Source organism: Pinus tabuliformis, chromosome 4_2, assembly GCF_031772625.1.
Source record: "Pinus tabuliformis cultivar Carrire ecotype Pingquan chromosome 4_2, CPIR1, whole genome shotgun sequence".
NCBI lineage: Eukaryota > Viridiplantae > Streptophyta > Pinopsida > Pinales > Pinaceae > Pinus > Pinus tabuliformis.
Window position 1 is genome coordinate 147,362,585 of NC_142304.1, and position 144,179 is coordinate 147,506,763.

The window sequence follows — 144,179 nt, forward strand, 5'->3', positions numbered from 1 at the left end:
GAATCTAGTGAAGCTAAGAAAAAGGGGCATATTTATGTATAACTATCATGTGGGACAACCATTTATTTACAATTTAGTATATAGTCTAGAAAGACTCTCTTCAAGGGTTTTATGATTTTATATTGGAATAAAAGGAATAATGAAATAAATTATGTGAATATAGTAAACGAAGTATCATTGGCGAACATGGTTCAAATAACAAAGGAAGAAATATTACTTGTAGTATGGAAATATATAAGTAGTTTGAAATTATGTTAAATGAAAATGACATAGCTATAGGATAAGAATTATATGATAGGGTGCCTATACTGATGAATGTATGAAAGATAAATATTTTTTAAACATAATTCTAAACTAACCATTCCATGATGCATATACCATTTGAGGAAGAAAACCATATATAATTACAAAATAGTGCTCAGATAATCTATGAAGTATTTGAAAATGAACAAATACAATGTCGTTGATGTTAAAATAGTAACAACAAATCCTAATTTAATTTATCCTTGAATTAAATTAGGAATTAAATCGAAATTCTATTCTCACAGCAACTTGTAATAGTTAACTAGGTTAATTTGATTTAGTTGGCTCGGTAAATTCGAGTTGAAAGTATATCTAGAGTCATGTAAAGTGATTACTAAATTTTAGGGGTCCAAGTTGAGTTCTTTTGAGTTATAATTAATTAACCCAGTCTAACTAAGTTATAGTCAGTTAAAACAGTTCAAACAATTGGAGGAACTAGTAGTGGGTCTAGTAGTGGGGATCAGCTTCAATGGAGTTTCATTGCTCCACCAGTTAACTAAAGATTCATTCATAAATAACTCATGCATGTCAGTTCAAAGGAAGACCCAGTTGAGATTAAAGTTCATGGATAGTGTACTATGAGTTGTATAATTTTTCGAGTTGTAGATATGGTGCATGGAATTAGTAGAAGGCCTATGATGGATTGTGTAGTTGTGGTGAGGGATTTTCCCAATTAAATATGGGATAATTCTCTTTGGAATTGCACAAGGAAGTAGGGCCTTGGCAGGCAACGGATTTGGCTAAGTGTTCGTTTGAGCTGGTTTGTGAAGCAGTGAGATAGATTGTACTTGTGCAGGAATTATTCAGGGTTGAACAAGCATTGTAATTTCTTCTCAGATATTCTCGTTAATGAAATATAGACAGTTGGGGTCTTATGCAGTTTCTTTTCTCGGAAAAATATTGTGTTATGTGCAATTGAAATTCTTCCTTTTCTTCTTAGTGTTTTCATCAATCACTTTTGGTTTCCGTTGATGAGCAGAGTAGATTCATGTCTTTTGTTTTAGCATATCACATAAGCAATTTAATATACAAGTAAAAATCTACATGGTATCAAAGTTGAAGACATTATAGAAGAGGAAAATACAATTGTGTTGTGTAGGTTAAATCAAATTTGTAGTTTCATACTTCAGAGTCAGCAAGATGTCATTCTATGATTTGAGACTTGAGTATGCCCTCGAGGGTAGCTTGAATTACATAGCTTGGAATGATAGGATGGAGGCAGTGCTGGAAGACAGTATGTTGAAGGAATTCATAGATCATGATATCCCAAAGCATCCAACATCTGATGCTAAAGATCTGGTTGAATGGAGAAAGTGTGTCGAAAAGTCAAGAAGGGTTATCCTAGAAGGAGTTTGAGATCATATTGTCTCAAATCTCCACGACAAGGAAAATTCATTTGCAATATGGAAGGCATTGGAGGAATTGTTTCAAAATAGCAGTGACCATAGGAAGTTGGTACTGAAGGACAAGCTCAGAAAGATCAAGATGGATAAGGGTGACTGAATTTCTAAGTACTTGACCAAGCTCACCCAATGTCAGGATGAGCTTGGAAGTGTAAGGATTACTGCTACAGAAGATGATTTGGTGAGCCTAGCACTTCTAGGACTTCCCAAGAGCTGGCCCAGTTACTGGGACTCATTTAATTGAAGAGAAAACCTATTAGAGTGGGATAGATTATGGTCCAACTTGGTATAGGGAGAGATTTGACGGAACATGATGCAGGAAACCCCTTTATGGCGGAATTCGATCACAAAGGTAGTTCCCCCTTCATATATTCAACTATCGAGTATGGACTTAGTGGTTATACGCACATAAAGTTATCGGAAGCATTTTCTTTCTTTAAACCTTTAAAAACTCAGGCTAAACAACTTTATTGAATTACAAGGAAATACGGGAAAACCTGCTCCGATCTCCATACCTCGGACTTCAAAATACATCGACCCATATTCATAAGTCTCATCGGGTCCGCCCTTCATATGCTTTTCCCTTTAAAAACCCTGGGACAACAAATTGTTGAAATACACAAAATACACGAGAAATATAGCGTCGAAACTCTTTAGCCGGATTTCAAGTGGAATTCCAATCTGCTGTATAAATCCCATTGGGTCCAAATTGGAAATTAACTTCCGCGCTTATTCACACCCGAAATTCGTTCGATCATCCATTTGACGAATGGTCCGATCACGCCCAGATTTCAAATCAATTAAATTATAGTTCATAACCCCATCGGGTCCAGTTTCTAGAAACCACTTCTAGCTTTTGACGCCACCCTATAATCCGCTTACTGTTTACGGAAACCACCTTTTTCCGATTGATTAAACTCCGCGATATGAAAGTTGTGAATAATTCTAGACCGTCGATCTGGCTTCCGATCCGACGGTTGAGGTTAAATCGCAAGATCGCAATCACTATGTATCCACAGTCGGTTCCGATAACTCCGAAGGTTTTCCGCCGAAGCGATATATCGGTGTAATCGGAATCGGAACTCCTTAAGGCCTAAGGTATATCCCGCTTATAACAATATTTGTCGATGCGATAAATTTATTTTCTTTCCAGTGATTCAATCTTGTCCGTTGGTCTTACAGATCCAACGACCCCTAAGCATTGTTGCGTCACTTTCCCTTTTGGACTTAATCTCACCTATTTTTAACAAATTCTTCATTATAAACACGGTTCTCCTCCACACTCTGTTTCACACTCAATTCCTTATATAAACTCTTTGTGGTATCTATGGATAAATGGCTTGGGTTAAAGTGGCTCAGCCATTATATAACAATAAAAACCCAACTATGCTTTAACGCTGCGCTTTATGGCTTAAGACATGAAAACAAAACGAAATGCCTCATTTGTTCCGCAAGCTAAAATATACAGAGACAAGTAAAGGTTTTCAACAAAAACAACACCTCCTCAACACTAGTATTTTATTCAATAATGAGTTACAGAGTCTCACCCTCTGGCTCAATTACAACAATAATAGACCCTGTTTCTCTCGCTAGCCTCTATCTACACTCCAGCTAATCTATTCAGCCTCTCTCTTTCTTCTCGCTAACTCCTGCAATATGAAAATAAATCATATTTTATACAAGAATGGATTCATGAACCAATTTTGGTTCATATCCAGAAATCTCTCACTCTCTCCTAAAGAATCTCTTCAACTCCACTCTTTTCTAAAACAAACGCTAATTCAAGCTTTCAAACTCCTCATATTCTATTTAAACCAAATATATCTAACTGTTTGGCTTGATCTCCACACAGGGAGGATCAATCAGCCGCATCACCCTTTTTCCCATATTTTACAATAAATAAACACTCTCACACATTTAAATAACTAAAATTAACTAATCTCATGTCTTCCAACCTCCTGTTAGTCACAACATGTGATCATGTTATCACATTGCTGACTAGGCCTGAATCCTCCTGCATCAGACTCCCAAAGTTGAAAGTTTCCATGACCTCCTGGTCATGTGCTCCTTCTGTTGTCCATCCAGTATCCCAAACTTTACTTTCTAACTAGTCATCACTTTCATCATGTTGTTGACTCAATTCTTCTACCACTGTCACTTTTGTTCTTCTAGATTTCCAAATCTTATTTTGTTGATGTCCTCTTTCCTTTCTGATACAAATTCCTCTGGTTAATTTATCTTCCTTGTTTTCCCTATTTTCATCTGATTTCATCTTCCATAATTTCTCAACTTCCTCTTTACAATTTGTTCTTAACTGAACTCCACTGACATCTGCCTGCTTTAAATTTCTCTCCACCCTAGAAATTATGAAATTTTTGTCCAAATCTTCTTTGACTCTGTCATTTACAATATTTTGTTTGTACTCTACAGCTTCCCTTCCATTATCATTAAATATAATCATTTCCTCTATGTTAACAGGTTCATCTAATAACCTTTCTAGAAAAATACAAATTCCTTCATATTCAATAAGCATGTCATTTGCATATGACTCCTCCTTCCTGTATAAAACAGAATTTCCATCACAATTGTCAAATTCAAAATAACTATGGGTGTCAATCTTCATAGGTAATTTTTCCATCAACTCTTTATATTGTCCTTCTGCATAAGTTATGAAATTGTCATCAATTCTCATTCCAATACTTTCCTTTGCACTATACAATATTCCCTGCTCAGACACAAAACTATCATTCAACAATTCAATAGCTAGAATTTCTTGGACCATATCATTGTGAAGTATCTTTTCATCCTCTATACTTAGACCATTGCAACAAAATGATGTTGTTTTATCTTTACCTACAACAGAAACAAAATTTTGGGTTTCCAATGTTTCTTCATGGTTTACAAATTCATAGAAATAATCCACTTTAGAATCACAGAATTCCTGAACTTCTGCATCTGTCAACATCATCATATATTCCTTCACAATTTCCATAGTACTTCCATTTTGATTCTCTACTGAAGATATTTTATTCTGGTCATCATCGCAAACATTCATTTGCTTGACTTCAACTTCTTTAATCATGACAATTTCCCTATCAATACCACCATTCTCAAAATTATTAAATACATGCTCAAAATATCTTTCTGTTTCGGCCATATCTTCCAGTAATCTCACTTCTTCATCAACATGCATAAGCACTTTGTCCAATTGTTGTTCATCACCTGCCAAACCTGAAAACATACACAACATGTCAGTTTCAAAAATACAAGGCTCTTCATTTGAAGCCTTAGTGATCAACTCCTCATGCTTCTCTGAACTATTTTGATAGTTCACTAAGATATTGAGAAATTCTTCCTCAACATCTCTGATTTCTTCCTCATCAAAGAAAACTTTTGGGACTGCAACTTCTTGACTATGCTTGGCAACTTCATCATAAGTTTGTAGAATATCTTCCTGTTCTACACAATTTCTTCCAACACTCAGTTTATCTAAATAATATAACAATGTTTCCTCCTCTTCTCTGATAAGACTTTGATCTTTCAAAGATTTCCTTGACTTAACTTCTTCAGCTGAGTTCTGTGTGTCAGCTTTTCTTCTCTTCACTTCCCAAATATGCAATGCATCTGTTTCCTTCCTTTTTCCATTTCCCATTGGTCTTCTATCCATGTTAAAATTCCTTCAAAAATGATCCAATAAGTTTTCACTAAAAGAAGACACAACCATTTAGCCACACCTTTTAATTTCCTCCACCAATTGAAGTCTTGAAAGTCTTTATGCATCTTCTTTTGTGTTTGTCTTGCCTTTGCCCCTTTCACCAACACATTTCTCTCATTCTTATCTGCATAGATCAGTTCTTCATCACTATCATCACTGTCTCCTTCCCCAAGGAGAGATCCTTTCTCTGGTTCACAGATGTATCCTACTCCTTCATCCCCAACTGTTTGGAGTATTAATTTCTCAGCAAACAATTCTCTGACAGGCCATTTAACTCTTCTTCCCACATAAAATCCTTGTTTCCATTTTTCTCTAATTCCTTTCAATACCAGCTTCTCCAAATGACTGAATTATGCCTTCATCTCAACCAACTCTATGTCCCTTTCTTCTTTACTCATTCCTTTGAGTCCAACTGCTTTAGCACTCTTTTTCCTTTGTCTGTGACTTTCCTCTGTACCCTTGTCATAACTATCAATAGTCAATTTTGTTTCTTCCTCTAGTGAACTTTCCTGGTTCACTAGTGAGCTGCAACTAGCCTTTTCCATTTCACCTGTAACAAGTCTCCTTCATGCCTCACCGAACTTTCTTGAGTTTATCCTTTTGGCACCTATTGGTTCTTTCCTCGAACCTTTCACTGACTAACAATTCTACCCAACACTCCTCTTGCTGGAATTGTTATCTCCTATCCACAATCACAATTGTGGAGCTCAACAACTTCTACCCAACCACAGTTGGAAGTTCTTCTCATCTCCTTTTGAATACTCCTTGCTTTAGGCTCTCCATCTTCAATTGCTCACTTCCTTCTTTCCTTAAGTAAATTCATTTATTGTTGGGTATTGTCACCTTTACTCATCTGAGAGTTCTTCTTGCTTTATCTTCTTTACATAACTCATATGCTATGATGTTGGTACAACTCATTCCACCCTTCAGCAATTCCACTGCTTCCGCTGACCTGCACAATCTTATCTCAAGATACATCAAAGTACCTTTCAAACCTGCAATATTTCCTTCAAAGATTTCTTAAAACTAATTCCCATTTCATCAATTATATATTTGCCAAAGGATTCATCTGTTCACTGTTTCATTTAGAATTTCCATTCAAAAGAGTCCACACAGCCAACAATTATTTCCCAGTTTACTTCTCATACTGGACTCTTCAGTTTTCAAGATCAATTAATATTAGATCTGAATTTCAATTATATTTACCAATTCATGACAGACACTACCAATTCCTTTTGATAACATGTTTGTAAGCAAATCCTGTTTTTCCTCTACAAATTCCAAAATTCATTCTTTGTAGTGGTTCTTCTTTCATTCCTAAACCTAATCTTTGTTCTTTCAATCATCAATGTCATTGCCTTCAATAATACTTTAAACAATCCTCAATCATTCTCAGTTTTCATAAAATTCTTCAAATCATTTAAATGTCTTCAATGCCACAGCAACCACTCTTCTATTCAGCTTTAACTTCTAAACCTTTCATTTCAATCATGCAATCAACTTACATGGAAATTTCATTTTCCCGAAAGGAAAACACCATCTCCTTTGAAATTTCAATCCCTTGTTGTTCTTCATATATTCAAAACATAGTTCTGCAAAATCATCAAATTTAAACATTCTTACCAGGCCTTCCTCAGAGATTCACTTCTTCCCCATTCTGATCTAAGTGATCTTTGTAGTTTGATCCCCATCTGTATCGATCCACTTCAGTGCAATTACACATATGCTGAGTTTACAATTCAATTTCCAAACCAATCCTTACAGAGCGTTGATCTAGCTCTGATACCAAAATGATGCAGGAAACCCCTTTATGGTGGAATTCAATCACAAAGGTAGTTCCCCCTTCTTATATTCAATTATCGAGTCTGGACTTAGTGGTTATACCCACATAAAGTTATCGGAAGCATTTTCTTTCTTTAAACCTTTAAAAACTCAGGCTAAACAACTTTATTGAGTTACAAGGAAATACGGGAAAACCCGCTCCGATCTCCGTACATCGGACTTCAAAATACATTGACCCATATTCATAAGTCTCATCGAGTCCACCCTCATATGCTTTTTCCCTTTAAAAACCCCAGGACAACAAATTGTTGAAATACACAGAATACATGGGAAATATCACGCGAAACTCTTTAGCCGGATTTCAAGTGGAAGTCCAATCCGTTGTATAAATCCCATCGGGTCCGAATTGGAAATTAACTTTCATGCTTATTTGCGCATGAAATTCGTCTGATCGTCCACTTGACAGACAGTCCGATCACACCCGGATTTCAAATCAATTTACGGTTCATAACCCCATCGGTTCCGGTTTCTGGAAACCACTTACAGCTTTTCACACTGCTCGATAATTCGCTTTCTGGACTGTCGATCTGGCTTCCGATCCGACAGTTGATGTTAAATCGCAAGATCGCAATCGCTATGTCTCCACAGTAAGTTTCGATAACTCCGAAGGTCTCCTGCTAATGTGATATATTGGCGTAATCGCAATCTGAACTCCTTAAGGCCTATGGTCCATCCCACTTATAACAAACTTTGCCGATGAGATAAAGTGCTTTGCTTTCCAGCGATTCAATCTTGTATGTTGGTCTTACAGATCCAACGCCCCTGAGCATTGTTGTGTCACTTTCCCTTTTGGACTTAATCTCGCATGTTTTTAACGGATTCTTCGTTATAAACACGGTTCTCCTCCACACTTTGTTTCACGCTCAATTCCTTATATAAACTCTTTGTGGTATCTATGGATAAATGGCTGGGGTTAAAGCGGCTCAGCCATTATATAACAATAAAGACCCAAATATGCTTTAACGCTGCGCTTTATGGCTTAAGACATGAAAACAGAACAGAATGCCTCATTTGTTCTACAGGCTAAAATATATAGAGACAAGCAAAGATTTTCAACAAAAACAACACCTCCTCAACACTAGTATTTTATTCAATAATGAGTTACAGATTCTCGCCCTTTAGCTCGATTACAACAATAATATACCTTGTTTCTCTCGCTAGCCTCTATCTACACTCCAGCTAATCTATTCAACCTCTCTCTTTCATCTCGCTAACTCCTGAAATATGCAAATAAATCATATTTTATACAAGAATGGATTCATGAACAAATTTTGGTTTAGATCCAGAAATCTCTCACTCACTCCTAAAGAATCTCTTCAACTCCACTCTTTTCTAAAACAAATGCTAATTCAAGCTTTCAAACTCCTCATATTCTCTTTAAACCAAATAAATCTAATTGCTTGGCCTGATCTCCACACAGGGAGGATCAATCAGCCACATTACCCTTTTTCCCATATTTTACAATAAATAAACACTCTCACACATTTAAATAAATAAAATTAACTAATCTCATGTCTTCCAACCTCCTGTTAGTCACAACATGTGATCATGCTATCACATTGCTGACTAGGCATGAATGCTCCTGCATCAGAACGCCAGAGACGGATCCTCATCAAAGCATGATAATGAGGAGAATTGTGCCTTAGTTGGTAAGGCAAAGAAAGTGAATGGGAATTCATCCCATTCCAAATCATATTCTTGTCAGGGAAGAAAGAAGAAGAACATGTCGAAAATGAAGTGTTTTCACTATCAGAAGTTGGGACACTTTGCCAAAAAGTGTCTAGACAAGAAGGCCGGTAAGAAGCCCTCAAGAGGAGCAACAGGTGGAGCTATTGCTTCACAGTATGAACTGGAATTTATCCTCATTGCTTGTATGGTGTCATCAATGATGGGTAGTGTCTGGTACCTGGACAATGGAGCTTCATTCCATATGACCGGTAACAAATATCTCTTCAATAACTTGGAAGAGAAGGATCTCTAGATGCATATAGAGATGGGTTATGATGGGCGGTATATCTAAATGGACATTGGTATAGTTACCTTTCAAAGGGATTCTATTTCTCCCCTCACTTTTTGTGAGATGTTATGTATGTTCTAGGTTTGAAGAAGAACTTGGTTTTTGTTGCCATGTTGGAGGATAGAGGCTATGATGTGATATTTAGTAACGGAAAGGCATTTCTTTGTCACATAGCCACGGGACAGGTGAAGCGGATAGAGGTTTGAGAGAAGAACCTCTATAAATTAGACATAGAAGACTGCACTTCTTTGATAATTAAAGCAAAGGTGCAGATATGAGACATTTGTGAGTTGTGGCACATGAGGTTTCAGGGAAGAAACTAGATGTGGCACACTTTAGGATCTTTGGTTCATCAATCTACTACCATGTTACCAAAGATGCACGGAAAAAGCTAGATCCAACAATAGAGTTGGGAATATTTTTGGGGTACACTGATACACCTCACAACTATCAGGTGTAGCTTCCAACCAATAGGATGACAGTGGTTTGCAGAGATGTGAAGTTCAATGAAGAGAAGGCCATGACATGTTCCCTTAAGAGGGAGCTTCAACTACATGTGATAGAGGATCTTTTACCTCCAAAGGAGGAACCTCAGGATGATGTGGAGCAACCACCTGCAAAGGAGAAGGGAGTGGAAAAACCCACTCTTGCATAGTCTTCCAGACATGGGATAAAGTGAACCAGAGAGGTTGATAGGTTATTACATGATGCTAGATAGAATGTGGGATCACCCACATCACAATGCAGAAAGAGGAGGTCACTAGAGAGGTACACTGGATACATGGCTCTGATGAGTGGGAGTGTAGAGATTGATCCATCCTCTTTTGAGGAAGCAGTGCAACAACCAGTTTGGGTTGATGCCATGGTTGAGGAGTATGAATCCATTATCAGGAACAATGTTTGGGAAGTGGTCCCAAGACTAGCAAACAAGTCAGTGGTGAGTTCCAGATGGCTTTACAAGGTAAAGAAAGAAGTTGATGGTAGTGTGGAGAAACACAAGGCCAGGTTTGTGGCCAGAGGGTTCTCTCAGGTGGAGGGGATTGATTACGATGAGACTTTTTCTCCTGTAGCAAGGTACTCATCAATCAGATCCATTCTAGCATTGTCAGCGCAGATGGGATGGAAGATACATCAGATGGATGTAAAGACAACATTCCTCAATGACATGATTGAGGAAGAGGTGTATATTGAGCAGCCTGAAGGATTTGAGACCTTCAACAGAGAGTCGCATGTGTGTAGACTCAAGCGAGTGTTGTATGGACTGAAACAAGCACCCCATGCTTGGTACACTAGGATCAATAGCTATTTCACTGGTTTGGGCTTTACCAAAAGTGAAGCAGATGTGAAACTTTACCATATTATAATTGAAGGTAAATTGTTGATTATTATGTTATATGTCGACGATTTGATTCTAATGGGTGATGATAAGCTGATCAAGTCTTGCAAAGAGGATCTTGCAAGAGAGTTCGAAATGAAGGACTTGGGGCTCATGCACTACTTTCTAGGTGTGGAAGTATGACAAGGATATGAGGAACTATTTTTCTCTCAGGGAAAGTATGCCAACGAGATATTGAAGAAGTTCCACATGGAGAGCAGTAAACCCATGGAGACTCCTCTAGCTGGTAACTAGAGGAAGGAGGATGCTACTTCAGGTGAAGTAGTGGAGGCTACTATTTATATACAACTTGTGGGTTCGCTCATGTATTTGGTGAACACACGACCGAACATGTGTTATGTAGTTAACCAACTCAGTCAAGTTAACGCTAAGCGGACCAAACTATATTCGAAGGTAGCCAAACATGTGTTGAGATACCTTAGAGGAACCACTTAGTTTGGTATTTGGTACAGACAAAATGAGGGAGTGAAGCTTCAAGGCTTCATTAATGTAGATTTGGCAGGAAGTCCATCCAAAAAGAAGAGCACATCAGGTGCAATCTTCAGTATTGGGTCAGCAATTGTTTCTTGGTACAACATGAAACAAAGATTAGTTGCACTCAGTTTAGGAGAAGCAAAGTACATGGATTCTAGTGAAGTAGCTTGTGAGGTTATTTGGATGAGGAAGAATTTAGTTGGTTTGTTTGGTTAGCAGATGGAACCAATAGTGATTTACTGTAACAATTAGAGTTGTATCAAACTCTCTAAGAATCCATCTTTTCATGATCGGTCCAAGTATATTGATATCTGATATCATCATCTTCGAGATTGTGTGCAAAGGAGAATCATGTTGCTGGAGTACATCCCCACAAGGGATCAAGATGTAGATATTTTGACAAAGGAATTGTCAAGATGCAAATTCGAGTTTCATAGAGGCACGATTGGGGTAGCATATAATCTCTTTCTTATTGAGAGGGATTGTTAAAAATAGAAACAAGAAATCCTAATTTAATTTGTCCTTGAATTAAATTAGGAATTAAATCGAAATTATATTCTCATAGCAACTTGTAATAGTTAACTAAGTTAATTTGACTTGGTTGGCTCAGTAAATTCCAGTTGGAAGTCTATCGAGAGTCATGTAGAGTGATTCCTAAATTTTAGGGGTCCACGTTGAGTTCTTTTGAGTTGTAATTAATTAACTCAGTCTAACTAAGTTATAGTCAATTAAACTAGTTCAAACAGTTGGAGCAACTAATAGGAGGTATAGTAGTGGGGATCAACTTCAGTGCAGCTTCACTGATCCACCAGTTGACTGAATATTCACTCATAAATAACTCATGCATGTTAGTTCAGAGGAAGACCTAGTTGAGATTAGAGTTCAGGGACTGTGTACTATCAGTTGTTTAATTTTCCTAGTTATATAGATGCCACATGAAATCAATAGAAGGCCTATGATGGATTGCGCAGTTGTGGTGATGGATTTTCCCCATTGCTTTGTCCAATGACCATCCTAGTGAACAAAAGAATGTCCACCAATGCTCTCAATCATCATCCCAATTGCTTGTCCGTTGAAAAAATGTTGATGATGCCCACTGGAGAATTTGTTGAATTTCAAGTTCCAATTCGTTTTCCCACTGGAAAATTTGACAATGCCTATCAACTGCTTTGATGATGCCCACTGGCTAATTTGATGATGGCTAGCTGATTTGATGAAGCCCACTCACTGATTTTTTTGATGTTGACAAAACTGCCTACTGGCTACTTTTGACGATGCCCACTGACTGGTTTGTTGATGTTGTCGAAACCGCCCACTAGTTTCTTTTGGTGACATTGTCAAAACTTTTAGTCTGGCAACCACCTTCAATTCCATTTTCATTTCCCCCCTTTTTCAGCTGAAAGGAGAGACAATCATTAGCATTGAACTCCCCCCCTTAAGGTGTAGGAGAGTTTCTCTCTTTTATCTTTACCTCTGCTTTAAGTAGATTGTAGGAATTTTGTAGCTTCTTTAACTCCAATTTCCATTTCCAAGGGTTTATCCAGCTATAATTAACTGTCACTTTAATTTGCATTTGAAAATTCTCATATAGATTATTTTTCTTACCACAATGGTGACAAGGATGGAGGTCGAAACATTTACCCTCCATATGACCATTTCTCTTACAATGGTTGCACTTAACAAGATTCTATGCATTTTCGAGAAAACCTACACTTATAAATTGAACTGGTTTTGAGAAATATGGAACATAAAAAGTGTTTTCTTTGTTGCAACCCAAGCCATGTCGATCTTTGTTGAAATAAATTTCTTCCCAAAGTCTGGTCCCCTTCTTGAAAAGATCATCTTGTTGTTGTTCTTCACACCTGCTATTACTACTGATATTCTAGGTTGGATTCATTAAATCATCTGTATGATAGTGATCATCAATCATTTCTATTAACAATTCATATGTATCACATCCTGCATCAAAATTGTCAATTAGATCTTTAGTACTACTAGTTGCGTCATTTCGTAGCACAACTTCTGGATAAGGTCATTTGTGTCACACATTTCATCAATCTGATGGATTAGATCATTTGTGTCAACACTTGCATCAACTTGGTGAATGAGGTCATCTGTGTCACAACTTTCATTTTTTGTTTGGATGAGGTCTTCTGTGTCACAACTTGCATATATCTTCTATGTACATTGTGCATCTAGTAAATCTTGCTTTTCACTTAATTTAATCTGGAGTGCATTAATGAGTTGTTCTTTCATATCGAGCTCAATTTGAAAATCTTTTGTTGCTTCTAATGTGTTGGTGATTTGATTGATTAAGTTTTATTTTGGTTTAATTTCCACTCAAGCATTTCAATTGTGTTGTGTAATTCATGATTGCATTCTTTCAATTCTTTAATTTATAACTTTGCACTTTGAAGGCGTTTTCCTCCTTTACCCATGTTGATCTTTAACACGCTCACTTGTATTTGCTCGCTTGATTTTCGTGCTTGCTTTGATCTTGAAATTGCTTAATTTTTTGAACTGGCTCACTTGATGCTTGCTTGATCATCATTTGAATTTCACACTCGCTTGAAATTGTGTTAACAATTGAATGCTTGAACTCACACTCACTTGATAATGCTTCAATCAATTTCACGCTCACTTGGTGTCTTGAACTTGTTCACTTGCACTTCGCACTTGTTTTTTTTCTTCACACTCGCTTGAACTCCCTCACTTGATTTAGCTTCTTTGCAAGATAAGGGTGTCGAATAGTATCGAAAATGCACTCAATCTTTTACAATGAGATGAATCTTTTGGAAAATAAAGTGCAATTTCAACCGCTCAACTTTTTCACTTGCTTGATAAAAAAGTATTGGGTGTCAGGTTCAACTGAGAATGCACCCTTACAATTTAACTCAATTTGAATTGAATTTGATTACAAGTTAACTTATAAAAAATAATATTATTTGCAAGTTACAAAAAGACCAATTGTTGTTGATGTCGTTGAATGTTGGTGTGGGTGACCTCTTTATTAGCTTGATTATGTGTTGTAGTTGCTCAATTGTGTGTACTTTGCTTGTTTGTGCTTGATTATCCTTCCTTGAATGTCCTTTGGAGCTACTTAGTTACAGGTGCTTTAATTAATGTGTTTGATTTTAACTTCATGTGTGTGTTAGATAAGAGAATTGTAGTGTCAAGACTAAACACAAAACATGCACAATTATTCACTACACAAAGTGTACCTAAGATCCCCTTATTCAAATTTCAAGTGGATCTATGATACTTCAACACCATAAAAAAAGATATGTTTAAATATTGGAGTACATCAACCTTCACATTCACAACATTGTCATTGAAACTTCTCAAACAATGATAATATCAAGCTCGCAACCTCTTGAAACAACTTGTCTTCAAAACTGAATATACATCGACTCAACCTCCTAAAAGTAAAAATGTTACTTCAAAATACAACAATAAACTTCCCTTAAACAATTATTCACTTATCACTCCATATTACATAATATACCTTATTTCTCGAAAAGAAAAATTTTAATACACTTTATCCCTCCAAAAACATTAAAAACACCAACCTTATTACAATATTTATCCCAATCTTCACCCTTATGACTCCCAAATAAAAATATTTTATCCACTCCAAAAATTGCTCATAATTAAAAAAAAATCCTCCAAAAACATCAAAAACACCAACCTTATTAAAATATTTATCCCAATCTTCAATCTTCACCCTTTATGACTCCCAAATAAAAATATTTGATCCACTTCAAAAATCACTCGTAATTAAAAAAAAAAAAAAAAAAAATTACACTTTACCTTCATGGACTTTTTAATTCCCTTTTTGAACTTTCTTTAAAAGGCCTTTATAACGCCACATAAAAAAAAGTAATGATTTATGAATTTTTGAAAAGGTGTATAAATATTTGATTTCAAAACATGTGCAATAAAACAAAAAATTCGTTGACGCAACTGTTGGTTCACCTTTATGTTTTTTCATGCACGCAGCGATTCGTTCGAAGTTGTTGGCTCCACGTTGTTTTCTAAACGTTGTTGGCTACTTCACCGATTTTTCACCCTATTGGCTTTTGTTCAGCGCAGAACTCTATTCTGGATTTCTTTCACGCTATCTTTTTAGCCACAACCCGATTTGATCTCTTTGCACTATGCTCCTGGCAGCTCCACGCAGAGCATTGACTACTTCACGCAGATTACAGGCTCCACCGCGTTCAATAGGGGCGCGTCTCAATTCTCACCAAGGCTTCAAAAAACATACTTACACTGCTGTTGTGCTCTTCAGTTCTTCCACTCAAGTTGCTTCCTCGCCGCTGGTCTTCAACGCAACTCCTCTAACAGTTTTCTCGGCAATAAACTTGGTAATTCTCTGTTATTAGTTGTGTTCGACTGGCTAACTTTAACGAGCTCCCTCCATTAACTGGTACGACATTGGAACGCAGCCACGTATAACACACGTTCCACCAACACCTCCTATGGTCTCTGAGCAAATTCGGATGGAAGGGCAACTCGCAAAAGGCAACCAGCAGTGTGCGCAGATCGAACTCCACCGATTACAAACAGATTGAAGTCATATTGCACTACCTCCTCCACACCATTTTTTTCCGAAGCCTGATAAAAGCCGAGATGGAGCAGATCAGGCAGCTTCTTCCGAAATTAAAGGAAGCCCACGAAGAAAGCAAAACAATCCACAAAGCTCAAGCCATGAAATCTCTGAGAGAACGCATGGTCAGAGATGTGGTGCAGATTCTGAAGAAGGCAAAGTTCATTAAAGCAAAATTGGAGGAGTTGCTTCTGCATGCGTTTATGCTTATCTTGCTTCTGGTCTGACCACAGGACGCAGTCACCGCCACCGGTGGAAAAACATTCGATCAATGTTGCAGTGAGGATTTGACTTGAAAAGAGTATCAAACTCCACTATTATGTTCTCACCGGCTCTCCCAGTATGCGGTGCGGTGTCGTGAGAGTGGGCGCGTTGCAGAGACTAATAACATACATATATATATGTTCAAACTGAAGTTAATTAATTTTTGGACCGCAAAGGTGGAGGTATTTAGGTCCAGGTCCAGGTCCAGGTCCAGGTGGGAGAGTAATAGCATGAATGTGGCCACTAAATCAATAAGATGTGAAAAGCGAAACCTGGGGTCTGTAAGTTGGACACTTAGCAGTTCACGGAAATGACAGAAATAAATATTTTCGAATCCTACAAAAAGGATTAAAATTCACAGTAGCTGAGGAGGTGTGGAGGCGACAGGCAGCAGAGACATGATTTGAATGTCATGATCCTATATCTCTCGCTAGTTTTCTTGCAAGAAAGTTGTGTGCGACTCTATGGATTGGGTTCGCTGTAAACAATAGAATGGTTCAGGAATTTAAATTACCTCTATTCAATGGGACTCGGCCACCGTTGATGGGATTTGAATTGCTTTGACCCTTTGTCGACCCTTTGTCTTTCCTGTGCACTTAGTTTCTTACGTAGAAACTAGGAATTTAAATTACCTCTATTCAATGGGACTCAGCGACCGTTGATGGGATTTGAATTGCTTTGACCCTTTGTCTTTCCTGTGCACTTAGTTTCTTACGTAGAAACTTTGGAAACAGTGATGAGTTGAATTGTTGCTTTGGCTTGGGGATTATTTTTTGCCATGAAAGTTGTGGAAATTCTGGTCATATTTTGAAAAAATCTGGCAAAGATTATTGTAAATCCAAGTAAAAGCTGTCAAATTTCATAATTTTAGGTACCCCAAAAGTTTTTGATGGTGCTGAATCGATTTTCACCATCAAAAACATGATTCAAACATGGCCTCTACAAGATTTTTTGAAATTTTTTTACCTGGATTCCAGCCATTTATGGTGGTCTGGGTAATTCTTCCTTCTCCTTAGATGACTTCACTGCTTTGACCCTTTGTCCTCCTTGTGCACTTTCCGATGTTCATAGCTTCTTGATGATGATGATGATGATGATGATGGTTAAAGTCCACCAAATTGGTCTATGGACCTATAATTTTCTTTCTTACTTTTTAATTGTCTGGCTCCTGTCTTTCTTGGCAAGATTGGTGCTGTAGCTTTCTTTTTGTTTTGTACGGTCTTCCAATTTTCTTTATCTTGCATCTCCTTCATCTCTTTTGATTCTTGGGACATTGGTGTCTTAGCTTCAAGATCTAATGTGTTCGTCCTTTTGAAGATAGTTGGAGAAGAAGTTTGGTCTATTAGATCTTCGCTGTTAAATGAAGATTTATTTTGCGCAATATTCGAACCCTCTCATAACTGCTTGAGGGGTTGTCGAGTTTACTCTTTTGTTGTTGGGCTTGCCTTGAGAGTTGTTTATTTCTTGCTCGATTTCTTGTGATTCAGAGTTTTCTCGAGAGTATTCTTCTTTGATGACATTGTAGTGTTCCCTTTGTGCTCCTTCCCACCATGTAGATCTGTGGTGATTTTTTCTAGCAGAATTTTTCTGGGAGGCTTTTGGGCAATTTTTCGCTAGGTGGCCTGTCTCAAAGCAGGATCGACATCTTAATTTCACCTAGAAACAATGGAAACTGTGATGAGTTTTTCCAAGTCAACAATTCGATGTCCTTTATACATGGATGTGTGTGTTGGCACAAATTGTCTAGCAATTCAAGGAACCTATTGTAGTGTTATCAATCCTTGATTTGTTGGGTACATATTACTTTATGCTTCAGTTTGCATAGGTTTTTGTTATCCATCTACACTGTAATGTTCAACATGTTTCAATACTCAGGGCTCCACAGAAAACAATACATATCGTTTGAATGAACAGTTGATTCTTCAACTCTGATACCACATGAAGATATTAAAATAAACACAAATAAAATATCAGAGACAGAAAACTGGTGGAAAATGCTTCTTAGCCTCAATGTATTGTATTCCTTTCATGTTCTCTAGACAAAATAATGAGAATGATACAAATATAAATACATCAGGAGATTGTCTCAAGATAGTGCGTCTACATTCTTGCATTTGATCACCCTAAGACTTATGACTCCATTACCCAATGAATTTTCCTTTCAGTTTCAACCAAATATTTGAAAAACCAAACTCATAACTCATAACTAGTCTAATATCTTAAATCAACAAATCTAAATCGTATAGAGAGATCCCTCTCTAAAGCTGGAAGGGCTAGATCCAAGCTTCCAAAGTGGTTTTGTGGTTACCTCTGGGTTTCTCTCACACCCTTGGGAAATTACAGAGTGATAACACACCCTATGTCCATTGACTGGTCCTCACCCAAATTTATCCTCAATGATCAAGTCGTAGAACACTTGCATTTAACACTTATGGGATATCAATTTACCACAACCAAGTCCATGGCAGTCGCGTCTAACCTACCTTGGTAAACATCACACACACCTAAGTAGCCTCACTCATTGGTCAAAAGGGTGGCAATCCCGACAAGCTTAACCATCTCAATATGGCCCTTGGTCAATAATGACACAAAGGTGACTTGCAGGGAGGGTGCATACCAGGGTATGTACTCATCCAAGTCCATGGCTCTAAGGAGTACCCTCACACCCAGGATCCTCACTGCTCATCCCTCCCCACCAAGTCCATGGCTCTAAGGAGTACCCTCACACCCAGGATCCTCACTGCTCATCCCTCCCCACCAAGTCCATGGCTAGTCGAAATACTTGGGGAAGAACATATGCTCAATTTTCTCAATCAGTAGTGTTCCCTTCCAATGAGGGATACATTCTCCTGCACTCCAAGCTACTCTCTGAAGAATAAGAACTTTGATTTCGGGAAAGCCTTAGTGAGAATGTCTGCAACCTACTTATTTGTCAAGATGTTTTGGAGCCTCAATACTCCTCCTTATACCATATCTCTGATAAAGTGGTTATTGATCTCAATGTGCTTCGACCTATCATGGAATACTGGATTCTCTAAAAGTCTGATCCCACTTTGATTTTCATAGTATATCACAGTTGTATTTGGAACATGATCAAACATCTCTGCAAATATCTTCCATGACCACACTTCCTCACAACTAGTCATAAAAGCTACAATATACTATACCTCATCTATACTGAGAGCGACAGATCTTTGCTTCCTACTCATCTAGGAAATCATCGCAGATCCTCAGCTAAAGTGGTACCCTAATGTGCTCTTCCTTTTGGTAACAATCGTAGTGCAATCTGCATTTGTATATCCATGTAGTCTCAAATCATCATGAGAGGCATATCTCAGTCCATAATTGTTCATCCCATGTATATATAGCAATACATGTTTTGCAGCCACCTAGTGACCATGCAAAGGTTCCACCATGAATTGGTTCAAGGTGTTAATAGAAAAACATATATTCGGTCTAGTGTTGACAAGAAACATCAAAGACCCAATCAATTGCTAGTACATACAAGGATTTTCTAGATTTGGTTCCGCAACCTCACCAGATAACTTCTTGAAGTTTGCCTCCATTGGTGTGGCTATGGATTTGCAATCCATCATCCCAAACATCTCCAAGAGTGTGACAACATATTTTCCTTCGCTGAGTAAAATCTCTCCAAGTATCTACCACACCTCTAAGCCCAAAAAATAGTGCATCAACCTAAGATATTTCATCTCAAATTCGGAAGAAAGCTCCCTCTTACACTGGATGATCAAAAAGATTTTTCTCTTGTCATGAACAAATCATCAACATATAAAGCCAAAATCAAAGGCATACTTTGGACATCCTTGAAGTAAATTTTAGGGTCAGCACTACTTTTGTTGAATCCATTAGTTGTATGTTTGAATTTGTATATCCACTTGGAAAGTCACTACAGACTTCCCCTTAGGTCTCAAAACAACCTCCCATACATCAATTTTCATATTGGATTGATATTCCTTTGTCATGGCATCTCACAAAACTTGTTCCTTCACTACTTCTTCATAACGTCCAGGTTCATATTGTATGATGTTTCTCATCAATACAACATATCCCCGATATCTGCAAGGTTTCTTTCTTTCTCTAAAGGTTCCTTTAAGGGATGAATGTTTCTCTACATCCTGTAATGTATAACAAATCCACAAAGGTCTCTTACTAGAAGAGGGAATATCACAAGGAGGAGGATCTAAAGGATCCAAAGGTTCCATAGACTCATCTAGAAGGTCAGATTCTAGCATGGATGGTTCTCCATCTACATCCATAGTATCATCTCTTCTCTCAGTGCTCGAAGGGAAAGGAGAGTCCCTTTCTTTTCCAAGGGTGGCATGTTCATCAAAGGTCGCATCTCAATTGAACTCAATGTTCCTTTGTCCTGGCAGATACATTAGGGGAATTTTGAGGTCTAAAATGGGTGTCCTAAGAAAAATGTACAACCAAAATAAACTTTATAAGAACTAATATGATTCAAGATGATGATGTCAACCATGGAAGAAAATTCACCATTTTTGGAGTAAAAAAGTAAAAGGATTAAAAAATAATAAAACTACTTTTTCAACTCATATTTTTAAGGTATCTCCCTAAAGTTTTACTCAAATTTCGAGCAGGAGTACTCGTTGAATGCAAAATTTAATTCCCCATCTAAGGAGTGCCCATGTTGCATACTTTCGATGGACCCTACTCCACGAAAAATGAGAAATACATGAAAATACGTGATTACAATCACGTTTTTCATGTAGGAGGGTCCATCGAAAGTATGCAACATGGGTACTCCTTGGATGAGGAATCAATTTTACATCCAACTAGTGTTTCCGCTCGAAATTTGAGTAAACCCATAGGGAGATAAGTTGAAAAAATAGCTTTTTTCTTTTCTCCCTCTAAAATTTGATGATGTAATATTGTAATCTTAATTTATTATTTCCACTATTATTTTATAATTTCCTTAGGAGGCCCATTTTGTACCTCAAAAATCCCCTAATATATCTTGTAAGCTTTATAATTTTCACAATAACCAATAAACGTACATTTCTTTCATGAAGCCTCTAGCTTCGATATCTTCTCTTTTGGTACACGAGTGTAGACAAGGCAGCCAAATATTCTCAAGTGTCCAACTTCTAGTTTCACACCTGTAAAAACTTCTTCAGGAGTCTTTTCCCCCAAGAATCGATGAGGGATTCTATTTTGAACATATTGCAGTATTTGTTGCTTCTCCCCATAGAAACATAAGAAGTTTTTAATCATGAATCATGGTTTTGGCTACTTCCAAGATGGTCTTGTTCTTCCTCTCAGCAACTCCATTTTTTTAGGGTTGTATGGAAAAATCAACTCCTTCTTAATCTTGAATTCCTTACAAAATTCCTTGAAGTCATTTGAAGTGTATTATCCTCCATTGTCTATCCTCGAGATCTTGATCTTCCTTCCATATTTATTTTCCATGAGAGCTTTTAAGTCCTTGAACATGTTGAAAACCTAATATTATGTCTTCAAGAAGAAGATCCAAGTTTTATGGGAGAAGTCATCAACAAATATCACAATATAAATGTCCTCCAACAACCTCCAACAAATGTCTTCGGCATGGGTCCACAAAGGTGAGAATGAATAAGTTGAATAATCTCATTAGATCCACTCCTACTAGAAGGGAATGATCCCTTGACACTATTTCCATCAGCACATCCCTGACATACACATTCATGATCTACTTGAATCTCGAGAATCCCTGAAACCATCCTGCTTAAGCCAGGCAAAGCCTTCTAGTGAAGGTGAGCAAATATTTGGTTCTAAAGCTCACACTGATTAGTGCTATCATGGACTAATGCTTGGATTGGACTTCCACACGCTTAGTATAGACCTTTAGTTCTAACCCCAAGAGTGAAGGTTTCCTTTAAGCTCAATTTCCTTAGTCATGCAAGGAATTTTCCATTAATTAATGCAACCTTGAACCCTTTGTCTTCCATAACTAAAATGGAGACAACATTCTTCTTGAAATAATGATTCCATAAAGGTGAAGTTAATTGGAAAAAAAATTGTGAAGAGCTTTTCTATAAAACCCAACATTTTGAACTTTCAAAGTGAGTCCATCTTTAGGGGAACGCAATTCTCAATGAGGATATTTTTTGATATATTGTAGAGCTATCAACATTCTTCTTCAAGATTGGCACATATAACACATCCTGCGGATGAATGGTTTGACCAAAATCAAACAACGAGAAATAGAGCCAATTCCTTTGATAGGATAAGTATAATTATTACCAAGTATAATGTTCAAATTAGTCTCCCAGATCTCAACCAATTTTGAGAGGATTTCATGATACCCATTCAAGTGTCTAGATGCCCCACTATCCACCAGACAGTTATCAATGTTATCTGAAGATGAGCTAGAAAGAGCATAAACGAGAAAATACTTAGATTAAGTATCAACAACATTATTAGCATACCTTGTGTTTTTGTACTTCTTTTGAGATATTTGAGTCTCTTCAACACTTCCATGGGCAGCAAGACCTATTCCTCTCCTTTTATTATTGGAGTTGTTGTTGTAGTTATTGTTGTTGTTAGCCCCAAGGGTTAGCTCAGTTGGTCAAAAACTGTGCCTCGCCATCGGGAGGTCACAGGTTCGAATCCACCCGAAGCCCTTGGGGTCAGGTCTTGCAGTAGGCCGAGGGGTGATTTAGCCTAGCTATCACCAAGATTTTTCCGTGGACGTAGCGATCACTCATTGACCAGGGTGCTCGTGAACCACATGCAAAAAAAAAAAGTTATTGTTGTTGTTGTTGGATCTCTGAGCACTTCTTCTTTTAGGATAATCTTGGGCTATGTGGCCAAATTTGTCGCATTTATAGCATTGGAATTTGGACAAGTCCTTTCTATTATTGTTGAATGTTGGAGTTGGCTTCTTTGACTTCCATTTGGAAGGTCTTCCTTTCCCTTTTCATTTCTTGGCATTGGTCGCAAATATTGTAGGCTTTCCTTCTTCTTGTCTGTGAATTCTTCCTCTAGAAATGAGCTTGGATTCTTCTTGAGTGCAAGAGACCAAGAGTTCATCAAACGAAGGGAGCTCCTTTCTACTACTAATACTTGTTATGAATGTATCCCAAACATGGGATTCCACCAAGGATTATATGCACAAGCATATTATTTCTCCAATGGAAAGAAGTTGATCTCTTATTTGAGACATTTTCATGAGGTAGCCTATTATAGATTCTGACTTGGACATCTTGATGTCATGGAGTTGACTCTTCAAGGAAATAATGTGGTTGGGGTTGTTTGCCCCATACATCCCAATAAATTTTTCATACATCTCCCTTGACTTCTTCAACTTGGACACATAAGTGATGAGATGGTCCCTAAGAGAATCAATGATGATCTTCTTGGCCTTGATATCACCCTTCTTGTATTTGGATTTGACATTACCATTGGCATTCTCAGGAGGTTCAGCTATCTTACCCTCCACATACTCCATCACATCATTTTCTTCAAGGGCAAGATCCAATCTAGCCTTGCATGTTGCAAAGTTGGAGACATCATTCAACTTCTCTTTAAGTAAGGAATTCATCTTTTCAAAGAGAGTTGATCACCAATCAGCAAGAGAAGTGTCTCAAGGGGTGTATTCTCTATTCTCCAATGGTTGATCTCCACCTCAGCTCTAATACCCTTTTTTTTAATTCCCAATTTTATGTTGTTATAATTACTTAAATAATGTAGCATCCAATTTAATTCACCCCAAAACAGTTAAGCAAATATAGATAGAATGGTAAATAGCAATGCACAATAGAATATAGCAAAGCATAATGAGATAGATATTTAGGTCAAAGACTAGGGAAAAACCCACAAGGGGGGAAACCAAAATCAATTCTTCATCTTCTAAGAGATATTAGTTCAATGTTCAGCTAAGATACAATAACAATAGTACATCAAGAAACTAGTCAAAGTCAACCCTTTGACTTCCAAGCCAACCAAGTCAAATCTAGTCAAATGAGAGATAATATAGTCAACGTTGGTCAAATTTTAGATTTGCAACAAAGGGTTGAATTTTAGCATGAGGAAGCTTTGAAATAGGAGGGTTGAAATTCGGTCGACCATAGTCAATACAGTCTTGCAATTCAACCACCTCAGTCAAGCCTGCGGTCAACGAAGGTCAATGAGCCAGAAAACAGAGATGAAATTTTGGTCAAATAGAGTCAAAGTATTCTTGTAATTTTCTGCCTTCCATGACAGTCAAACCTTCGGTCAAACAACTTATGGTACCTCCATCTATAATAATTACTTAAAATTATGTTGTTTCAAATACAAAGTAGTTAAGAAGTTTTTCCAATTTGTAATTGATGAGGTTATGGGCACTAACTAAATCACTCAACATTGTTACCTTTTTCTTTTTTATATATCCTTTTATATTGAGGGTTTATGGAGTAATAGTGTCGACCAATTTATGAAAATATATTGTTTTGAGTAGTCTCTTATAGCTCTACATCGTGTGACAGTTCCACTTCTTAATCTTCTTCATCTTGAGAGTCTATGTAGAATAATTTCTTCTCACCGCATATATTTCCCTAACTATCCATGTTGTCGTAGTTGAAACAGAATCCCTTTGCTCTCCTTTCATCCTTTTGTTGAGGTGTCAACCTTGTCAATTTAGGAGAGGAAACATGATGTTCTCTATAGTTATTATTGACCAATTTTATAATAGCCATATTTTTACTTTCAAATTTCCATGCTAGACTAAAACCATGCTCTTGGGATTTAGGTTCAAAGAGATGCACCTCATGTTGGATGCTTTCATTTAAAGCTCCCATAAAGAGGTCTAACAAATTATTCTTTAATTCAACATTCATTACCATGAGACTCAATTTTTGGAATTGTTGAATGTGATTTGTAACCAAATATTTTTGTCTAGTATTACCAATTGACTAAAGAATGTATTGCTCTTAATACCCCCATAATGTGCTATCAATTCTTCTGCAAAAATGGATTGAGATATAATAGAACATTTTTTCCTTTTGCAAATCCATTGATACCATACATGTTGATCTTATTGTAAAAACATGGTTTCAATATTTGCCTTTTGTAGGGTTGCCACTTGGTGTAGATCAAAATATTGCTCCATCTAGAATATCCATATTATAGGATCATTACCATCAAACTTTCTCATATCAATATTCAGAATTAACTAGTTTCTTGGTGTTTACTTGAAGACCTGATGATATGGATCTTGGATTGAAAATTCATTATTATGGTTTGGTAATTAAATATTGGTGCTTTTCAATTGTGAATGAATACTCAACACCATGCTTCTCCTTATGTTCAAGATTTCCTTGGATCTCCATATCCCTTTTAGGGGGATTGTGTAATAGCATGGTTTCAAAAATTTTAATTTCTTTCTTATTTTTATTCATAGATTTTTGTATATCTACCATGAAATTTTTCATTTATTCCATTTTTTCCTCCATCTTTTGCCCCATATTTCCAACTAATCCTTTCACAAATGATAATTTGACCTTCATAATATCACTTATTTGCTTAACCTGACTTTCCAATGTGAATAATTAGTACTCAAAGTCTTTTGTTTCTTCATGAGTCATGAATGATCCTTTAGGATGTTTAATTGGTGTAGCAGTTTTTTTATCTTTCTTTGGAGCCACGTGAAAAAATAATAATAGGACTCCTCTTTATCACAAATTTCAGTTACCCAAACAAATGTGTCTTCTAGTCAAAATTTATGTCACTTGTAAGTTACATGCCTTTAAAAACTTAATTTGGAGATTGTTTGGATGTTAGACCTTTTTCTTGATATATCTTTAATATTTGATCATTTATGAATATGAAATTTTGTCTTGTAGTACTCTAGTATGATTTCCTATCATTAGGTCTAACCAAAAGTTGATGTGCCAAGTGAAAGTTATGGTAAGTTTCTCAAAACTGGTTGATTTTGGCCACTTCTCAAGAACAAACTTGTATAGTGTGCTATGTGTACATTTTGTAGATATCATTCTAAAATTTTTACCAGTGTCACTTTAGTATGTCTCCTCATGTCTCTAAAAATTTCATAGTTTGGAGTGTCATAGAAAAAAATTATAGTGGAAAGGCAATGATCATTCTTTTGAAATCAATTTTAGGACCATTCACGGGCTCTAACTTCCAAAAAGTATATCTTCGAAGTTATAATGAATCAAAATATAAAATATTTACCAAATATATCATCATAGTTTTTCTCAATATGCTCAAAATTTCACAATTTGAGACTTCACATAAATGAATTATAACAAAAGTTTCACCATTTACAAACCGTAACTTCCACATGGCATATCTCCAAAAGTATAGTGAACCAGGATCATAAAAAAAATTCCAAATGTATCTTGAGATGTATTCTCAATCTTCCAAACATTTCATGAACTGTAACATCCTGGAAAGAAAATTATATCAAAAATCCTTATATGGCTTGTTCAAAATAGATTTCAGGACTAACTGCAAACCCTAACTTGCCTAGCGTATATTGCCAAAATGTTCCCCGATATTTCCCGTCAATATGCTCAAAATTCCACCATCTAAAACATCCTATGAAATGCCCTTTTTGAAGTAGGAAAACCCTAGGTTTGTATGCCCTAATACATAATGTTATGAACCATGCACCTTAAAAATGATAAGAAGTTGATAATCGCAGTCCACTTCAAGGGGGAAACCTCATTTTACAATTAACACAATGTGTAGAACAAGATTGCATGATCCTAAGATTATGTCTCCTTAGTATATATATAAGAGACAAAGGAAACAATTATAAGGAAATAGTACAATGAAAGGTTGTACCCAACATAACAATATAACAATATAAATATAATAACTCAATATCTAGGGCTTAAAAGGGCGTTTAAGGTTAACATAGGGCTTAGATAGGGCCTAAAATCTTTATTGATGAGCAAGACAAAATTTGTAGTGGAACTGTCAATTATATAAGTTTAATACATGACATCCACTCATGCAAGTAAGGAAGTTGTATGGTCACAGAGTGTGTTCAGGTATTGGGTTTCTACATAAAGTTGTAAGGTTATATTGTGATACTCATAGTGTAATATTTCTAGCAAAGAACCTAGCATATCATCTAAGAAAAGACATATTTTTGTCCAATATCACTTTGTGGGACACATGATTGAAGACAAAAAAGTGTTGCTAGTGAAGGAGGTACTTTGAAAATTGTTGCAGATTCATTAACAAAGCATGTGAGCATTGAGAACTTGTCTTGATGCAGATAAAAAATGGGCATTGTTGCCCTCTATTGTTTATCATATAGACCTGTGACCCCCTATATGCAAAAAAACAACAAGAGGGAGAATGTGAGTATGTGTTATATTCTTCACACAACTAGCCTCATGTGTTACTCATGTGCACCAGGCATAGTTGATGGGGGGTGGGGATGTTGAAAGGGAGCTAGAGCACCACCCCTCCCCACCCTCTTTTAAAAAAATGGGCAGTTTGTTTCATCCATTTTTGATGGATTTTTATAGATGATTTTTCTTTTGGTAGTTTTGTGGTGCATGGTATTTAAGACCATGGTTTTCTCATTCTAATTAAGGAATTAAGGTTGTAATATAATTCAAGTTTATGTATTAACGGTGTTGGATGCTACTAAACAATGAATTTGATTAATGATAATAAAAAAATAGAGGCGTGGCTCTAAACAATTTGTTGGTTTCCCCAGTTTAGCTTTCCAAGGTAAATCTCTATGTAATGTGTGTAATCATTGTTGTTTATGTTCGTAATTTTTAAGAATTTATGTGTGCATTACATTATTGTAAAAGATTTAAATCTTGAACTTCCACCTACTCATTTTTTCTCTCATTCTCATCCTTTTAAATCAAGATCAATAGCCACAACATTCATGGAAACAATTCAAAGGATAAATAGAATCCCCAAGATTAGATCCAATTTTCACTAGAAATTTTTGGACTTAATTAATTTCTTGTTTGGGGACTCAGTTGGATTACAACTTATCTTATCGTCTTTAATTTAATGTGGTTAATTGAGATTGTGAATAAATGTCTAGAACAAGGAAAATTTTGAGAATGGAAATTAAATTTAAATGTATAAGCCTTAGCGAATCTTACTAGTTGTTAATATGCATTGTAAAATGTTTGATAATATTTTTATAAAAAGGTTCAAATTTATAATTATTTCATGTAGTTTGCATATAATTTTCGCAATTTTTAAGGGAAAACAATTTTATCATATAAAATTTGGTTGAATCATTTTTAGTAAAAAATGGAAATTGGTGAATCTTTTTTTGAAAAGAGACTGAAAATTTAGCCCATATGCAAATTTTAGCCCTTAAATTTTTCGACGGTCTAGAAGGATATTTTCATTGCATTGCATCCAATAAACAAACACAATGGATCAAGCTGTTGTCTTTGGAAAAATGGTGGTAAAACACATCCTTTCATACCATCAAAATTGTCCCCATTTATGGCACTACGAATATCATCGTCCATCCGTTACCTCACCCTTGAAAGGTAGTGCAAAGGTTCAAGTAGTGGAGCGCCACATAGGGCACCAACAAGAGGTTCTCAAACTATTCAAGGACAAATTGGTTATAGCATAAAATAGGATGAAACAAGAAGTAGATCAACATCGTAGTGAAAGAGAATTTGAAATAGGGAATTGGTTATTTTTTATGCTACAACCATACAGAAATATGCCCCTTAAGAAACAAAAGGACAATAAATTATCACCTAATTATGGCCCATATAAGGTGTTGTATAAGATTGGAAGTATGGCTTACAAATTGGATTTTCCTCCACCTTCACACATACATACAGTCTTCCATGTTTCTTTGATAGAGAAGGTAATCGATGACAAGATTACAATTCAAACTATTTTACCAAAGATTAATGACGAATGGAAAATCATATTAGAACTAGAAACGATCCTTGAAACAAGAATTAAACAGCGATAAAATCAATGGATTATTGAGTATCTTATTAAATGGAAGATCGCACCAAAGGAAGAGGCAACATGGGAATATGAGTTACTCATGTAGAAACATCGATAGTTAGTCAAGTGTTGAGGACAAAACTTGTTTAAGGGAAGGATCATATTAACCCCTAGAGAAAGCCCATATTAAGCATAAAGACTCCTATAAAGCCCTAAATAGTGAATTATATTTCTATTGTTATATTAATGTTGTTGACATTAATTTTTTGTTGCAATTGTACCCTTTGTCTCCTATATTTATACACTAAGGATACTTAGTTTTCGATTCATCCCATCTCATTCTTGTACATTTTCTCTATTGTAGGAGGAGGTTGTCCCCTCAAAGAGACATATATTTCATTCGTAGACCTACTTTGTAATGTGCGGAGCTTCTTCTCTTTCTATTTCCATGTTAACTTGGTATTTTTTTCCAAACAACATATGTGATCCAAATTGGATCATCATGCAATTTGTTGTTTATATTGGTACTTTCTAGGTGGAAAAATTAGAGGAATTGGCTTGCAGAACCCATTTGAATTGCATGTCCCAGTTTGGGAAATTGGGATCTAGAACCTTTTGGAGTTTTTTTGAGACATCAAATGGAAGCTTTTGGGGCTGCAAGATCCAAAACCTATTCCTACATCATCAATTTTTTTCTACACTTTGAGACCATTTGAATGGTGTCACAATCACCTCAATCATGGCCTGTGTGCAAAATTTAGGCCTCCCACAAGTTGACCTACCTTGTTGACCACCATGGTATGATTAGATGCCACAAAGACCTTTATTAATCACACATGTGGGGTTATCCACATGTGGACACTCAAGAAGATTCTAGAAGTTACACAACCTTATCAATAATTGAGAATTGATGAAGTCACATTGCTCACTGTAGAGGGCTATTGAGCTATGTTAAATAATGGCCTACTAGGAGGAGGAGGGTTTCCAGTATTTAGTATTGTACTTATTCCATAAGGAAAAACCTCTGGGAGTGGTATTTTTCCAACATAATAAAGGAGGGGGAGGAATTTATAGTAGTGATTCAAGCCACATTGTCAAAGGTAACTCCGTAGTGAGTCCCCAATCCTTTGTATGTGCATTTTATAGCTAAAGCAAAGAGATAAGAGCATAGACCTCTCACCTTCTAGTTAAATTTTCACCCATATTGGATTTCCCAAGGAAAAATATTATGTTCTTTTGAATGGAATCTGGTTACGTGTTCCTATCCTAGATATGTTATATGTTGGAATTTTTTCCTTGTGTGTTGGAACCATATTTTCCTTGAAGTACAAGTGTTTAGTGTTTATTTTCTTGCATCGTATTGTGCATTGGGTTGGACATAAATGAAAGTACCCTATTATAATTTCTATTTCAAATCCATCCCTAAGATAAGATAAGATAATTGTATTGATGTCTAACATGACCATTAAAATAGCATGAGAAATAGATCCAAGGAACCTCAAGTTTGAGATGTAATGTTTAAATGGGCATTAATCTATATTTCTTGAAATTTCTACAAAACTCAATCTTTTCTTCCAATTGTATGCCCAATCACTTTTATACACACATTCTTTCTCTTTTATGCATACCTCCTTATAGCAAATATTTATTAGATGCGTAGAAGAAGATCATATTCCACCAGATGATGTGTAGTTTAGTGGTGGTATTCCTTAAAGGGTTGAGCAATTATGTGTTGATAATGGTTTAGTATTTATAGACCCTTTCGCAATCGCATTGAGTCAAAGTCATCTCAAACTCACTTTGTCTTATTATAGTGGTCGCTATCTCTCTATTGAGTTGAGTATCCTTGCTCCTTTTATACCTTATCATTTTTCTTCATTGCCCTATGATCAAATTAAGGGGAATGTTGACATGATGGTAATATTTACTTGTTAGTTGACATTATGGCTAATCACCCTCATTATTGTATCACCAAGTTATGGTTTAATAGTGAACATGGTCAATGTTATTTTGTACTACTCTAGTGGCTAAGGCTGACCTAGGCATTTATGTGGGCCCAAAACCCACATATGGGCGAAGGTACCTCACCTCATAAATTGTGCATAAATACACACCTTATGAGCCTTGTGTTATTATCTTGGATTTATTACTAATTGATTATTTTGCCTAAGAACATCTTATCTCTTGTTCATGGGTTCACTTCCCTTTATCTAATATTCAAGGTTTTATGTTTCATTAGGGTTAGTTGAAGTGTTCACCATAGAACCACAATCTATTTATCATCCCAATATGGAGTGCCCTTCTAACATCTAAGAATAGAATCTAAGGGGTATAGCTCTGATGGAACTAAAGAAAAAGGGTTAATAAGCATCTCAAGGGAGGGATCAAAGACATAATGGTCAATGAATTCTATAGAGATTTAGGAGTGAGGCATAAATCATCAGAGAAATCTAAAATAAGTACCCACGAAGAGAGTGGGCATTGTCCCAAAAACAATATTTGTAAAAGGGTGAAATTCCAAAGACATGAAAGTGATTGGGATGGATAGAAAGAAAAAAAAAAGACAAGAACAAGAGAGAGAGAGAAAGAAAATGATGAAAAGAAAGAACTAAACAAAAAACCTTAAAACCTATAATAGAAATAATATCTAGGAATGGAAAAATCAAGTTGTTGATAGAGATCAAACCCAATAGAGAATGAGATAGATCATTGGTCTAAAATATTCATCACAATAGCACTAAGTCAATAAAAATGTTTGTAAAGATATATAGGGAGACCTAGGGAGAAAATTGCTTAAACAAACCTCTGACTAGACACTACAATCATCCATCGCATAAAGGGATTTCAATGGCAAGCCAATTTGACTTTCTTATCCAATGATTTATCACTTCACAATAAAGATATAACATCCTAGACTTTACCTCCTCACTATAGGTTTGAAGCTCTTTCAATATTTTAATAGGTGTATTTTTCAATAATGGACCAAGTCCAATTTTCCTTTTATCATTGTCTTTTTAAACCTTTAGTACTTATTATCACCAAAAAAATGAGTTAAATTCATATGAACCTTAATTTTTATTTTTGGAGAGTTTTTTTTTTAACTTTAAATAAAATGTTGAATATATATTTTAAAATGTTATATATATTTGGTGGTAACAAAGGTAATAGGATCAAATGCTTTATGTTTTTCAGTCAGGTTTATTATGATATTTAACCCACTTTTAGCTCTACATTGAACCATCTTACTCGACAACTATCACTAATGAGGTAATATAGTTGCATTTTCATTTGACCTATTGTGATGTGACATATGATCTCATTATTTTAAGATTTTCCTCAGTAGGTCCATCCATTTTAGACCTAAATCTCCTCTAATGGTACACTTAAATCATCCTTGAAACTCGTATAACTTCATAGATTTTAAAAAAACAAGCATGTGGGACTTTTCTTTGGTAGAGAGATGCATAATGTTTTTATAGGAAATGGTTAGGGTTCAAATCCACTTGTCCTTCCTTATAACCTGAATGTGAAAAATCAAACATTCATCCTTCTAAAGTATACCAAAGGTCTAAGAGTTTTTCTTTCTACTCCCAACACTTAGTCGCATTCATAAGTGTTGCTGGTTTCGTCACTTTTCTGTTCACGGTTTCGTCGCATTTCCGTGTGCGCTCACCCGCCCGTGTGCGCTCACCCGCCCGTCGTGCAGACCCGCCCGCCTGTCGTGCAGACCCGCCTGCCGTGCAGCCTCGCCCACCTGTCGTGCAGACCCGCCCACCTGTCGTGCAGACTCGCCCGCCGGTCGTGCAGACTCGCCCGCCGGTCGTGCAGCCCACGCCCGCCCGTGCGCCCGCGCCCGCCCGTGCACCCGCGCCAGCCCGTGCGCCTATGCACGGTGACTTCGCTCGACGCCCGAACGCGCCCGTATCCAAGGACCTTACCATTTCCCGGCTCAAAAGATGGGGGTTCTCAATACCCTTGCTACCAGAGCCCTAAGGATCTCGGATAAAAAGAGCTTTGAGAAAGAAAAATCCCATCTCATTGACGTCTTTGTCGAGAATGGTTATAGTAGATACATGGGACAGAGGGCTTTCATAAAAGCCGCCAGGAATTCTCTTACTAAAAGGGAACCAAAGGAGCGTATTCCTGGTGTCCATATTCCATTTGTTCAGGGGACCACTGATAAGATTGCAAGGATTCTCAAGATGCATAGTATCCCTGTAACCTTTAGGCCCCTTAACACCATTCGTATGTCCCTCAGATCAGCAAAGGATCCTATCGACCCCAAAGATATGAAAGGGGTATATATTATCCCTTGTTCATGTGGGACCCCCTATATTGGTGAGACGGGCCGCTCCATGAATCAAAGGATTAGTGAACACGCAGCTGACCTAAAGCATAGGAGATCAAAGTCTTCAGCTTTAGCTGAGCATGCAGAAAAAACCAATCATCATGTTTGTATTGAAGATGCTAGTGCCATTGCTAGGGTTTCTCAATTCCATCATCGGAAAATTAGGGAAGCTCTGAAAATTGAAAAGAGGCCGAGCAATCTCAATAGAGAGGATGGTTGGAAAATCAATAGATGTTGGGTCCCTGCTCTCTCTTCCTAGTCGCTTCCTTCTTTTCCACCCCTCCTCCTCCCCTCCCATCGTTTCTGGTCTCCTTTTTATTTTTATTATTATTATTATTAGTATTATTTTTAACCTAATATTTAATTATTTACTATTAAATTATTATTATTATTATTATTATTTTTAACCTAATATTTAATCTCCTTTTTATTATTATTATTATTATTATTATTATTATTATTATTAACCTAATATTTAATTATTTACTATTAAATTATTATTATTATTATTATTATTATTTAACCTAATATTTAGTTATTTACTATTAAATAAATTATAATAGTAATATTATTAATACTAATTCATTTAAATTATTATTTATTTATTTATTTATTTATTTATTTATTTTTTATTATTTATTTATTTATTTATTTATTTTTCTATATATATTTTTATTTTATTTCTAGGATTTTATTATTTTTATTTTTATTTTTATTTATTTGTTTTATTTTATTTTATTTATTTATTTTTATTTTGATTTTTGATTTTTATTTATTTATTTATTATTATTATTATTATTATTTATTTATTTATTTATTTTTAGTTTCTATGTATTTATTTAATTGTTAACACCTTTTTAACAACCAATTAAATTATATTATTTGTTTATTTATTTGGTCCCATATTTCAACTAACTTCATATTAAATTATTTTATTTATTCATCCTTTTTCGAGGTTAGGACCCCATTCCTTTCTAGCCGTTGGCCTAGCTAGCCGTTGGAGACTCTACTCATGCTATTTAACATGCAAAGCTGGATCTGGTTCTTCAACTTGTCCTGACGATGAACCACATTGGCTGGTTCGAAACGAGTCGACAAATGATAGATCTTGTGATTTATGCCAAAAAATCTCTCATAAACCGATATGGATCACAGAAGCCTCAATTCAACAATGTCCTTTCTGTTCATTGGTTAATTTGGAAAATATAGGTGCAATGGGCCAATGTCAAAAATGGGTCAAATGGATTCGGTTTGAGACAAATTTTGAATCATCAGTGGCTGATGGACCATGCTCAGTCACCAAAATGTCAATTTGGTAATCATCATGTTGTTCAAGAAAATAAGGAACCAGGAAAATGGATTGTGTTTGAAACGAAATTCAAATCATCAGTTGTTGATGGACCATGCTTAGTCACCGAAGTGTCAATTTGGTAACCCTCGTGTTGTATGAGCATCAATAAGGAGCTAGAAAATGGGTGACCTTTGGGGCTATGTCAAAATTATCACCATATTGTAACAACCAACATAAGCACAAGGGGCTGCAAAATGCTCCAAAATTTGACTGTTTGTGATGAAATAAATGTTGTGCTCAAATACAAATTGGACACGACATTAGAAAACAATGCCTTTACCATGGTTTGGGAGGTATGCATTCACAGCTGGTGAATTTTCAACCATCATGTTCGTGAATTTTCGCTGATCATGATTTAATTGTTTATGATTTCGCTTATAACAGTCTCAGTAATGCAAATCACTCTCCAAATCACTTTTCCCAAAAGAATATAATAAAGGCACTAAAAGAGGAAGGTGAAGGGTAAAAGCTCATTAGTCCACCTACGATACATTGCATTAAAAATAGCCTAGCACTAGCATACTCAAATTGTAAAGATTGTCAACAAAAAATGTATCAAAGTTCAGCAACATTTATAGACGAGAAAAGAAATGAGATTTTTTTTAAACTTTGATTTTTTATGAACTTTCACACTAATACAATCTTTCATAATGATCATACGCAATGCTTTTGCAATCCATTTAGAAAAATCATATACCGCATCCTCTACAATATAGCAGTCTAAAGAAATGCCATGTAATCAGTTGTCTCCAAAAAATAATGGTCTCACAAAAGACAAATTGATCCTTACCAGTACAAAATGAGTTTAAGTCTAAGACAGCACTCTACATTCTCTACCAATTCAAATGCATGTACTCCATATTGAGTGTAACAGAAGCTCTGTTGTATGTAATTGAAAATTATAAAACCCAACAATATCAACTCAAAATTTTCAAGTTATCAAATTTCTATTCCAGTAGGAAATATGAATACAATTACCCCCTAATTACATTGGTGCTTTCTAGCAGAATTGATAGATTGCCCAAAACTGTATTGAATATCTAGATTCTAGAGACTTGAAAATTGAAAGTAGTGCAAACTCTATGTATAACAAAACATAAGAGTAATTCATAATATACAATACTTTAGTCCAAGATAATACATTTGTGGTTTTCACCACCATATTTGGAATGCCACATGATGTCATAGCAAAAAAGCATGATAGCTTGCCTTCTGGCCTAGCAACATGGTTTCCTCTAAAACATTGCATAAGAGATCACAACTAGCAAAACTGACCAAGAAAAAATACTAGCCCTTTTGGCTTCATAGCTTTCAAAAAAATGGTAACAAAGAAGCAGAGATAATTTTGCAGCAAAGAAGCAATAACAGCAGAAATGTCAAGGCTCAAAACTTTATAGTCTACCAAAATGCTACGGAGATTGACTATAGAGATCAGAATCACCACCGAATGATGTTTCAAGCACTTTTTTATGAGATGGTATTTTCTCATTACAAGTTTCAGAACTATTGGTTGTGCTCCCATTTCCCTTTGGTTGACTGTGAACATCATAGATAGTCACTCCACTACCTACAGTGTATGTGAAAGAGGTATATGTCAAATCCATCGTACTTTGCAGAGATTCCAGTTGCTCAACGACAATATTCATTGAAGGCCTTCCCTTAGGGTTTTGGCTTAGGCATTGATGGGCCAAGCTGGCAGCTTTCAGTGCACTCTTCACACAGTACTGCCCTTCCAACCTTGGATCAATGATTCGAAGCAGCTTGCGATTATTGTTCAGGAGTGGACGAGCCCACTCAACCAAGTTGTATTCTCTGCTAGGTCTTGTCTTATCCATAGACCGCCTGCCAAGAAGCAACTCCAGCAATACAACACCAAAGCCATAAACATCACTTCTAGCTGTCAAGTGGCCTGGAAAAGTAAAAGACCAGATGTCATGGTCCAACTATTATTGATAACAGTATAAACTTATTTCAAGAATGAAACCATTCCAGTCCCTCCAGCTTTCAGTTAAATACAATACTTTCACTGCAGTTATATCTTAGACCAAATGATGACCATGCTTTATAAGTTATCGAAGTTTACAAGCTCATATTCAGAGTGAAATTTTAAAAAGTCTAGAGTTTACCAGTCATCACATACTCAGGGGCTGCATAGCCATATGTACCCAGCACACGAGTCGAAACATGAGTCTGGTCCCCCTCTGGTCCATCTTTTGCAAGTCCAAAATCAGAAAGTTTTGCAGTGTAATCCTGCAAGAAAAGAAACGATGACAAGGGGAGTTGACTATTATGGACTTCACTTGAAATCAATTTAAAAGACTGTATAAAAGGATCTGGACATTAAAATTAACTTCTACAAAACCAGAACAGCAAGAAAATATGTTGCACTAAATTAAAGTGTAGTTCAACAATGGGACTTATAAGATACTAACCGAATCTAATAAAACATTTGATGTCTTGAAATCACGATAAATAACTGGCCTTTCTGCTCCATGAAGAAAAGCAAGCCCTTTAGCAGCCCCAAGTGCAATCTTCATTCTCATTGGCCAAGATATGGGAACACATACCTCTATAACCATGGATTAAACATGCCATATTATTAGAACATTACAACCTTATTTTCACATATTGATATATCTGGTTGAAGCTTCAATCCAAAATCAACAATAGAATCATTCTGCAAGCTCAAGACGTTTCCAGAATTCAAAGGAAAAAGTACATACTTCTGAATAGCTGGTTTTCCAGACTGCCAAGAGGCATATACTCATAAACAAGCAGCCTGTGTTCATCTTCGCAGCAGTAACCTACAAGTTTCACTAAGTGTGGGTGGCTTAGCTGCCCAAGAAAGATGACCTCAGCCTGTAAGATACACAAAGTAACTGTGTTTTATTAATGGTCAGAATTCCTGTCCACAGTCACAAAGCTTGTTTCCATTTGTAATCATCATTACTCTGCCTACCAAAATGTCCATTCCCTCTTTTCTCATTATAATATTGATTTTTATCAAAAGACCCAAATCATAAACTCTAGAAGCATACACACTAGAATAATCATTGTGTAGGAATGGTGTTTACCAGCCATTCTTTGTGCCCTTGAAGTCCATCGTGATTAAGGACCTTAACTGCTACTGGTAGAGCTTTTATATCTGGTCTGACACTCTCATCTATGTAGCCTTTATAGACAATGCCAAATCCTCCTTCTCCAAGGACATGATCAGCTCGGAAGTTCTTTGTAGTAAGCTTTAGTTCGTTATATGTAAAAACATACACATTAGAGCCAGAATTCTGCCTCAGGTTTTCTACATCCCTGGGAGTTGAAGGAATGATTCCAAGATTGTTGTTTTCTGTTGCAGTAAAAGTGGTGTTTTTCACATTTTCTGGTGACTCTAGTTGAAATGCTCTGCATTCACCTACAGAAGAAACCAATTATTACCAAAAGCCCACAAAATCATTCCTTGAAAATCCCGTCAAAGAGGAAGGAAATCAACACCTTGAGACTCATACAGATCAGCAGCAACATCACAATATTAAACAAGAAAACCGATGGTAGAATCCAAAGAATAGTTGCGGTGAACTCTAAAATCCATTCAAACAAGCCAAGCCTTAGCTTATAATCGATATCAAGTTTTATATGGAATCAGCAAACCAAGAGCAGAATCCTTAGAGATACCAACGTTAAATCAAACCATGTGATGAAAGTATTTCAAAGAACATCAGAACTTTAGGCAGGTTAAAAGGGCAAAGAACTTTTGAAGAGGAAAACTAAAAGGTTTGACTTGATAGGGTCTAGATATTATATTAGGGTTGTGAATGGAGATAGTAGTGATGGTGATTGTAGTGATGGTGATTCACAGTCTTTCTAAATCTGCTTTATAGTCTGAAGTCTGCATCCAGTGCTATATATTAAAACAGTTTATTATTTGACAATTATTTTAGGTCTGCATTGTTGTCTTAAGTATGTGTCTGGTGCTATATATTAAAATTGTCTATTATTTGACAGTTATTCGCTTGACGATAGTGTGTTGCTTAGAACGTCAGGTGTAACTCACTGAGTATGCTATCCTTTCTTAAGTTTAGCAATACTAAATATGCTCCATCTGTGTTCTGTTAAAGTTGTAAATTATGCAATGTTTAAGTGAATAATGCAAATGTACTCCCAGAAAAAGCAGATGATAATCTTAAACTAAATTTCAGTAATACAGCAACATGAGTTATTCTGCTCCTAAACACTAATTTTTAATATAATCCAACTCACGAATTCACTCTGAGATCGAGTGGGTCAAGGCAGCATATGTGATGGTCTGGGAAATGTTGACCACAATTTCATCAATCAGCATGAGTATATCATTGCAAACCCAATTTCTGCAAAGTCTATTGTGAATGATGCTAGTATTAGTTAACCATTTAATTAGTTTGAACAAAGGCTAGGGTTTGAAGGGTTTCTCTCATTCAAGCAAGACATCCAACCTTATGAGCAATTTCGCTAGGGTTTTGAGGCAAATCTAGGCCTAGGAAGGCAAAATCTAGCCCTTAGACACCCTCCAAGCTCAACGTCCAGCCAATAAAGGAAGACATTGGCCCTCAAGAGGTAAAATTTGGCATTTTTTGTAGAAAAAATTGTTATTGCAAGATTTCAAATTTTTTTAGGGCCTCCAAGGCCTAGCCGCTGCCTTTTCAGGCCTTGTTGTGGCCTCCTTTGCCCTCTTTAGTGAGTCATTGCTCTTGTTTTCCCTAGCCACTGCCCTAGGAGGGCCTTTTCCTTGGACGGCAGCCCTAGAAGGGCCTTCTACCCATGCAATCAGCCCTCTAGCCCTCACAACAGCCCTTCTAGGCCTTATCGTGGGCCTCACTTAGCCTCCTTCCCTAAGCAGCAGGCCTAGATTAGCCTTCTAGGCCCTCTATTGGCCTCTTCCAGCCTTAACATCAACCGTATTGTAATTGGGCTTGCCTCCCCTCATCGTTGACTTATTAGCCCTCATCCAAGCCATTCTTCAGTCATTGAATGAGTTTGCATTGGTTTATGATCTCTAGCATTTTGTTTTGCAGCGTTATTGGAGCTAACATTGTGGTTGCAGGTGGGCAAGTTCTTTGGAAAAGTCTCTAGTCCAAGGTTACTTGGGAGCGGGAGCGAAAACGGGAAGCGAGGGCGGGAGCGAAAACGGGAAGCGAGAGTGGGAGTGAAAATGGGGAGCGGGAGCGAGAGCGGGAGCGGGAGCGGGAGCGACATTTTCAGAAGCTCCCGGTTTGGGAGCGATTCCGGGAGCGTTTTTTATATAATATATATTTTTATATTTTTTATATTTTGATGCATAGATGTCAACAAAAGCATGTAGATATATGAAGATTTTCGGAAAAAATCACATTGAAAATAATTGGTCGACGCGTTTCGAACCAGCCAGTGTGGTTCATCTTCAGGACAAGATGAAGAGACAGATCTCAGAAGAAGGCTAAATAGGAAGAAAGGTCAACCTAACGGCTAGAGTAAAATGGCTATATTTGACTAGGGAGGGAATTAAATTGTTTAATTATTTATTTATTTATTTATTTATAAATTATTATTATTATAATAAACTAAACGGCTATATTGGACTAGGGGAGGGAATTATTTAAATAATTAATAATTAGTAAATATTTGTTTATTTAATTAATTTATTCATTCCTTTATTTATTTACTTATTATTATTTAATTATTATCTGACTTAAAAAAATTATAAACAATGATAATGAATCAATAAATAATAATATTCATCGAAATTAAAAATAAATTAAATGAAGAGGTAAAAAAACAATAAATAATAAATAAATGAATGAATAGATAAATAAAAATTATATAAAAAATGAATAAATATTAAAATAAAAATACCAAAAATTTAAAATATATATATATATATAAAATAAAAAATAAAAATAAATAAATAAACAATATAAAAATAAAAACAAATAAATATTAAAAGTGAATAAAAAAAATGCTAATAATGAAAATAATAATAGTAATAAACAAAAATACTGATAATGAATACAAAAATAATACTACTAATAAAAATTAATAAAACAAATAAAAAGAGAGGGTAATCCTCTTTAATGAAAATTAATAAGGAAGACTAAAAAGGGGGGAAACGAACATAAAACTAATAAGAAAGGGGATCAATAAGCTCAGACAAAGAGGATAAAAACTAAGAAGAGAGGGCAGGAATCTAACAGCTACTAATTTTCCAGTTGTCATCTCTATTAATATTATTAGAAGACCTCTCAATTTCAATGGCTTCCCTAAACTTGCAGTGATGAAAATGAGAAATCTTTGTGACGACCTTAGCCTCTTCAATGCATATATGATGTTTGGTCTTCGCTGCATGTTCCGCCAAAGCAGAAGATCTAGTCCTCGTGCTTGATATCAGCAACGTGTTCTTTAATCCTTTGGTTAATAGACCGACCTGTTTCGCCAATGTATGAGGTCCCACACGAACATGGGATTACATAAACACCTTTCAAATCCATAGGGTTCACTTGGTCTTTAACAGACTTTAGGGAGCTTCTAATGGTGTTGAGGGGTCTAAAGGTTGCGGGGACATTATGCTTCTTTAGGATTCTCACAATCTTGTTTGTCGTCCCTTGGATGAAGGGGAGGTGAACTCCTGAACGACGATCAATTGTGTCAGTCTTAACCTTAGGACCCTTACTGGCTTTGAGGAAAGCTTTAACACCCTGCTGCCTACTATAACCATTCTGGACAAAGACATTAAGGAGATGGGACTTTTCTTTAGAAAGGTGGTCTTCATCTGAAATCCTTAAAGCACGAGTGGCTAACGTGCTGAGAACACCTATCTTCTAAGTTGGAACATGATGGGAACTAGAATGAAGATACTGCTCAGTATGAGTCTTTTTTCGATACCCCTGATGGAAGAAAGATCCATGTAGAATGATGAATTAGATATAAAAAATATAGATTGAGCCATATAACAACAATGGTCTAAAAGTTATAATCTTCATCAACCACGTCCACAAGTTAGTAGCATAGTAACATACAACATAATGAGTCTCATGATTCATCAATCTTAAAGTTTCAAGCTTTCAATTTTCAATATATAACAATTATCATCATTGATCACCAACGTTGTACTTGTAAGCTAAGTGTAACCATTACAACAAATAATATCTAACATGAAATGAAATGAAACAACTTTCAACTTTCACGAAGCATCATATTCATAATTCATTACTAATGAGGTATAATTGCCAACTTCAAACTCCAAACTTAAATTGTCATATATTGTTTACAAAAAATATCATATTAAATATGAAAGAGTCAATAGTTATAAAAACTACTAGAAACTAGAAAAAACAAGTAAATCTGTTATCTATTGCTAATGCTTAGGCCTTTTGCCACCACGAGAAATGTCTAATTTTATAGTCTTGTTGGAAAATCAGGATCTTTGTCATTAATATCACCCTCTGAGCATTAATATCCAAAGGTATCTTTGTCATTACCTCTAGATCTGTATAGGGATCTTTGTCATCAATATCACTCTCTAAGCATTAACATAAGATAAGAAAAGAATAGCATGTCAAGTCAAGATTTTGTTTGAGTGATGCGTACATTTTTAGGAGGGTCATGATAGATGAGTTCGACAACCAATGCCACTAACATCAAGGTACATAGAGGGATTGGTGCTCTTGATTAAATACGAGTTCCATACCCTAATACATGAAAAAATCCAATGGAAACATTGCAATCCCCCCAATCCTGAAATCCTGAAAAACTAATAAGTCTGCTGGATTTTGAATGAAATCTAAAATTCTACTTTCTCCATATGAAATCCAATGAGGTTGGAACCACTCTCAAACATCCTGAGTCATTTCATGGTAATGTTAAAAATTTTAGTAAAAGGATAATGAAACTTTTACTTTAAAAATTTAACATTACCATGAATCACATATCATATACTATGGCCATAGGCTTGATCATTAGGCTGCCCCACTCAAAACTTGTTTGTTTCTTTTAAAAAAAATTGCATTTGGAATATTACTGCAAAAAAAAATTGCAAAAAAGACTAAACACTCCCAAAAAGGCAGGAAGCGTTTTTTTTAGGGAGCGCGCTCCAAGGGACTCCCACTCAGAGCACGGATTGGGAGCGGGAGCGGGGGGGCGGGGTGCTCGCCCGCAACCCTGCTCTAGTCATCAACAAGGCCATAAGGCCTATTGGTCTGCCCTCTAACCCTCTTTGCCTCATCATTGGAATTTTGAAGCACATTGTTGCAGTGGTAAGCTAATGACAAGAACACGCCTAAAATAAACCATAATCTCATTAATTATTCACCTAAGGCATTAAACATTTACCATGTGGTTCTATTGATTGCATATAAGTGAAGTTTGAAAGATTGTAAGTGAATCTCAAGGTCTGATATAAACACCTACAGTCATCTTAAGTCACCTACAGCAGTGGAAAAAATTCATGACAGTGGCATAAGAATTAACTTGCAATCATATTTTATCATTGGTAACTCATTGGCATTGGTTGGGCTTGCATTACTTTCATTTGCTTGAGGACTGTCATACTGATTTGAAGTTTGATATATGCATTATATGGTCTGATGTAAACATAACAGTGGTGTGAAAAATAGTGGGCAGTCATCTCTTTCTATTAGGCATTCAATCCTAGCATATTTTGCATCTTGAGTAAGTGTCCTCTTGCATGATTGGATGTTTATCTTACTGCTGCAATCATTAGTCTCTTAGCTGCCATCTCTTGCATCCATTGCACTTTGCATACATTGCATTCTTGCATAAGCATTTCATAGATTGCATCCTCATCTAATTGACAAATATGAATAAGAACGTAAGTGCTCTAAAAGGCTAACTGAATTGGTAATGAGTTCTAAAATAATGTTGTGGGTAAACGCTCTCTTTCTCTCATTGATAGCTAGCAATATTGTGACATTGGTATTTTCTTACTTATCATTGCTATCACGTTGCTAAAGAAGTGGACTATTGGATAGTTGGTTACATTGCCTCTTGTGGTCATATTGGAATTACTACTTTTTGTCGATTCACTAACTTCTTGTTTCTTGCAAGTGAGCTTCACAGCTAAATTTCTAATCTTGTGAATCAAGTCACTCTCAAAGTACTTAATTGTCATCATAATTGTAATAAGAGTAATCTTAAGATTATCTGAAGAATTGCTAATTGAGTTCATAAAGAATCGAAGTTCTCTTTTGTCTCTAATTGGCACATTGGCACTCTATTATTATAATCTAAGTAATCTTAAGAAATTGCTAATTGGCATTCTAGCATTATTGAAAGAAGCATATTTATTGTCTTTTTGTGAGTGATTGTCCATTGTAATCTTGACAACATTTTGGCGCCATCTATTTGGTTCATTGAGCACTTCCTTTTGGTGAAGATTTTCATTGTAAATTGTTAAGTATTTCTTTGCTTAAACATTTAACAACTTCACCTAAAGATAATCACTCATATTTTGCACCTTACATTCTAGGACTGGCCTTGCACTAATTAACTTACCTCCAAGCATAAGCTTGATTGAAAGACTCTAGGACCACCTTTCTCATCTAGCTTGTGAAATCTAGACCCTCTCTTGTGGTTAACACAGTGACCTTGCAGTCGTCAGAGCCATAGTCTTTACAGTGCTGGAGGCATCGAGTGGTTAGAATTCCAGGGAAGTTATCGTTAATATAGCCTTTGTTATCTTTCCCTGGGCTTCTCTCCACAACCAACACTAGAGACTAGTTTCAAAATACATGAGTAAGGATTCATTTAGATAGGCATCTAACTTAAAAGTTATCAAGATACTGCATTTCGCTTAGTTTTAGGTATCGCATTTCATATAGGATAGTGAGCATCCTAAGCAGCAATTGTTCATCCGGTGACTTGGTAACCAATCTATATTAAGCAAGTAATTTTGACTCCATTAAGGCACTGGTCTCTCAAGTAATTCAATCTTATTGTGCTAATAACCGAACTTGCTAATCATAATTAACCAAGTTGTTAGGCCATTCAGCTATGTCTCCCAGACTTGTCGGTTGTCGATAGGTCTTTCATCCTCACATTTAATATGTAGTACCCCCCATAGCCTGTTGTTGGGAGCAATGTTGCACAACTCGTACTCATATAAGACTCGTCTGGCTATTGACTCGGTGACCCGTATAAGACTTGGAAACGACCCGTATAAGATTCGTATAAGACTCGACAAAATATAGAAAAAAACTTTAAATATGTTAAATTTTAATCACAAAAAAGAAAAAAGAAGAAAGAAAAAATTGAATTTTGAGCGTCTCCACGGGTTGAATGTGGGTAGCCAAGTTTTATGCGGAATTTAGCGAGAATGGGTAGAAACCATGAGTTCTATGTGAGTGACCCATCTCACTATAAAACCCATCAAGACTCGCGGGTACTCGCAGGTCTTATAAGAGTCGTGCTACACTGGTTGGGAGACAACTAGAATGGAGAGGCCAGGGATCAGAGTGATAGCCCTTGCGCTGAGTCGTTGTCACATTCACCTGTACAACTTGAGCGACAACAAGAAACATGAGCAGTTTTTTGCACACTGTTGTGTCAAACTAGAATTTAATCTTAAACAAGTAGAAGACCAACGATTAAGTCATAAGTTCAGTGCATAAAGCTACATATGTGATGCTAATAGGATTTTATTTGCAATTGTACGAGTCTTAGAATCGTGATATTAAGGAAGATTAAAAAGATCGTCGTGTTGAAGCTAAAACCTGGTGATAATGTCATATATGGAGTCTCCTTTATTTTGTTTTATGTAAACCAGATAAAAATTGAGCCCTTGAATTTTACAGAAAGCAATCAATTCTGAATTCCAACAACTCAACGGCAATATTCATGATTGGAAAAGGAAATAACAACCCCAAAACTTATGTCAATGGCAGCCAAAAGCTTGTGCTCTATTGTGTCATTCACCATCTCCAAGTAATATGAACTCAGTTTGAAGCATCCCTCTTCTACATTACCTGCTTCACCAGGCATTTAACCAACACTGAAATGTATATTAGTTTGGCCACCTCAGGCAATATTTTCTTGTTAAAATGTGGCTACCTAAAACATAACCTATTAACCCCACAAAGCATAAAGCAGACGGTGACAGGGTGTTCTATTAAGGCACTATGTCGTATAAAGGTCACCAGTTTGAAACTCTGTTGGCAAAAATTCAACCATGCTAAGGGTTGGTGTGGCCCAGGCTTGGTGCAATCCCCAAGTGATTTTGATGGCCTAGATGCCCCTAGGTACCGGCTACTCAAGCAACAAGTTAGTCGTGCCAGTCATCTCAGGATCACATAAACTAGCAAACAAAAGAGAAAAACTAAATATGTTAAAATTAATTTCATCAATAGTGTGGAGTGACAAGAATGCCAGACTATAATTGAAATCCAATGTAAACATTATGTTGAGCTATGTTCTGGTGAAGTCCATTGCATGTGCCAGCAACATATGACTCCAGGACTGCAACCAGCGAAGCATTATGACAGCAACAGAGTATATTGCAATCGGTCTTTCTTCAATAGTTATAAGCGATTGTGATTGATTGGTAATATTGTTTAAACTTTATATGCATCTGGTTATGTGATTAGTGAAGTTTTGTTACCATTGAGATGGAATGTTGTAGAAACCCTTTCATGGCATTGCCATGAGACTGTAATGCAATCATTAATGATCTCTAAAGCATGAATAAAAGCCACCTTTGGCCACAGTGTCCTCCTATACGTGTTATGTTGTATTTTCATGGAAGGAATATGCTTTGTTTGCATTGTCAATCTTTGTATGTGTGATCTCTATTCAACACTACTACTCCTTTCTGCACAACTAACATGAGGCTAATACAACCATCGTTTGCTACCTCAGGTGAGTGCCAACTCAAGTACATAATATGTCACTATCTTTAGGAGAAAATCTAGATTACATAGTGTTGGCACACAACAGTGAAAATTTAAGCCATCATTTGATTCTGTTATTGATCGTCATCTACATGTACATATGTCTATAATGTTCCCGAGAAATTAATTGCTCAAGGGAGGAAATAACCTATCGATTACTGTAGGCTATAGTCTTCAATAAAGGGGAAAATCCCAAAATACCCACTGTTTGGGCAAATTTTGGGGCAGCTGGTCAAAGAAGCCCAGAGTTGGGGTTTGGAGTAAAGTTTACTCAATCATTTAGGAAGAAGAAACCCCTCTAGGAAATCTATAAATACAAGAGGGATGAATTCATTTTGGATCATCATTGTGGATCATCTCATTCTGTTTTTAAGCATTAGCTCCGAGGGTTCTAAGACCCCTTCTGTCTTGTCAATTTCGGTGGTGAAAGATTCCACCCTAGTTGACATCTCTCTTCTCTTTACATTTTGTTTTTTTGCTAGCTCAAGGGTTTCTGGATGGGATATCGAATTTTGTGGGCATTGGGTTGATTAAGAAACATGAGGCACTGAAAGAAGTGAAATTTCCTTGTGCTCCTATACTCCCAGGAGGAGCAAAGTCTGTTCTGGTCTAAATATCTCCTGAAGAACGCAGTGAGTCTATTAATGTTTGACTGGCACAGGAAACTCCATTGGTAGAGAAGCACAAGGTTGTTTTGGGCACAAGACCCTTGTTGAAAAAGGAACACAAATTTTGAGTGGAATTCACCTGGTTTCTTGGCACAGGTTAGAAGGCCACAGATCCTATTAGGGTTCCTGGCCTCATCACAGAGGTATCATTGGAGGGATAGCGAGGGTTCCTAGCTAGTCCATAAACATGATTCTGGCACAGGTGCATTAAAGCGAATTTTCCTGGAGATAACAGATCCTCCAAGCTGTTCAAAGGCTACAAAAGGTAATCAAACCCTAGTCCTGTAACAGGGTCAACAAAGGTATAGTAAAGTTCTGGATTGCGAAGTTGGAGGACTCTGAATCATCTGAATCCAGAGAATACAGTGCACAAACGGTGAGGGTTACTTCTAGCAGTAGTGTGGGTTTACTCTACAGGTTGACTTGCAGCAGAGTTGACAATTGAACCAAGTAGCAATAAGGAAACTAGGACATAGAAGAATCATAGCTAGAATCTATATTGGTGAAATTTTGTACTGGATCTTGGAACTCAGTATTTGTGGTTATTATGTATGGACTTCAGCTCTATCTATTGTGAATTGTATCTGTCAGACTTGAGTTATGCACTGAAACATTTCATAGTCAGGTATTATGCTGTGAATAATTTATGCTCCAAGTGTATTGTTGTTTACTTGTTGTATCACTGAGAGAAGAGGTAGACAAATTAATAATTGTACCTAACTACAATACTGTAGAAGTAATGTCAGTGCTACAGGGAAAACTAGGGCACAAAATTACCCTCGTACACTACAGTGGTATCAGAGCCACAGTTATTTTAGCTGGAGAAAACTAGGTAGGGAATCCAGTTCTGTTGCTCAGGAATCTATACATGAGTATTTGGATCATTTCTATCTTGCTGAAATTTTATATTATAGATTACACAGCGTTTGTTATATCATTGGAAGGCAATTTGACTATTCAAAGAATATATCGAATTTTATCACTGCACTGAAAAATAAAATAAAAAATCTGTAAACCCTAGACTAAATTGCTCATCTACTACAGTGGTATCAAAGTTGGAACCCTACCAGCCCGAATGGTGTTTAAAGATGGAACAACCAGAAGAATTTTTTTGGCAAACAGAGGCTTCGAGGAGGCTGAAAGAGAAGCAAGCAGAAAGCATTAACAGATTGCAAGACTGGAACAAAATAACCCTTACAAGATTAGAGGAATCCAATAAAGAGATGGCAGCACCTAAGGAAAAAGAAGAGAATCATTCCCTAAAACCTGATAATAAGAGCACATAACAAAAAACAGGTATAAGGAAATGGAATGACTTCTAGACTAGTTGCAAGAAAGGCGGATCAAATGATACTGATAAGCCAAAACATGAAAATCAAAGTACAAGAGAAACTGAGGCAGGAGCAAAGGCATGGACCTGCCTGTATCCTCCAAAAAAGAACGACAAGTCTGGTCCCATGCCCAGCCCCGCAAATTGTTATAATCTCAACAAACGACATGTCCAACCTTCTATATTTGATAATAAAGCATCAGAAAGAGACATCACTAGGGAAAGTGTCCTGGGATCTATGGGGTACTGTGACAAAAGTGAAGACAAACCTCAATATAATTTGAACAAAATAAGTGGTAGTGATTCTTTAGAGGCTTTATTCCTACATGATGATGGTTTTGGGGATAGTCCAAATCAGTGTTGAAAATATCAGTAACGGCAAAATATCAGGGAGGGTCCTCGAAATATCTTATCGACAATATCGGCGAAAATGTTGGCAAAATATCGGAAAAAATCAGCAGACATTAAAAAAAAAACAAAAAAAATGCATAATATATTCATTTTTTTTCATATTTTTAAGCATATAAAGCAATAACAATGTGAAATAAACACATTAGCACATAAATATGAAGAAAGCACTAATATATATGATGTAGTGGATGTAAAATAAAAATGATACATCAAAGGCAATACCAAATCCTACTGATCCTTCATAATTATCCAATCAAGGACTCAAATGTGGAGAAACAATACAAAATAACATCACATATATAAAAGTATCTCATCATCATGAGTTATATGTAGCAAAAAAAATAAAACTAGCAGCTAGCTATCGGAGATCAGTGCCCTTTCCCTGTTTTACAGGAAAACATGAGGGGTTGTTTGCCAGGCCCGCCCCCAGTAGTAGAAGGCCCTGACCCTGCACCTAATGTCAAATAATGATTGTTGGGTATGGAGTTGTGCTCTCCTATATCTATGGCAGATGGTGCTGACGTTGATGCTCCCGTGGTCTCCTCCTCCTCCTCCTCCTTGCGCTGCTCCTCCCCCAAGTCCTCCTCTTGCTGCCACTGTTCTAATGGTTCCTCTGTCTCTAACCATGCAAGTGACTCCTCCAAGATGGGCACCTCAGACTCCACCCTCCACTGAGACAATACATCAATATTTTCTAAGAAAATGGCATCTAGATCCATTGGTTTCTCTATTTGCTTCACTCGAAGTCGGAGATTGTAATGCACATACACTAAATCATAGAGGCGTGAGAACTCCAACCTACAAGAGTGTAAAAAAAACTAACGAATCTTGACTCTTGACAATTGAGGGTCATAAATTAAAGTTACAATAAATGTAATTGCTCAACGGAAGGCTAAAGCTCAAAATTATACCTGTTGCGCTTCTTTGAGTGTATTTTCTCAAATACACTCCAATTGCGCTCACACCCTAAAGAGCTACATGTTTGACTCAGGATTCTTATGGCCAATTTCTGCAAATTTGGTGCCCTTGCACCCTAGCTTCGCCACCAAATATCTACAACAAAATAAAGAAATAAAAAACTTAAAACATAATTAAACTTTCAAATAAAAGTTACATAACTGAATTTTAAAAATCTAGAATTATAAATAAGTAAATTCTAAATCAAAAATTCTAATGAGTCATGACTTGTCACTTACGTGGCATGAAGAGGGTCCTTTCCCTAATAGCATCATCAAATCCAAATAGGCTAACACAATCCCGATAAAATTGTATCTTGCGATTGATTTTGCTACGAAGCTCAGGATTAAGTACCATCTTATGAATACAGGAATGGAGCCCTTCCATCACCTCGCAATGAAAATCAAAGCCGCATTTGTATGAAAATGCAGGGTTGAGGAAGAGTGTTGCTGCATGAATGGGTCAATGAAGCATCCCTGTCCACCAACTATCAATCGCATCCCATAACATCATCTGTCTATCAATCCTAACAGAACCCTTGTCTGCATAATAAGTACGAATGGCCTCCTTGGCCCTATCCATGGCCTCATACAAATAAGACATTACAGGCTTGTCCCCATCTACCAATCTCAGAACCTTTACTATAGGTTCACTAACTGAGCACACTTCTACTCTCTCTGCCAAAATGTGTTAGTGTACACCATTTTTACAATGGCTCTCCCATTGTATCTACAATCACACCACTCATCAAAAACAAACATTTGCTTCAACTCAAACTAGCATCGAAGCAAAGACTGGACATTAATAAAGTTGGTGGAAAAATGTGTGATTACAGGACGCTGCAATTCCTTGTTTCTAGTGTATCTCCTCATGAGGCTAAGAACAAACTCATGGTTATATATAAACTTGAGGACGCTTCTAGCCATATCAATCACCTCCTTGATGAAGGAGAGTTTCCCCATATCCTCAAGCAACAAATCGATACAATGTGCTGCACATGGAGCCTAGAACAATGTGTGATGCCTCTCCATAAGCATCCTATCGACAGACACATAATTAGCTGCATTATCTATTATGACTTGCACCACATTCTACACACCAATCTACCAGATGAACCTATATAACAACTCACATATCAAAGTTGCATCTTTTATATGTGTTGATGCACCCACTGATTTAATAAACATGGTATCTTTAGGACAATATACCAAGAAATTTAGAAGGGTCCTACCCTTCCTATCTGTCCAACCCACTGTGCATCTAGACACCTCCCATATTTGTTTCAACTCCACCAACTAGAGTTTATGTCTTTCTTTTCTGCTTAAAGGATTGGCCCCCGCAACTCCTCATATGTAGCAATTTTGTACCCTGGGCCCACAACAACAATAGCATCACACATTGGTTGCCAAAATGGATTGGTTTTGGTGATGCTAAGAGGTAAGTTGCTCCAGAAAAGACACCTCCCCATAACTCTATATGATTCTTGCTTCTCATTTTTTAACAACTAATTTTATTGAAGGTTGTGCTCCATGTCCTCTTCGTGGAACAAAAAATGATGACCTCCCACTCCCAATAACATTAGCACTAGTAGGTGACGCTATGGAGCCCCTCCCACTACCTCAGCCTGAAAATCAGAAGAAGATATCCCGAAAGATCTACCTGCACATTCAGCGTTGTTTCTTTCTGCCTCTTCCTTCTTTTTGTCTTTTACATCAATTGCTTCAAGAGCTTTTTGTATAAGCTCCGCACTAGACTCCTTACAAAAGCCCAACATCATGTCTAGGGAGTCTGGCCAAATGGTATTTCAATTGCGTAACGCCTCCTGTCATCTCGTCCCCACACAATTTGCATGTTAGATATGCCCAATTTGTCCTACCATCAGGCTCCCCATACTCCCAAAATGGGTCCAAGGCTTTTGGCATATTTGTAATTAATTCAAACCTAGGGCACCAAAAAAACAAAAAATTGGCATTAAACCCCCATACACAAAAAATAATAACCACGTCATATTAAAAATTATTTTTTTACTACATTATTTGTGTTGACACCTAATCCTCTGCGATTGGGAGAATTTGGAATGTGAACAGTCATCAGAAGATGAACTGAGCAGTCACATTCTTTGTATATAACAATAGCTACCTAATGAAATAAATCGAATCAGTTTTAGTGCCTATTGGAGAGTTACTGCCTGGCCTGACATGGTATCAGAGCCAAGTTTTCAAAATAGTTGTAACTCCCTTCATTTTTGCTACTGTGGGCTGTACGCTGGTCTGAGCACTATCTACTGAGCACTGTCCTCTGTCGTTCTGACCTGAGCACTGTTCTGACTGACCTCTGTCCTCTGCGTTGTGTATCATTGCCTTAACGCATCTGTCCATATTCCTTTCAGCTGCGCCACTGGGCTCTGTCCATAATTAACGCATCTGTCCATATTCCTGCGCCACTGGGCTCTGTCCATAATTAACGCATCTGTCCTGACCGCTTCTGAAACCGAATAGACAAGGTTCGAATCTCCATTATGGTGCCCATTCGCACCATTCCATTGAAACGTTGTGTTAACGCTGGATTGAACGTTGTTCAATTGGAATGCTGTTGAATTGACTGTGTATGGTGATGGTTATCAGCTCGATTGAACGCTGTATGGTGATCTATTGAACGTTGTCCCTCCCATACTACTGGTTCTCAAACACTTGCGATACCACAGTTAACCACGCAATACTGCCTCTCCAAACCACTTTTGTCTGCGCATTCTCTGCTATTCCAGGGAAGCGATGTTAACTGAGACCAGCAATGGCGGGATGATTCGTAGATCTTAATTCCCAAAACAGGCATTTCTCCATGTATAACCACAATCTTGAACGAATCATCACATGATGATCTCTGCATCCTGATTGCACGTATGGCCTCACAAGTGATCTCTAAATGCAGTAGCTTGCGACCATGGTACGATGTCACGCTGTAGCACAGAAATGTTGAGAAATTTCGGGCTACCTGCGCTGTCATAATTATTATTAAAGTAGTGAGTTGTGGCTACTGAAACTCTTAAATTATTATGCGCGCTGTTTGGAGACATCTGTTATACGGTATTATTTTTGTACGTATTGCTATATTTTTATTTGGGTGTTCAGCCTTATTACAGAATCCACGGTATTTATAGGTGAAGATATATAAGATTTATAAGGTGGAGTTTTATGAGATTTATATAAGATTTATAAGGCGAAGTTTTATGAGATTTATATGATGAACCTATATAAAACTTATATGAGACTTATGTGAGGTGAATTTATACAATGATGGATTTATATGAGACACATTGTGGATTTGAAATCCTTTGAGAATTTTTTTTGAGTACATTGGCAGAAGTATTCTTTTCTATCAGCAAAAGTTTTTTTTTTACAGAATGCATTCAATCATCTCTATGGTAGGAATAGTTCTCACTAGCAAGGAGAACTATCCTGAATGGTCTCGAATGATAAAACACACCCTCATCTTCAATGAGTTGTGGAAAGGAGTGTGTGTCGGAGAAGCAGACAATGACCCAGTGCAGCCTACATCAGACAAAGAGCTTGTCATTTGGGAAAACAAGAACAGCAAAGCTTATGCATTAATCGCAACATCTGTAAATGAAGAGGTGAGTCGCCATATTTCGTCATATTCAACTGCCTTTGAAGCTTTACAAAAGCTGAAAGAACTCTATGACTCACATTCTGCACTTGAAGTTGTTCAGCTCATGATTAAACTCTTCACTCTTGAACTGAAAAATAATGATCCTCTTGCTCTTGCATCTGAAGTAAAGTCTATAATGCATGATATCAAATCCACTAAAGTTGAGCTGGATATCCCTCTTATTGCTTTTCTCAAGGCACTCTATCCTACCTACTCCAATTATCTTGAGTCTTTACAAGCAAATGGAAATCTTAAAGATATAACCTTTGACTCTCTTGTGAAAAAGTTTGCTGAAAGAGAGAAAGCCTTTGGAAAGAAGACAGCCCCTGAATCTTCTGAAGAGACTATGTGCCTTGCTCATAAAGAAAAGCATCCTGCTCAAGATTCTACAAGAGGAAGAGGTGGACGAAGAGGAAGAGGAAGATACTTCAGAGGCAGGGGGGGCAGACATTCTCAAGGAGAAAAGGCAGACTTACACTGCATTCGCTGCAAAAGAAATGGATCACATGATGCTTCTACATGCAAGCTACCATGGGACAAAATTGAGCAGAAAAGAAACCAACAGAAAGGTAAAACTGATGATACAGACAAAGGTAAAGCACCTGAATCCGCTCACTATATTGAGGCACAATGTAACATTGGAGTAAATGAAGATTTGTTTAATGCTTCACTTGCTTCTTCGAAAAATGATTGGTTGCTTGATTCGGGAGCAACCTGTCATATGACTCATAGAAAAGATTTTTTTGAAGATTTCACTGACAATGTTGATGGAGCAGTATACTTTGCAGATCAGTCAAAAATCAAGCCATCAGGGCTTGGCACAATCAGGCTTAAACTGCTTGGTCTTCCAAACTTTCTTCTGGATCATGTTCTATATCTCCCACAGCTAAAAAGAAACTTGTTGTCCTTGGTTCACATCCGCCAGCAAGGTCACTCCATTCATATGTTTGATGGCAAGCTTGAGGTAAGAAAAGCATCTGACCACTCACTTGTCATGAGGAGAATAGAAGAAGAAAGGCTTCTCAAACTGCAAGGAACCTCTGCTCATGCACAAAATTTCTCATATATTTCTCATCATGAAGAAGGTACACTTCCATCAAGTTTATTATGGCATGCTAGATTTGGACATTTAAACTATGACAGTCTCCGCTTATTGAAGAAAAATGGTGTTGCTGGTTTGCCTACAATTCCTAGGAAACATAAGCAATGTGATGCTTGCATAGGAAAGCATAGCAAACAGTCTTTTCATGATTCACATTCAAGAGCACATAGGAAGCTTGAACTCATTCATTCAGATTTATGTGGTCCAATGCCTGTTCCTTCTGCAAATGGAAATAAATATATCATGACATTTATTGATGATTACACCAGAATGTGTTGGGTTTATTTATTGAAGAACAAATCTGATGCCTTTCAAACATTCAAGAATTTTCATAAATGGATTGAAAATGATGCACAATCTCATATTGGGTCTATTCGCACTGATAATGGAAAAGAATATACATCAAATGAATTTGAAAACTATCTTCACCAACATGGGATCAAACATCAAACAACTGTGCCTTATAATCCCCAACAGAATGGTGTAGCTGAAAGAATGAATAGAACAATCTTGAATATGGTACGATCCATGCTTTTCTTCAAAAATGTAAAGATAATGTTTTGGGTTGATGCTGTTCTATGTGCTGCATATATAAAGAATAGATGTCCATCTAATGCTATAAGAAACAAGACTCCTTATGAATTGTGGTATGGACATATTCCTTCGGTAAAACATCTCAGGATCTTTGGTTCCACCTGTTATGCTTTGATACCAAAGGTACATAGAAACAAACTTGGTGCTAGAAGTCGTAAGTGTATCTTCCTGGGGTATTCAAACACCTCCAAAGCATACCGCCTCTATGATGAAGTAAATAAAAAGTTTGTTGTATCTAGGGATGTAATTTTTCTTGAATCATCCAAATCTGACAATGTTGTTGAGCGGCAACTTGATCGCTTGGATAGATTCGCATAAACGAAATCATTTCAAGAATTTGATAATCAGATTCCACATCTTGAAGGGGGGATTTCTATACTAGATCAACATGTGGAATCTTCTTCTGAAGAACACTCTCCCCCGAATGAAACTCCAACAACGGATGATGCTTTAAGTGATGTAATTGATAGAATTGGGAGACTCAATCTTGATTCAGTCCCAACTCAATCAACAGAGCAGCCTGGACCATCTCAGAAAGGTCCCCCAAAGTGGCTGACAAAGACACTTGAAAGTGTTCATCCTGATGAAATTGGAAAAACAGGAACCAGAAATTCAAACCGACAAAATGGAGGTGATGTAGATGACTCTAATTCACCTGTTGATATGGATGTTACTTATGATTGTGAATTGAACTTGTCTACAGATTTTGAACCAACTTCCTTCAAAGAAGCTGCTTCTCATGATGAATGGAAAGAAGCGATGCAAAAGGAGTATGATGCCCTCATAAAGAATGGCACTTGGAAGCTGGTTGATCCTCCATTTGGAACCAAACCAATTGGCTGCAAGTGGGTCTACAAGAACAAGTACAAAGCTAATGGCTCACTTGACAAGCACAAAGCTAGGCTTGTGGCAAAAGGTTTTGCACAGAAAGAAGGGGTCGATTATGAGGAAACTTTTGCCCCCACAGCAAAATGGGCCACGATCCAGACACTCTTTGCACTAGCAGCTCAGAACGGTTGGAAAGTCCATCAAATGGATGTAAAAACTGCCTTCTTGAATGGAGATCTAAAAGAGAATGTTTTTATGTCCCAGCCTGAAGGATTTGCTATGAAAGGACATGAACATAAAGTATGCAAACTTGTGAAGTCCTTGTATGGCCTCAAACAAGCACCGCGAGCCTGGTATGAAAAACTAACTGAGCATCTTCTGAAACTCAACTTCAATCATTTTGATCTTGATGATGCAACTTTATTTGTCAAGAAAGTTGGCAAAACAGTTGTATATCTTGTGGTATATGTAGATGATCTTTTAATGACAGGGAACAATGAAAGCTACATTGCATCCATAGAGAAGGAATTGGGGAAAAGTTTTGAAATGACTGATTTGGGCTATGTTCATTACTATCTTGGCATTAAAGTAACCCAACATCCAAAATCCATATTTCTTTCTCAAAAGAAATACATTGGAGATTTGTTAAACAGATTTGGCATGACAGAGTGCAATCCTCTTTCTACTCCAATGGAACAAAACTTAAAGCTCACATCTATTGAAGGAAAGGAATTTGAGGAAGCAACAAAGTATAGACAGCTTGTAGGAAGTCTCATCTACCTCACTACTACCAGACCAGACATTTCATTTGCTGTTGGAATCCTCTCCAGGTTTATGCAAAAGCCTTGTGAGGGACATTGGTCTGCTGCAAAAAGAGTTCTAAGGTACTTGAAGGGAACTCAAGACCTTGGAATCAAGTATACACAGGTGGACGACTTCAGCTTGATTGGATACTCTGATTCAGACTTCGATGGAGACAAAGAAACTGGGGTATCTACTTCAGGATATACTATGAGTCTTGGATCAGGAGCTGTCTCTTGGAGATCACGCAAACAATCAGTTCCAGCAGATTCCACAACAGAAGCAGAATACGTAGCAGCAGCTGAAGCAACGAAAGAAATTGTGTGGCTCAGGAAAATTCTTGAAGATTTGCAGGTAAAACAAGTACAATCAACTCCACTCATGATTGACAACACCTCTGCAATAAAGTTGGCCAAGAACCCAAAGTTCCATGATCGTACAAAGCACATCAATACTAAATATCATCTGATCCGACATCATGTTGAGGCCAAAACAATCCATCTCCGTCATTGTTCCACAAATGAGCAAATTGCAGACATCTTCACCAAAGCGCTTGGAAGAGAAAAGCTTGAAAGATTCAGAACGATGCTTGGACTCACCAACATCCCTTCAGATTAAGGGGGGGAATGTTGACACCTAATCCTCTGCGATTGGGAGAATTTGGAATGTGAACAGTCATCAGAAGATGAACTGAGCAGTCACATTCTTTGTATATAACAACAGCTACCTAATGAAATAAATCGAATCAGTTTTAGTGCCTATTGGAGAGTTACTGCCTGGCCTGACAATTTGCAAAGAAAAATGGCAATAAGAGGGTGCCTAAGAAAGTTTAAAAAAATGAAGCTTGCTGTCCAAATATGGAGAAAACCCTTGCATTGTCTCATTGGCATGAAAATCATAGAAAATGGAAAAAAAACAAAGCAAAATGTTGGTAGGCAAAGAGGCAAGCAAGCATAACCCTAAATCTATGAAAAAAATTCATTAACTTAGGGTTTTTTAAGAACATACCTGTTAATGGAAGAAATGAAGTTTGTCTCACTATTCCTGAATCTTTGATCCGATAATGCCTTTTTGATCCTCAATCCCTCCTTGAAAACCACCACAAAGCTCTTCCCCTTCCTTCTCCAAGACTAAGAAAGAAAAAAGAGCAAATAAAATCCAAAAAAACGCTTTTGTAGCTGCAGCCTAGAGTGCCCGACGATAAATTAGGTCGTCGCGCGATATTTTGCCGAGATATCGTGATATTTCGAAAATATCGCGTTATTTTATTAGCGATATCTCGTTCTGCCGAAAATATCGAAATATTTCCGAATATCGCCGATATCTCGACGATATTATCAACACTAGTCCAAATTATCGTAAAACCTCCAAAGACACAGAGTACATGTCCAAATGTAATCTTGAAAGCAACCTCCGCATCACTCATTGATAATACTTGCCCTCCTAGTGTTATATAGGGGCATCCCTAGAATAGCAAATTGGATGCATCTCCTTCAAAAGTAGCAACTCCACTGGAAAGTTTGCCAAGAAATGTTTCTGTATCCAAAACCTTGCCATTGTGGAATTCCACTAAAATAAAGCTCATAACTAAAATGCCAGAGAAAATAATTTTGGATAAGGTTTTGTCAACTATTAAACTTCTGTTTTCAACTGGGTTACCTGAAGGATGTTTTGTGCAATATAGCACCTCTTTCCCTCCCAAATCCAAGGAAATCCAATTGGCTTTGTCAAGCCTATGACTTGACTAAACAGAATCAGCCAAACCTGAACAAGATCAGCTGACACTGCAAAGGAAAGTCAACTTAGAGGCAAGATCTTCTAAAATGTTGGATCGAAAAGTGCAAGTGAAGCCTAGTGGTCAAGTCAAAATGTTGACAAAGTGTTCTCCAAATGTGCTGAATAGAAAAACACAGGGAAAGCCCAGCGTGCAATCCAGGATGCAGCGTGACTTTGGAATTTTCATATGTAACTTATTTGATACTGGCCATGCCTCAAGAGTATTGCAATTGGAGCGAAATAACCTGAAGCTTCTACTACAACACTTCTGTGATATCACTGTTGATAAAGATTACCAGACTGTTGATTGGCGTTTGTGGCAACTGCCTTCAGAAATGTTGAAGTATATGAGAGAAGATACTCATTATCTTCTGTATATCCATGACATAATGCAGCAGAGATTAAAATCCATGCCATTGGAGAGTGGGGAGGCTCCACTTTTTGAGGTTTATAAATGCAGTCGTGATATATGCTTGCAGCTCTATGAAAAAGAACCCCCCATAAGTTGTACCTTATTTGTACAAAGTGCCGTAATGTATAGGGTAACTTAATAGATTAGCTTGTGAGCAAAGAATGCCCCTGGCTATATATTGCCAAACAAAGTACTGCTACATGTTGCTACGAGGATCCCTCGTACCACTGATGACCTGCATGTATTTGTCAATGGCAGGCATCCTTTTGTTAAGGGGAACCCTGTTGTTGTACTTGATGTTATAAAATAAGTCAGGGAAATGAGAAACAAGGCAGTTGAAATTTCTCCAAACCCACTGAAACAAGTTTGTAGGAAGGGAGCAAATGGACTGAAAGAGATATCAGACACTTACGACCAACCTTTGCTAGCATCGACCACTATTGCAGATGCAACAAATGCCAAGAATGTTTCATTTCTTGAGGGGTTGGATGCGGAAGTTGAGTCTCCATGTGAGAATTGATCACAGCTAGAAGTGACAGTAGGTGCATTTTCTAGTAGTATTAAAGCGCAGGGTGCAAGAGGTTTTGAATGAGGGAATAGATTCAGTTTCTATCAAATCTGATAATCATGAAAATATGTCCAGTGAACAAATAGGGAATCTTATTAAACAAAAACAGGCAGAGCTCATAGAATCCTTAAGTTCAGCTGCTGATACCTTTGTTGTTGGAACAACTCCAATCAGGAAGGCCAGTCTGGCCTCTACTGTAAGTGGTCAGGCCTCTAATTCATTGCTTTTCAGTAAGAAATCTGAATCTGTAAAGGGCAGTCAGGCAAGTGTAAATGAAACAAAAGGTAATCTAGTTTGTCAATCGCTGGAAGAGCAATCCCAACAAGCTTTGTCAACGGAAGCTTGCTCTTCTGAGAGACCTGCAGTTGTAAACATAGAGAATAAAATAGAAGCCTCAAAACAAGGGAATAATTCAAAATTGATTAAGCCTGCAAAGGTTTCTAATTCTGGGATATTGGTTCAAAATGGTGCAAGAACATCTGACTGCAAGTTCTTGGAGCCCAACTTTGCGGCCCTGGAGAAAGCTCCAGAGGTTAGAGATAAAGTTGGTCCAATAAATGGAGTACAGGCGAGAAAAGGCCAACTCGAGGATTGGCAGCTAAACTAGGCCACTCAAGATTGAGACAAAGGAGCAAAATGAGTTCTAAAGTGTATTATACTGAGCAGGATAGTGTAAGAAGCAAAGTGGAGCAAATCAAGGCATCGGTAGCCCCTCCATTTCAGTCACTTTTGGGAACTCAGGAAATGGTTTTCATTCAGCATCCTCTAAATTTAAGGGAAGTTCCCACTAATGAAGAATCACAGGTAGAGGTTGGCAAGGTTGTGGGATAACAGTAACAACAGTTCGGTGAGTTATGCAAACAGAAGCAACAATTGGGGCAGCAGCAGAACTTGTCATCGCTTGAGGACAAGCAATGTCAGGAAGGGGGGACTGTAATGTTCCCGAGAAATTAATTACCCAAGGGACGAAAGAGCCTATCAATTCCCGTAGGCTATAGTCTTCAATAAAGGGGAAAACCCCAAAATACCCAATGTTTGAGCAAGTTTTGAGGCAGTTGGAAGAAGTAACCCAAAATTGGGGTTTGGAGTAAAGTTTACTCAATAATTTAAGAAGAAGAGACCCCTCTAGGAAATCTATAAATATAAGAGGGATGAATTCATTTTGGATCATCAATGTGTATCATCTCATTCTGTTTTTGAGCATTAGCTTTGAGGGTTTTAAGACCCCTTCTGTCTTGTCAATTTCGGTGGTGAAAGATTCATCATTCCACCCTAGTTGACATCTCTCTTCTCTTTACTTTTTTTTTTTGGCTGGCTCAAATGTTTCTGGCTGGGATATCAAATTCTGTGAGCATTGGGTTGATTAAGAAACAGGAGGCACTGAAAGAAGCAAAATTTCCTTGTGCTCCTATACTCCCAGGAGGAGCAAAGTCTGTTCTGGTCTAAATATCTCCTGAAGAAAGCGAGTCTATTAATGTTTGACTGGCACAGGAAACTTCCTGGTAGAGAAATGGAAGGTTGTTTTGGGCACAAGGCCCTTGCTGAAGAAGGAACGCAAATTTTGAGTGGAATTCGCTTGGTTTCTTGGCACAGGTTAGAAGGCCACAGATCCTGTTAGGGATTTTGGCCTCATCACAGAGGCATCATTGGAGGGATAAAGAGGGTTCCTAGCTGGTCCATAAACACAGTTCTGGCACAAGTGCATTAAAGTGAATTTTCCTGGAGATAACAGATACTCCAAGCTGTTCAAAGTCTGGAAAAAGGTAATCAAACCCCAGTCCTGTAACAGGGTCAACAAAGGTACAGTAAAGTTCTGGATTTCGAAGTTGTAGGGCTCTGAATCATCCAAATCCAGAGAATACAGTGCACAGACAGTGAGGGTTACTTTTAGTAGTAGTGTGGGTTTACCCTACAGGTTGGCTTGCAGCAGAGTTGACAATTGAACCAAGTAGCAATAAGGAAACTAGGACATAGAAGAATCATAGCTACAATTTATATTGGTGAAATTCTGTACTGGATCTTGGAACTCAGTATTTGTGGTTATTATGTATGGACTTTAGTTCTATCTATCGTGAATTGTATCCGTTAGACTTGAGTTATGCACTGAAACATTCCATAGCTGAGTATTATGTTGTGAATAATTTATGCTCCTGTTGTATTGCTGTTTACTTCTTGTATCACTGAGAGAAAAGGTACTTCTTGTATCACTGAGAGAAGAGGTAGACAAATTAATAATTGTACCTAACTGCAGTACTGTATAAGTAACATCAGTGCTACAGGGAAAACTAGGGCACAAAATTACCCTAGTACACTACAGTGGTATCAGAGCCACAGTTATTTTAGCTGGAGAAAACCAGGTAGGGCATCCAGTTCTGTTGCTCAGGAATCTATACATGAGTACCTGGATCATTTCTGTCTTGCGGAGCTGAAATTTTATATTATTGATTATACAGTGTTTGTTATATCATTGGAAGGCAATTCGACTGTTCAAAGAATATATCAAATTTTATCACTACACTGAAAAATAAAAAATAAAAAATAAAAGTTCTGTAAACCCTAGACCAAATTGCTCTAGTCTACTACAAAGAGCATGTATTACTAACACTAGAATAGATTGAAGAATGGTGAGTGATCCATTTTAACAGTTTAGAACTTAGCTATTGTGACCATGTTTGAATAACATTTTAGAAGTTCAAGACTGAGTTTATGTATCATTCTCCTTGTGGTAAGGATTTCTTACTTTGTTGCACCCTAAGTTGTAGGAAACACCTTGGAGGGACTCTTTCAAGCCCTAAGACATTGCAGCACTCTGAAATGCATATCAAACACCTTTGAAATGTTAAGAAACGTTTCAGATGCCATTTTACAATTATGAAGTGCCACATGCATTTTGGGGCAAAATGAGTGTTTTGGCATGTTCCGATTGCATTTTGACTAGGGAATTGACCATGGGGACCCGACCAAGTGCTTTTACCTAACACTAACCCTGATATCACATTAAAGAAACTTCTAGGAAACCCTACCCGCCTATCTACGTTCTATAAAAATGATTTGCCTCGCATTCTTTTTTCACACTTGCTTCAAGAGCATTTGAACAAAGGGGTTTCCTACACAGAAAAAGAAACGCAATTCCCTTCTGTTTTGGAGCAATGTGATCTGGTTTTGGTGTGGTTATAGTGATTGTGAACAGCAAGACGACTGTTCTGAGGTTCATTTCCTCACAGTTTCTTCAACAACATTTAGCAAAAGTGTTTCATGCAACTACAGGGAACATTTTTTATGTTTTGGGCAACAAGAATATTGTTCCGGGCTTCATTTAAATTTTCTTGCTCCATTATTTTTTTCTATGTTATATATATGTATTATGCATAATACATATACTGTGTTTCCCTATTTCCAAAGTTTTAGGGTTCATGTTTCTAGTGCATACCCACATCTCTGTACGGTGCAACATAGGTTGCACCCTTGGTTGCTGGGATTCGCTACACAAAGATCTCAATGTCCAAACTAGGAGAATTTTTTTGTATACCAGCGAAAGTATTAGAGCAATTGAGGATGTTGGATATGATTGGATGGGCATAGTAGATTGCTGGGTACATGCTACAACTGATTCTCACATCCTTGAATTTGTCATTGACATTTATGCATCTTATGGTCTTGCATGTGATGCCATTTTGAGCAAATATTGAAGATTGTTTGAGCTTACCCAGGAATATCAAGATGTCAGTCGAGTATGGAGTTGAAAGAATACCTGCCACTGATTGTTGTCTCCAGAGATGCTCCCTTTGGGAAAGGAACGATGTCAGGGTACCCATAGTCCACTTTAGATCCCAAGCTAGCTTTAGGATCCAAGGGTATCAACCCATGATCAGCTTTGGAAGGCACTGTCCACTGTCACCTCAGCAATGCCCTAATATCTTCAGGTTTAGCTTGAATAACTTTACCAAATTTATAGAGGTGTAAAGAAGATTGTAAAGGGTTTGGTCAGAAAATCAGCACACATACAAAATTGTAGAATATTAATCCACCATTATAGTGGTTATGTTTATCCCACTCTTTCATAACATAGGGATTTGTCTAGTGAATGTGGAGGAAAAAAAGAAGACCTGAATGGATCAACATTTTCTGAAGATTGTAAAAGAAACTACTGCTCGAGGATGCAAAATAGAAAGAAAGAAATCCTTGGCATATGAGATAAATCCAAGACATTAAATCACATCCAATGTATTCTATAATAGAAGTTAAAAAGGAAGCATGAAAATGCCTGAAATTTATTACATCAAAGCAACATATCTAGAATTTTGAATACAATAAACTCCCAATAATCCAAAATATATCAAACCCACAAGAAATGGCAATGGGGGAAAAGCTACAACAGTACCCCGCCATTCCTAGACCTAAGTTTATTACAATCCCAGTAAAAACATGCGGTTGTAAAATAAGTGAGAAGAGTTTACAGGAGCAAAACAAGATGGGAGAAGCGTTGAACATCCGTAGACCATCCTTACCCTTTCTCTGTGGAGCATGTTTGGGATTTGTTGACCACTGAAGTGTACCCAAAGATTTTTTGAAGACTCCATCACCAAGGATGTATCAGAGACTTCATGTACCATCAGAGATCATCATATCATCAAAGTTTTTCAACTCCACTTCTTCTTCTCGTTTTTTTGTTGTACTCAGATTCCACAAGTCTTGCGGGGATGATGTAAATTGATGCTAGTATGATGAGTTAAGTCATGTAACAAGCCTAGGTAACTTGGGACTTTGTCATCAAGTGAGTTTACTCTGGGACATTTTTTTCACTTAGTTAATTATTATATCCTTAAGGGGACTTAATAATTAATTAAGTTTTTTCCTCCAAGCATAACTCCAAAGCCAGGGTACGGCTTGAAGGTGAAGCTTGGGTGAGTCCTACTGTCTAGAGTTATTGTATATTACCATACTAGATCACTCATTAAATTTCGTGAAATTTGATTAAGTCTAGGGGTCATTTTTTAAATTTCCCGGAGGGTGGAAATTGGAACTATTATTATTATTATCCAATTTTAAAGTCACGGCCAAGCTAGACACCAAATTGGTGTATGAGACCTCCTTGTTTATGGGACAAGGGACCCACCTCCGCGCAGTCTACAAAGGCATACATACTCTACCCCCTCTAGTTTTGAACATGTGACCACTTAGGAGGAAACACATGCTCTTAACCATTAGGCCCACTGGAATAAAATCTGAATGTAATATGTAATACGTGATGTCTAGAGAAGTTGTATGGGGTATGGTGCTCAAAATTACACTTCTCACCCTCAAATTTTTACTATGACACACTTTGAGGGGTAAAAAATAAGTTCTAGACCACTCAAAACCCGCTTTTCCTAAGTTTAGTGGAAAATGTTGCATTAAAATTGAGCCAGCAATTAAATAAATTAGAGAAAATAATTATCCACAGATGCTAAATGATGTGGAAATGAGGTGGAAAATCATCTAAGAGTTGAAGGCAAGTTATAAAGTGATGTGGACCAAGAATCAAGGAGAAACATGTGACAAAAAAGGGAAATCGAATTTCCTTGAGGGGACCACGAGTTTCACAAAAGCAAATCGCATTTTTTTAGGAGGATAAGTCGAGTTAAGGATGTGACTCACCCATTGGTGGGCTTTGACTTGGAGTTCCACAAGAGATGAGTGGAGAGTGGTCTCCTACCACTCCACTCTCACATACACATGTCCTCTCCACCTCAACGAGTTCTCCTCCTCAAGGATTGTGTGGGCCTCTATAGAGGAAATCGAATGGCCACTTGGGAAATTCGAATTTGCATGTAGAAGCATTGGAATTGTCATCCATTTGTTTGGGATTGTCACCATTTTCCTTGGGATTGGCTCCCAAACTTTTATATAATAGAGCCATGGGCTCTCACTATGTATCCATTGTTATGAGCTATTGTGCTTCGGAAAGCTCTGCTCTTATGTACACTTATTCTCAATTGCAATAAAAGACTGGTGTTCATTCATGAGTTGTTGTTCCATTGGAGTATGATGATTGGTTCACTATTGGTATAATTTTCTTTGTTCATGCTTTGATTTATTTTATTTCCATATGCTCTTGTAGATTTGTTAATGTAAAGTTATCTTACATTAGCAATTGATTTAGGAGTATGCTCTAGGTGTGAAAATCTTTAGTTATTTTCCAATAAATTTCTAATTTTTTCTTATCATCGCTTATTTGCTAAATCTATATGGGACTAATGTTTGATTGAAGTTTTGTAGAGGAAAATATTGTTAAATCAAATATCAAGTGTGAGGGGAAGTCTTTGGAGAGAACAACCCACTCTTGACACATTCTCCAAGGAGCTCTCATTTGTTCTTTGAATTCCATAGTTCATCTAACGAAGTGATTTTTTGCACGGATTTTTGACATTGCTTGTATACAAGCAAATACTTCATAATTTAAATCTCTTTAAAAAAAATGTGTTTTCATTGATATATTTGGCTATTTAAGAGCATTTACCAAACTAGGCAAGTGATTTGGTTCACTCCCATCTCTTGATTTGATTTTGTATATTATTTCGTATCATACTTACATGTTTTTTTACACTAATTTTGTCTTAGTTTTGCAGCCCATAGTTGGAGTTTTGACACAAGTGCCTTGAGGAAAGACTATCGAACTTTAACAAGTTTTCTTGTAAGACGTCTCAAGCATCCAATATTTATTTCAAGGAGGTCGTGGACACTAGAAGGAGCTGCAAATAAGGATAGGCCGAGGGCGTTTGTAGAGAATGTAATTTTCAGATTTTAGTAAGTCTTCATTGGCCCTTGAAATTGCTATTATTGGAGGGACATTATAGCTATTTCTAGCTCCAAATCTTGTACTATTTCCCTTCATCTTTTGGGGATGAGGCTTTAACTCCATTGTAATATCATAATAAAATATCTCTTTTTCTTGTGGGAACTTGAGTTTTACCCAAGGCATCATTTCTCTTCTTTTAGAAGGAGGATTTTGTGTGAGTAGATTAATTTTGCATTTTTTCTAACTTTCCTTTTTAGCTCATTTTGCATGTTTTAAAATTAACACAACCTCAACATCACATTTCACTTTCTAAGTTAAATTTTGCTACAAGTTTCACTTGATGCTTTGCATTTCATTCTTGTTTTAAAATACAAGTTTATATTTTGTTTTGGAGCAACTCATTTCTTACATGCAAGTATTTGGAGTTACGTGACAAGTTTAATTTAGTTGTTTATCAATTTGCTTTCTTTGGGATACAAATGTCTCAATATAGGCTCATTTGTTATTTTGCCATTTACTTTCCAAACATACTTTACATGCAAGCATTATAGTCTTGGCTCCATATCATTTAAATTTTTCTTAAGTTTATTGTTTATTGGCATATCATTCACTTGGAGCAATTTACAATTTCATTTGCTTATGAAGCTTATGTTTATGTGTCTTGAACAATTTTGAAGTTATATCATTGTGAGCATCTCCCACTTACTTGAGGCAACTCCTCTTTGCAAAGCAAACTTACCTGCGTCACTTTAATTCATTTTCAAGCTAATTCTCTTTTCCAATTGAAGTTACATTTGCAATTTACTTTGAGCACTCTCATTTCCATTATATTGAAGCATTGCAAATTTCTCTTGGGAAAACTTGCATAGCATTTAGGCATTTTAGCCTAGTTTTCATTTTAACTCAATAGATATCATAGGGAAAAGACTTTCTTGGAAAATTCTTCCAATTGGTACGAAGTAAGGTAAAGAGTGTGTGACCATGCAGTTATGAAGGTGGTTTGTTCCCTTGTAGGAATGAAGGCACATGCTAGCTCATAAGACTGAAGGGAAGGGTATCGTTAATGACAACATCGTGTCCTCAGCGCCTCTTTCTTATAGTCACCTCAATTTTTACCTTTTGGCAAGAGTTCAAAAGGAAGATCTTTCACTTAGAGTACGCATTTAGCTTAAAATTAATCCAAGATAATTGCATCGAACCTTAGTTAAGTGCATCTCATGTTAATTCACTTTCTTTTTAAGCTATTTTACTTGCAATTTATTTATATGTTTGTCATGATGAAAATGCCTTGAATTGATTGATTTGTAATATCTCATTGGGCAAGTACCATATCTTTCATTTTGCAAGTGAAGTTTTAGCTTGTTTCTTTTGGAAGTCATTCTATATTGATTCTTTACATGCTTTAGAATTGTGAATGGTTATACTTTTGAAAGCATTTCTTTGAAAGAAATTTTTAAGTCTTGCAAGTGATATTATCTTGTTCTAACATCTATTTGATTGACCTGGTTACTTGTGTTTCACTTTGAAACATTTCATTTCTAAAGCAAGCATTACTTATTTTGAAGCAATATTGAAGGCACTACTTTATATGTTCATCTTTATTTATGTGATGATGGTTATTGAAGTGCATTTCATTTCATATTGCTCATTATATTTGTTCATAATCTCAAGTAATCCAAATTGACCTTGACATCTCCTAGAAACCTCACATCACATTTTTACTTAGCTTTCCATTTAGGTACCACCCCCCTTAGCTTGCCTAGGAGAGAGCTTAAACAGAGAGAGAATTGGGAATAGGTGACAACACCATCTCTTAAATTTGCCACCAACCACACCTTGTGGGGTTAAGGGCTTTTCTTACTAACTTAGGTGTGTGTGTGAGGCGGTAACATGATCCATAGGACTTTCTATGGATTGGACATTAGTACAACCTTCTAAATGCATAAAGGGCAAAGAAAGTCGAAGAAGATGACATGTATAGGCTGTTGAAGAATCTAGGGCAAGTGAATTTAATGGGATTCTTCTAGCATGATAACTACATGTGAGGTATTTTAACTTTTCTTCTTAGCACAATCTTCATTTGTTCTTATTAGAGAGTGTCTTCTTATATTCATCAAATAGTTACCAAAAACAAAGAGACAAGAACACAAGATGTTTGGCTCTCTACCAGGGCCAAAACATCTCACTCTTTGAGAGGAAAACCTGCACAAAATTCTTCCTATAGAGATTCCAATTGAGGAATACCAAGACCACGACCCTTGACCTATTAAGCCACTCCAAGACCAAGACACCAATCCTCTTCTTCGTCACTGCTGAGATCATCATCATTATTGTTGCTTCACCGAGGTCATCATTACTGCACCTTCATTGAGATATTCATCATAACAATGAGATCATTACTGTTGCACCATAGCTCCATCTTCACTTAGATAATTGTTGCACTCTTACTAAGATCATCACCATGTCAACGAGGTCTCTATACTGCATGAGAGTTGCACCGAGATATGGATCATGACCTTGTCTTCATCATGACCAAGATCATGATTGCTATTTTACCGAGATCATGACTGTGTACCAAGATGCCGAGACTGTACCTATGTCTAGAGAGAAATGTCAAGTGTGTATGACTGAGAGTTCCTTGCACCAATATCTTCATCACCAATTATGCTGAGACTGTGTGTGCTACAGTGGGATCCCTGAGATCATCTTCATCAACGAAACTATGATTGTGATTTCATCCTTCACCGAGATTAGTATCATCAAACTACCACCGAGGAGGAGACTGTGATTTTTGGAGACTGTAATTACCTTGCACTGAGATTTGTGCCACCGAGGAGGAGATCCTATAATTACTTATTGTCATCACCACCGAGATTACAGAGGTATCCAAGATCCTGTACCCATCCAAAGTTGCAGAGATACTTGTCCGAAATTTTGTCTTTCTGTGATGACCCTAGCTGCATATAAATAGTAGTCAGCCTTGTATATAAGCCAACATGACTTCTTTAGCTATTTAATTCATTTTTGCAGGCTGAAATGATGAAGAGGATTGTGCTTGTTGTTTGGAGGGCTACTTGACATTGTTGGTGACTCAAATACATTTGATATATACCCAAGAAGGGTTCTTCAACATTTTCTTTGACTCTTTGACTTTCCTATAGCACTTCAACACGTGCTAGACCTATGCAATGAGCAAGAAACTCATTTTTACAATTTACAAAAATAATATTTCTTTTCTTTTACAAGTACAAAGATCAAAATTACATTTATGAAGACTGAACCTAGTTACACTTTCTTCAACACTCCCTCTTAACTAGGGAGGTATTCATAATGGTACTTGGTCATTCTCAATCTAAATAGCATCATAGTAATCAACATTGTTTCCACAGCAAGGCCTTGACTGACAGTTTTTATCTCTCATCAAATCCGAGCACAATGTTGGCGAGACCAATGACTATAAACACCTTCATCATTGTCTCTCAAGGTACATACCCACCCGAGTGTTCACTGAGTATGACCTTCTAGGACTATTCTTATCTTGGGTTCCCAACCCTCAAAGAATAACGGTCCTCTTGCCTACTCTTGTCTTGGCTACCCTACACATCCTCAAAGAGCATCAGATGCCAGACGATTACCCAATCCTCCATTCTTTCTTCCAAAGTGAAGACAAGAATCTTCTGTCTATCTCTCCCTCTCAACTAGGGAGGATATCATGTGTCTACATTTCTCTTCATGGCCTTCACTAAGACTTACAATTGTTAGTCCTGGTCTAGTGCATGACACATGAAATAGAAAAAAAACAAAATTGTCACTCCTTTTTAATCAAGGGTGATCCAATCCAAGCTCCCCCTTGATCGGGGACCTATCAGAGCTCCCTCTTAGCTAGGGACTGTCCTATACATCATCAACTTCTTCTTCATAGGTCCTTCAGCTCCTTGAACAACTTCTCTCCTTGATGTCATAAAATTCAGTTGAGCTTCTTCCTTGTAGGGCAACCACCATCGATCACTTTCCTCCTTAGTTCACCATGTCATTCCTTTCTTCATGGAAAGTGACCTTCTTCATATCTGGAACTTTCGTCATATGGCTACTTCTTCCTCATTAAGTTCCTTTCAGGAGTTTCCATCCACCACATGAGTGCTAGTTGTACTTGTACTTTCAACTCTTGTTCCAATAGCCCTACATGAACTCATCCAGATATTATTGAAGAAATCATAACATTAAATCAAATCATACCTTTCGAGATGGCTCTTCATCATGACATCTTCCTGTAGGTATCAACATCCTGCATACATGTTGACACATCTCCCAAAGATATCCATTGTCAAGGGTCTTCATCTTTTCCATCATATCAAAGAACAGTATTATATACATCTTGTCGACGTTTTGAATCCCAAAGGGGATCCATCTTCAGGACAGAAAGCGAGTGAGGAAAAAACGTCGACAAGATGTATATAATACTGTGGATAATCTAAACCATATTTTCCCAAATCCATTATACTCGAGATAACAAGTGATGTACAGATGATTAAGTCAGAAGTCTTTGCTTCTCCTTTCAGTTTACGCTTCCCTCCCATACGTAGGGTGCGACATGACAAGCCTTGGTATGAATGCCTTGATGTACAAACATTTACGGACTTAGTACAGTCGAGAAGTTGTACTACAAAGACTGCAGATCACTGTGCAGATTTGGATCAAGTAAAACCAAAACATAGAAGGCATGCTTCCAAAGGAAGGAATCAGATACTTACAGTTGTACCATCTCATATGCTTCAAACAGATGTGTCTAATGTTAAAAGGGAGACATTGATATTTGTAAATCTTATGTTTTACATTGTGAATGTTCCTTCAGATTTTTCACTGGAATAGTTTCACAAAATAGTGGGGGAACATGGGGGTTCATTCTCGATGAACTTAAATGACTCTATTACTCATAGTATTGCAACTGATAAAAGAGGAATTAAGTACCAAGTTGTGGTTAAGCATGGAGATGTCATTCATTACTCTTGGGTGATAGGTCGTTGTAAAGAAAAGGCCCTCTTGCCATTACGACCAAAGTACTTTCTGAGCCTTTCAAACTTATCCAAGGAGAAGATTAAAGAGGATATTGATGCATTTGGGGATCACTACTTTTGAGATCTTGATGTTTCAGATCTGAGACAGCTCTTTGATAATCTAGAGGAATCAAAAGTTTTGAAAACCATTACATTGGATGAGCATTACAAAAAGAAGTATTTCCAGAGTAACAAGTGGTGCATGTTCAATAACTGCTTTAGTTATTTTCATCGTGCCATCCTTTCCATAAACATAGATTCTCAAACAATTTCAGAATTCCTATTGAGAAGGTTAAAGCTAGAGTTTTTAATGTATGGAGCTTCTGTGACTGGTTGTCCAGTTGATGCTACACATGCAATCATATTTTCTATAGCTGAGCATGCAATGCCTTTCAAAGCAATTCTAGTAGGCTTAACGACTGCAGAAAGAAATGTACTCCAGTGAAAAGGAATACAAGTTGTGATTCATGTTGGTTAGAGGATTCCTTGCAAGAACAAAGGAAACTGTCAAAAAGTGCCTATAGTTTGAGAAATAACGTACATGTCCATGAAGCTTCACTTGCTAAAGAAATTGGGGATTCCAGTGTCAGGGATTCTTATGAACCTGGGAGAAAAAAGAATAAAGCAATTGAGTTTGAGGATTCCAGTGCCCGGTATTCTTATGGGACCCAGGGACTGTGAGAAAGAATAAAGCAATTGGATTTGAGGTTTCCAATTCTAGGGATTCTTATGAAGTTGTGAGAAAAAAGAATAAAGCAATCGAGTTTGAGGATTCCGATGTCTGGGATTCTTATGAACCCCTGAGAAAGAAGAATAAAACGCTTAGGTTTGAGGATTCCAGATCCCGAGATTCAACCTCGAAACCTGTGCGACTCTCTCTACCCAATGGAATAATGACGATTGCTCCACCTCCAGAGGTTGATGTTGCTAAGGTTGAAGCAACTAAGAGGAAGATAAAATGTGATAGTAAATTGCAGAGCAAGGCTCCTACCGAGCTTGGTGAACGCTCTTTGTCTCGTGATAATGTTGCGGGGGAGAAAGAAATAAAATCACCATTACAGAAAACTATGAGTACAATGTGCCATCAATGCCAAAGAAATGACAAGGAAAGAGTGGTTTGGTGCTCCATATGTACAGAGCATTACTGTGTTTGCTACATTGAAGTGGTAACCCTTCTCACCGAGGAGGAGATTGCCGACATTGTTGATCTTGGCATTGATCCCACGCAATCATATATTGGTCAGAAGGATTTCATGAAAATAAAGCTTGCGTTTGGAATCCACTCGATGGCAATCAACCGTTTCATTGATCCGTTCAATGGCTTGGAATCCACTCGATCGGAATTAACTGTTTCGTTAATTTTAACATGGATTCCATCCAAAACTCAGAAAATGAAGACCAATGTGACTACGAATTATGTTCATCTGGGCATTGTAAAGACCAGAGTCATTAGAGATCGAGATGGACTAAACACAGATTTGGTTTTCTTCGTCATGTCAAAACCCATGAAAAGAATTCAACAGTTTCTTTGGCAATCAAACAATTTTTTTAGACTTTATAATTGTGGAGAGAAAGTGACGCAGAAAGGTGCATCCATTATTTTGGTTCTGAGTGCTTTCCAGACTTTGTTGAATATATACAATGCAAAGGCCTTTGGGAGCATGGTGTTTATGTTGCACTTGATGTCAAGGCCAAGCAGATGCCAATATCAAGAAATGACACGATCGTACGAATTTGTACGATGGCCAATGACTTGAAATTATGTATCTACATTGCTCTCTATTTAAGCCTTTGCCATGGTCTACCTCTTCATCTGTCCTAATGATGAACCACACTTCTTGGTTCGAAACGCGTCGGCCAAAAAATTCTCTCATGTGATTTCTACCGAAAGACTTTGTTTAATTCATTATGGATCACAGAAGCTTGAATACAGAAAATAAAAACCATTTTATAAAATTATTTTAAAGTCACTTTGTTACATCATAAAGTAACTTTGTAATACATTTTTATAAAGTCACCTTCAAAACAAAAAAAGGGGGAATAGATAACCCTGGTTTCAAGACAATATTACCAACAAAGCATACAAGTTGAGATACCAGTGATGTCAAGTTACATATGCCGAGATGGCAAATGTAAGATGAAAAGAATTGTCAGCAATATAGCTTTGAGGACAAAGCTTTTGAAGGAAGGGGCAATGTTACAAATATAAATTATATAAAATAAAATGAATATAAATATATATAAATAATAAATAACCAAAATAATGATTTATCTTAAATAGTCATTAGTTAAGTGAAAAGGCATGTCTAAAAGACATGCCCAATCATGAAAGGACACCTGCCTAGGTATATAAGCAAGGCCTCATTATAACATTCAATCATCTTGTACATTTTTACATTATTAATAAAATATTATTTATAAATACCTTTGTGTATTTTATATTACGAGCACAAACACTCTTAAATTTTGTCACTTCAAATATCAAGTGGTCTCCCAGAGGAGTGTTGAAATTTCTAAGTATTACCTGTAAATTTATCTGTATTCTATGGTTTATTTCTCCTACTTGTTAATTACGAACAAGTTATTTAACCATATAAATACTGAAGTAAACACAATACAGTCTCAACCATCTACAGATCAATAGCTAAAAGAAATAGCAAACAAACAAGTGACACCGTTATTTTTCGACAACTCGTCCCCAGAAAAAAACCCAACTTGGAAAAACCAGTGCAGCAATTCTGAGGGCTATTTTATTATGCAATCTTTCTGAGTACAACTAGGTGCCAAACCGGCTCACCCGACAGAGAAAATAATCTGGTAGTAATACCTCTCTATTCGAAAGCAGATATTTGGAAAGTCTGCCCCACGAAACCCTCTCCAGCACAATCTGAAGCTCAGCGTCAACCCTCCTGGCCTCTGCGTCAGCCCTCTTGGCTTCTGCATCAGCAGGAAACTCACTGCATCAGCCCTCTAAGGCTCTGTGCAACCTCTATGACCCTTTGTGTCACTCCTACAGCCTCTACGTGAATGACGCGGGCACTACTGGCCTCTGCGCAGTCCCTTTTGCCTCTGTGTGGCTCCCTCTGGCTCAGTGTCTGCCTCTCTTTACTTCTGCGCTGGTCTCTCGGCACTATCTCTGCCTCTGCCTCGTACTCACTGCCCCTTGCTGCAACTGATCACTAATTCGATTTCTCTTAGCAAACCCCATTCTAGAAAATCAAATCACTGATCACTTTGGTGTATTCTCCAACTGACCCTCAAGCCTCCTCTTATACTTTTCCTGTTGGTCCTTCAACGGCCGAGATTGCATCTCTAATCAACAACTAAGATTAGATTTGGCTTGATCCATGTCATTTAGAACCTTCTAACCCAGTTTTATATTAATACCCATTAATATTTTACTTTTCCTAAGTTTAGACTTAAGAACTCTATCAAAAATATTAATTATTTTAATATCTCCTTAACCAGGTAGAATCTGCCCAAACCATTTCTAGGTCTTGGAGATCTCATGTGCTTTAGCCTCTCCACCAAGTTTCATGGCTAGAGCACATCCGATGCTACCCCAAAAAACGTAAGATGAAAAAAATTGTCAGCAATATAGCTTTGAGGACAAAACTTTTGAAGGAAGAGGCAATGTTACAAATATAAATTATATAAAATAAAATGAATATAAATATATATAAATAATAAATAATCAAAATAATGATTATCTTAAATAGTCATTAGTTAAGTGAAAAGGCATGTCTAAAAGACATGCCCAATCATGAAAGGACGCATGCCTAGGTATATAAGCAGGGCCTCATTGTAACATTCAATCATCTTGTACATTTTTATATTATTAATAAAATATTATTTATAAATACCTTTGTGTATTTTATATTAAAAGCACAAACACTCTTAAGTTTTGTCACTTCAAATATCAAGTAGTCTCCCAGAGGAGGAGGCTAAGGAGAAACTCGAGGTCTCACAATCATGATGTCTGGTGCGCTCTCGAACTCCAATTTACTTTGGTTGTTCTAACTTGATAGAATAATAGGAAAGTGTGAGGAAATTGGTCTCGTCATCCTCAGGTGGGGCATAGTGTGCAGGAGCTAAGATACATGGCTAAAAGTCTCCCTAATGAAGAGGGTTATGCATCTTTGGTCCTAATACTAGAAGAAAGTAGAGAGGGAGCCTCTCAAGTCCCTATAGAGGTAGTGATAGCATCCTTTGATCTCATAGTATAGGGGTCACCGAAAAATGAGGTGCATCTCTATCTTTGGCTCTTGGAGTTGGCACAACTGGTAGATCTTAGCAAATCGTGGTATATGGTGATCTATCTCTATCCGAAGTCGATGGGAGTTGACCCAAAGATGTCCAAAATGATCCTAAGTGAGTGCATCTAATGTTTGTGCATATAAGGGGGGCATACAAGGGTTTCACAATTAGCACAAACAAGCAAGGGAGTTGATTCTTGTTTCTAAAGAAGATGCCGAATGAAATGGGGAAATTGACAGAGTAATCATCTTATACCATGACCCATTGCCCATATAGAAAGTATTGGAGGAACAAAGGAAAATAAAACAAGGGGAAATTGAAAAATTATTGAATCCAGTGATGGAGGTGGGATAGATATCTTGGGCTACTAGTGTAGTAAAAATGCCCATTCCAATGTCTCAACTCATCACTACAAAAAAAGACAATTGGACCAATGAAGAAGTGCACTAGGGGGTAACACATCTAGTATCTGGGAAGGGGTGGATCTGGAGGCTGCCTGGCTAACTTGGTGTGCCAATCCTAGTTGTCGTTCGTTCAAAGCTCTACCCTTCATTGTTTGTTGGGGGGTATGGTTGGCCAGGAACAGGGCAGTTTTCCCAGACAAGATTTCAATTCTTGTGCCCATTGCAAATGAAGTGTTGGCCATTTTATGTCACCACCCTTAGGAAAAAGGTATTGCAGCCCCTAGAGCGATCATTTCTGAAAGCATTGATACTTCTAAGCCATGGGCCTTTTTTGATGGTGCCTCTATCAACAATGGTCAGAACAGTGGAGGAGGGTTTATCTTATTCCTTTCTCTAAATCACAGTTTCAAAGTCAAAATGGGGTTGGGACTTGGGACAAATAATCAAGCAGAACTTCTGGCCTGCAAAAACTTGCTTCTATTTGCCAAAGAAAAGGGTTGCACTCAGTTACACATATTTGGGGACTCAATGCTATCTATTAACTAGCTCAATAACAATAATGTTTGCAGGAACATCTATCTATTGCCTATTCTAGAGGAGATCAAGCGTATTATTGATACCTTCATATTGTTTTCATGCTCACATATTTACAGGGAAAGGAATCATGCAGCAGACAACTTGTCAAAAGATGGTCTCCTTTTGGAAAAGAATCTTTGGGCTATAATTGAACAGGTTAATGACCAGTCATATGAATACTTTCATCGTCCTTTCAGGGATCCAATTCAAGCACCAGATGTAGACTAAGACTGTTTACACATGGATCCACATATATTTATTTTATATCACTTTTGGCTTTGTTTACAACTCTTGTTTTAGCTGTCAGTTTTTTGTTGTCATTCGTGGACAGTCCTATTATTTATATGCATATGGACAGCTATGTATTTTGCCTGATATTTATTGTTATTACTTGCTCTCGGCGGTGTAGCAATATACTGGATTGGGACAGCTACATACTTTTGTGATCGTCTTGTCAGTTCCCTTCTCTTTGCTCACTCATGGGCAGATTGGCTTTTATGCCTGAATTCTGAAATTTTGCCACTAGTTTTTGGTGTAGTATTTCTTTCTTTACCAGTTTTTGTGGATGACAAATTGTACATTCTCTTTTGATCAGTTTTATCCTCAAGCGAGCTCTAAATGTAAAGATGCTTGATTGGGGTAATACATGAATACACTCTTGAAGTGTATATGCAGAATGTAAATTCATCATTTTAATATGAATGAAATTACGGGTCATTTTCTTCAGAAAAGCACACACATCTAATACAACTATTAACACAAACCCACAAACCCTATTAACAAAGAAGCCTCACACCCATTTTCCCTAGGCCACAACATATTTACAAGTCATCAAAGGTCAGGGAATGGCTTTCAGTGTTAAAGGCATCCATGCCAAGACTCCACAATAACCGCAACTAGTAAGCTTTGCACCAACACCCTTTATTCCTTCACTAACCCAAAATTCATAGATCAAAAAGAGTTGCCACCACCAATCATAGTCGATGTCCGAGATGACAAGGAACTCAGTTCTTTGATGAATACTACTACCATTGATATGGATCCTCAAGAAACATATAAGGATCAAGAAACAAGAATGCCCGAAAGGATGGTTAAGATCACGACCAAAGTGAAGAATCGCCACCAAAAAGCAACAGGCTCAGGAGGGAATAAGCAGCCAAGCTCAACCCATGCTCACTGCCACCAATGGAAATGGAATAGATATGGAGAAAGACAAGCAGTGAGACAAAGACCCAACTAGTGGGTCTAGCCAACAAGAGGAGGAGGAAAAGCAAAAAGAAGAAGAAAAGGATTTAGATATGGAGGACACACCTCCAGACCCAACCAAATGTCTAAATTAAACATCCCAATTCCATCCTAGCAAATAGAAAATCCACCCAAGATTCTGATTGCTCCATTGATCATGCCACGGACTTGCAAATGATTATGCAAATTGCCCAAGATGGATAATATTAGTTCGTGTTAATGCAGGCTTGCCAAAAGAAATTTGATATCGTGTTGTACATCATAGTAGTTGTACAAGAGAGGATAAGGAATGCAATGATCCATTTGAACACAAATACAGAACAAGACTACAATGAAGCCCATAGTCGATCAAGTGCATCAACTACCAATAAGCAGCCTCACATGGATCCCTAAAGAAACACTACTTTTCCAAGCATCACAACATTGTAACATTAGCCAAGTCCCAGTTGAAGACTTGGTAAGGCAACACTCCATCTAGTAATGAGATCAATCATTATCTCCTTCTGACCGAAAGGGCCATGGCATAGTTGAGGACAGAGAATAAACAATTGCAAGTACAAGTAGGCAATGTAGTGGAGGAACAAAACACTCTATGACAAGAGAAGAATGCAATGGAGGATGAAACTGAAGTTGTTAGAAGCCAACCCATGCAAATGACCAATGCTAATAGAAGTGGATGCCAAGATTGGTGACTTGGCACCTGAGGCCCCACTGGCAGGTATAGGAAGGCAAGTGCAGCAAGTAGTGGTGCAAATGTAGAAAGGGAAGCAAAAATTGAAATAGGCATGGGATGCAAAGAAGTCATACAAATAGAAAAAGATACACCTAACCATGCAAAATCTAAACCAACTACTAGGTTTGTTGAAGCAACAAAAGAAAAGATACAAGTTGTGCCTAAACAATGCAAAAAGTTCTTAACCACAACTCAAAATTGAGTGCAGAACGTGAAGAAAAGGGAACCACAAGTGGAGACTATTACCCACCAAAAGTGGGTACTCCTAGGAGAGTTTTTCTCCTACTCATCTTCTTCCAGCCGGCAGGCAGCAGCCCCTGACAGCGACCTTGTAGCTGATGTGATGTGCCATTTTATCTACACCATCTACATCAACCATATGTTTCCTCGCCCATTTGTCAAGAGCGCATGTTAGAAGGTCGGAAATCCGATCCAAAAGGTACGTTATCCATTGTGCAATCGGGTGCTTATGCTTGTTTTTCATTTGGGCATTTAGCATGGATTATTGGGTAACTTGGAAGAAGGAAGGGTTTTGACCATAGTTTTGTTCCCTCACCTTATATGGGGGGTTAATCTTCAATCCTAATCCAGTGGGACCTCCTTTAATGGCCCATGGCTTTAGGAAGGGCACTACTTGGGAAACCCCAATTGAGATAGCATGGTCTCGATTTCCCATTCCATACTTATCACTTCCCTCTGTACATTATGAGCCCTATACTCCACCTTCCCTCTCTAGGTCCACATGACCATGGGTCCATTGGATTCTACCACACCCCCTCCCCTTGTCCACATATCTGGGTCAGGCCAGGAAATGTTGCCCCAGAGGTTGATGCAACTAAAACAAAAGTAAAAAAAGAAAAACATATCATGGCCACAAGCAAGAAACAAAAGAAAGAAAATTATAAAATGCAAAAGATGGCCAGGACATTAAAGATTAGCACGTGGGAAAAATCCAAGCATCAGCGCTACCCCTTATGATTATGGCCATCACATGATTCCTAGAGCCAAATGTCGCCCCATCACATCATAAAAGGAACCCTTGCATGTCCCAACCGCTGGTGGGCGATGAACTGCCCCACCTTTAAGGGGTAACCACTGCTAGACAACATTCATAGCATGCTCTCATTTCCTATAGCTTTGAGTAGTAATACAAAATAAAATCAAAAAAAGGCGAAAGGCAATAAGAGGGGCAGAAAAACAAAGGCTGGGGTAAATCATGCAACCACGATTGCTCCCTCCTCACATCCGTATTCCTAGAATGTGGATTTCCTCATCATTGCTACCCCTTTGACCAGTGTTACTTGGGAGCGGGAGCGAAAGCGGGGAGCGGGAGTGAAAACGGGAGCGGAAGCGACATTTTCAAAAGCTCCCGGTTTGGGAGCGAATCCCAGAGCAATTTTTATATAATATATATATATATATATATATATATATATATATATATATATTTTTTATATTTTGATACATATATGTCAACAAAAACATGTAGAATGATGAATTAGATATAAAAAACATAAAAAAAACATAGATTGATCATTGAACCATATAACATCAATCATCTAGAAGTTATAATCTTCATCAACCACATCCACAAGTTAGTAACATACATATTACAACATATTGAGTCTCGTGAATCATGATTCATCAATCTTAAAGTTTCAACTTCAAGCTTTCAAAATTGAAAATTCAATATATAACATTTATCATCATTGATCACCAAAGTTGTACTTGTAAGCTAAGTTTAACCATTACAAGAAATAATATCTAACTGTTAACATGAAATGAAATGTTATAAAATGAATTATGAAATGAAATGAAACAACTTTCACGAAGCATCATATTCATAATTCAGAATCATTACCAATGAGTTATAATTGCCAACTTCAAACTTTCATTGTCACAGTCATATATTGTTTACAAAAAATATCATTATGATATGAAAGAGTCAAGAGTCATGAGTCAAGGCTCAAGACTCAACAGTTATGAAAACTAATAGAAACTAGAAAAGACAAGTAAACTGTAAATCTATTATCTACTACTACATGTGGCCCTTGCCACGAGAAGTGTCTAATGTATGAGCAGGTCGTGGTGTTCTTCTAGGAGTCTCCCACACAGACAGACGACCAGAACTAGAAGGCGCATGCCCTCCACGTGAGGGTGTAGATGGAGGTGGCGACAGCAAAGGAACAAGACTCGTAACTCGAGCACTGCTAGTGCTACTGGATGGTGGAGGTGGCATGGCTGCTGCTTCATCTTCCTCTCTTATAAGTTCCTCTTCCAGTTCTTCAAGATGTATAGTGCCATCCTCCAAATTGTCATCCTCTGGGTGGTTGTCCCGAATTTTATATGTTGGATCCTCATAAGCCCGATCACAGAAATGACTCAACAACCTCAAGTTGTAGTGCACATAAACCAAGCTTTCTGCCCGGTTTTCATTGAGTCTGTTTCTTTTCACATTATGTATGAAGTTGTAGGTGCTCCAACACTTCTCTACAGAACAAGTATTTACAACCTGTGAGAGAACTTTTTTTGCCAATTTTGGCAAAAGTCCATGGCCGCCATATGATTCCCACCATGTGAAAGCATCAAATCTGTCTCTGTCTTCCATTGCATGGAAGGTACCAAACAAACCAATGTTACTGAAGTATCTGCCTATTTCAAGGTGCACACTAACACATTCCTCCCTGTCAGGTATTAACTTTTCTAATGCTTCCAAATATCCTTTAGAAACCTCCTCATCTATATGGGGTTTGGTCCTAACCCCACCCCCTGGTGCAGGTTGGCCCAACCAAGATGTAGAGTAATATTTTGGTGTAAGGATATATGCCAAGCAATGTGGTGGAACATTAAGTTTATCCCACCGTGCACACACACAATCGTGAATCAGTGTGTACAAGTTGGGATCATTGTTATGAACAATATCTTTTATTTGCCCCAACATGGTATCCATCTACTCATACACCTCGCCAATCACTAGTTTATCTGTATATGCAAACCGAATCATGTGATAAATGGGCTTGGTGAAATCCAATACTTGCCTCACACGTGCCCAAAACATACCATCAAGAGCGGCCTCCTCCACCAGTTCAAAAACTTGCCTGTCAACTACATTTGTAGCCCTCTCCTTTAATACCTGCCAGTGTGGACTTGATACCATGCTAGCCAATGACTCTCTTACCTTCAAAAGGCGCCTGAAGGTGAGGTAATAGCTACCAAATCTAGTCCTTGCAATCTTCAACAATTCCAATCTTGAGTGACTGTAGAAAAGGCCATGGGTATTGCTATGATTTGTAATAAATTTTATCATTTGTTTGCCTTTCTTGTACAAATCACCAATCCATTTGTAATGTTTGTTTTTGTTCTTAACAATATCATGCATCAAACACCCAAACCAAAATATGTTGGGGTATTTATCCTCAATAATTTCTCCCGCTGCCTTACAATTAGGAGCATTATCAGTGATGACTTGGATGACATTATATGGCCCAATACGTTCAATTGTTTCAAGTAATGGTTCTGCAATGTTGATGGCGGTCTTGAACTTGTCTGAGTAATCATATGCTGAAAGAAATATGGCACCACTAACAGACACAGCAAGAACACTTATCAATGGCTTGCCTTTTACATTTGTCCATCCATCAAATACAATGGACACCCCATGGTCAATCCAAGAACTTGTCATTCTATTCAAAGAATGTGATATTTTTGCTTTTTCATGATCAAGTCCAACGGTTCTTGCCTTGTCATACCCAGGGCTCTTGTATCCTTTAGGGGCATCATTTATGGCAGAAACCATTTCATGCCAAAAAGGTGAGCAAAGAACATTGAATGGTATCCCACATGCATAGAGAAACCTGTAAACTTTTGAATCCATGTCATTTCTACACCCTTCATCAAGGAAATCTGATATGGTTCTACGCCTTAAACCTGGTGACCTTGTGCCTCCATATCCACTACCTTGGGAGGATGCTGAAGGAGTTCTTTGTGCTTGTGATTGTCAGCTTGGTTCAAAAAAACCCCTTGATTTTTTTGATTTGTATTGGGCTTCCTCCTCTTCCCTTATGTATTTGGCTCTATCTGCTGCTGACACACCTGCACAAGTTTTGATTCCTATTCGTTTATCTCCATCCCATGGCATTTTCCCGCAAAGGTGTTTTCTGGCACGAGTGTATGAACTTGTATAATTATTGGTGCAATGGGGGCAATGAAATTTAGTGGTTCCACCCCTTTCCTTGCTTCAGGCCTGTTAAAATATTTCCACAATGGGGTTTGGTCTTGTTTAGTTTTTTGAGCTGAATCATGTTCACTCTCCTCCAGCTCCTCCTCACCGAGGTTTACATCAAATCCACTTTGTCCCCCTTTTTCATCCCCTTTTTCATTTTCAACCCTCCTTTTTCTACTCTCCAGCGCCATAATAACCAGAAAAGGAACCAAGAAGAAGAAAATGCCAAGAAATATAACCACGATGTTTGAAATTTGAAGTTTTGAATCTACAAAATTTAATAAAATGGAATGGGAATGGGAATGGGAAACCGAAATAGAGAAAAATGTATTTATTTATTTAGAAATTAGGAATAATTTAATAAACATTAAAAAAAATTGCTAAACATTCTATTCAATATTGTAAAGCGGCAAACCTACCTCAAATGCGTCCAATCTCCCCTTGCTCCTTGCTCCTGTCTCTTTCCTCACTCTCTCCTTGCTCCTTGCTCTCTCCTTGGCACCTTGCTGTCTCTCAGTCTCACTCTCTCCTTACTCCTTAGTCCTCACTCTCACCCTCTCAATCTCAGATTCGCAAATGACCCTCTCACTCAACTCTCACAATCACAATGAAGCCCTTTTGCCCCTCCCTCCCCCAATTTATAAAAAAAAAAAATCGATTTTTTTATCAACGGAATTTTTTTTCGCGTAAATCGCTCCCGCTCGCCGTTCCCGTCACTCCAGGAGCGAATTTTATAACCCGAGAGCGGTCAAGAGCGATAGCCCCTTGACCACTCTCGGGTTATAAAATTCGCTCCCAGAGCGACGCTCCCTAATCCGCTCCTGAAATTGGCAGGGAGCGCAATTTTTTTACCCGGAGCGCGAATTAGGAGCGGGATCGAGGGGGGGCGCTCCCTTGCAACACTGCCTTTGACCATGGCATCTGGCCCTTAGACCCCTTTTCCCCCTTCGTTCCATTATTATTCATATGCCACCTATTGATTGAAGGATGTACCAGGGACCTGTCTTTCCCCTTAGGGGTTGCGAAGACCTAATAGGGTTTTCTATTAGCCACTCCTCCCTAGGGAGGTAACACTATTACATTATCAAAGCCCCAAGTTTGGAAGGGAAGCCCTATATGAAGTGTCGATTTTCCCTTGAATAACAAGCTTGGTCCACTTAGACACACTAATGGTTATTGTGCATAATGGTGAAGATGTAGCACTAGACATTGTGTGTGATTGGCAAGTGGTTTTCATCATGAGTTGGGCAACTTAACTAGGGCCCAAGTCCACTAGAGGAACATTATGACACCCTACAAGTGAAGCATTGAGAGACATGGGACTCCTACCACTTGCAGAGCATCATTCCATTTCATGGGAACCTACAACACCCCAGCAATCTGCACTTTGCCCCACATTATTCATGAGATGATGCGCTTGGACTAGTGTTCCACAGTCAGCTTAGTAGTTATCACATGGTATGGTGGTTGATCCGAAGTCTAGATGAAGTGTGTCTCACCCCTTGAAACATGGGAGGGCTAGCACCATCTTCTCAGCCCTCAACGCTGGAGCAAAACCAAGCTATTCTATCACAAAGAGACCCATGAGACCCATTTTGTGCCACAAACACAAAATTGGGGTCCACACGATGATTTGCATGGAGGTCTTGGGGTCAACCCCTAGAGCATGATTTTTGGAGCCCCTCTTCACTCAATTTGGCACTAGAGGAGCCCACTACATGCCCTCAAGAGGCCTATGCATGCATGGCATCAACATTTCAACCCTCTTATGGGTGATTTATTATGATTTTACATTGGCTATGAGGTTGGCTTGTAACCTCACTTAGTATTTGCCCATTATTTTATGACTTGAGGGGCTTTTAGGCTAAAATTAGATATCATTGGACATGTATATATTGGAGAGAGATCATTTCATCCCTCATGATCATCAATCTTGTGAATTTGGACCTCTTAGAGAATTCACACTTGCTTTTTGAGGGTGATTTTGGAGATACTTGGGTGCATTTTGATATATGGAAGTTGATTTTGACATTCTTTGGAGCTATTTCTTGGTCTAATGGAAGGATATATTGCATGTTATCTTGTAAGTGGAATCTTTTGTTGAATATCTTTTTCTTAAATGTCTAGTGCATGGAACTATTAATTCTAGGTTGAAATCATGTACCCTAATTTAGTAATTTGTTGAAGATCAATTTATTGAAGAATATATAGATGAATGTTGTATGCATTACTTATTGTAACAAGTAATGAATATTCCTAGTGGAGTACTTGTTATTCTCCATCAAAATCCATTATTCCATTAAGTGGGTAATTGTTGAAAATTTTATAGCTAGGGCATCAAGTTTCGACCTCCACAAAAAGAATTTGGCTTATCTTAAACATCCTAGACTCCATATCCCCATAGGACAAGGCATTGGTCCAATCACTTGATGATCAACCTTAAATTTTCTCCATAATTTTCTCTTCTCAAATTCAGTCCTTTAAGGCAAAAAAGAAAATCTAGGGCTTGGAGGGGAATTTTAGGGAGGCTTTTTAGTGGTTTGAGAGCCTAAACATCAAGAGATAGGGTCTAGGCTACCTAACCTATCAATGTGGTAGGCATCCACTCAAATTTCATCCACAAAATCTCCCACCTTAAGTGTTGCTCTAAGAGGGAAACCATAGTTTCTTTTCCCCTCAACTTGAGGTCTTTCTTGAGGGTTTCATGACCTGTGGATTAGTTGCACTTCATTGTAAGAAACCCTTTCCCTCGAGCCTTGACCTTGTGAATACCTATCACCATCGAAAATCTCAAAACCCTAGGTCTTGAGCCTTCTTTTCTAAGGCTTTTCTTTGGGAGCATTTTGATTCTTTACAGCCTTGTACCTTTAGTGTGTCTCTCTTTGAATGAGCTTTAGTAGTGTCACTTTGTACCTTATGATTAGCATATCCATTTTAAATGATTCCTCCTTTATTGAGACTACTCCCATCGATGAAAATTCGTAAAGAGCAGGGGGTTTTGGCTGAGGTGACATTGGGCCTCTACCCCATTGTTAGCACTTTGTCTAGCTCTTGTCTTGTAGGGTTTCCATCTCAAAGACCTACTAGATTTTGTAATAACAGAGACCATACAAGATAAGATCAATTGAAATGCAGATAGAGGCAAAGTAGCTACCATGCCCAACATTGAAATATGAGAAGCTAAAACAACTCCAAAGAATTAATGACAAATTCGATATGGACTATTCTAGTAATCCATAGAGGTCCACGCTTAGTTTCTTCATCTTCGCCTAGTTGCATTTAGATGAGACAGTGCACTACAACAACTACATGATTCTGCTAAATTTGGTTGGTCATCCGTTCAAGAAACTTGGCCCCAACTGGCAAAACCAAACCAAGAAAATGTTTCTCTAGTTGGTTCAAACATCATAATGGGAAAATGGAAACGAATTGGATGAATTCCTTGATTCATAGGAAAATTTTTGGAAGTGATTTCAAAGTCGAGCCCCCCATTTGGGGAGGTTGTGGAGTCATGTATGGGCGGCATCAATTGACTCAAGGGTGAGCCAACAAATTGTTGAATGGTGTTGTCATTGATGTCAACATCTGTTGTTCAACACTCTTAATATTTGTCTAGATTACACTAGTTGGAAGATCCAAAGGAAGGATGGTTGGAAACCCTAGCTCTAAGGTTTGGATTCCCTAGACAATAGACATGCCTTGCACTTGTTGGAGGTTTTTGAAGAAGCAAATCACTGAATTTTCCTTGGAGATTCTCGCCATTGGATTTTCCTCATCGAGTTGATTTCAATGGTATGTTGCACGCCTTGTGGGCCCTCACAGATTGGGAGATATCCTTGTTTGGAGATGAAACCCCAAACCTGTGGTCCAAAGTCCCAAAGTCGATGATGTGGCAATCTAACACTGGCTAAGTTCTTGGCTAATTCCATAATGAAAGAAATCTATTTAATAAAACCCATTTTCAAGTTGGAAGAAAAGTCAAAATTCAAATATCAAATAAAAGAAAAGATTTGTTTGAAAAAGAATTACAAAGGTAAGATTGAACGTTGGAGGGGTTTTGACTCCTAAAATAAAATTTGGAATTCCCCAAGTCGACTTCCATAATTTAATCAAGTCGGCTAGCCTTCTTTTATGCCCTCAAAAACTATATAAGAGGCATTGCTTAGCACCTCCGAAATATGAATTAAAAGTGCACATCTTTGAAAATACTTGTATGCGACCACGACTCCTTGAAGAAGGTTGAAAAACTTTGTCTCCTTTATTCATTTTGGGATTTGTTTTGCAAGGGTTTCGTTGTAATCATTGTAGGTGCTTTTTGTTGGGTTATATGTTTTGTTTCTGTGGTTCTTTTACTTTCAGATCAGCGAAGAAGATTATTTATTGACACAGGACTGTTTTAAGTCTCCAAGACCAATCGATTTTTCTTTTGGAGAGGTCCAAGCACTGTTCTATGCACAAAACCAGGTCAACATTCGGCATGTCTATCATTGTATGCCCTGTGGCCTAACCTGCACTGATGGATGAACGTCTAAGATTCATTTTGAAGTCCAAGGTTGAAGTATGAACCTGTGACACGAATTTTTTCCCTACAGTCTTGGCTACCTTTGAAGGCACAATCTCTGAGTATCTGTGATCAAAAGGGCAGATCCTCACTTGTTGGTTCTACAAGACTTGTTGAGGACCGTCTAGTAGATCTAAGCTGCAGAATCTATAGGGTATCGCTTAGCTCTTCTTACAATCCGTCTCCATCCAAGTCTGGTAACTCAAGTTAACAGAGTTAGTTGATCCTCTGCGGCAGACCTAAACAAGACTGAACCGTATCTAAGTTAGAAACAGCAATCAAAGTTTGTAATCTTTGTTCCTCAAATATTCGATCTGTGAGCTTGAGAACTTATTGCAATTTCTAGCACAGATATAGTGTATATATCCACGGTCTCAGCCAATGAAGGTATGGTTTTATTGACTCTTTTGGCCATTGTCTTTATTGAATATATTAGTTTATCAATGACACAAGCTTGAACATTCAAATATCATCAAGACTTAGTACGTGAAGCAGCAAAGAAGATCAAACTGTCAAAGAAGTTCAATTAGGTTCCATCTACAATTGAATGGTTATATTCTTGACAATTTGTTTTGGTAACAAAGAAGTATCCCTATGATCGATGATCCTGAGTGTCTCAACATATGTTCTGGATAAGGAGGATAGAGTGAGACCATGATTTAGAACAGTATCTTGAAGACAGATTTCAGTAACCTTGCTGCACAATAGTGACCCTGATTCTTGAAGTGGCAGTTGAAGATTAGCATCACTATTGACTTTCAGTGGCATTTGTATGCAACAGTAGAGTTCCCTCATCCTTTTGCCACAGAATGTATGGTATAAGCATGAACTGACAGTGATAAGAAAATTATAAGTTGTAGAGTATCTTTGTTTGAGGTTCTGTAATGTCACTAAGGTCACGATATGTCTATCATCAATAGTTGACATCTGTAGCATTCTATAGACAGTTGAAAGATCCTGAATATGCTAGAGCAGTTCATCTAGAAAAGTAAATCACCTTTGTTGGCAAGGTGTTGTTAAAATTGAATACTACATCCTATGAGCTACATAAGTGAAACTAGTAGTTAGCCACATTAGTTTTCTACAGCAGTGCAGCAACCTTAATGAATTAATATTTATATATATACTACAGACTCTCATCTCAGAGGGTGCTATCTACACTGTACAGAGCTCCCTTGACAGAATATGTTTTGACAGTAAGAAACCTGATCAGCTAGGGCTTCACATGTTTGACATTGAATGTAGTGACTTGAGTTGATGCTTTAAGAGAGTGCCTAGGGTTTGGCAGGGGCGGTGAGCAAGTGACATCAGGACCCTTGACATCAGAGAAAAACATCTGAGATAAAGTTTTGACAAAGTGACCCATGTTAATAAGTTTGAGGAGTGGAAGATTTATGACAGGATAATTGGCAGAGCTGTTTATTCAACCATAGTTTGGTGATTTGACTGAAGATAGGGTTTGTTGCAGTATATTGATCCACCATCCTATGACCCCAAGTTTGTCAAAGATACAACCTGCCGTTCGGCATCGTTCAGATTGGTGGCATTTGGGGTTATGTTTGTGGAAGTTCCAGCATTGCAGTATTGTGATTCCAAAGCAGATATAGTACAGGTCATTTGGTCAGTGGATAGGACGTACTCCTGCTTGAGTTAACAAATATATCTATACAATGAGAAGTGTTGGTTACAGTTGTGAAGCTAGGGTTTCAGTAGCAGAAGTTGAAGTAGAGCATTGGCATTGACAGCTAGGGTTTGATATGCAGTTTGAGCAGAGGAAGATTTGATTGACACAGATTGTTTTGTAGATTTTTGTTTTGCAGTTTCCTACTGATATCGAGCACAGGTGGATCCAATCTAAAAATTGAGAAACATGGTTTGTCGGCTAATCATGGTAGCAAGGTGGTGCAAGGCAGAAGAGTGGAGTCTCCTTTAGGTTGGAGCCTGAGAACACTTAAAGGCGGCAGGGTGGTGCTAGAGCAGGTTGGATCTTGCATAGGGAGTTGAAGCGTCCTTCCGGTTGCAGCTGGTAAACTGGGTGTTGGAGCCTGTAAAATAGGGCGTTGGAACATCCTCCCAGTTGTAGTTGGTAAACAGGGCATTGGAGCGTCCTACAAGTTGGAGCCTCTAAACTAAGGGGTTGGAGTCTCCCTCAGATAGAGTTGAAAACTTGATGTAAATATTTTGAAGACAAATATTAAGAAGCGTTCGGTGGTTTTAGTCCCGTAGAAGTTTCCACCTAAAAATTTGGGTCCACTATCTTCATTTTTTATGCATTGTTGAATGGTGTTGATGAATGCTTATATTTATCTATTGTTAATAACAATTAATGCTCCATGAAGTTAAAAATATACTAATTGATAAGAAATATTGATTCATCCCCCTCTCAGTATTTCCAACAATTGGTGTTAGAGTCAGTTCCTTCATTAACAGCTAGAAGGCAGATCTCAAAGTGCAGAGATGGGAAAATCAAAGAAGCAAGCCACCAAGCATTCAAAGGAATCAAAGGAAGTTCCAGGTATTGAAATAGTTTTAGATTTGAATACCACTAATGAAGAGAAACTGGTTAGTCCAATTCCTATGTTTAGTGAATTGGGTTTTGAATGTTGGAAAAGTAGAATGGAAGCTTATTTGTAGGCCCACAGATATGAGGTATACCGTATGACACTTTGTTGTCTTTGGAGACATATCTCTCGACAAATCTAGAAGGTACAATACAAAAGGCATGAATCTAATCCTTAATACTTTGCCTAACACTGTAAAAGCAAAAGTTGGTCAATGCTCAACAGCCAAACATCTTTGGGAGAAACTTCAAGATCTCTACAAAGGTCAAAAACATACAAGTCAAGATAAAGATGTTGATAATTGTGTGGATCCTCATATCAAAGAATCTAACAATGATGATGAAGAAGAAGCAAAAGAGGACATGGAAAAGGAATTAATTAATGCCTTCAAAGAATGGAAGAATGCGGAGAAGGAAAATCGCACACTCAAAGAAGAAGTTGCTCTTTTGAAACTCCAAGTGTAGGGAGCATAAAAGAAAGAGAAAGGTATGGCAAGCAAATTAAAGGAATCTGATCAGAGGTACATATCTGAAGTTGATAAAAAACAAAAGGAACTAGATGCATCTTCAGCAGAAATTAGCAAGCTCAAAAAGGAAAATGAAAGGCAGAAGGAACAAATACAAGTTCTTAACAGAGAAGCAGAAAAGGTCACTCTTCTAAAGCTACAAGTAGAAGAAGCAGAAGAAAGAAGGAAAATCTTAAAAAGTCGGTTTCAAGAAGATATTGATCAAAAGCAAGGAGAACTTGACACTACCCTATCTGAAATAGATAAGCTCAGGAAGGAGAAATTGCTAGATGACAAAAGGAAGAACAATGACATGGCTAAATTGAAGATGAAAGAAAAGGAAGTAAGTGAAACTCCATATGACAAAGGCACAAGCTCCAAGTACCTAGAGAGCAAGATTGATAGCAGAATCTCTCAAAGGCAAAATCAAAATGAAGGACAGAAGAAGGTTAAAAATATTGTTGCTCCAAGAAGTAATCAACAAAAGGTTGCACCTCCTCCAAAGAAGGATGACTTCAGAAGATCCACAGGACGAGACAACACATCCAGGTACCTTAGCACATTTAATGGATATTGTTTTTCATGTTCTAACTATGGGCATATGTCTAGGGATTGCAAAATGTATGATAGGTGTGATTATCAAAGACGTTATCAAAACCCTAGAAGCAAGCTTGTTGGATCGCAAGACAGATTTCAAAACTTTGTCAGCAAAAAGTACATGTCACTAGCTCAATCATTCAGGCCCAACATTGAATGTTACAAATGCCATAACTATGGGCACATAGCTCGTGATTGCAGGTACAAGATGGAATCTTCCATGAATGACAACCCTAACATCAAGTACAAGAAGGTCTAGAGAAGAAAACAAATGCAAGAAGACCAAGCAAATGAGAAAGTCTCGGCAGTCATGCTTTTAGATTTTGCAAAGGCAAAAGGGCATGATGAATCTTCAACAGAAGATGTTGAAGTTCAGGATGATTCGGCCAAAGACCTGGTTCACACATTATTCTGAAAAGTTCAGCATGTTGACTCCCTGTAAACATTGAAAAGAAGGGAGTCTATGCAACAACAATTGTGCTTTTGAAGATCTATCTTTGACAGGTTAGCAATTGGTAGAAGTCTTTAGAATGCCATTCAGCATTATGAGCTGTTTTAGAGGAGTAGCTTTGCCAGGCAAAGTTGATCCATATTGATAGGTAGAATCAGTTGTGGCAATTCATACGAAGCATAGCATGTCAGGGGGAGATAGGTTGTTTATTGCAGCAAGCATTGACCAAGGCATTTTGAAACAAATAGGTATCTTGAAGGAAGATGAAGGCGTTTCGTCGGGGGGATCACAGGCAGTTTACAAGTCCAAAGAAGCAGGCAGGTTTTCAAGGGGAGTCACCCTTTGCCATTGATGTCAAAGGGGGAGAGAAATCAAGAGAAGAAGATTGAGGGTTGAAGTCAAGGGGAGTTGTACTCACAAAAGGAGTATGTGTTACCTATTAGTTTTTGTAGCATCAGATGGTGTTCTAGTCTCGACAGTTGTCAGAGAGGCTGAGAAACACTAGGACTCCAGAACCCCGAAAAGGTTTTAGGAAAATACACCTAGAAATGCCTTAATTAAGTAATCAATAATTAAATTTTTCCGAAGTCTAACTTAGGTAAAATGATTAACTTACAACAATTAATTGAGGAAGGTGAGATTTCTCTAGAAACTCACACGGATCAACTAGGAAATGATCTCAGTCATTTATTAAGTTTTAATCTTGGTTGTTGGAGTCCCAACTGGAGATTATAAGAAGAATTTGATGGGTAGATGGAAAAACAAAAGTTGCAGATACTCATTGATCAAGGAAATTCAATTCATCGGTGAGATCGAGCCAGTAATCGAGTAACAAGTGTCAAAGGGGCAAAGACAGTGAGTCTGGAGGAAGTCTTCCAGTTTTAGAGAGTCAGCTATAGGAGGGTTGAGTTTCCTTAGTGGAGCTGCACAGGGCCTGCATAGAAGCTTCAGAGGCAAAGTTCGATTTGGCCAGTCAGAGGGTCGATTCAGTTGCTGGAGGCCAGGAGAATTTTCGAAAGGGGCCAGCGAGTCATTCTCAGAGGCTGAGTTGGGCAAATGGCTTGATCAATTGCAATTTCCAGGAAAAGTGTACAAGAGCCTACGCAAGTGTGATGCAGAGGTTGGTGCAGGGGTTTTGTGGAGCCCAGTAATTGCCAGTTTTGGAGTTGGATCAGTGTTGGGTGAGACAAAATTTGTCTCACTAATTTTTGTGGCCAGTTTCTCCTGTAGAGGATTGCCAGTTTTGGGCATCTAGTTGTACTCAGAATTTCTCACTGCTACATAATAATAAAACCCTCAGTTGTTGCATCGGTTTTCCCACATTGGGTTTTTCCGAGGACTTTTGTCCAAAAATAACGGTGTCATTTTTATGTGTGCTAGTATTTCTCAGTTTCCAGCGCTTTTATTTTCCGCAGTATTTTATTTGTGAAGATTGCAGTGTGATTAATTTTTTGTTGTCGTAGCAATAAACTGCACAATTAATTTACAGTTAGAAGAATTAATTCCAGTTGTTGCAATAGAAATTTCGTAGAAATTTTCACATGGTATTAGAGCCAGGTTTGATCATACAGGAAGCTTAGATGCGGAAGGAAGAAATCATCCAGATTCAGAGGGAGTCTGGCAGTTCGATTTCCAGATTTGGGCAAAAGTTGGCCAGACAGTTTGAACTGTTGGGGAGAGGGTTTGGTTTTTCCAGTGCAGGTGGAAGGAAAAATTCATAGAGCTCAGTAGCAATTCCAGCAAGCAGTAGTGAGGCCAAGAAGCAATTCGGTGAAGCAAATCAGTATTCTCGTTGAGCAAATTCCTTGTCTAGGCGCAGAAGGGTTTTGCAGCAATTTGCTAGAGCAGAATTAGCGTCAGGTGGAAGAGAAAGTGTACACACAGAGGGAGTTTCTCTCAGAGGGTTTCTAGTTTCAGAAATCCAAAATTCCCAGTTGCAGAAAGTCGTGCGAGTTTGCCAAACTATCCAGTTTGAGTTGTCGGGGTTACAGTTTGAGTGCCAATTTTCCAGACAAGGACATTCGGAAAGGTTGTGCGAGTAGTTCCAGGAAGTAGTTGAAGGCAGAGCGAGGTAGACAGTAGCATTTCTACGCATTCCAGGAGGGAGTGCAAGTAGCAGAATAGACAGTCGAGTAGGAGAGAGGAGGAGATTCCTATTAATTTCCCAGTTTATTTGAGTTTCGCAGATTTTGCAACTTTACAGAGATGGTCGTACGAGATTGCCAGAAGCAGTTGTTCGAGTTATCTAAAATGCAAATTTGGGCAGTAGATCGACTTCTAGTTGTCGAAGACAGGTGTCAGAGGAAGTATGAGTTATCCAGTGTGAGCTGCAAAGCGAAGAAGGGTACCAGCCAAGGACTAGGCTTGAAAGGAGATAGTGGGGCACCAAATCCAAGAGGAGTATGAAACTCCAGTGTGTTGAATGGATAGGGTCCAAGCTCCAGCATAGTTGCAACAAGGAGATCAGTCGGATCAGTTCCAGATTGTTGCAGCGGGACCAACACCTTTGCTACAGGTGCCCATAGTATTCAGTGGCAAGAGGATTAGTGTCAGTTGATGCAGTCAGTTCCAGAGTGACAGCTGCAGACTAGTAGCAGTCATATGCTAAGAAGCGCAGAGCGGTGTTAACAGCAGAGTAGGAGGCTCAATAGCAGAGTCAGCAGCAACACAAGTTCCCAGTGGAGAGTGCAGAGGCAAGTAGCAGTCAGATGCTCAGGAGAAAGTTCCAGCACAGAGACACAGATAATTCAGTATTTCAGATACTTCTCAGTTGTAGTAGTTACAATAGCAACAACAACAACAATTGAGAGGGAGTTGCAGTGCAAACGCAAAGTTAGCAACAGTAGAGCAGTGTCAGCTGCAGCACAAATGCAGCATCAGAGTTGCGCAGTGGTTGGTGGGCAGTGGCAGGCAGTCACAGTGGCCAGACATCAACAGCGTGTATGGAGGATGATGTAGAGACAGGGTGTTGTAGCAGTACGACACTAGAACACCTTCCTCGCTAAGAGGGAGTGTTAGTTTTTGTAGCATCGGATGGTGTTCTAGTCTCGACAATTGTCAAAGAGACTAAGAAACACTAGGACTCCAGAACCCAGAAAAGGTTTCAGGAAAATCCACCTAGAAATGCCTTAATTAAGTTAATTAATCAGTAATTAAATTTTTCCTAAGTCTAACTTAGGGAAAATGATTAATTAACAACAATTAATTGAGGAAGGTGAGATTTCTCTAGAAACTCACATGGATCGACTAGGAAATGATCTCAGCCATTGATTAAGTTTTAATCTTGGTCGTTGGAGTCCCAACTAGAGATTATAAGAAGTCGTTGATGGGTAGATGGAGAAACACCAATTGCAGATATTCAGTGATCAAGGCAGTTTGATTCATCAGTGAGATCAAGATAGTGATCGAGTGGAAGGTGTCATGGGGGCAGAGACAGTGAGTCTGGAGGGAGTCTTCCAGGTCTGGAGAGTCAACTACAGGAGGTCGAGTTTCCTCAGTGAGGTTGCATAGGGCATACATAGAAGCTTCAAAGGAAAAGTTCGATTTGGCCAATCAGAGGGTTGATTCAGTTGCTGGAGGCCGGGAGAATTTCCGGAAGGGGCCAATGAGTCATTCTTAGAAGCTGAGTTAGGTAGACGACTTAATCAGTTGCAGTTTCTAGGCAAAGCGTAAACGAGTTTGCGCAGGTGCGACGCAGAGGCTGACACAGGATTTTCATGGAGCCCAGCGATTGTCAATTTTGGAGCTCAATCATTGTCGGGTGAGACAAAATTTGTCTCACTAATTTTTGTGGCCAATTTCTCCAGTTTTGGGCATCCAGTTGTAATCAGAATTTCTCACTGCTACATAATAATAAAACCCTCAACTACTGCACCGGTTTTTCAGCGGACTTTTTTCCAAAAATTGCGGTGTCATTTTTATGTGTGTGCTAGTATTTCTTAGTTTCCACCGCTTTTATTTTCCGCAGTATTTTATTTGTGAAGATTGCAGTGTGATTAATTTGTTGTTGTCATAGCAATAAACTGCATAACTAATTTACAATTAGAAGAATTAATTCCAGTTGTTGCAATAGATATTCCGTAGAAATTTTCACATTACCATCAATGACAAAGGGGGAGATTGTTGAATGATATTGTCATTGATGTCAACATTTGTTGTTGAATGCTCTTAATATTTGTCTAGATTACATTAGTTGGAAGCTCCAATGGAAGGATGGTTGGAAACCCTAGCTCTAGGGTTTGGATTTCCTAGACGATAGACATACCTTGCACTTGTTGGAGGTTTATGAAGAAGAAGGTCACTGAATTTTTCTTGGAGATTCTCTCCATTGGATTCTTCTCATCGAGCTAATTCCAGTGGTATGTTGCACACCTCATGGGCCCTCATGGATTGGGAGATATCCTTGTTTGAAGATGAAACCCTAAAACTGCGGTCCAAAGCCCCAAAGTCGATGATGTGGTAATCTAATATTGGCTAAGTCCTTGGCTAATTCTATGATGAAGGGAATCTATTTAATAAAACCCAAATTCAAGTTGGAAGAAAAGTCAAAAATTCAAATATCAAATAAAAGAAAAGATTTGTTTGAAAATAAATTACAAAGGTAAGATTGCACATTGGACGGGTTTTGACTCCTAAAATAAAATTTGGAATTCAAATCTCCAAGTCGACTCCCATAATTTAATCAAGTCGGCTAGCCTTCTTTTATGCCCTCAAAAACTATATAAGAGGCATTCCTAAGCACCTCTGAAGTATGAATTAGAAATGCGCATCTTTGAAAAGACTTGTCTGCAGCCATGACTCCTTGAAGAAGGTCGAAATATTCTAAAGTCTCCTTTATTCGTTTTGGGATTTGCTTTGCAAAAGTTTCGCTGTAATCATTGCAAGTGCTTTTCGCTGGGTTATATGTTTTGTCGCTGTGGCTCTTTTACTTTCAGTTCAACAAAGAAGATTATTTATTGACACAGGACTGTTTCAAGTCTCCAAGGCCAATCAGTATTTCTTTTGGAGAGGTCCGAACACTGTTCTATGCAAAAAAACAAGTCAACATTCAGCCTGTCTCTTGTTGTATGCCCTGCGGCCTAACCTGCACTGGTGGATGAACGTCTAAGATTCCTTTTAAAGTCTGAGGTTGATGTATGAACCTGTGATAGAAATTGTTTTCCCTACAATCTTGGCTACCTTTGAAGGCACAATCTCTGAGTATTCGTGATCAAAAAGGGCAAATAGTCGCTTGTTGGTTATACAAGACTTGTTGAGGACCGTCTAGTAGATCTGAGCTGCAAAATCTATAGGGTATCGCTCAGCTCTTCTTACAATCCATCTCCATCCAAATCTGGTAACTCAAGTTTACAGAGTTAGTTGATCCTCTGTGACAAACCTGAGCAAGACTGAATCATATCTAAGGAAGAAACAGTAATAGAAGTTTGCAATCTCTATTCCTCAAATAGTCAGTCTGTGAGCTTGAGAACTTATTCCAACTTCCAACACAGACACAGAGTATTTATATCCACAGTCACAACCAATTAAGGTATGGTTTTATTGACTCTTTTGGTCACTGTATCTATTGAATATATTATCAATGACACAAGCTTGAACACACATATTATCAAGACTTAGTATGTGAAGCAGCAAAGAGGACCAAACTGTCAAAGGCGTTCAATTAGGTTCCATCTACAGTTGAATGGTTATATTCTTAACAATTTGTTTTAGTAACAAACTTAAGAAGTATCCCTATCATTGATGATCCTGAGCATCTCAACATATATTCTGGATAATAAGGACAGAGTGAGACCGTGATTTATAACAGTATCTTGAAGACAGATGTCAGTAACCTTGTTGCACAACAGTGACCCTGATTCTTGAAGTGGCAGTTGAAGATTAGCATCACAATTGACTTTTAGTGGCATTTGTATGCAGCAGTAGAGTGCCTATACAACAATGGTACTTCTTCGAGTAACTTGTCAAACATCTAAGTGAGTCCTTAACATTTTCATTGTCAGTCTTCTTAGCTTCCTAGAACTTGGCTAGGAGTTGCATGCCTTCCTTGAAAGTGGCCCATCTTTTATTAAATGCTTCATCGAATTGGTCCCAGTCCTTGATTCCCCCTACGGGTAAATCTTGGTACCAATCCCTAGCATTTCCTCATAGACAGAGGGCAAACAACATCATAACCACATCCTCTTCTATGATCATTTTTCCACCAACACACCAGTAAAACTCATCCATGTGCTTCTCAACCATGATTACATCGGTCCCATTAAACTTGGGCAACCATTCTTCATACTTCTCAGGGAAAATCTAAGGGTATCCTTGAATGTCACTCATATAAAGGGGCTTGCATGCAGTTTTGATCCACAACTTAGTCATTGTGGCTGACGTGGAAGGGATTCCAAAAGGATCTTTTATCATGGGAGAGGGAGAAATTATAGGTGAGATAGTAGTGGCGGTCTTAGGATTAGTCTTATTTCTAGGAGGAATAACTCCTTTTGACCGAATGCTAGAAGCTCTTGAGCAGGAATTGGTTTTAGGAGTCGCCACATGAGAAATTCTAACTTAGGCTTTGGGATGTTCTCATCAACAAATCTTGAAGCATAGACTTTGGATCATGAGAAGGTAACTCAAACCCCCCACCCTTCCCCCCCCCCCCCCCCTCATCAACTGCGCCAAAAATGTTACCACAAAGTCTAGGAAGCCTAGTGCAAAGCCTCACCAAGCAAATCCAGACCTTGTGGCAACAAGAGATAGGACACCATTGTCACCTCAGCAACCTTAATCTAGCTATTTAGTGACAAATTAAACCACAAGGGAAGCTGCCCTAAATATAGATCACCTAAAGGATATTCAACAAGAGTTTAAGGTGATGGAAAGGTCTGATGATTGGGATACGGTACTGGCAGACCCAGAAGGGCTAAGATACCCTTCACCAAAGTTCAAGTACTCTATCCTTAGACCACTTAAATAAATTATAGAGTTGTTATCAGTTAGGGTTTGATAGATTTTCAATGATATGGCATGCAATGTCATGCAATAGCTACAAGAAATAGCCTTACAATGATAGATCAGTAAAGGAGAAAGACTATCAATTAGATATGCAATGTTTAGGGTTTGCAATTGAGTTTTTAAAGCTAAAACATGCACAAAGCAGCAACAGAAAAGATGATGCAACCCTAGAATTAGGATTTTATAATGCAATTAATGCTAGAAACAAGGACAACCCACAGGAGCAGCTCAATTGGCAATTTCCATGTTATGAAGTATTATGTGAACCAGGAAATCAAGGTTCAAATCTCCTGTGGGTCAAACCAACAAAAAAAATGCTAGAAACAAGGACATGATGAGTTTGAATGTTTACAATGGAAAAAGAAAACATTAATTGTACAATCTACCATTGAGGAAGACACCAATGCTCTCATTTAGGTCTCTAGTGAAGACACAATATATGAAGAGCTAGAAGGTTGACTCAATAAAGTCACCTTGCTACAACACTCCACTCCCCAAATAGCCTTAGTCTATTTATCACACATGCTCATTTCTCCCATGATTTCTACGCTACATGTATCCTTAACAACAACTCACAAGGAAATTTGACTGCCAAATTCACTGTTGATTAGTTACACTTGCCATTGGACCCTCGTCCTCATCCTCCTGCACTTGGATGGTTCATTTGCACAAATCATGCATAAACTGTGTTATTTAATTTTGGTCCTAAATTTGTGCCCAAAGTCACTTGTGACAAATATGGATTGTTGTGGTCTATTGCTTGGTCAACCTTATCAATGCGCTTGAAAGGCCCTAACTAATGCATTCAACAATACTTACCTGTTGCATAAAGATAACACCAAATATCTTATTTACAGTACATTAGAACTACCACAACAGGTTGCTCCTCAAAAGCTCTCTGTATTTTTTTCTGATAACCCTATCCACATCATCATCCAGATTTGTAGCATCAAGTTTATTCAACAAAAGTATTCTGGTACACCTCCTCCTTCGGCATGTGATTTTCTCACTCATCAGCCTCAATTACCTGAAGACGCCACCTCCATAGGACATCCTACAAACTTCAAAGTTTCTCACCTATTATAGAATTATTTCCCTTCTTGAAAGCCCAAATTTGGTAGTCTTTTTTCACTAGTTCATTGCCTGATTCAACATTAATCATCAATTGAAGCTTCCCTTCAGGTTCCCAATATATTTTGTTCCAATTAGTTGAGCATCCATGATATTGTCAACATATATCAAAATCAACATTGGACATTGAGATCCTAACCAATCATTCAACAAATATGTTGAGAAATCTAGGGCATAGAGATTAAGTGATTTCTCTTTGATTAATAACTGCTTGTGAATGCTTTTTACTTTCTTAGATTAGGATCTTCCTTTAATTAGATTATTAGTGTTCTTTTCATCAAACAGCTACCAATGCATAAACCATAAAGAAACAAGAGACACAGAATATAGGTTATTATCTAGGGCCAAAGCCTTTCCTTCTTGAGAGGAAAACCCGAACAAATTCTTCTTCTTATAGAGATTCCAATTGACGAATACCAAGACCAAGACCCTTGACCTATTTGCCACTCCAAGACCAAGACACAAGTTCCCTGGCTTGAAATCCTTAGTCAACGATAGTCAACCTTCTGCTCCTTCCTTCCTCTCAGCTCCTCTTCAGCTTCGGCTTCTTTCTGCTTCAGACTTTCGGCCTCCTTCAATTAGGTCTGCAATTGTTGACCCTAATTCAGAAACCCTAATTCATTCATAAGACCTTCCCTTCTGCTCCTCAAATCTGACTGTTAGACTTCGGCTTCTTTCTGCAGCTTGGGAGCAAAGATTCCTTGCATGTATGGATAACTTCAGCCCTCAAAACAGACCCAAAACAATACTAGGTACTTCGATTTTTCTTCCCTTCTTTTCACTAACCATAGGACTCCCTTTCGCTGATCTTCGCATTACTTACTGACTTCATAACTTTTCTGATTTTTCTGCTCTGAAATGTGGACGTGCTGCCTTATTTATAGTTGTTGTAGCCTCATAATAAGCCGACTTGTCATCCAGCTAGGTCGACATGTCATTTGGAGAGATATTATTATTCCTTTTGAAGCTGACTTGAAGGGAGATGCTTGTGCTTGTCTTGGAGGGCTATTTATGATTATCTAATGACTCATACAAAATGAAATATGCCCAAGAAGGGTCCTTCATACATGACATAGACTCAAATTGACATTTATGACTTGATGACAAATCCTAAAAGCTCACAATGGTAGCCATCACTAAAATAAAATTCCTTTCTCATGAAACCCACGAGACAAGCATTACAATAATAATTTTATTCTTCTTCTTTTCATCAATTACATAAAATCACAATTACACATGTCATTATGAAGACCGAACCTGGTTACACTTTTCAACAAAATATTGTTCCAGTTGTTCAACTTCCACTTATTATAGATCAAATTTTCATCATGAAGACTTGCCAGACTCATTGAGGATCTAGCACTTCTTACCTTGCTGCATCAGCTCCCACATCAAGCTCAATGGATTTATTGGCATCAAATGCAACATCATTTTCCCTCTCTTCTGAAAGAATTAGAGGCCAATGCTTCTGTTGTAGGGAGGAATGATAGGGATTTTAGTCCTTAGTCTTAACATAAATATATGTCCTTAGTCTTAGCATCTATATTTCTCATCATCATTTGGGTTCGAGATTATTATTTGGTTTAAAAGTGATGAAACCTTAGATTTTTATTTTCATTTAGTAGTTGAGCTTATTCCTCCAACTATCTCTATTATTGTGCTTAGCTGCTAGTTCTTAAGATTTAGTGAGCATTTCTCCTAAATTTGTTGAGTTAGTCTTCTTTATGTAAAGTTATATAAGCTAGGTTTGGCTTAATAAAAAGGCAGCCAAAGCTTTTTATTTCAGACTGTGTTAAACTCTGCTCGTGAGTGGTTAAAACCACATCAATTTCTTTGTAAACTAGTGGTATTGTTATCATTCCAAATAATTACTTTTCCAATTGAACTCTTGTGAAAACTGTCTTAGTTGAGATTTGTATTGGGTAAAGTGTTGAGTTCATAACAATGGCCAATCCGATTGTTGGAGACTCAAGGAATATTAAAAGGGTTAGAGGTGTTGTAACAATGCCCAACCAGTTTGTGGTAGATAAGTAAAATTTAACAAGTTAGTCAACGTTAATTAATTCATATAAATAAAAGTTAGACAATAAACCTAGGTGAAAAATCTAATATAAATGTAACTTAGGCCAATTAAGGTAAATAGGGAAAAAATGTTAGTTATGAGTTAGGACATGCTCCTATACACTTAGGGAGTTATTACATTATGCATGAGTGATATATTAACACCTCATATTGTGCATTTTATTGTCCAATTTTCTTTTGTAATAGGAGAAAATGTAGACTACATAATATTGGCATGCAAGGATCTAAATTTTAGCCAACTCATTCATCTCTCTGAATTATTATATTTAGGATTGGCACAAGAAACTAAATTGCATTGACATATTACAAAATAGGAATTTCCTACAAATGGTTACTTAGAAATAAATTTCCTCCTACATTACCTATTGAGATTGGTAGCTTGGGAGGTACTACAAACCCTAGGGTACAGGGTTGTGGAGGAATTGACACCACAAAAAGGGATTTGTGGGCTAAGTACCCAAGGTGTGGGCTCTGCACCCAAGCTTGTGGGTGTGAAACCATGCATGATTTGGACACTTGGCACTTGGCGATGATAGAGCACCCCTAGAGGAGCAAGGGGTTGCTTGAAGCACCAAGAGAGGCCTTGTAGATTTAGAGAAATCATTTTTTATGTGTTTCATGTGACTTGCAACAAAGGATTCAAGTTGGTTGGCTTGAAAAGGTGTCCTAAAGGGCTGGTCGTTGCACACCCTAGGAAGCATATAAATAAGAGAGATTTGGAGGCTCATTTCTCACATCCAATGAGCAACACATCAAAGGAAGATTGCCTCTGAACTAGCCGCTAATTAGAAGGAGCTCAAGCAAAGGAGAAAGAAGTATGTTTTGTGTCTTCATGTGATTTTTTGAGGGTTGAATTTAATATGCAGCAAGCCAAGGGCTAGGAGGAGAAAACTGAGCAGTTTTGTGCAGTGTGGAAAAAGTCCCGATAAAATCGGGATTTATTCCCCAAAACGCGATTTTTTCAAGAAAAGGATTAAATCGGCCGATTTTTTGCCGACTTTTTAAGAAACGAAAAAATCGGGATTAAATCGAAAAAGTCGGGATTAAATCGGGACTTTTTCCAAAAAATCGTGGTAGTTTCTTTAATGATTTTTTTTTTCTTTGAAAAAATCGGGATTTTATTGAAAAAATCGGGATTTTATTGAAAAAGTCGGGATTTTATTGAAAAAGTCCGGATTTTTTTAAAAATGAATATTTTTGTATTTTTTTAATTTTGCCGACTTTTTGCCGACTTTTTCGAAAAACTCCCGACTTTGCCGAGTTTTTCAACTTTTGGACCCTTGCCGAATTAATCCCGACTTCGACTTTTTCCACATTGGTTTTGTGCCATGTTTTAGGGTTGGTTCTCTCATGAAATAGGTCTAAACCTTCTGAAGTGTGCCCTAGTACAGGCTGAGTCCTGTAGGGTCTGTTTTGAGGGCTGAAAAGACCATTACAGGTGGCTATAAGAGGGCCGAGGGATCAGCGAGTAGAGGAGCCTATTAAGGAGAGGAGGTTGCAGTATTTGAGAGGCATTTCAACCGAGTTTGTGGGTTTGTAACTGTAGTTACAGTCAGCCCTAATAAGAGGGCCAAAATTGCAGAGAAGAAGCACAGAAGCCGAGGTCAAGGGGAGCAGCAGAAGGTTGTTGAACAAGGTATGTTTGTCCTCTTGTGCTGATGTTGTTTGCTAGTGGATAGATAGTCCAGTTTGGAACAGCGTTGTTTGGGCATCGTGAGATCAGATTGGAGGGCTGAAGTAGGTGTCCAAAGGATGCCCTAAGTGCAGATCTGAGAAGGACATTAGGTGAAGGTCTGCTAGAAGTGGCAGAAGTTTGGAGGTCAAAGGGTTGACTCTTTGAAGGATAAAAGTGGGCAGCCAAGTGGAACCATGATTGAGCCCAAGTTTGCTGAAGATAAGGACATCTTGCAGTGATAGAGGGCTGTCTTCATATAGCAGCAGAGGAAGGCAAAAGTGGGAAGGAGACCCAAAGGGTTGCATTCTTGAAGGACTAAGGAGTAGCAGTGGGCAGCCTAGGAGTTGTTCACAAACAGATTTGTGAACAACTCACAGAAGTCCCTATGTGTTAATTCGTTGATGGACTAATGATCAGCTAGAGGGCAGATTGGTGAGTCGTGTTCAGTGATCTAGAGGAGCAGAATTCATTGATAGAGGAAGATTTGTGTTGCTGCAGATTGGGAGAAAAAGGACCAGCAGATGTATTCAAGGTGTTGAAATTTCTAAGTCTAACCCGTTAGAAATTTTCCTGCACTATCTGGTTTATTTCACCTACTTGTTTAATTACTGAACAAGTTATTTAACCATATAAATACTTAAATAAACACAATGCAGTCTCAACCATCTACAGATCATCAACTGAAAGAAATAGACAAACACACAAGGGACACCATTATTTTTGGACAATCATCCCCGAAAAAACCCAACTTGGGAAAACCAGTGCAGCAGTTCTGAGGGTTTTATTATTAAGCAGCGTTTCTTGAGTACAACTGGGTGCCAAACTGGCTCACCCAACAGAGAAATCTATCTGGCAGTAATACCTCTCTTCGAAAGCAGATATTTTGAAAGTCTACTCCACGAAACTCTCTCCAACGCCTCTCTGAGGCTCTGCGTCAGCCCTCCTGACCTCTGCGTCAGCCTAGAACCCTTTGCGCTGCCTCTCTGGCCCTCTGCGTCACCCACGCAGGCCCTCTGGCCCTCTGCGCTGGTCTCCCGGCACTATCTCTACCTCTCTACTATGTACTCACTGCCCCTCACTGCAACTCTGATCACTAGTTCGATTTCTCTCAGCAAACCAATGTCTCTCCAACTGACCCTCAAGCTTCCTCTTATACTTTTTTTGTTGAGTCTTCAACAACCGAGATTAAATCTCTAATCAACAGCTAAGATTAGATTTGGCTTGATCCATGTCATTTAGAACCTTCTCACCCAGTTTTATATTAATACCCATTAATATTTTTATTTTCCTAAGTTTAGACTTAGGAACACATTAAAAATATTAATTATTTTAATATCTCTCTCACCGAGTAGAATTTACCCAAACCATTTCTGGGTCTTGGAGATCTCATGTGCTTTAGCCTCTCCACCAATTTTCATGGCTAGAGCACATCCGATGCTACCCCAAATCAACACAAGGTACGACCAAGTGGAGTTGTGAAGTGCAATACATCAGCTAGTAGGTCAGTTCTATCTTGTTCAAGGTAAATTGGTTGTCATAGTTGTTGACACCAAATCCTAGTTTGTATTCTTGTATCAGTGATTGTATGAGAGCCACGATCCTTGGTACGGGATCCCTAGACAATTGTATTACAGATTGATAATATAACGAAGTTGGGTTGTTGAAAATTTGTAAAAAGTTGTCTATTTGTGCACTAGTTGATTTACTGTTGTATTTATTTTGTTGTGCAAAGTAGTTTGTTGTGGCATTTGAGTTGGTTGTGTCAGAGATTCTAAGACCCTAACCTGGATTCTCCAGTGTCGTGGAAAAGCAGCATTACCATTAATATGGCCCATATATTGTATTTTAATTTAACATAGCTAGCTTCAACAAGTGCATGATTTCACCAACCATGGCATAACAACATATTGGTGGGACAAATTCCAACAATCAGTTGCCCTAAACTATATTCAATTATCGCACCAAGAAAAGTGAGACATATATTACAATCTAGTATTGAAGAGATTGTAAAATTTGTCTCATCATAATGGTGGCGTTATTATATGTCAACCCAATATAATATTTCATACAAACTAATAATAAAGTAAATAATAAATTTAATGTTAGCTAAATAATAATTATTTATAAATCTTTATATATAAAAAAAAATAACACTATATCAATAAAATCATATCAACTATTGGAAGAAGAGGAAAAACTTCACTAGATGTCTTCTATCAACCCATAGTATCAACTGTATATTGTGTTACCAATCATATATATATATAAGCACAACAACATAGATCTTAACTTGGGACCTTTTAAGCACCAAGAGATTTGTGTCTTAGTTTTATTTCTATCATTAAGGAGGCCAGACACTGCTCTTCAAAAGTCTATTGTTGCTTTGTAGACTTTCGAAAAAGCTTTTGATTTTGTTCCTCGAGAAATCTTATTTTAGAGTCTTAGATAAGATAAGATAAGATAAGATAAGATAAGAAATATAATTATATTAATGTCTAACAGATGACCACAAAAGTAGGTCAATGTGACTACTGAGTACGATGATGCCAATATAAAGTAGGAGTTCTAAAATGTCTCCAATATAAAGAATAAGAAGCAACATAAAAACATGAAGTCTATATGCCAATGTTGCAAAAATCCGCATCATGATCAAATCGGCAAGGGTCTGGAAAACTAGGAAATCATAGAAATCGAGAAAATATCGGTAAAAATCAAAAAACATTGGCAAAATTAAGATACCATCAAAATATCAATAAAAATCAGCAAACATCGACTAGGGAAAAAATTTGCAATTTCATGATAAAATCGAGATGTTATCGGCGTGTTTGCAACACTGCTATATGCTAAAACATGGAAAAACCCTCAAATCCAAGTGCAAGTGACCGCAATTGGAGGGAGACATATAGAGGGAAAGGATCAAGGACTAGGTCATAGTCCACTAGATTTATATCTCCCAATATATGAGGTTGAATGAAGAAAACTCAAGACTGAATGATGCCCGAAGCATTGAGGGAAAATCTAGACCATCAACTGCATGACTGCCTAGATGATGTAACATGTTGCTAATGTCTAGGTGATGTCAATTGCCTGCTAGTGAGGAATCTAGTTTAGCAATGTATCTGAGGTATCTGGGGAAGGGGAATGATCCCTTTGGTCCACACTGATCTGGAATCAGAAGTAATGTTGTCCTCATCCTATCTCTTTGTGCTCCTACTAACCTTGGCATATCCAAGACCCTACTGACCACCATTATGCACCTATATGAGTCGATCATTGGTAATCTCCGCACAGCTAACGAGGTATCAAATTTCATAGGGAGTGCCATAGGGGTTAAATAAGGGTGCCCCTATGCCCCAAATTTTTTGGTATCTATAATGATGAGTTTGAGAATTTTCTCTGTGACCATATCCAAGATAGTGAAGGATGTCTCCTTCACCATGCTTTGATATCTATCCTACCATTTGCAAATGATGTGGTCCTTTTAGCCTCATCTCCAAAGGGATTACAGAGACAATTGGATGCCCTTACTCTTTTATGTGATCTTTGACAACTAACAATTAACCTGGATAAAACCAAGGTTATGATCTTTAATGGGATGAAGAAGACCTTTTCGAATGTACAATTCTTCTTCAAAGGGGAGGAGATTGAGATCATCAACATCTACACGTATTTGGGAGTGCAATTCTTAGGACCTCGCTTAAGTTTGTAGTAGGCCTTCCAAACTCATGTTATCAAGGGAAATGGGTCACTAGCCCTTCTAGAAAGTCAATGTTTCGATCACCATTTCTAGGGCATCTTGTCCAAGTTGTATCTCATGGAATGTTTTATCTAAACTACTATGCTCTATAGCTCAAAGGTTTGGGGGCGTTGTTTAATGGTGTCTGACTAGGCTTCAACTGAGTAGGTTCAAACCCTTCTCCTCCACCACATCATCAGATGCAAATAGGTAGTCCCTTAGCATATCATCTTACCAGAGTTTGGCATACAACCCTTCCAACTCGAGACAGTGTTCCATTTGGTTTGTTTTTTGCACCAGGTTCAAACCTTCGTCAATTCGAGGAAGGGGTGAAATAGGTAATCCTACTTCGCCTATTGTTCCTCAAATACCACTACCTCTTTTACTCCATCGAGACAAACTCAATGTTGGTTTACGAGGATCTCGATTCTCATGTAGCCCATAAGTATTCAAATGGATTGGCTCTCTTCTTTCAAATGCTCCCTGAATGCTCTTGGGCACCTTCTTCCTCTTAGACAAGAGTTGAAATAGTTTATCAGAGATGACATATACAAGCAATTTATCCAAACCACTTGTGTTACCCCTGCAGGTGGGGTATGCCCAAAGATGGCCTTCTATGTTGAGCACTTCTTGGAGCTGAGAGATAGGCTCATTTGCAACACACCCTTCGCCATTGGATGCACACCCTTTGCATCCCCCTTGGCCAACTCACAGAAGGCTCTCATAGGCTTCGGCTAGATGATGACCATGTTGATTTTTAATGCACCTTAGACAAGTGGTTTCCCATGGGTTAGTCTCTACCTAGGGAAAAGTGTCCAAAATAATTATTTTCCTAAGTGTGACTTTATAAGTGGTAAGTCAATGTTAAATTATAAAGTGAAAAGTGATTTTAGACAAAGTACAATGTGGGTACTTTATTTAATGTGAGTTAAAAAATAGAAAATGAGAATTAAATGAACATTTATTCTCATCCCTTGATCTAAATGAACCTGAGCCATTAGATCTTAGGGTTGCCCAAAAGTCATTTAGGGAAACAAAAGGGGGAAAAGAAAAGAGGCACTGCATTCATTCTTCATGAGCAGATTGGAAAAAGGAAGCTGAGAGCTAGAGAAAAGTTCTGAAGGAGAAATTTGTTGCAGCAAGCTGAAGGAGTGACTTTTGGGAAAAGATGGGCACAGAAATCAAGGCATAGAAGACAGCAGAAGGTACAGTACAAACAGCGTTTAATGTTGTGAGTTGCATGTTGTTCGAGAGAAGTTTTTGAAAAAAATAAATAAATAAAGTCTGCCTGGGGTAGCTCAAGTGGCGATGGCCGTAGAATGAAGTCTCACCGAACTAGAGATCTTGGGTTCAAATCTTGTACTTCCCTCCCCCCATGGCAGGGTGAATAATGGACATGTAAAATCGAAAATGAGAGTCCTGCCAAGCTTAACAAACAAAAAAAACGTGCAATTCATGCAGCAGTACAGAAATCCATACTGTACATATTTTCAGCTTCAAGTGGGCACGAAAATCGAGGCAAAGTGGGCATGGTTTTCAAGGAGTTTTGGGCTGAAGAGATAAGTTGTATTTTGTTGTTTTGTTTTGTCTGCAAATGTATTTTTCCTGAACTTGAAAGATAAATAAATTTGAAGAGCTCTCTAACAGGTTTTCCCCGAAGAAGATTGAAGGGGTTTTGCCTGGGTCTAAGTTGACCAAAAATCTGTGTATTTTTATGTGTGTTGTTGGTCTGTTTATGTCCATATTTATTTTCAACATGTGTTGACAATCCCATGTGTTTTAATCTGAAAATTTCATTTCCAAAATTCTATATGTTGAATGTATGTTTATGGGAAAGGGCATTTAACCGAATGGGAGTAATAAGGTGAAATTAAAAATGGGTTGGGATTGCAGGAAACTTTTTAGTCATCAAATTTCAACAAACCACCACAGTGACAAATTGAATAGGATATGCTAGCTTTGTCACCTTCAAGAGGTCAGAACTAAGGAACACTTTATCTTCCACTACCCCATTTACTTCAAGATCCAATGGAGGAGGTTCCATTGCTTATTCAACGAGTCCCAAACTCTCTCCAATTTCTTCAAATTCCTAGATTGAATATGTTTATCCCTTTACGTGTAGGAGGCCTCCCGTCTCCATTATCATCTATCCAGTCACCTCCCAAACCAACCTCCACTCAATGTATCATTCCTTCTTTACTATTCACCCCTCTATTCTGTTGAAGAATCTAGGGCAATGTAGATAGTGAGATTCTTCTTAGCATGATAACTATTTGTGAGTTATTTAACTTTGCTTCTTCGCACAATCTTCACTTGTTATTATTATTAGAGTGTGTCTTCTTAGTTCATCAAATAGCTACCAAAAACAAAGAGACAAGAACACACGATGTTGGCTTTCTGCCAGGGCCAAAACCTCTCCCTCTTGGAGAGGAAAACCCGCACAAAATTCTTCTTATAGATATTCCAATTGACGAATACCAAAACCATGACCCTTGACCTATGATGCCACTCCAAGACCAAGACACCAATCTTCTTCTTCATCATTGTTGAGATAACACTGGGGTCATCACTACTTGCACCACCACGATCTTCATTACTATTGTAACACCATTGCTGCACTTTTATCGAGGTCTTCACCATACCAACGAGATCTCCATATATATGAATGAGATTTGTACCTAAATCCACCGAGATCATGATTGTTTCATAGCTGCACCTTCATTGAGATTATAACTTTGTGATTGTGTCTTCATTGATACCATATCTATGCTTAAGATCATGACTGCACCTTTGAGACAGAGTGTGTTACTATGAGACCACCTTATCATGATTATGCCGACACTGTGTGTGCTACAGTGGGATCCTGAAATCACCTTTCATCACCGAGACTATGACTGTGTGTTTCTTCCAATGAGATCTTCCCTGCCACAATTATGTCGAGACTGTATCACTGTGCCACTGTAATTATCTAAGATGTTTGCACCCTTGTCCGAGATTCCTGCAATCCTGCACTTGTCCGAGATTCCTGCAATCCTGCACTTGTTCGAGATTCATTGTGCCATTCGAGATCTGTGCCATTCGAAATTTCAGAGTAATCCGAAGTTCTGTACTTCATGTGGTGACTTCAGCTGCGTATATATAGTTGTTTGTCCATGTATTCAAGCCGACGTGACTGTGTGAAACATTGTGTCTTTTTATTGAGCTGACATGACAGTGATATATATATTTAATTCAATTTGAGGCCAACATGACTGTGTTTCACATCGTTTTGCTGGCAGACTTCTTATTGTGATTGTCTTGGAGGATTGTGTGCTTGTCTTGGAGGGCTACTTGACATTTCTATAGACTCATATATTTTTCTCATGCTCAAGAAGAGCTTCTTAATACATGACATTGACTCTTTGATTTATCCTAAGGCTCTCAATGGAAGCCACTACTAAATAAATAAACTTCTTGCTCATGAAACCCATGCAGCAAAATATAATAATAAATTCATTTTTCTTGTTTACAAAAATCAATGTCATGAAGATCGAACTTAGTTACACTTTGTTCAACATATTCAAGGCACGAAGAGACAGATGGATAGTGACCAAATCCTTGACCATAGATCGATGCGACATCGACACATCGCCCACAATTCGCAGTAGCCTCACCAATTAGTCAATCCAAACCTCGCGCCACCATTAAGCGAATATTGTCCCAACTCTAGTGATATGCCTCCTCCAAACAACAATGAAGCAAGTCACCAAGCTCTTCTTCCATCGCTTCTTCTAGGTAGCCCTCTATCTTGAGCTTCCTTCATTCGACTTTGAATGCCGGGAGAGATAGATCCAGCAAGCTGTGAGACACATTGCTTGTTACCTATTTCCTTGTCCCATATCCTAGAAACGCATGTATTGTACATCACTCTCTTAGAGTTACCTATAGCTATAGAGTCTAAATATTGCTTCCACATGACTTAGATTAGATTCACATTTTTGTTTTTTGCACTCTATTTTTATAGGAGTTGTTTCAATATTCCCACTATGTATTGACATCATTATATCCAGTAGTCCCTCTGAACTAGTTTAGTGGTCACTTGTTGGACAATAATAATATTATCTTAGCTTATCTTAGTGCTTAACAAATCTATAGTTAAAAATGGATTTATGTCAGTTTTAGTAACAATCAAACTTACGAGTCCTTTTACTCTTTGTTAGTAAAATTTAATTTGTCAAAACCAAAATATGAGAGTCAACCACAAATAGTTATGTCAAACAGAATTTTAGGAATGCTGCCATATACGAATCACTATATTAAAAATTATTGCAATTTCATCTAATGTAACTCAATGTTGAGCCCACTCTTAAATTCAATGTGGCATGAAAAACATTAGAGTAACCCGACTAGGATTGGTTTCCCACTGATGATTATGTTTACACTAAATCAAATTTGATGTTAGGTATATCAAACATCTTACTCCCTATTAGTGAAAACTAGTTTAAAGCAATTGTCTATGTAATGTGACCATAATCATGGAATAGACCCACTTGGTAGTTAATCGTAGTAAATAGGCATACCTGGTAGTTGATGGGTAGTAAATAGGCCCACTTGGTATTTAAAAGGAAATAATAATAATAATAAGGGGTAGTTGCCATATACCTGTAGGAATACTCATTGCCTCGATTTTCGTGTCCAATAATCACTGTATTGGAGATGTTGGATGATATTCTATGCTATTCTATCTATTGTAGAGTGATTACTTCCATAAGGTGTATTTGATGGTGTTACCTTACCCTAAGGGTTCTTCTCTATGGTATTGTGTTCTTTATGGTGGGAATGTTTGGTATTTTCTAAAGATGGGGATTTAATACTCAAGCTTAAAGGTTGTTATTTCATATTTTGATATTTTATCTATCAATGTATACTACAAGTGGTATTAAAACTCTTTCTTAGGCACAAAGTGGAAGAGAATTTTATTTTTTTTGTAGATTTGTCATGGGAAAAAAAGGATAGCAATATTCAGATCGATTTCTAAAATATTTTCTATCTTCCTCTTGAAAAAATACCCAAGTTCAAAATAAAATCATTTAACTCGAAGTCTGGGAAGTGGAGTTATTGTTGATTTAAAATCAGTTGTTTTAGGGTTTTTGAATTTTCTAATGATAGCCATATCATTTGCAAATCAGATATATTTTCATTGACATAGAGTGCCTAGAATTCAATCAAACCAATGCCAATAGATGCAAAGTGATCATGGCATTTCATAATTATGGTCATAAAGCTAATGAACAGAATATTGCAAAAGCTATGGCCATTTTATCCACCTCAAACCCTAGACACACCAAGGAGCTCCATTAAAAAGTAAGTTATCTCTATAAACCCTAGTTCTATTTGTTTGGTTTTCACAAGGATAATGTATTTTATAGGAAAAGATGATGGTCTCACTATTGAAGAATACATCAAAAAAGTGAACTATCAATGGGAAAAGAATTAGATACTTGAGCTATTTGGGTAATAAAAGATGATGTTGCCATATGGAAACATTTTGCTCAAATTGGACAAGATAAAGATACTTTCAAATGAAGCATATGACCAAGTATTTTTAAACAAGTAGTCTCATGATGCGAAGAAGGATAAAGAGAACATCAATGGTTTTGGTCCTTTGGAATATCCTTGGATGGACTCGATTGGTACAGTTACTATTAATGTGCAAAAGAAGTTTCTAAATATTTAGTATAAGTAAAAGAAAATTACATTGCAGGATATCTCTCTTACTAAACAAGAAGGGCCCAAAGGGGCACCAAATGAAGTCCTTGCAAGGAAACTAATGGAAATACCTAATGAAACATTGGATAAAAAGTCCAAGGTTGTATTTTTACTTAACTTGATTAGCTTCTTTATTATTAGTGTTCTCTATCATCAAACAGCTACCAAACAATAAAATCAATGAGACAATAGGACACAAGATGTAGGCTATTAGCCAGGGCCAAAACCTCTCCTCTTGAGAGGAAAACCTACAAGAACTCTTCTCTTCTTATAGAACTTCAATTGACAAATTCCAAGAACTATGACCCTTGACAAAGAACCCCTCCAAGACCAAGTCAAATCACTCCTTTGATGAGCTATTCTTTCACAAAGTCAACGCTGGTCAAACTTGCTCCACAACTTCAAATTTTGACCCTTCTTTAGAATTTCGGCTTGTTGTTGCAGGACTACAATTTCAGCCTCTTCTGCAAAAACCCTAGTTCACATGTGTGGCTAGAATATGGATAAATTTGCCTCTCTTCTCCTTCGCTTGACTTGCCTTCTCTTCTTTGTCAATTCAGCTTGCAAATTAGGTCTCTTTTCGCTAAAGTCTCGCCTCCTGCAACTCGGTTTTCACTATAGCAAGGTGATGCCCTAAACTTCGCATGTGGGAAGAAATACAGCCCAAAACAGATCAGAAATACTTCAATTTTCTTCTTCTTTTGGATCTCATTTCCTTCGCTCCTTTTTAGGTCTTCTTCTTGCTCTTGATCAAATTTCTTGTTGCTGGATGGATGCCTCCTTGAATGAGGTCGAGTGCCCCTATATATAGGCTTCCTTGAGTCCTCAATAAGGCCGACTTGTCCTTCTAGATAGGCTGACTTGTTCTTTTGAAGGCTGACTTGCTCTTTTGAAGGCTGACTTGTTGCTTAACCATGACAAGGTCTTGGAGGGTCTTTGACTCTAGTTTGACTCAAATAAAAAATTTCTTTGCAATATGTAACATGCCCAAATGGGTATGACAATGACTCAATTGACCTAGAAGCACTCAATGGGTGCTTGACCTAAAAATAAATTTCCCTTGAGCATGAAACCCGTGCCTCAAGAACAATAATAATAATAATAATAATCTTTTTACATTAAATACATAAAATCATGATTACATATGTCATTATGAAGACCGAACCTAGTCACATATTTCAATAGAATAAGCAAAGGGGCCTACAAAAGCACATGAAGAAAGGCCCCATGAAGAGTATAAGAAGGAAGAAGAAGCTAAGGAGTTAAATGACTTAAAAGACCACATGTTAAAGAGTCAAAGAAAGAAGATCTGATAACTAAGGTTGTTGTATCTCGATTCTCACCACCCAGAGAAACAACAGTGGTCAAGGCAAGAGCATGAGCATCAACAAACTTACTATGAATCAAAATGAACTAGAAAAGCACCCAATATGGAGGCACATGGAGGACTAACTGCAATGCATGGAGAAGTCTAAGTTGTACAATGAAAACATGGAACAGGGAAGGAACCAAATCAGGATCAAAGTGGAAATGCCACAATTGAACCCCATGTGCACATTTCACTAGTATGGATGGATGCCCATGCATGGTACCAGTTGATTACTTTGCTTAGAAGTCATGGCTTCTTCTCATGTTTCAAGGACAAAACATGCGTAGGAGGATTGACTGTAATGCACCTAGAGAGGTAACCAAGGGGTAATGAATGTAATGTAGTCGTAATCATGGAATAGGTCCACCTAGTAGTTGACGGGTAATAAATAAGTGCACTAGGTAGTTAAGAAGAAATAATATACTAATTAGGGGTGGTTGGCATAGACGCTAAGAGTACTCATGAGAAAGTACAAATACACGAGTATAATTTATTGGATATGTTGGATATTATTCTATTGTAGCAAGCATGACTTGTGGAGTGAGCCCTTCCATAAGGAGTACTTGATGGTGTTACCTTACCCTTAAGGGTTTTTCTCTATATTCTTGAGTTCTTTATGGTGTGAATGTTCAGTGTTTTCTAAGGTCATAATTCTATTTCTCAAGTTTAAGGGTTGATATTTCATATTTGATCTTTTATCTATCAAGGTATAGTGCAGTCTTTATATCATGATTTCAGTGGTTGTCCAAATGTCAAGTGTAATAAGCATTTGAATGTGCAATGGTTAAGTTGTGAATGGCTAGTTAAAAGGACAAAACATAGATATAGAAGAATTAGGGTAAGGTTTGTCTACGAATAAGCCTTTTAGGCTTCATTTTAAAGAGTCGTGATTTTTGTAATTTTTTTCATTTAGGTTCTACTAGAATTATCTGAACATTGCACTATCATCAAGTAGTAAAAGAGGGGTAATTATTCTGCCTCTATTACCACTTGACCTCATCCTTTTTTAAATGTGCCATTGAAGTGGAGTCTCCACAGCAAGAATGGAACCTTGGTGGAAGTCTAAAACTATGTCGACCTCACCAGTGAACCAGCGCTTTGTTGGCTACTGATGAATTAGACAGTATTGAATGTAGGATCATTTGGTCATTCATTCTGTGAATGCTGTCATAGATATCCTTTCTTTAATTCTACGTTTGTCAGACAACTTATTTCTCTCTGGGGCAGCAAGGCAGCCAACACTGGTTATTTTTAGCTATTACAGTAAAAGCTGGAAAATTTTCGTATTACAGTACCTGTAATGGTAGCTACTTCAAAAATACCGACCATTTGAACTTAGAAACTATCCTTGGTTCAAATGTTTTGCGGCTAGCATCAAACTTATAACAGATTAGCTCATCCTGCCCCTTATTTACGAAATGCACATTAAAGGTGCTGATGAAGGCACAAAGTACATTCATACCGATATTCGCATGAAACTCATTTTTCATCATAGACATAATGTGCTCCCTTCTGCAACTTACTTTTCTCTTTACGCAAATCTACATCAAACAACCAACTACAAAATATAGCTGCTTGAAGATTATCATCTGCTGTTAGCTGTAGAATCCACCCTAATAACAAAACCGAGTACTGAACCATAACTTAATTTTAACTGCTATTGATAAATACGCATACACAAAATATGCCCCAGTAAAAAGGTAGTACAGGATCTGTATAAATTGAAATTGTTCTCTAGTTTAATTAAAAGGGGTTTGTCTAATGTCTCTTAGGATCACGGAAACCGTGTATAGCCTACCTCTGCAGATGTTTAACCAATAAGAAGTGATGAGTGTTTGGATTACCTGGTCTGTGTGACGACACTCTGCTCTGAGCAGATTCATCTCCACCCCAACAGTTACCCATGAATGCTTATGGCAAACGGCAATAATACTCTCTATTAATCCATGTGGACATTGATCTATTGATTTGGGTCTGAGGCAATACCAGGCAAACGGAGAAGAGATGGATTTCTTGCAATCAATCCAAGTGGGATCTATTGACTCTGCGGCATTTGGTCTAAAATGGGCACAGCGGCCCAGATGTGGCTGTCATCTGTACTTCCACCGAAGTTCAAAGTATTTTTTGTCAAAGTCTTTGGTTTCGGGCGACGACCAAGCAAGGGGAGAATCGGAAAGGTAATGGCGAATGGTATCTAGAAGGCAGGAAGACGTCAACACCACTGGCAGCTACTGTTTGGCGCTTTCCTCATTGAACTGGGTGGGTGCAAAACAATGACACAGATCCGGATCGCCTCCCATGATTCCAATTTCCCACCCAATATGCATTGTGTGAATGTACATTGTAAATTTCCTGGGTAAGGGGTGCTTCTTCATGACCGATTGGGATTGTTTATTGGGTTGGTTTCCGTGGACATGGACACTAACGTCATGGGAACTCCCCCTTCTTTCTTCTTTTTACACGGAAGGATTTGATTAACATCTCTGCTTAGTGAAAATGCTAAGAAGATAGTTGGTCACCTCCCTGAGTATTAATTAGATGCTGTATTTTGATTAAAGATTATTGGTCACTTTCATGGCATTGAGAAGGTTGTTTGTCACTTCCATGATAGTTTGCGAAGGTTCTTTGTCACTTCCATGATAGTTTTAGTTACATGAGGTATCTAATGCATAATTATTGGTCACTTTATGATAACCTAAGAAAGGTGTTTTATTTTTATAATCTTTATGAGTCTTGTGAAAAGGTTGTGGCTCACCTGCATGAGATTTTCACATATATGATGGATTTGGCCGTAAGGTCGATGGTCACTTTCACGATAGTTTAACAAGTGACATGTTTTAATTTTTTTTTGTTTAATTAGATTTGGTGAAGGGTTGTTGGTCATTTTATGTTACTTTAATATTATAAATGTAATTTAGAAAATATTTTATGTAGTAATTATATAGGAAAAAGATTTGCCAATCTGTTTCGAATAATTCAGGGTGGTTTATTGTAGGACAAGATGTTTTTAAAAATGTTTTATGATTTAATAAATATTTTAAAAAAATTGTTTTTCACGTGTTTTATGCTCAAATAAATATTAAAATAGTTTTTAACTTTTAATGTGTATAAAAAGTTGACTTATAGTTGATTTATTATTTATTCTATTTGTTATCTTTAAATAATAATAATGTTAATTGAAGAGGAGGCAGGAGCAGGAGGGGTGCTTTGTATCCCCGATGAACAAGTGGAGACAAAATACATGTGGGGATTGGGAGTGGCCACCAATAACAAGGTGAGCTACTTGCCTTGTGGAAAGGATTGGACCTTGTTCACACTCTCGGAATAAAGAAAATAAAATTTTTGGGGATTCCTTGGTTATAAGAATGTTCTCAATACCAAATGTACATTCTAATGACAACATGTCCTCCATAGTTAAAAGAATAAATTATCAGTTGGCAAAATTTGAGCAACATTCTTTTTTTCATGTTCTATGCCACCTAAACAAGGTTGTCAATGAAATGGTAAATCGTGGAGTGTTCTTGGGAGCAGGGAAGTACGAGATGGGAGATATGAAGGCCAACTTACCACTCCTTAATTGAATGATGGTCAGGGAAATATTAAATGTTAGTATAGTTATCGATGAAAAAGGGATGACACGAGGAAGCTCATATGGAAGGCAGGACAGGTGGGGAAAGGATAGGAAAGGTTCAACACATTGCGTCCTCTCGTATCCCCGGATTATCTCATCACATGGCACAAGGAGATTAATAACCTTATATATAGATGTTGCAAGAAATCCATCATATTAGAGAATTTGTGGGACTGTGAACTACATCGGAGAATTAATCGCGAGGAGGTGAACATCGTCTCGTTACTCCGCAAATTGGCGAAAAAATGGTTTACTATATCCCTGGGACAGAATGTGTATTTAATGGGACTACAAATCAAGGATCTTCATGAGATTATGGCATGAGTGGTTGAAACTGGCAAGCAAGAATACTCTAGTCTATTTAAGGACTCACCACCCTCTCCCGTGACATCCGTTGTCAAAGGCTTGGAGCATCGAATTGATATTTGTGTGATTTGGAGGAATGCCGATATGGATGTGCAAGAAGGCCATGGCAGGAAACCTTCTGAGGAGGATGTGGCACGCTGGAAGAAGGTCATCAAATTCTTGTTTAAGTTGGTAATGGGGAGACTTGACCTTATCACCCATCGAGTGGAGTTATTAGAGAAGGACCGTGCCACCAATGTCAAGAGAATTAAAGCAAAGTTTGAGAGTGTGGAGGTGTCTTTGGAGCGCTTCTAAAGATGGAGACGGATCTACTTACAACCAATTCGGAGTTGCTTAGCGACAACATATTTGCAGAGGTCAAGGAGATTATTGCGGGACTACCGTAGGAGGTCATGGCTCAGCTGCAAAAAGATGGAGGAGAAGGCGATATAAGAGCGGATCCAAGCAGCCGAGGCAAGGATGCCAGCGAGGATGCGAGGAAGATTTTGTTTTTGGGACTATATTTTTAGCTTTATGGTAGATTTCAGTGTTTTATCATAGTATACAGGGCTAGTAGGGGAAAGAAAATAGTATCATGGTTGTACTGGGATATGGAAGCACCTGCTAAGACTGAAGCAAGTTTTGATGTGATGATGTAAAAACAGTTATGGTCGTGTAATCCAGATTTTGAATATAAAATACTCGTTATGTTTATAAATAATAATAATGATGTTAATTGAGTATAACTGAAATGGTTTTAGGAAGAAAAATCCAGATAATTAATTGAAATGTTATTATTTTCCATTATTTCATTTAAATCTCACTTTGTACCATACAAAACTATTATCTTAATTTAATGTTTTAATTAAAAAGTTATATTCACATTAGTTTCTTTATTATGACAATATTATAATTTGGTTTAGGGCTATATTGAGATAGGTGATTTGATAAAATGGCCCCCAACTATGGTGATAGTCATTAAGGTAGATGTTTCATGGATTGGTCATATTTTACTTAAATTCAAATAAGATAATTTATTGTTCCTTTTTTTGGAATGTGCAAAAAGATTAATGGTGGTGTAAATATGTGTATATATGTTGATAAGTAACATGTAGCCATTCCCCTTCATGCATATATATAGTAAACATTGAGGTTGGATTAGAGTAGGTTGTGTGAAATATTTTGTCATTGATATGTATTTGGCTAAAGGATGGTATGATACCTTATTTTTCTTTACTCTAATATTAAATAGAATGGAAGTTAAGACATTTATTATTATTAACTTGCACATATTTTGAGATTTTTGAACTTGGGTCTCTCCATTAATATAAGTGTAATTACCTCGCCTTAGCCTCTAAACTGCACTCCCATGAACTAATATTTATTACTATTAAGTTCATTTTTGTTGTTCCATCCATTCAATGTCCATATGAAAGAAAAATTATCACTTTCTTCCACTCATGCAATACAAATCAAATGATGATGATGTTGTTTGAAATTCTTTATGTTTATTTAGGAAGATACAACTTCCTTACAAAAATATTTAACTTATTGATGACGAGAGAAACATGGCTACTTTTACCATACAAAGGTAGAATATGTAATGCTAAATTATTACAATATAAATTGTGTTATACACTCTCAAATAATAATGAAGTAAAGAAATGGCACATGTGCAACTATAAATGATGTTTAAATTTTGTTATTTAAAAAATTACTAATCTCCACGATAGAGTATTAAAGTTGTTATGCAATTAGTTTTCGAAAGGTATGAAGATTTCACAAAAAGTGATTTTTCAAGTTATAAACATATATCCACAATTCCAATTTTGGTTTTAAAGGCATTTATGTTGCATTTTCAATGTTTGTAACCATTGTTTGGGATGTAAGGGTTCACATTACCTCCAAATTATGGCATAAAATATGGGATTAATTAGATGATATACCATTATACTTTGTTCCCAAATTATCTATTTTTTATTGTAGAGAGAATAAATAAATGAGGAAATAAAAATAAGATAATTACTTTTCCCGACGAATAAAGAGAAAAAATAAAATTTATTTCACTCTAATAAAACCTAAATAGAGTGTCATACTCTAATAACACAAAATGTTCAATTTGTATAAACTTAGTAATAAAAAGCAGAGATATCAAAAATGATTATACATATTCCTAATTTATTTTCACCAAGTATGAAAAAAAGGTCATGATTAAACACTTCATGTTGTGCTTCAAATGTGTATTTTTATTAAACTTCACATCGACGTCAACCTTTCTACAATGTCCCATTCTCATGTTTTTGACATTTCAAGCTTAAAATATGTCCATTTCTATTGACTATTTCTTGTGTTACAAGTAAATATTCATCATTAGAGGTTTTGGAAGCCTTAAATGAAACACTTGTGTTTCATCATCGCCCAAGAGGAATAGCTTTTACATGTTGCACAATAATGCCACATTGAGAAGAAATTTAAAAACTGATTGTTGTAAATTTAATTACAAAGTGAGAATTGACATATAGATGTGTTATGCTTATTAAACACAATGTACGTAAGAGTATGTGCTTGACTAAGCAAGGAAAGTAGATAAATACACCATTTACCCAAAGGTTCTCACTATTAAAACAAATAATATTGGGACAAAAAACAACATTTCCATGTACCTCATATATTTGGGAGAGCATTGAAAGAAAAACTTTATCAAGGAGTGTATATACTTTCTTTCTCATGTAACATTGAAGAAGGTTGCATAAGAGAATGTTGAAAGGCAATGTTATTAGGGAGTGCATTTGCTTCCATCTCTATTGCATATGTTTATTTATATTATAATATTGAAGAAAGTTGCATGATTTCACATCGGGGAGCTTCAAATCATTTCAATTTAGCACCAAGGACCCATTTTATCAACTCATTAAGTGTTAAGTTTAAGATGAAGTAAACTTTTCACTATCATGTGGAATATCCTAAAAAGAGTATCCTAAAAACAAGTCAATTTTTTCAACTTTGCACACCATATAAACAAAGAAGAATGTGAATATCTTGTGATTTTGCATAAAATAAACTCAACGATTGGAAGTATAAACTACACAACATAAAGAGTGTACATGTTAAAATAAACTACAATGCAAAAAACTATCTACATTGTGAGTTAAAGAAATTAAGCTAAACAAGGGCCATGATTTCTACTAAAATTATTCAAGTGGACAAATGAATTTATGAGAAAATAAATGAATGATAAAGATCATTCAAAATTTCCACTAAAATCATGATGTCTCTCCAAATGTAAAACTTTACACATTAATGTAACTAGCACTAAAGATACAAACGACACTAAGAGTAAGAAATTAGTAGAATATGGGTTGTTGGTTCGTATCTCACTTGAAGTTTGGAATGCGTGAGCTCCTTCAACATTCAAATTCCATAGATATTTCATGTGAAGGTCAAAAACCATGGCATACAATACAAAAGAATTCACTTGGAGAAACGCTCAAGAGAATACACGAATGACTATTCTACATGTGAACCATGAATTTTAGTCTTAAAAACCTTGAAAATTATAGTGCACATCCCAATTAGCTCATTCAAGGCTTTGTTTTCAAAAATATATAGGAAACATCAACACATAGATTTTCCTATGAGACCCCAATGTGGGAGAACCCTAACAATGGAATGGCTTTAGTTGTGCTTTATTAATTCTTTTAGAAGAGAGATTTTACAGATCATGGGTTCAAAATGAGTAATGTTCAGTGTGCATAAGACAACAAATTCCTTCATTTATCTCAATTTGAAATCTGCATCCATAATGAGAAATCAATTATAGGACTTTACACTAGCTTAACCCACACCCCCCCCCCCCCCCCTGATGTATCTTAAACTCTTCCTCTATCTTTGTCTCAAAAGACTTATTTAAAACACAAATCGGAACTAAGTGGAAATTAATTCTAAAAAAACACTCTCCCAAGTTCAAAACCCTTACTCTACCTTCAATAGAGCCACTTATAAATTATGTTGTGGGCCTTCAAATCTTTTCTTCAAATTCCAATTCGATTGATATTTTGAATTCTATCTTAATCAATTGTTCACAATTGGCCTTTCGAGTTACCCCTTGAATTGCATTATCCAAAGTTCAAGATGGGTGGCGCTTCACCACACGAAGGGTGAAGCCCTTTCTTATTTGTTCTGTTAGGTCCCTATACTGCTAGTGTAGCCCCTTATTGTTATTCGTGCAGCCCCCTTATTGTATTGTTATGCCCGTGTAGTTCCCATATTATTATTATTGTGCCCCATAGAAGCCCACTATTGTTATTGTTGTGCCCTTACATCATTATTGTTATGTCAGCTCTGATTATATCGTGACCCCTTAGACTCCTATATATAGAAAGGAGGTCTTGTCATTTGTATCATCCAAGAATTGTTCATTTGTGTAATGTAAAGGTGATTTCCCCTTCGAACAGGGTTATTTTGAAGTCATTTATCTATCTCTTCTTCTATTTTTTGAGCCGGTTGCATAACATTTGGTATCAGAGCTTTGGATTCTAGGGTTTCGCTGCTTCAAACAGGCCATCGTGGAATTTTCTCTATAACTTTGTTTCTACAAAGTTTCAGAAGCTGAAATTAAAACCCATTTGATTTGAACACTTTCTGAACCTCATGTCTGAATTTCAGATCTTTTCCTGCTATATTTTCGGATATATGAGCTGAGTAAGTTAGGGTTTTTGCAGGCTCGAGAATTCCATCTCAAACAGGTCATCATAGAATTTTTGCTATAACTTTTGTTATACGAAGCTTAGGAAGCTGAAATTAAAACCCATTTGAGTTGAAATTGTGCTGCACCTCGTGTATTAATTTAAGAACTTGGTTTTCTGTATTTTCAGAGATATAATCCAAGGAAGTTAGGGTTTTTGTAGGCTTCCAAATTCGATCTCAAACAAGTGACCTTAGGAAAATCGTCATAACTTTCTCTCTGAGCATCAGATTCAAACTTCGTAAAAAGTGACAAAAAGAGGACAGACTATAGTTTGTTGGGTATTTCTTTCAGGGCCAGAGGTTGAAACAGTGACACGTGCCACTTCGTACAAGTTCTCTCTACTGAACTAGTCTATAATCAGGTCATCGTAGGAATTAGGCATAACTCTTTCTTGAAGAATCCAATCGTGATCATACCTATGGTGTTGGAAAGAGGACTCATAGGGATACTACAATACACAATTTCAGAACTTGGAGATCCAAAATTACATAGTTATAGTCGTTTCAAGATCGACCTCCTAAAAGTAAGAAAAAGAGATATGAGGAAGTTTGATGGCAACGATCCGTTAACTTGAATACTACAGATGGAGCAATATTTTGATCTACATGATGTGCAATTGTTACAAAAGGTACATATTGCATCTTTATATTTAGAACCGAATTAGTTTTTTTTTGACTTTAACGGTTAGATTTTTATTTAAAAGGCGGCAAAACAGCTGCCGCTTGCATTTACATTGGATTGAGTTTCTCAATTTCATTTCTCTCTGAGTTCATGAAGTCCACGAATCCATGATCAATCTTTGATTCAGGGTCGTCTTTTGGAGAAGCAACGCTGTATCTCTGCCGGATGGTTCTTTACCTTGATGTTACCAGCTGATTCTGACAACCTGAGTATGCCTTTCTGGAGCCTTCCTCTAACTCTGTTGCCAGAGGAGCTAATCGGATGTGAGCTATTTCCACTTGGGAGTATGAAAATCTTTTTCCATCTCTAGTCTTCATTCTAACCTTCCAACGCCTTGATTTTTGTCAAAGCAATTTCCCCTGGAGCAGAAAGAGCCGTGCGAAATGGGCAGCTGTCCGATTGAAGGTTCAGAGCCTGACGTCAAATTTTGCATTGCTGAAACACCACGATCGGCGTTGCTGAAACACCAGTTTCAGCAACTGATAAAATAACTGTGTTGCTGAAACACCATTTCCAGCAAGCAAATTTCTGGGTTTTCTGTGTTAAAACAGAATTACTGGTTAATCCGATTATGGGATGATGCAGAGAGAATCTTCCAAATTGACTGATAGGGTTCTTTGGCTTCTGGCAGCTCCAAGGTTGGCTTCAAAATCAGCTTGAGTATTTTGTCAAAGCAATTCCCCCTGGAGCAGAAAGAGCCGTGCAAAATGGGCAGCTGTCCGATTGAATGTACAGAGCCTGACGTCAAAATTTTGCGTTGCTGAAACACCACGAGCGGCATTGCTGAAACACCAGTTTCAGCAACTGATAAAATAACTGTGTTGCTGAAACACCATTTCCAGCAAGCAAATTTCTGGGTTTTCTGTGTTAAAACAGAATTACTGGTTAATCCGATTATGGGATGATGCAGAGAGAATCTTCCAAATTGACTGATAGGGTTCTTTGGCTTCTGGCAGCTCCAAGGTTGGCTTCAAAATCAGCTTGAGAATTAAGCTGCCTCATAATGTGGTAGAAGGAGATTTTCTGAAACTTAGCCAGCATGGGTCTTATTTTCTTTAGAATTCGGCCTAAATGAATCTGCCACTGATTCGAAGGAGAATTCATTGCTTGAATGATGAGCCGAGAGTCTCCGAAGACCGTCAATGTTTGAATGTTCCGTTTTAGAGCCAGAGTCAGCCCCTGCCACAAAGCTAGAGCCTCAGCTCTATTATTTGATTCGATTCCCAGACCCCAATGGTACTTGAGAAAAGTAGACCCATCGGGTTTCAGCAGCACTCCACCTCCACCCGCAGCTCCTGGATTGCCTTTAGAGGCCCCGTCGAAGAAAAGACAATGGTCATCTAGTGCCGATCTCCACTTTAGAAATTCCTGTTCTTCCATACGGATTTCCCACTTAGCATGGCAAGTGGTTGGAATAGTAGGGATGGCTTGATTATTTGGAACGATTTCTTTTAGCCACAGCTCCTCCTCATTGTCCAGCTTTACTTCATTCCTTAGGGTTGGCTTAGCTTCCAAAGTCTCTCCCAATAAAGCTTTAATTTTGGATATAACATTGTTTACAGTGCAGATTTCTCCTCTGAAGATTCTGTTGTTCCTTTCCAGCCATAATTTCCAACATATGTATTTAGGGGTCCACATCCAAGCAGTCCTAAGGAGGTTTTTATTGTTGGTGCAGATTGGAGGAAGCTTGGCCCACTCGTAGAACAGGGATGGCACACTTCTTGGTAGCTCAATCTTGTCCGCCCTTGAACTCAGGACCCCTTTCCAGACTGCCTTGGCAAAGGGGCACAGCAGCAACAGGTGATCAGCTGTTTCTTCCTCTGATATACATAATGGACATCTGGAGGGCCCTTCCATTCCCCGTTTTCTCAGATTGTCTCCTGTGAGAATACTATTATGAGCAAGTGTCCAGCAGAAAAAGTCTATTTTAGGGAGAGAAGGAAAGTTCCATATGAATTTCCATTGCGTTGGGTCTGGAGGGACATTCGGGACAGCAATTAAACTTTTGTATCCTTCAGCTACCGAGTAGGAGCCAGTATGGGAGCCCCACCCTCTTTTATCCTTGGTTGTTGCTGATAATGGTGATTTCCCTTGCAGATTGTCTAACAGTAAAGAAGCTTCAGATTGCAAATGGTGTGGTACCTCCCCGAGGTTCCAGCTGTCCCATCTTCTTTCAGCATCCTCCGTCCAGTTGGTTATGTCCCATAGAGTTTCCTTGTTGTTGGAATGCAACCATAGCTTAATATTTGCCAGGCCTTTTATATGATGAAGAGGCTGGTCTCCAAGAATCTGATCATTCCAAATTCTTATTTTTTTCCCATTACCTGGGATCCAATAGAGGTTGAGGCTGAAGTTGTCCAGAGCAGCGATACAAAGTTTGGATATTGGGGAGCCTTTGAAATTTTTTGGAGGAAGATCAAGACATCTCAATCGTTGACCTTGAAAGTATTTCTTCCACAGCACTTTCTTGCTCCAGCTTATTTTTCCTGCCACAATATTTTTGAGCCAAGAGCGAGATTTTGGGCAGCCGAGTCTCTAATTTGCAGACCTCCTTCTATGAAAGGTTTCTTAATGGTGTCCCAATTTACTAAATGAAGCCTTCTTTCGTTGTTTTTTCCCCCTTCCCACAGAAATCTTCTCAGCATACCATCCATTTTACTGAGAAAGGTTTTGGGGGCGAGGAGAATGGAATGCTGAAACAGAGGCATGCTTGTTAAGACAGATTTTATAAGGATAATTTTCCCAGCAGTGTTCAGCCAGGAGGCTCCCCAGGCATTAATTCTGAGTTTGAGCTTGTCCAAAAGGGGCATCCAATGGGAAACTTTGGGGATGGATATGAAAATTGGGATCCCAAGATATTTGAAAGAATCCCAGTCTTGACAGATTTTCATTTCAAGAAGCCTAGCTATATCAGCAAGGTTTTTAGCTGAGCAATTCCAGCCATAGATTGTACTTTTTGAGTAGTTTATCTTGCTGCCGGATGCTTCCTTATAGATGTCCAGTTCCTTTTTGAAAGAATTGGCCGAAATAATACTCGCTCCACCTAGTAGCAGAGTATCGTCGGCAAATTGAGCATGGTTTATTTCTTTGACATTTTGCACTATTCTGAGACCTGGCAGAATTTGGATTTGCTGACAGTAGTCGAGCTGGAAACTCAACACTGAGGCTTGAATGGCATAGAGAAGCGGGGACAGCGGACAGCCTTGCCTTAATCCCCTTGAAGCTGTAAAAAATTCAGTTGATCTTCCATTTACCAGCGGAGCGATCCAAGGAGAGGCGATGCAGGCTTTCACCCAATTTGTGAATTTTGTTGAAAAGCCCATTTTTGTCATAACTGCAAACAGGAAGTCATGCCTCACCCTGTCAAAGGCATTAGCCAGATCTAGCTTTATTACCATTCCTTTCTCTTTTCTCTGGACACTTGAATGTACTGCCTCTTGAACCAGTACAATATTATCCAGTATCTTTCTCCCTTTGATGAAGCCTCCTTGGTTCTCCGGTATGATGTTCGGCAATATATTCTTGAGGCGCATGGATATTATTTTGGTAATAAGTTTATAGCTAGTATTACACAACGAAATGGGGCGGAATCTACTGAACTCAGAAGCTCCTTTTTCTTTCGGAAGCAAAGCCAGGAAGGCTGAATTGGTGCTGCCTCCTATCTTAGTACAAATTTGGGATTTCCTTACCATTCTCAGAAGGTCTTTGTTGATAATTGACCAGCAAGACTAAAAGAACCTGGCAGTGAACCCATCAGGCCCTGGCGCTTTATCCGGGTCCATGCAATCCAAAGCTTTCTTGAGCTCATCCATGCTGATCGGGGCAGTCAGCATATTATTGACGGGGTCTTGCACACAGAAGGGGATCAGATTGTACGGATATGCTTGGGGATCTATAGGCTGGTAATCAGGAGCTGAATAGAGATCTTTAAAAAAGGAGAATGCTGCTCTCTTTATGCCCTCAAAATCATTAACCACTGTGTCTTGGAATCGGATTTCTGAAACATTTTTGTATTGCTTTCGGGCTTCGGCATGTTTGTGGAAGAAACTAGTATTTTTGTCGCCGGCTTGTAACCATAAGTTTCTAGATTTCTGTCTCCAATACTCCTCTTCGTCCCTACTGGCTTTATGAAAGGCTTTTTGTAACTCAACTTCTTTTTGGAGCAGACTTTGAGTAATATCTGAATTCTCCATTGAGGATTGGAGGGCAGCAAGATTTTCTATAGACTCTTTTCGATTGGCAACAGGAGTTTTCAAAGCTTTTGCCCATTCCTTGAGCTTTCTCTTAAGAGCCCGCAATTTTTCTTCCCACACGAAGAAAGGGGAACCCTGAATTTTCCGGTTCCAGACTTCAGCAACCACCTCATTGAACCCCTCTTGCTGAATCCATAACGGGCTAAATCTAAATGGAATGGGTCCAAGATATCTATCCACGGAGAGTTCCAGACTTATGGGTTTGTGGTCAGAGGTGCAGTTGGGCAGAATTTTGGATGAGGTCATTAGGCCACTAGTGAGGAAGGAGGTTTGGACAAGGAATCTGTCCAAGCGAGCTGCTATATGGCTGGGACCTAGTCTTTTATTAGACCAAGTATATTTCCCGGCTGAAGGTTTGATGTCCTCCAAATCCCAATCGTTCATGATGTCTTCTACCCATTCTCTGGCAGGGTCCCTTACAGGTGAACCACCTTTTTTCTCTTCAGCAGCTAGAGTAACGTTCAGATCCCCTGCAATAATGATATTTCCTGGATTGTGCAAAACAAGAAAGGACTGGAGCGAGTCCCAGCAAATTTTTTTCTCCGATGGCAAGACTGGAGCATAAAGGTTAAATAAACTTACTTGTTGACCAGAATCTTTGTGAAGGAGTTGAGTGAAAATCCAGTGCTGGCCACTTTCTTCTTGAATCAAGTCGTATTTGGAGCTGTCCCAGAAGGAGGCGATCCCACCAGAGGCACCTCTAGCACTGACAGCTCTTCCAGGGCCTTTGCGCCAGAATGTTTTGCTGGATTGGAGGAGAAGAGAGTCCTCCATCTTTGTCTCCTGGATGAGAAGGATTTCAGGCATATGCAACCTTACAATGTCTTTCAGGGCCTCTTCTTTCAGCCTGCTACCTAATCCTCTGCAATTCCAGGAGACGTATTTCATTATTTACTGGAGAGGGGGGGAGTGGCTCCTTTTGGAGCCTTGTTATTCTTGCGCCCGGATCTGGTATTCATCATTCCCTTGAGGGTTTTCTGGGAACCTTGGAGAACATCCATGTAGGTTTTCTCCTCTCTTTGTTTCTTCTTGGATTTTCGGCCCCTGGATGTTTTGATAGGAGAGATTTGAGAACTGTCTGATTCAGATTCTCTTTCTTCTGATTCTTCTCCTGATTCGGAGGCAAGACTAATGTGTTCGTCATCGCCTGCTTTTCCCCCTTGATCTGCCTTGGTTAGTTGGGGATTTGATTCTTCTTCGGATTCTTTCCTTTCCTTCGGCTGACCTTCAGTTTCTTCATGATTCTCTGAGGCCTCCCCCTTTTCAGCTGTGGATGGGCCTTCATTTGAGACTGGTTTGGTTTTGTCGTTGGGCTGGGGATTTCCCTTTGATTCTGTCTGCTTCTTCTCGTTTGGCTTTGAGACTACCTTTCCTTTTTTTATTTCCTTCCATCCTTCTTCTTCCTCTTTATCCCCTGATGGTGCTTTAGGGCAGTTTCGTTGAAAATGGCCATGTTCATGGCAGATCCTGCATTTAAATGGAAGTTGCTCGTAGTCTAGCTTCTGGTAGTGATGCCAATCTCCCACTGTCAACTTGATAGCTTCCGGTAGCCCAGCTTCGAGATCCACTTCCACGCATATTCTGGCGCAGGTGTATTGGCCCTTGTTATCAGCTTTGTCGATGAATCTTCCCAGTCCATTTCCTATCTTTTGCAGTGCTTGGTAGCTCCAGCAGTGTATTGGAAGATTGGGGAGCCGAACCCAAACAGGGACCTCCTTTGGGACATCGACTGAGGGGTCAAAGTCGAGTGTCCATTTATTCAGAAAGAGACCTTGGTTTCCCATGAAATATGGGCCATTTCTGAACACCAAATCTCGGTCTTCCTTGGTAGTGAATTCAAAGATGAAGTAGCCCCTTCCAATAGGGTAGCTGATTACATTGTTTGGGAGCAGGGGTCTCCAGTTTCTTTGCACCCATTCATCAGTCGATTTGGTTGTTGGCCATCGTCCCATAAACTACCCTACTAAACCTCTGTCAGCTAGGGCAAGGGCGATTTTGATTGTCTGGTCTTCTGGCAGAGCAATTTCTGGGATTTCTTCTAATTTTTTGATAAACTTCGGAGCTTCAGGCTGCATTCGTTTTTTCCCTCTCTGCGTAAGGATCTTCTTGAAGGCTTCTGCAGGCGAAATCGGAGGGGTGGGAGAGGGCTCTGCACCCCCTGGAGCAGCCATGGCGGCGGCAGCTGGTCGAAAACCTAGCAGAACGCATTCCCTATCGCGCGCGCGTTTTTGCTGCAAAACAAATATTAGAACCGAATTAGTTTATATGGTATAGAGGGCTTTTTTATTGTAAACCACTTGTCACCTGGTTAATTTTCATGAAGGAAATGATAGCACATTGTGAGGATACAAAGAGCAACACCTTCTTTAGCCAATTGATAAATCTCAAACAAAAGGGGTCAATAGTAGAGCACATTGAGGACTTCCAAAAATTGAATATAAGGGTAAATGATATTCCAAAGAAGTAGAGGATTGATGTATTCATAGGGAATTCAAAGGATAACATCCAACATGAGATTCGCCTTTGGGAACCTGATTCATTGGAGGAAGCATACAGGTCAATGGCAAGAAAAATTGAAAGCAAAATTATGGCAACAAGGAAGCCTACCACTCATAACTATAAATATGGAAGTGTTGTTGCTCCTAGCCTTTGACAACCTACAAGGTTTACACCACAACAATTGGAAGAAAAAGGAGCAAAAGGGCTTTGTTACAGTTGTGATAGAAAATACACTAGAGGTCCTAAGTGTGCTGAGAATAAATTAATTTACATAGATGGGGAAGAGGAGGAAGAAAAGGAAAAAGAAACGTCAAAAGAAGAGGATATCCACCAGGAACTGATCCAGGAGCATTCAGCCCAACAATATCATTCTCTCTTAGTAGACATACGGGGTCTTGTGTTTTAGGGAAGTTGGTTTCCTAAGTATTAAATTAATGTAAATATTTAGGCCTTTGAGTGATTTTCAATGAGAATAGGAATTAATTAGATATTGTGAGACATATTTTTAAATGTTCTCGAATGTAGGAGAACATGAGAGGATTAGGATTCGTTAGGAACCAGTTTGAAGAAACTGTTGAGCAACTCAAAAGTAACTGAGGAACAGTTCCTCAATTGTAAAGAAATTGCTGATAATGTATTGAAAAGAAAAAAAGAGGGAGGCTGGAGGGGGGAGCTAGCCAGGTAGCTAGTTAGCCAGTGAGAGTGTGATTGTAAGCCTATGGGCAGAGTGTGAAACAGAGGCCACTGATATTGAATATCAGGCCTGAGAGACAGAGAGTCTCGATGTGTAATCAGTTGTTTATGTATATATATGCAGAGGTTTATTCTAGAACTGTGTAAGTGTGTTTCGAATATTGAACGATGTGTGATGAGTGAATCAGAATTCTGTTAATAGATGTGTGCAGGCAGGATTCGGTGAAACACAGAGAAGAGGAGAGCGAGGCAGAGGATCATGATGGATCATTGAATCCATTCGAAGGAAGGTTCAAAGAAATGCTTTGGACGTATAGTGATGGAAGAATCACACAAAAGTTAAGCTCAGGAGGAATGCGCAGCAAAACAGCGGAAGACCCAGAACATTGAAGAAACCTAAAACATAGAGGAGACATTGAAGAACAGCGAAAAACCCAAGTATGAGAGTAGTGAAGAGTTGAAGAATCAGTGCACAGGGACTGTTGGATCCAACAGATCAACGGTTGAAATTAGATCGCAGAGATCAGATAGTTGGAAGTGCATTGCAACTTATTAAGTGAATGAAACCCGACCTTAAGCAAAGCCCGATTGCGATCAAGCGATATCAAGCGTGGATCGTTGGATCAAGAAGAAGATCAACGACGGAGATTAATTTCGCATCGGAATGTTTCACTGATGAATGAACTAACCTTGGCCACAAGCGATTGCAATATGTGATTGCTCCGATGCGATTAATGAAGTGATCGCATCGCAAATATTCAGTGGTGCTATATCAGACTTAAACAAATGCGACAAGCGATATGGGGTGGACCCGATAAGGTTATAAATGTGGTGTATATATTTGAAGTCCGGAAGGTTGTGTTAATCGCATATCGGAGGAGAAGAAAGAATGTGTTAATGAGACCCGCGAAGGATGGTAATTGCAATAGCGATAAAGGGAGTCTCGGTAAAAGCGGAAAGGTATGTTTATGTGATTTCTATTATATAAACATTATAATAGAAATAACGCCGATAAGGGTTATGTGGTTTAAGTCCAATATAACCAAAGATAAAGAGTGGGGTTTGGTTATATATGTGGGGGCATAAATATTAATCGAAGGATTAATGAAGAGGGTGCATAAAGTTCCGATAGTAATGAAAGGATGGATTAAGGGTAAATTATGATTAGTTAATAAATCATTTCCGCATGAGATTTATTAAAGAGCCTTAACCATATAAGCAATGAAGATTTAACTCGCCAGAGAGTTAAAAATTCCTGGGAAGAATGTGATTATGCATTGTACATGCATACTGTGGGTATATGCGGGGTAGCCCTACGTCAATTGGTATCAGAGCAAAGTTAAAGCTTTTTTAGGAAACTTGGCAGGGTATGTTTTTTTGAAGAAAGAAGACAGACAGGAGGTCTGTAGACGAGAAGAAATCAGGTTATCAATCTGAAAACGTGGAGGCAAATGCATAAAGGAAAGTCAGACAGTAAAATCTAATAAAGCGACGGTTGATTTCTCAGAAAGAATGAAGATCCATTCGAATGTTGAAGAGTGGACGCAGATTGCCTTGTAAAATCATGCAGGCAGGTGGGGATCAGGTTATTTGAATTTGATAAGTAGAAGGCATGAGATAAGATAAGTGTAAGTGATACTCTTAAGAAGAGATTGCAAAAGCTTAAGGAAAACACAGTGACGTTTGTCCCTTGAGGAAAGTAGAGATTCATTCAAATATGAAGAATGGATGGAGACTGTTTGTGAAACCATGCAGTGACAGTGAACCTGAAGAATCCAATTGAAAGTTGGATAGAGAGGATAAGAGTGTTCTCAGAAGGAAGCTGAGCAGAAGCATTTTAAAGTGGCCATAGAAATTTGGCAGCAGCAAGCGTTTGAAAGCTTGGGAATGGTCTTTGTTTTAAATAACATTGATACACAGGTGATAGCAAAGGAAAGTGAGAAGATTGCAGCAACCTAGAGCAAGGAGTGCTCAAATTGGTTTCAAAGGAAAGAACCAGAGAAATGCTAACAGACTAAGCTTAGAGGAAAGAAACTTAGTGAGGCATATGTAGCAAGAAGGAGACTTGTTACTGCAGAGGTAGTGTTGCAGCTCACAAAGGCAATTCCACAAAGGATGTGGGTAGAATTTCTAAAGGATGAAGAAAGCTGGTAAGAGTTTCTGAGTGAAAAAAGAAGTGGTCAGAACCTAGTATTTCAATTGTGATTGAAGTACAAGAGGACAGTTGTGTTCGTAGAAGAGGCAAATGAGTTGAAGCCTAGAAGGAGCAGAGAAAAGTGCTCAAAGAGGTTCTAGAGATAGAGAACTAGTGCTTGCCAAAAGGCCAAGTTTAGAGGAAAGCTTGGTGAGGTGAGTGGTAGCAGGGAGGACTTGTTGTTGCAGAGGCTTAGTGCAGCTCATAGTGAGTGTGAGAAACTCATGAAGATGGGGAAGAAGATGACTACAAATAGTCATAACAGAGGTTCTGAGAAAGACCACAGCAGAAGAAAAGTGAAGAAAGAAGATGCCAAGGCAAATGGCATGTGGAAGCAGCTGACTGATGCAGAATATGAGAGGGAGAAGGCTGAGATAATAGTCCATCTTGAAGTACTAATGGAACTGTTACAGAGGAAAGAGGAAGACCAAAGGTGTGGTTTTCGTATGAGAAGAAAGATAAGGTGGCATAGGCTACAGAGGAGGAAAGAGCAAATGATGAATGCTCGACTGAAGGAAGAATTACTTAGAATAAGTGAGTATTAGGAGGAAGACTTGAAGACTGAAACTTCAAGTGAGACCAAGAGGTCTTATGGTGTTAAATCTGATAACTTGTGTATGTTTGCAGGTGGAACATGTGAGGAAGGACAATTTGCTGACATTGTCATCAAGGAGGAAGAAGACATGCAGAATCTAAACTCTGTTCCGAAAGAAGTTGGGATAGCTAGGTCTCATATAAAAGTCCATACACAGTTGGGGAGAAGTGTTGCTTTTCAGCATATTGTAAGGGGTAAGAGTAAAGAAAGTTTGGCTTATGATGATGGCCAAAAGAAAGAAGAAGTGGAGAAGGATATCAAGCAACCAAGTGGAGGTCTTGAAGAGGCAAAATATATTAAAGAAGAAGGACTAAACTCTCATCAAAGGATCAGTGAATGGGAGACAGAATTGGAACTACTGGAGAAATGGCTGAAAGCACCAGTAGGGAAGAAAGAACCTGATGAAGATTACAAGGAAATTGCAGAAGAAGAAGTTCACTATTGTGAACCTGAGCGAGGAGACATCCTTGGAACGGATGATGTGGAGGAGAGACTAACTGACAGTCTCATGAATTCTTTTGAGAATTCAAATCAGCAGACTGATATGCTGATAGAGGAGGAGAAAATAGAGCAGCATACTGATGTGTTGCCAAAGGAAGAAGAGGCACTGAGGCCTTATGTTTTCTATTTTAATAATTATTTTGTGAGTGCAGGTTTAGTTGCAGATGCTGGAGGAAATTTGGCACAGATGAGCAGCCAAATAAAAATGAAAGAAGAAGATTCTATGGAAGAATTTAATCCATGGAATAGGGATGTTCAATTGCTGGAGAGAATGCTGGAAAGTCGGAATTCAGTGCAGACAGAGATAACTGTGAAAGAGGGTAAGGATGAAAGGGAGGCATCAAGAACAAGTGAGGAACAAGTAAGGAACCAACAACTACACGGTGGAAGTAACCAACAACAATTTGAAGAGTTAGTGGACAACAACAACAACCTAAAGCAGAGAAAAAGAGGTAACAGTGAATGGTAGAATATGGACCAGCCCAAAGAAATGCTAGAGATGGAGATTGAAGAGTTATGGCAGTTAATGATGAAGCAGTCCATATGGAGGAGGTTGACAACAGTAGGAAGGATGATCAATCAGAGTATGAACCTGATTGACAAGGAGAGAAAGATAAAGCAAAAGACAGTAGACATGCAGCAGCAACAAAGGAGCAAAGCATTTGGGCGGTTGCAAACTAAAGTTTGGGACCCTGGAGGTTTTCTAACAACATATGAAGACACATGATCAGGAGATCATGAATATTTTCTACCTTGGGAGTCTGATGCAGGAGCATTTAGCCCAACAATATCATTGTATATTAGTAGACATAGGGGGTCTTGTGTTTTAGGGAAGTTGGTTTCCTAAGTATTGAATTAATGTAAATATTTAGGCCTTTGAGTGATTTTCAATGAGAATAGGAATTAATTAGATATTGTGAGACATATTTGTAAATGTTCTCGAATGTAGGAGAACATGAGAGGATTAGGATTAGTTAGGAACTAGTTTGAAGAAACTGTTGAGCAACTGAAAAGTAACTGAGGAACAGTTCCTCAACTGTAAAGAAACTGCTAATAATGTATTGAAAAGAAAAAAAGAGAGAGGTTGGAGGGGGGAGCCAGCCAGCCAGTGAGAGTGTGACTGTAAGCCTACGGGCAGAGTGTGAAACAGAGGCGGAGGATTTGGTGAAACACAGAGAAGAGGAGAGCGAGGCAGAGGATCATGATGGATCATTGAATCCATTCGAAGGAAGGTTCAAAGAAATGCTTTGGACGTACAATGATGGAAGAATCACACAAAAGTTAAGCTCAGGAGGAATGCGCAGCGGAACAGCGGAAGACCCAGAACATTGAAGAAACCTAAAACACAGAGGAGACATTGAAGAACAACGAAAAACCCAAGTATAAGAGTAGTGAAGAGTTGAAGAATCGGTGCACAGGGCCGTTGGATCCAACAGATCAATGGTTGAAATTATATCGCACAGATCGGATAGTTGGAAGTGCATCACAACTTATTAAGTGAATGAAACCCGACCTTAAGCAAAGCCCGCTCGCGATCAAGCGATATCAAGCGTGGACCGTTGGATCAAGAAGAAGATCAACTGCGGAGATTAATTTTGCATCGGAATGTTTCACTGGTGAATGAACTAACCACGGCCACAAGCGATTGCGATATGCGATTGCTCCGATGTGATTAATGAAGTGATCGCATCACAAATATTCAGTGGTGTTGTATTAGACTTAAACAAATGCGACAAGTGATATGCGGCAGACCCGATAAGGTTATAAACACGATGTATATACTTGAAGTCCGGAAGGTTGTGTTAATCGCATATCGGAGGAGAAGAAAGAATGTGTTAATGAGACCAGCGAAGGATGGCGATTGTGATAGCAATAAAGGGAGTCTCGGTAAAAGAGGAAAGGTATGCTTATGTGATTTCCATTATATAAACATTATAATAGAAATAGGGTTGATAAGGGTTATGTGGTTTAAGTCCAATATAACCAAAGATAAAGAGTGGGGTTTGGTTATATATGTGGAGGCATAAATATTAATTGAAGGATTAATGAAGAGGGTGCATAAAGTTCCGATAGTAATGAAAGGATGGATTAAGGGTAAATTATGACTAATTAATAAATCATTTCCGCATGAGATTTATTAAAGAGCCTTAACATATAAGCAATGAGGATTTAACTCGGCAGAGAGTTAACAATTCTTGGGAAGAATGTGATTATGCAATGTACATGCATATTGTGGGTATACGTGGGGTAGCCCTGCATCAGGAACCAACCCCAGAGAAAGAAGAAATGAATCTGACCATATCTTGTAATGCATTGACATGAATTACCACTCCTCAAACTCTCAAGATAGAAGGACATATCAAGAAGAAAAAAATAATAGTGTTGATTGATTTGGGTAGTACCCATAATTTTATTCATTGTAAGACAGGAAAGGAATTGAATTGCTTCCTATATCCAACACCAGAGTGTCAAGTAATGGTTGCAAATGGAGGAACCATAAATTGCTTTGGAAAGTGCCATAATATCAAGTTATCCATGGGAGAATATGTCTTGAATAGTCCTGTTAGCCCTGAGATGCAGTGCTGATTTTTTTTGAAGGATGAAGGAAAGGCTCGGTTTGCTTCGCTGTTCTTAAAGGGGTTCCACATGGGCCATCATTCCCCTTCTTTTTTTACCCCGCTCACACTCTACCATCTCATTCCCTAAATTAACCTTCATACCTCGACAAAACCCTCTTTAATCTTAGCCCCAAGCGAATTAGCCAAAAACCCTCATAAAACCTTACCCATTCGCCATACGCGCCGTCAGCGCAGCTCCCGAGGGCGTCTCAGAATTACACCTCCCTTCGTCATTAATCTTTTCCCGCCAATCCAACGGCTCACATTCCTCTCGATCAATGCATCATGCCTATTCGTTCTCCACCATTAGATCAACCCTGCTAGATCTAACGGTCAACACCCATATCGCATGGACAAAAAGTGCGAAAAGTACCTACCTGATGAGGGCGGTTTTTCTCTTTCTCTGCCACTATGTGTCATCCATTGAATGGCATCGGGCGAGTTCTAACATTTTCCGCTTACCGCTCGATGCCTGCCCGATAAAAGTTGTTCCCACTTAAACTAAACCACCCCATGTGGTACCATCCGCGCATCTTCGTTGTCCGATAACCGTCTAATCTTCCTGCCGGAAGATCCAACAGCCCGAACATGTTTCGCTCCCGCCATGACCACTAGCCTCCAAAAATCGATCCCCACCGCACATCTCCCTTGATCCAACGACCACCATTCACGATCACTCACAAGCGTTCATCTGCCCATGCACTCCATACCCCACGTCCTTTCTGTTACTCGAAGAAGAAGATGGTCGACTCTTTCAGCCTGGTGACAGTCCGACCATGAAACTGAATTAAAAGAAGAGCATGGTCGGAGGAGAAAAGGACACAACACGACTCAGCAACCGAATTAAACAGTCATGGAACTTCACTGCCATGATCAATCCGACCACCTGGAGGACAGCATGGTACCAGAACTGCTCAGTTTTCGTAGAGGAGAAACCAACTATGTTCAAAGACGCTATCAGACAATTAATGGTAGTTGGTGGTCAATTAAGACCCCTCCATCCCTAAATGGCTAAGGGCCATTGTAATGATAGATTATAAATAGCCAGAAGAAAGATGTAATCAAGGTTGGCAATTGTGTTTCGGTTCAACTTCTGGAGACTATAGATATTTTGTAACTTGCAGCGTCTCATCTTCATTTTCAGCAATGCAAGCTTCTTTTGTTGTTAATTGCTCAATGCCCATTTCTCCTCTGTTCTAATCTTGTGCCTGAAGTGTTGTATTCATGATTTCTTCTACGTCTAATGCTAGATAATTGTCATCTTATCTATGGATTAGACAATTGAATGTATCAGTGAGTGGGTCACTCAGGTTTCTTCTGTATCTAATGCAAGATAACTGTCATCTTATCTCTGCATTGATAGATTAGGTTTGCAATTTTCTTTACTAGTTGCAGCTGGCCATCATACATTTTGTATGCATATGTTGGTGTGGTTAGTATTCTTCGTCTATTCACCTAATTCCCAAATTGTTGAGCATTGGTGGTCTAAAGCCTTGTAGTCTGAGGGTGTTCATGCATGTTTGGAGTGAAAACAGAGTAGAAGTGGTTATCTGGCTTGAAGCAAACCATCACCCATCCCAATAAGTTCCTAGAACCATATTGAAAATTATATGTTACCAAGCATCTCCGATATACAACCTAGGAGAGTTTCCTGGAGCCCTAACATAATTGGCGCCATTATCGGGGAGAGGAGATTGAAGCTTAGCTTCCCTGGGAGAACGACACACATCCAACTTTGATGATAGACAAAGTCTGGACACATTTTTGGTTGTAATAATCTATCTGGCGACTCTACTGGAGGCCGAACCTCTTGGAAACTCCACATCACAGTACTGGCTCAGTTTGTGAGTCACACTCGGAGAAATCCTTTGAAATCACCAGCTGACCCAGTACCTGACCTTGAGAAGATTATCAAGGAAAGAAAGACATCACAAAAGGGAGCATTAGGATCAGGTAAACCTAAACAATCTTATGCATCTCTGCAAGAAAGGCTTGTAACAAAGCACATACATATTGAGAATATAGCCTCTAGCACTAGCAGTGAAGAGAAATTTTTAGAGATTCATACATCTCCTTATTCTTTAGGTCCTCCTTTGGATTTCAGCGCGAAGAAAACCTCCCCTACTGTCTATCGAATTCCTTTAACCCTGTTAGTCATTTCTCAACTCCTTATCTTTCAGACTACCAGCACTCTTTCATCTACCCCAGTCATGGCAAGCCCACAAGCACCCACCAAAATGGAAAGAATCATAGCTGCTAGGTATGGCCCTTGGTATTGCCTACTCCATTGAATGACATGCCTGTAGGAGAATATTAGAAGTACATGCCTAATTTCACTGGGACAGAAGGAGTCACAGCATAAGAACATCTTGAGTCATTCTATAGCTATGCTGATAACCTAGATATTAGTGAAGATGATGTATGGATGAGAGCATTCGTCCAAAGCCTCGATGGAGAGGCTAGAAAATGGTTCAGAGAATTGACCCCTAGGTCTATAACAAACATTGAGGCCTTAGATGATGTGTTCCTAAAGCATTGGGGGGATAAGAAAGATCTGCTCTATTATCATACTGAGTTTGGCAACCTAAAAAGGGAAAATGGGGAGTCATTGTCTGATTTCAATAAAATGTTCAACCACATGTACAACAAGATACTAGCTGAAGTGAAACCTACTCCCACCTCTGCCAAGATCACCTATGCCAATGCCTTTGATTCTGACTTCTGCCTGCTATTGAGAGAAAGAAGATGTGCTTCTCTAGCTGAAATGCAAGATGCAGCCTTGGAGGTAGAATCCAATATCATGGCTGCAGAGAAACTCAAAGGACATGCTGATCGAAGGAGATAGAGGGGTGAATCTTCTTCATCTTCAGACCACAAGATAGATAAAATGACCAAGATGATAGAGTCATTGGCCTCTGAAATCTCCAAGTTGAAGGTTGAGCAACATTCAGGGAAAGGAAGGGGTCCTAATACATTTGCTCCTAGAAACCCAAATCCATATAGGAGAGCAAATGAATAATTGCAGATCATGCAAAGGGGAAAATAGGCCAGTGAAGAATAGAAGGTGAAGACTCCTTTCTAGAACGTAGTCATGGAGGAGGAGCAGTTTGATGAAGAGGATGAGATCCACTACATGGAAGACGAAGATAGTGCTTCCTTTTTAACTTTAGCTACCTATGAGGAGTCATTACTCAAGGACCAGCCCATCCAAGAGTGGGACAGAGAAGCTGTTCCGCAAAATGAAGATCAGCAGAGATATAACCTAAGGTTAAGGATGAGTAATGGCAAAGAAAGCCCTGTCCAAAGAGATGTTTTCCCCACAGAACAACAGATTAGCAAGCAAAAGTGACCAACATCTGATCCCAACATCCTAAAAGCACCAACTCAAGAGGTAAGAGGTCCTGACAAGTCCCCTTCCCCTTTCAGTTTTGAATCAAAAGTCCAGAAGTTGAAAATATTTGTACCTCTGATAGAACTAGTAAAGAATGAGGCCTTTAAGAAACCCATCCTTGATGCCCTTGAGCTCAAAGCCACACAAGCATCAAACGACTATGTGAATTTGCAAGATGATAAACCTCCTGTTGTTCTTAGTACCATGACTGAACCTGCTAATGACAATTCCCCATCATTTTATGTCTCCTTGACCATTCATGACAAAATCCTTCACAATTGCCTACTGGACACAGGCGCCAGTCATAATCTAATGCCCAAGGCTGTCATGGATGAGTTAGGCCTTGATATCACTAGACCTTATCATGACTTGTTCTCTTTCGATTCCAGAAAAGTGAAATGTCTAGGGTTGATCAAAGACTTGGCCATCACCTTATCTCAGTTGCCCATGAAGAGCATGATGATGGATATTGTAGTAGCAGATGTCCCCCCTAAGTTTGGCATGCTACTTTCTAGAGGATGGATTAAGAGGTTGGGTGGGACATTGCAAAATGACCTGTCCTATGCCACTGTCCCAGTTTTTGGGGGAGAAAGTAGAAGGTTATACAGGGAAGCCCAGCTAGCATATATCATCAGTGATGAAAAGAATCCCACTAATCATCCCATTTATGCTGTGGACACTGATTTTGGAGCATGTATTCTCCAAATTGAAGAATCCCAGCTGGCCTCAGTGCAACTCAAGAAACCAGTATGCCAGGTCATGGAGAAGGAAGGGCCACATATTTGGGATATGTTCTTTGATGGAGCTTGCTCTAGGAAAGCTGTAGGAATAGGTGTAGTGATGGTATCCCCAACATAGGAATGCATACATCTGTCTTTTAAGCTGACTTTTCAGGTCACCAACAATATGGCAGAGTATGAGGATTTGATATTGGGATTAAATTTTGCTAAAGAAATCGGAATCAAAGACATAAAGGTGTTTGGAGATGCTGATCTCATCATTCAACAAGTGAACAAAACGTTCCAAGCAAAGTGCCCAAGGTTGAAAGCATACAGAGATGAGGTATGGAGGTTCAAATATTCTTTTAGTAGCTTTTCTATCTCTTACATTCCCAGAGTCAAAAATCAACTTGCTGACTCCCTTGCTGTGTCTGCTAGCATGTTCATCCCTACTATGCCCCCTAAATTGGCTGATGAAGTTCAGGTAATATAGACCATCTCTGCCTGATAATGTCAAATACTAGAAATTTTTTTAGGATGATGATGAAGTCAATAGGTTTCTGCAAGTCATTGATGAATTCTCTAAAATGCAAATTGATCAAGAGAACGAAGCCATGGAGGAATGTCACCAATCTCACCTAAGAAACAAAATTGGCCAAGACAACATTGTACAATTGCCTAGTAACCATATACCTAAAGGGTTGGTGCCTCTAGAGAAGCTGTTTGACCATAATGATGTACCCTATAAGATTGCCCAAAAAGAAGATAATTCTGCAGTCCATAGGCATAACATAGGGAGCCTAGATCATCCAAAGTATATAAATCTGTCCACCCACTTGTCCACTGCCCAAAGTTCTGAATACTGCACCCTAACGAAGCAATCTGCCGATGTCTTTGCCTGGGAATACAATGACCTTAAGACTTATGACAAAAACATCATTCAACATAAGATCCCACTGGAGAAAGACACCATCCCTTTCAAGCAGAAGCTGAGACCTATAAACCCTCTGCTACTCCTTTTGATTGAAAAGGAAATTAAGAAATTGTTGGTTGCCAAGATCATAGTTCCCCTGAGGTATTCGAAGTGGGTAGCCAACCTGGTAGTCGTGAGGAAGAAAAATGGGGAAATCAGGCTGTGTGTCGATTTCAGGAACCTGAACAAATGCTCTAAGAAAGACAACTATCCCCTGCCCAAGATGGAACATTTTCTGCAAAAGGTTTCAGGGGCTAGAGTCATGTCTTTCTTGGATGGATTTTCAGGGTACAACCAAGTTGTTGTACATCCAGAGGACCAAGAAAAGACTGCCTTCACCACTCCTTGGGGCACTTTTATGTACTCCAAGATGCCCTTTGGACTGATGAATGCTGGGGCCACCTTTCAGAGGGCCATGGATATAGCTTTTGCAGGAGAGAAGGACAAGTTTGTCCTAGTTTACCTGGATGATATAATAGTTTACTCTAGTAGTCATCAGGATCATTTGCAGCATTTGAAGAAAGTGTTTCTGAAGTGCAGAAGGTTTGGGATTTCAGTAAATCCTAAGAAGTCACAATTCACTTTAGAAGAAGGCAAGCTTTTAGGACACGTTGTTTCTGCTACAGGTGTCAGGATCGACCCAGAAAGAGTTAAAGCAATACAGACATTGTCTGTCCCAAGGTCAAAAAAGGACATTCAATCCTTTTTGGGTAAGATCAACTTTGTGAGGAGGTTTATTCCCAATTTTGCAGAACTAGTGAAACATATCACCTCCATGCTGAAAAAGGGATCAGAGATTAAATGGACTGATGCAGCAAGAAAATCTTTTGAAGCCATCAAAAGAGCTATTATGGAAGCTCCCACTCTAATCAGCCCAGACTATAACAAGGAGTTCCATATCTTCTCTTTTGCTTCCTGTGACACCCTTGCAGCAGTCTTGTTGCAGAAGGATGATGAAGGTACAGAGCACCCAGTGGCCTTTTTTAGCAAAACTTTAAGGGATGCTGAATTAAGATATGACATTATTGAAAAGCAGCCTTATGCTCCTATTAAGTCTTTAAAGGCATTCTGAATCTACATTTTGCACTCCAGGGTGATTGCCTATGTACCCTCTACCTCAGTAAAGGATGTCCTAACACAGCCAGATGTTGATGGAAGAAGGACTAAATGGATTGCAAATCTCATTGAGTTCAACATAGAATTGAAGCCCACAAGGCTTGTCAAAGGCCAGGGCCTTGCTCAGCTGATGGCTGAAGAAAATTGCAAAATGCTGGACATAAATTGCTTGGGTGCAAATTCAGATGTTGGATAGACAGGGAAGCAATAGTGGAACAAGGGCAGAACCAGTCTTTGGCTGAAAATCTGGCTTCTTGCGAATGGTATTCTAGAATAGCTCACTTCCTGTTGAAGCTAGAAGTTCCTTCGGGCCTTAGTTCAAGCCAAGCCAGGACCATTAAGCTCAAAGCAGCCAAGTTTTGCATCAATAAGAACCTACTTTATTGGAGGGACCCATCTGGAATCCTCTTAAGATGTCTAAACAAAGAGCAATCTGTGGAAGTCATGCACCAGTTCCATTCTAGCATTTGTGGAGGACATCATTATTGGAAAACCACAGCCCACAAGATCTTGAGAGCTGGGTATTATTGGCCCACTTTATTCTCGGATGTATTTTCATTTGTGAAATCTTGTGACAAGTGCCAGAGGTTTGCAGGAAGGTAATAGTTGAAATCTTTGCCCCTAAAGCCAATACATACCAGTGGCTCTTTCCAGCAGTGGGGTTTGGATTTCATAAGGGAGATTAATCCCCATTCCAGTGGCCAGCATAGATGGATTTTAGTAGCCACTGATTATTTTACCAAATGGATCAAGGCCATCCCCACTAAGAAAGTTGATCACCAGGTTGTCATGAAATTCTTGATAGAAAACATTTTCACCAGGTTTGGTCGCCCAAACAAATTGGTTACAGACAATGAAACAGGTTTTAGGGCGA

At 38.2% G+C, this 144,179-nt stretch overlaps 1 protein-coding gene across 3 annotated transcripts; it reads right to left on the reverse strand.

Annotated features, from left to right (window-relative positions):
* Positions 1 to 35,701: 35,701 nt before the first annotated feature.
* On the reverse strand, positions 35,702 to 116,763 carry LOC149168631 (putative serine/threonine-protein kinase PBL8). Of its 3 annotated transcripts, XM_089428355.1 has the most exons (7): positions 116,194 to 116,763; positions 115,812 to 115,890; positions 37,721 to 38,055; positions 37,370 to 37,505; positions 37,079 to 37,215; positions 36,773 to 36,896; positions 35,702 to 36,555 (listed from the first exon to the last, which is right to left on the reverse strand). In XM_089428355.1, the coding sequence occupies exons 1-7, from the start codon at positions 116,230 to 116,232 to the stop codon at positions 36,056 to 36,058; spliced, it is 1,350 nt and encodes a 449-aa protein (XP_089284481.1). In that variant the 5' UTR covers positions 116,233 to 116,763; the 3' UTR covers positions 35,702 to 36,055. The 3 variants fall into 3 exon arrangements, with proteins under 3 accessions (XP_089284481.1, XP_089284483.1, XP_089284482.1); XM_089428357.1 differs by lacking the exon at positions 115,812 to 115,890 and having other exon boundaries at positions 116,194 to 116,757; XM_089428356.1 differs by lacking the exons at positions 115,812 to 115,890; positions 116,194 to 116,763 and adding an exon at positions 63,417 to 63,547.
* Positions 116,764 to 144,179: the final 27,416 nt, after the last annotated feature.

What these genes read in the sequence shown, in the direction of transcription:
- LOC149168631 (XM_089428355.1), bottom strand. Translation starts at nt 116,232, where the DNA reads ATGAATCTGCTCAGAGCAGAGTGTCGTCACACAGACCAG. An exon ending in AAGGGCACAAAGAATGGCTG is followed by an intron (nt 37,506 to 37,720) that starts GTAAACACCATT and finishes TGTATCTTACAG; the next exon opens with GCTGAGGTCATCTTTCTTGG. An exon ending in GGAAAACCAGCTATTCAGAA is followed by an intron (nt 37,216 to 37,369) that starts GTATGTACTTTT and finishes CCATGGTTATAG; the next exon opens with AGGTATGTGTTCCCATATCT.